This window comes from Tetrao urogallus (genome assembly GCF_951394365.1).
Source record: "Tetrao urogallus genome assembly, chromosome: 3".
In the NCBI taxonomy this organism is placed as follows: Eukaryota; Metazoa; Chordata; class Aves; order Galliformes; family Phasianidae; genus Tetrao; species Tetrao urogallus.
In genome coordinates this window covers 86,851,067-86,972,962 of record NC_136815.1, presented here as the reverse complement: position 1 = coordinate 86,972,962, position 121,896 = coordinate 86,851,067, and the positions used below count along the sequence as shown (strand labels likewise).

At 41.8% G+C, this 121,896-nt stretch overlaps 1 protein-coding gene across 1 annotated transcript; it reads left to right on the top strand.

Annotated features, from left to right (window-relative positions):
• Positions 1–204: 204 nt before the first annotated feature.
• MBOAT1 (membrane bound glycerophospholipid O-acyltransferase 1) lies at positions 205–57,245 on the top strand (the record flags this gene model as incomplete). The annotated part of the gene is made up of 13 exons (XM_079533742.1): positions 205–294; positions 22,610–22,755; positions 23,275–23,352; positions 26,866–26,961; positions 36,167–36,222; positions 39,341–39,395; positions 42,053–42,236; positions 43,346–43,538; positions 48,606–48,709; positions 51,625–51,689; positions 54,227–54,359; positions 55,526–55,677; positions 57,113–57,245. The coding sequence occupies 13 exons, from the start codon at positions 205–207 to the stop codon at positions 57,243–57,245; spliced, it is 1,485 nt and encodes a 494-aa protein (XP_079389868.1).
• Between the last annotated feature and the right edge of the window lie 64,651 nt (positions 57,246–121,896).

Here is a 121,896-nt window from a genome sequence, read left to right as displayed (position 1 = left end):
GAACTCGGGGCGGGAACGGCCGTTTGCCGCCGGCGCCGCCGCGCGGCCTCCCCCGGCGGTCGGGCCGTTAGGGCGGCCGTTCGGACGGCCCCGCCCTGCCGAGCGCCCCCCTGCGGCCCGGCGTGCGGCGCGGCGCGGGGCGGTGTCGGCGGGCGGACGGCGCGGTGCCTCCGGGCTGCTTGTCACCGCTGCTGGGGATGCGGCATGGCCGAGACGCCCGCAGCCCCGCATCGCACCACCGGCTCCACATTGTTACACCCGCTGAGCGCGCTGCTCGGCATCCCGTTGGATCAGGTGAGCGGCGCGGAGCTTAGGGAGGGGTTCGGCGTTCTTGGTCCCGGAGCGGCCGGGCGGCAGCGAGCTTCCTCTGTTTTTGCGGCGGTATTTTTGCGGCGGTGTCTTTGCGGTGGTGTTTTTGTGGCGGTGCCCCGGCAGGCTGCTGGCTGCTGCTGGGGATGCTGCGGCGCGCGGCGCGAGCTGAGCCGCTGCCAGGAAGTTTGTAACGCGGAGCGAGAGGCTCAGGTGCTTCCCAATGCGTTCCTGCCAGGGGCCGGCCAGCTCGGAACTGTGTTTGGGGTCGCCGCTGTACAGCGGTCTTTGCTGGCGGCGTGCGAGTGCGTGATGAAACGCAGAGCCTCTGTCCGGAGGTAGGTGAAACGCAGCAGCTCGGTGGTGCGGTAGGTTTGGACCAAACCCTTCGTGGCTCCTGGTTGCTTGTAGGCTGTGCTGACCTCCACACCTTGCGCCGTCCGTGTCCACGCGCACCTGCGCCGTTCCCGTGTGCTTTCAGGGACGAGGAAGTTGAGGCTGGGAGTTGGACGGGGCTTGGCCGAGCTGGAGCTGCCCAGTCTCGGCTCTGGCCGGCTGGGAACAGCAGGCAGAGATGGGAGCTCACCTGCCGTCCCCTGTGAGCAGAGGTACTGAGAGCCGTTTCTTACTGTTGTTTGTTTGCAAAGTTATGCGAGAAACGCAGCATTTCAGAGGTTAAAACCCCAAACGTTCTGATTTTCCTTTTTTCAACAGACAGCACTAAAGCCGCCAAATGATAAAAGCTTATGCCTGTCAGTGAGTTCTGCATCACCGTGAGAGGGAATCACTTCGAAGAGTTCTGTGCTGTGATCAGCAAACAGGAGCTGTGAATGGCACACATCTGTCCCTCTGGCATATCCAAAGCCCCATGGCTGTGCAGGGTTAGGTTAGGCTGGCTGACTCACCAGATAATAAGGACTGGCTGACTTCTAAAGGTCCCTTCCAACACTCAGGATTCTATGATGTTGTAATGACACCGGGACGACTGCAGGTTTTCCTTCGAGCTCTCAGCACCCTGGCGTCTTGCCAGCCAAGTGGCACAAAGGTGATGCTGTTTGTGGGGAAAATCCTCCACGTCTGGTTGTGCGCTGTGTTTGTCCCGGGGACAGCTTGTCCCTGTTGCAGACAGTGGGCACTGGTGCTTGTTTTCCTTGAGCACACACAGTGAGCAGAGGGACTCCCTGCCACTAAAGCGTATGGGGCCGTACTGAGTGCCAGGGCTTCCGGAGTTCTGTCTTTGGGTTTCTCTGTGCTCTGAGAGAGGTTCTAATCTATGAGAAAGATCAGAAAAAGCATTGAGCTGAAGGTAGGAAAAACAAAAGTAGTGAGCTTTACCCTTTCAAAGCAAGGTTATGAAAGCTGAAGCCGTGGTAGATGGAAAATGTTTTGTCATCTGTTAAGCAGCTCTTGTGTCACACTGATCAGAGAAAATGGAGGTGAATCTGAAAAATGTCATTTTCCACATGGGTTGTATCCTTCATTTTACAAATGGTGATGTAGGTTTAAAAACCATGCTGAATTCCAGAGGGTGTAATTCATAGCCACGTGGTCTACCAGGCAGGCTGTGCACGTTTTATTTACTAGGCAGCATATTGCATGAGAACATAGCAATGTTTGCTGCTTGAGATGCTAAGAGCATCCTGAAGTCTCAGAGTGCGTTTGCTTGTGTCTTTAATGGATGATTTATCTTTGAATTTAGCATTGAAGTATTATTTTTAAGGCGAGCTATATTCAGTAACAAGATTAATGAGCTTGAAAGAGGATGAAAAGACTCTGTGTTCAATTCATCCTCATCTCCCAGGAAAGCAGACTTTGAAGTTTAGCTGACTTGTATGCTAAAAATATCTGGCTATGTCAATGGCACACCTTCATCAACATTTAGGAAAAGTGGGGTAGTGGGGTGGGATGGGGAGGAGAAGTGCTGTGAGGCGTATGGTTGTTTTGCTTGTCACATAAGCCACAAATCACTAATTGTGGAGCACCATCCCTCCAGCATGTTTATACAGTACTTTTTTCTTTTTTGTCACACGTACCCTAAATCACTGTGAAATACAGTAATTAGAGATCAAACTTCTAGCAGTGTAATGCCTCTAAACAAAGTGCATTTTGAATGAATACAATGAAGAAATAAATACTCTATTGCAAGTTATATTAGAAGTCTGTTTAGCGGCACCATTCATCCACGTTTTTACCATGCCTTCCTCAGCTCTAGACATCTCTAGATGTAATTGGGGTTCAAAGGGTGAAGACATTTGATCTCAGAGTTTCGGATCTCAGGGTTGTTTTGCAGTGCAGCCCCTTGATATCCTGGGTTACCTGTTGCCTTGGCAGTAACTGTTTGTGTGCTTTGTATCAGCTGCAATACAGCAAACCAGAGCTGCTAGCTGGCCTGGCCCTCACCTGCCTTGGACAGTGTGAAGGCTATTGATTTTCAAGGAGATACGTTAGGTGTTCAAGGAGCATCCCTCAAAAAAAACAGCATATGAATGTTTATGTCATTTTTCTCATGTCTCATTTTTATGTCAGAGGGTCCTCATTGATGGGGCCTGCCGCATTGCCCTACAGGTGAAAAATGTGCATTCAGACGCAGCACTGGATGCTTTGGCTGCTAGTTTTTGTCCTTTCACTGCTGCATATTTATTTTTTGGCAGCAGCTTAAATCAAACACTAACTCTTTGAGGGGCTGAAGGGTGCATATCTGAGACTTGAAATAGCTGAAGTATTAGAGAAGTCTTTCTGCCCATTCCTTGGGTTGGAATAACTCAAAGCATGCTCATGAATTGTGTGGTGGTTTTTATTATTATTTTTGCACGTGTGTGTATATATGTACATTTCCTTTAACAAACATCAACAGAAATTCTGATCTCAAAATTGCGGGGTTGCTAAATCTAGCATTTTTTTCAACTTCAACGTTGCTTCTCCACTTCTTGTTTTTTTAGTTAGTCAGAAGGTTTATTAGTCCTGAGCCTCTTTGCATGGCTTTTCTAATTCAGCTTTTGGAGCCTAAAAAGACAAATTTAGCTTTCTAGGAACTCTGCAGACTTAGGCAAGGAACTTTGGGGTTTCTTTAATGGTCTTCATGGAAATATTAGAAGATGCAGTGCAGAAGAAAAAACTAATTTGTTACAGATTGAGGCAAGATCTGAAGATGGAAGTTCATTGAAAACATAAGTGGGTTTAATGTCTGATTTTTACTTGAAAAATGGGAATTGAGGGTAACAGCAGCAACTATTCATGTTTGGTATGAACTCTGCTGTATTTTAATTCCTTACTGCATTTTAATTCCATTCTGCATTTGAAAATTCATTGTTTTAAATTTGAATTGCCGTGTACTGTCAGATTCACTGCCTCCTTGCATGACACACCCTCAACTGGAAAAAATAAAGCTGTATAAATCCTAGTTCTTTGAGAAAAATGATATTTGAAATCACTGAGATATCACACCTTTACAAAGAGGCAGTCCATAGGTTGCCAAAACCAGCTTTGATGTCGATGTAGTTCTGACTTTTCAGCGCCGTAAGAGAAACACCGTAAACTACAGCTCGTAAGAGAAATGAAGGATGCACCACTCCACCGAGGAAGAGAAACGCAGTCTTGTTGACACCGTTTTGGATCCCTCTGGGGGTTTGTAGTGCCTACGGGCTGCCCAGCCTTTTTGTGCTTCAGGAGCAAATCTGCCCTTCTGCTTGTCCCTGCTTCTTCTGGCTCTGGGATGCTTGATATCACTGAGTCAGCCCCAGGGTGGAGGCATCACGCTTTCCAAAGGGCAAGGCTACCTCCAGAGCACTGCTTTCTGTTCAGGTCAGTTATTATTAACAATTCATAGAATCATAGAATCATAGAATCACTAAGGTTGGAAAAGACCTAGAAGATCACCCAGTCCAACCGTTCACCTATTCCCAATAGCTCCTACTAAACCATGTCCCTCAACGCAACATCCAGTCTTTCCTTGAACACCCCCAGGGTCGGTGATTCCACCACCTCCCTGGGCAGTCCATTCCAGTGCCTGACCACCCTTTCTGAAAAGTAATACTTCCTCATGTCCAGCCTGAATTTCCCCTGGCGTAGCTTGAAACCATTCCCCCTGGTCCTATCACTAATGACACGAGAGAAGAGGCCGACCCCCAGCTCACTACAACCTCCCTTCAGGAAGTTATAGAGAGCAATAAGGTCTCCCCTGAGCCTCCTCTTCTCCAGGCTGAACATTCCCAGCTCCTTCAGCCTCTCCTCATATGGCCTGTGTTCCAGACCCCTCACCAGCTTCGTTGCCCTTCTTTGAACACGCTCCAGGGCCTCAATATCTTTCTTGCAGTGAGGGGCCCAACAATGTATTGCAACAATACATATTTTCCTCTGCCTTAGAAACATGCGCTGCCATTTTCATTGTGTTCTCACTTGGTTTGGCATCACGGTCTTGGACCGCATGGCCGATCTCTTGATACTGTGTGTGTAAATATTTCCACATCCCTTCATTCCTTGAAACAAAGTCTGTCCTATTAAGTTTTTCATTTGGCAAGAGGCAAAAGTGCAACTGGAATCAGCTGCCTGCAATTTTCCCCTTTTTAAGCACTTTCCTTCTCATTTGTGTCAAATGATATCTGGAAAAATAAACATTAAGAGCGCTGTATAAAGTTTCCTGAAGCCTTCCCTGTGCATTAATCATGCTTGGAATGATTTAGCAGTGCCCCACAGCTATTTTGAGACAGCGTGAAGTAGTGATGGAGCATCCTAGGCATCGGCGTAGGGGTCTGGGCAGTGAGCACAGAGCTGGCTCTGTTCTGCAGGGGAGACCCCGGTGCTTGGGATTTGCTGTGTGTTGGCTGGTCTGGCATGGTGTTGAGTGTCCTGGCTGCTCCTTGGCTGCTGTTGCAAAGTTAGTGAGTGCAGTTAGTGAGGATGGGCAGCTTTGGATGAAGGCTTGCCAAACTGCAGATGTTGCTGGAGTTCCCTGGGCACTGGACTTAGCATCAGTGCAGAGGTGAATCTGAACTTTCGTACTTATCCAAAACCAAGTGGAGGGTTTGATGTCAGCAAGCTGAGTTTCTCTTGGTGTGAAACAATCCTGTATGTGAGCTGGCAGCAACAGGTGGCCTTCAGGGTACAGAAGCTCGTGTCTCCTGGGTGCTCAGGCAGTCAAGTGAAAGTATTCAGAAGGTTTCCAGGCAGTCAGGCTTGCTCTTAGAATTACAGTCTGATGCATAGATTTTTACTGTCCTCTGTTAACAAGAGTGTTTATGTTAATGTGCAATTAACAAATTGGGAATGAATCCCCCTGCTGTCCTCACTTGACTGCTTTGTACATGAAATGTATGCTGAGCATCCAGAGAACTGGGTTGCTTTTAGAACAGATGAAGCGCCAGGACAGGCTCCAGGACCCTGCAGTGCTTCAGCTGCTAAAGGGCACATTATGGTTATCCAAAGCCGGGCTCTCCAGATCCTGAGTAATGTGAGTGTGAGATCCTTGGCATTAGCTGTGTTGCTCTTCAGATCTACTTCTCTGGACCTTGTTACTTGCTAATATCAGCATGGCCAAAATATCTGACATGAATTTGATGCTTTCTTCTGGGTACTGCACTGGTCAGGCTTGTTTGGTTACTTTTGGGTGGAATCCAGCCTGCTCCATATCAGGTCAGTCTGCTGTGGCTCTGCAAACAGGCAGTATTGCACTTGGAGAAAAATGAGTAAAGGAAAACCCTTCGGCTGATCCCTCCCCAGGGAAAGGTTGGATGTGATCATTATCCCTTTTTACGAGCTTAATTTGGAAAGTTGATTTTCACTGGTCTTTTATTTCCTGGCTTAAGGCGTTTGACACAGCTTTGCAGAGCTGCAAAAAGAAAAATACAAGCAACAAGCAAAGTGTTTTTTTTTTAAACTTCTTTTGGCTGCATACATTATGTTGGATGCGAAATAATCTTCACTGTTTCAAACTTGCCTCATCATAAGAAATTTTCAGGTAAGAAAACATTAATCTTAATGATGTGAGTAAACAAAAACTTGCAAGTGTATTACAGAAACAGAATTGTTTCAAAACTTGAAACATTAATAATTCCTCAGTAGTAGCACTCCAACATTCCTGTATAAATCATACTAAAACATGCAAATGGAAAATAATTTTTAAACCAAACCTCAAAACAATAACTATTAACTAGACAGATTTACCAGCTTGGGAAGTTTCTGCTATTTTTTTTCTTCTTTTTTTTTTTTCTTTTTAAACAGCAGAAATGGTACTGCAATGACTAGAAAGGGTTAATTGATCTGTTTATAGCATGACTTCCCCAGTGCTGTCTGCTCCTAGACAAAACAAGTACAAAATATTAGAACAAATCTTCGTTCTTGGTTTCCAGAACATCATCTGTCTGCTTCTGGATGTTTTTTGCAGGTGCTGTTTAAGGACTCTAAACACTTGCCTGGTGTTTCTGGGTGGAGGGCTTGTTGGATAATAGGGATTTTGCCAACGTCTGCTGGGTGTGTCCTCTTGTGAATGAACTCTGCACCATAGTGAGTGGGATGCTTCCTGGAAGCATTTAGGCTGTCTGTCTAGATGACTTATTTGAAGGGCAGATATGCCTGGGTGCGTGCATCTGCCTGGTAGATCCTAGACCAAAATGTGACAGTCTCAAAGATTTCTAACTTTAAAATTCATTATCAGATTATATTCTGCAGCCTTCCAGTTCAGTGAGCAAGTCAGGCTGGACAACTGGGAGGGAAAAAGGGGAAAGGAAAATATTCCTTTAGATCAGTTTTTTTGGATTACATGTGCAATAATAAATCAATAGCTATCTCAGGCCAAGAGAACAATTCAGCTGCTGGCTTTCATGCACATTTGCTCCTTCGACAGGCCCAGGGCTTCTGACAAAAGCTCTAGGTCAGCTTGAGCAATTTCTTCATTTGTGGTTTCTTGTTCAAGTGTCGTTTGACACTGGTATGCAGATAGGGCAGGAATGGGGAAAGCAAGGAGGCAGGGGAAAGAAACCAGGACATTTGAGGACCCCCTGCTTCCAACATTTCTCAGATAATTTCCATTCTCGTTTTCATGTGCACACATACTGCTGTGTTTTTTTTCTTGTTTGTTTGTTTTTTTTCCCCAAGTACGGTTGAGCAGAAAAGATTTAATTATTAACTCTTGTGCCTAGCTTAAATGGCATTATAAACTACTGAAAGTAGATTTTTCCTGTTATCAGTGCAAGGGAGTGTTAAAGAATAGTATAATGTTGACTTTGTGTATCTCATGTGTGCGCAGGGAGAGCAGCTTCAGACCACTGAAGGTTTGCAGGAAGTATCTGCACCATCAGGTTTCCAGCTGGTAGACCAATGATTTATTTGTTTGCAGGAGAGATGTTTTTAGAATTACTTTGTTCACTCAAAAATACTGCTGTTTCTTAGTTTAATTTATCTTACATTTATATCTCTTGCACTACAGGGTTTCTGGAAATGTTTTACAGTGTGTGCTGTAACGAAGATGAGGAAAAACAAGTGTAGACAAATGATTTGGAGACAGCAACTGGGAACCTAAAGGACTTACTCTTTGATTTACATCCAGTTTCTGATGGCACGATGTTTTTACATCCACAGTGAGTTGTAGGCACTGTTAGCGCCCACAGCTGTTTATGCCTTTGTGTCTATGTTTGTGTTCATGCTAATTCCCTTGAGGCAAAAATTTGTGGTCTGTAGTTGCCACAGCAACAATAACACTACACTGTGTTTTCTTTCTTTTTTTTTTTTTTTGCCTGTTTTGTACCACTATGCTAAAAGTGTAGGCATATTGCTGTGGTATGTTGTGAAATATAGTGGACTTCTAAGAGGAAACGTTTGCTTATCTTTTTATTTGGAGTCTGTAACTTTGATGTAGCATTACCTTTCTTGCTGCTTCTCCACTAGGATACTCATTCCTGACTGCAACCCTGCAGTTGCAGAGAAGAAATTGGGCTCAGCAGTTTGGGAAAAGAAAGTGATAGAAAGATTCTGCTGGTGCTAAACAGCAAATAAAATCAGTTTTAGAACGAGAAATTTGTTCAGGGTCGAAGGGAAATCGTAATGCAAGTATGTTTCTGTCTTATAGCTGTACAAGTCAGTTGAAGGATGATTGTAGGTATTCTTTGCCATGAAACAAAAATAAAAATGTGAACATAGTAAAAAGGGAAAAAAAATACAAGGTACATTTCTTTTCTTTAACATGCAAAAGCAAAGCGAAGGATCTGGACTGTCTGCGTTAGAAATGTGACTGTTAAAAAGGATCATACTGAAAGTATATGTGTGCAGTATAAGGGAAATAGATCTAGGGCTTCTTTCCTTCCATCCCCCATTATTTCTATGCATGAGGAGAAAGTCGTGATAATGCTGAAGGCTGCAGATTCAACAGGGATTAAAATGATTTTTCATGCAGTCCAAAATTGGTCATTGAAACTAATTTCAACAGGATGCTGCTGAGGCCAAGAACTTGCCCAGAGCCAGTGAGGACTTGGATGTTTACACAAAAAAACACGAGTATCCAGAGTGAAATACTTAATAGCTTAAGAGGGAAATCTTTTATTTTGCAGGCTGCTTTTAGGGTTTGTCCCCTGTGTGGTGACTGCCTTCTGGCTGACGCCTCTGGATACTGAGCTGCAGCTGTCAGCCCAGAGCGTGGCTGCTGCCATTAGGGGCAGGTGGCTGCCAACTGGGTTGGGAAGTATTGGTGGTAGGTGGGTGATGGGAGCAGATGATCTTGGGGGTCTTTTCCAACTTTGGTCAACCTGTGATTCTGTGCTGAGCATTTCCTCTCAGCTTAGGTCACGCTGCGCGTCTTTTACACTGTATTTGTGTTTAATGGTCTGTCTGTTCTCTCTGATGTGGTGAGGCAGGTTTGTGGTGGAGTCTTCCTTCGTCTTTTGATGGGGCTCTGACATGCCAATCATTAGTCTGTCATCTAACTGCTTATCAATCATAAATTTGTCATGTGCCGTTACCTCCATTGCTCGACTGGCTCAGTTGGTTTTCTTGTTTTTCTGACTTAGATGGGGGTGAGCCAGGCTTTAAATTAGACTTCAGTGCTTAAATAATTACGAAGAGAAAATTCGTTCCATATCTCCCTCCTCTTTTTTCTTTCTTCTTCTCAAACACTTCATTTTTTTTTAGTGTGATTACTTATAAGGGCAATATATCAGACTGGTTTAGGAGACCCTAAATGGCAGGTGTGCCTCTGTTTCCTATGTCTAGAATGAGCTCTCTGCAATTACTTTGACTACTTCTGCATACAGACCTCATTTACTTGCTGTCTGTGTCCTAGAGAGGCTTCAAGCCATCAGTAGGGACTGATGTCCCTGTCACCCCCCTTCAAGGCTCCTTTCCCTTGTCCAGTATAAAGGATATGCTTTGGTGCTTCCCAGCATCAGGGAAACTGATAGAATCATAGAATCATAGAATTGTTCAGGTTGGAAAAGATCTTAAAGATCAAGTCCGTACTGTGCTAACACTAACAACCCACTGCTTAATCATGGGAAAAATTCCATCTGTATTTTAAGAGAGCTTAAGTTTGCTTAAAAAAAAAAATCAAACTTGAAATATTTTTTAGAGTGCTTTTGAGATGACCAGGTATTAGTAATACAAAACCTTTTGATAAATGGAAATAGGTTTTGCAAGCTAGCTGTGCATATCATGCACTATACTAGTTCTGTCAAAGCATTTTTTTAGGCTTTACATGTAAAGGGCTTACTTGAAGGGTAACTTAGAGTTATTTATGTAATTTGCATGTCTGTTGAATTTCTTTCCCCCAGCTATGTTCAAGTTCACAGCATTGTTTGAGAAGAGCTGGTTTCAAGATTCTGGAGTCTAGTTGCTGTACTTTTTTTGTGGATGATAAGTTGCTTGTTACTGCGTAATGAGAGCATCACTTGAATAACTCTAAGATGTAGGGGCATCACTTGAATAACTCTAAGATTTTTCCCCAAAAAAATCCTAAGGGGGAAAAGGTGAGGCTGGCTCCTGTTGCCTAATGATTGCTCTCCTTTGCATTGGAAATCAGGTTACATTTCTTCTATTGCTTACTCATAAGCATAGCAAAAATATAATACTGTGGGTAAGTAATATAAATGTGGCTGTGGTTGGGTTTTTTTTTTTGTTTGTTTGTTTTTTTCCTCCTGATATCACAGCTATCTTTGGAAAATTTCAGTCTTAGAAACTAAAGTTCTGCTAAATTATATATATAGAAGTATGGGCCCCTGGTGGGGATGTGTAAAAGGGACAGCATGTTTTTAGTGAGACAAGGATTTGTTTTTTTTTTTCTTAAATGTAGCATAGTGTAAAAGAAGTCAATGAAATATAATTTGTAGCAAAGTCCAAGTTTCTCTTATTGTTTACATTTCTTACTCATCAATTGACAGTTGCTTATGCTGCGTGTTTTCCTGTTAGTTTTTGTTGTGTTTTGGTTGCTAAGTTTGAAAACTAGAAACTTTTTTTTGGTGTGTGTGTGTGGAGGAGAGCCCCTGGAATTCATTCAGGGCACAATGTTTCAGCAAAGCACTAATGATTTCCAGACAGTTTAGTTTAGTGACAGTTGAGATGTTTGACTTGCAGGAAGTCCTGAACGCTTATTACTTTTCAGTTGCTTGTTTTCAATAGTGTTCAAAGTTGAGCACCTAAAATTAGACACATTCCGAAGTCCAGCTTCCAGAGGGATTTGCTGCAGATGTAAGGTGCTTTATCACGGACATAACTGAACAGCTGGCTTTGTTCTTGTCTTGCATGGTACAAAATTGCAAATTGTGAACAGAAAAAAAGGAAGGGAAGAACAGCCATGACAGGATATTGTAGCTGCGCAAGCTTTGCTGATGGCTTTTCTTCCTGCCACAATTCTGAAGTGATTAAAAGTAAGTCTGCAGCCCACATCAATGAAGGCCAGACAAACACATTTTATATTAAACACCACAGAGCAATAAGTTCTCCTTTAAACTGTATTATAATTGGGAAGAACAGTATTTTATGACTGAAATCCCATGACTGTGAAAGCAAATATCTGATAATAGCAGATCACTGAGGTTTGCTAATTCTATCCAATCACCATTATAGCAAAGGGCAAATACGATTGTCTTCTTGAATGATAATGATAATGAAAAGAAGCATACACAACCTCTTGGAAAAAGACTAAAAAATGAACAAAAAATCTGTCTAAAAAAATCTAGGTGCCAGGGAATCAGCATATGGAGTGGGAATGGTAGACTGTACAAGCAACTGCAAAACTTGCAGTTTTCATTGTTTATGGAATGAAGGAGAGTTGCTAACTGTTATGTTTGCAAAGATAATTATCCAAATACAAATTGTGATTTCCCAGTCAAATAAATGGTTTTAACTAGAGATTATTATAAAAAAGGTAGCTCTGTGTATTTTCCCTCCCCTTGTGCCAGGTTCCTTTTTCTTCTCTTGTGCAGAAACTTGCCAGTTCTGCAGTTGCACAGATTGACTAGACTAAAAATTTACTCTGTACAAGTGGTTTACTGTTGGTTTCGTTCCATCTTGCCCATCCCAGGGCAACCAGGGAGCAGGTGAGTCCATAGATGGTGGCACTGGAGGGAGGTGGAAAACTCATTCTGTCTTGGGAGTCCAGAACTGAGCAGATTCACTGCAGATTTTGCTGGCTCTTACTGATAGCTTCCCCAAAGCCTAGGGGAACCACTTTTGCTGTTGAGGGGATACATGCTGGAAGGTAGCTGGGAATATCTGCAGTACCTCTTTCAGGAAGCGTTGTGGTTCTGCAGGGTCAGAAAGGGTGCAGTGGAACACTGAGGTACACATGTAGCAGGGCTGGAGCATAGGCAGATGAGCAAAGGTCTTCAGCTTGGTGTGTGAGTGCCCGTATGCTGAAGGGATACTTTTTCTTGAGCTCAGCTTAAAATGTAGAATCCTTAGAATTGAAACCCTTCAAGATTGACCCTTAAAGGTCATCTCTTCCAACTCCCCTGCAATGCAGCGGGACATCCACAGCTAGATCAGGTGGCTCAGAGCTTGGTCCAACCTGGCCTTGAATGTCTCCAGGATGGGGCATCACACATCTCTGAGCAACCTGTTCCAGTGCCCTGCCACCCTCATTATAAAAGACTTTTTTTTCTTTAAGTTTGAAACCATTTCCTCTTGTCCTGTCACCACAGACCCTGCTCGAGAGTCTGTCCCCTTCTTCCTTGGAGCTCCTGGTTAGATACTGTAAGACCACTATCAGGTCACCTGAGAACTTTCTCTTCTCCTGGCTGAAGAGCCCCAGCTCTCTCAAGCTGTCCTCCTTGTAGGAGAGAAGTTCCATCCCGTGGATCACCTCTGTGGCCCTTCTCTGGACACACTCCAACAGGTCCGTGTCCCTCCGGTACTGAGGACTCCACATGTGGACTTAGCAGTGCAGCAGAGGGGCAGGATTGCTTCCCTTGACCAGCTGGTCACTCATCTTTTGATGCAGCCCATGGTATTGGGTTGACTTTCTAGGCTGCTAGGGCACATTGCTGGCTCATGTCCTGCTTGCCATTCACCAGTACCCACAGGTACTTTCTGCAGAGCAGTGCTCTGTTCTTCGATCCCCTGGCTTGTATGGATAATAAAGGTTGCCTGAATGCAGTTGCAAGACTTTGCACTTGGCTTTGTTGGACCTCATGAGGTTCACCTGGGCTCACTGCTCAGGCCTGTCTAGGTCCCAATGCATTCCATCAAGAGTTTTCTTCTGTGCTCATCATCAGAATTTTGCTTCGTTTCTTCTGTAAGTGCTGTTAGGAGTGTTTTGAAGATGCAAAAGACTTAGGGAGGAAAGCAGGAAGCGTTGAGGTTTGCAGCACCTGCCTGCAGAAGTAGGAAGCTGGCTGTGCGCAATAACAGCCGTCACAAAAGGGCCCTGCTCCCTTAGAACTCTTCCACACATAACTGGTAGTTGATATACTGGTGCATTGTTTTCTCAAGTCTTTTTCAACTCTTTTTCAAGCAATTGAAAAGGGTCTATGAAAGACCTGCTTCTGAAATGTTAGACCATTTTAAGACATCTTTAAATGGTAAAACAAAAAGTGAAGCTACAGAAACTGTGGGTCATTTTTGAAAATCTCACCTCTTCTGATAAAGTGGAAGTCCTGTTTCATGGAGTATGCTTCATCTTCCCACATCTGCATTATGCATTTCTATGGCTAAGCTTATTCATCTAGATTATTTTTATGGGCAGTAGAAGGACCTGTGTCAGACTTGTATTTAAGGATTAGATGAGTTGCAACCTCGAACTGCCTTTATTTCCCACTAATAATGAAGGAAATTGTGATGGGACAACTCCAACAGCAACATCAGTGCTTGGAAACATAAATTCTACTCCTCCCTTGAGCAAAATCCTTTCATGCAGTTTTAGATCATATCTTATGTTTTACATTGCTTTTATGTTGTGTTACTAAGGGCATGGTTTAGATCATTTTAATGCATGGTGTTCCAGATTTTAGATGTGTAAGGGCCTAATAAATTCTTATGTAATACCATTGATAGGTCTAGAAGTCTTAGTCTTTGAGCAAGCCACTTTATTCCAAGGACAATGAGTTTAAATTTAACACAGTGCTGACAGTTTCTGTAGGGAGTGGAGGAATAAGACAGGACAACAGCTTTCTTTTTGTTTAGAATGTCTCATGAAATTGGCATTTTTTTCCTTTTACAGATGTTTGTTTCTTTCTGTTGCATGTATTCACTGAGATACCATTAAAATAATGTGAACACAACTGCTCAGTTTATTGGTGTGTTCTTCTAAAGACCACAGGCGCATTTTTCTATAGAAAAGGAACTGAAAATAGAATTGCATAAACATTACAACAACATAATGGGGCAAACTGCTTTAAATTTGCCAGTTCCCATTCTGGTGAAAGAGTGCACTGTTTTGGCAGTTCTCACTGAGAAAACAGTACTTACTGACTTGCAGGTAGTAGCAGAACATCATTGCACATAAATGATCACAACGTCAGCATCTGTTCAACATACAGAGTCGTTATAGTTCGGTGTAAGAGTTGTTGACAGCAAGCTCAAGCTGAATTTGGGTCAGGTCCAAGAATTGAATTTATCAGCCATCGAAACTAAGTGTGTGAATGTGTAACTTAGCATGATGATTTAGATTTTTTACTCAGATGCTTTTCTTTTTAGCTTTCTGATGACTCAGGTCTTAATCTGTTCTGAAGCTCTGTTTATGTATCCTACAAGTGATTATTCTGCTGGTGGCTTTGTAGAGGTAATCCAGAAAGAACATCTGTTTCAAGTTTACAGTCTAAATCATGGAAGGATATTTGACCCTGTCAGTAGGAAAAAGCAGAATCTACCCACGAAAACAGCACGACAGTCCAAAATGCAGTTCATTTGGCATATTCTACTTTACCAACTCCATTTTCAGCATACAACATCAGCAAAAAAGCCAGGGCTACAAGAATGTAGTGCTGCTGCTGAAGAGGCTAGTAGTCTGAAATTGATCATGCAAGTACTCTCTCCTCTCTCATGAGAGCTGTTTTCCTGAGTGCTGTTTGCTTTGCTTCTGCCCCTTCAGAACCTTCCACAGGGCCCATGTGGCACAAATTAGTTGTTTCACTGTAATAATGGAGATTTGAATTTCAGTAGCTTTTTCAATATTGTTCCAGTGTACATGAGTTTGTCTCCATGCTGTTTGCAATTCACAGTGCCTGGATGAGTACAGAAAATATAAGATCTTGTACATGGTAGTCAATTCTGATTTCTTCCTGAGCTCCTGTTTATGCTGACTCTTGGTGCCCTGAGTTCTGGGCAGAGGAGTGTTACTGTGACCATCCAGGGGAGCTAGATGTTAATTGAATCCCTTTTCTTCATGAAGCCTGAGACAGAATTGTAGCAGTGGGAAACCTGACTTGTTTTCTGTGATACTGCACTCCTTCCAGGGGGCATTTGTCACTTCCCTGCGTAGAGTTAAGTGATCTCTGCAGAGAATATTTGTCCTTAGGATTCATAAAAATAGTCTCGAAGATCAAAATATTTTGGAAAAAAATTCAGTAAGTATCAGATATCTTTGAGATGATCTGATTAAAAGATATTCCATCTCTCATTCTTAACACACCCATTTCAAATATCACAATCTGGATGTTATGAAATGCTATCAGAACAGCAGGTCTATTATTCAACATCAAAGTAGAAATGTCTCCAACAAAGCGAACTTAAACATGTTTGCCAGGTGCCTTTGATTATATGTGCAAAACAATCTTTTGAACAGAGAAAAAGAAGTTATTGTACTTCTCTAGTGCTTGCTTTTTCTTTGCAAGCAAGATACCTTCCTGGAAGATGGGACTGATAGTGGGAACTCTAGTGAAGAGGAATATTTTATTATGATACACCCTATTCAAAACATCGTTGTTGGACTTTACAGTCAATGGTTTGACTTGCGAGGGAGTTGCTGTTGCTGTCAGTAGTTTCTATTAATATGCTTCCTTATGCCTTTCCGAGCACTGCAAACAGCTGGTTGGTGATCTGTGCTAAGTTAGTGAGCAGATACTAATTTACAAGATAAAAACCTTGTAGCAGCCTCCTAAACTATTGCTTGCTAGTAGACTGCAGCAAATCCTGAGTATCTTGACTGTGGGCTGTGATGTCCTTTTTATAGTTTGCACACTTTTTGTGTAGCAAATGAGTTGTAGGTTTAAGGCCTCATTGTCTAATATTGCTAGTAAGCACAAAGCCTAGAGTTAACACAAGAGTTATGTTCTTCACTGTCTTCACTGTTACGTCTTCACTGATGGCAATCTGCATTCTCTGTTGTCTGTTGAAGCTGGCATGGACCTGAATGCCAGCTGGGAATATTCTGGCAGCCTGGCTGTGTTATAACTCCCTTGCACCTCTGTTTGTGAACATGTATGAGTGTGCAACATGCCTACATATGCCCAAAGGCTGTGTGTTGCAGGGGATGCATCAGCACCTTGTCGTCAAATGAATGACAGTTTAGTAGTGTTTTGTTTTTTGAATAGATTTCCACAGTGAATGAGATGCAATTCAAATTAATAGCATCAGTAAGATTTTCACATAGAGAAGACTGGCCATTTTGGATAAAGAACTTAGTTGCCATTTGGAATTGGGAGAGAATGATGTGGTCTGTTTGTTACATTCTCCCGGATTTTTGGAAAGTGAGATCAGATTTTCTGTAAGTATAAGGAAGGAAAAAAGTAGCAAAGAAAAAGCAAAGTATTTTGGTGGCCAGAACGGAATAGAGGATGTTTCTTCCAGATACTTAACTATAAGGAAAATGTTAAAAGCCCTGAAATAATGGGCTACATGCTTAAGCTTACTTATTTTTTCTTCCCAGAGTGTTATCTAGTAACCCTCAAACATCTATTACCACTTTGTTAAAGAGGGAGATTTGCAGATGCAGGGATTGTGGGATGAGTGCAATGAAACTTCCTGAGGAGAGTGACTACCCTAAACTGTGGTTAGCAGTAACCCAGACTATATTAGTCATGATTTACTACAAGGGTGTAAAGCCAGATTTGGCCTTCTGCCACATTTTCTGTTTCATTACCCAAGAATCTGTAGCTAAGAACTTGCTATTTTATTCTTGTAAGATTTCAGGTTGATTTTTTTGTTTGTTTGTTTTTGGTTTTTTTTTGTTGTTTTGGGTTTTTTTTGCTTTTCTTTTAATTCCACAATCAATTCCCAGCATGCCAAACTGTTCATCATCTACCTGTCTCCTTCAGGAATTGAGGTATAGCAGGCTGTTATTTCCCATCCCCCTGAGCCTAGTTTACTCTCACAGCAAAAGCAACCATTTGACCATAAGCCAAAGTTTGGTGGGTTATTCAGCTGACCAGCTAACAAACTTGTGGTTTCCTGGAGTATCTGATATCATAGAGGAGTAAAGAGCTGTGGGTCTTTTTGTAAAAATACAGCTATATGGGACAAAGAGTCTGACAGTGAATTTCTGCTAAATTAGGTTTTAGTGATATTTCCTTAAGCAATATATCTAGAGTATCCATTGCCATCCTCCAGCACCAGTTCAATAGGAAATCTGCCCGTTTGAAGATCTTTGACAAATGTCTTGAGAATCGTGTGGCAACCAGGCATACTCACCATTCAGAAAATGACAGGGAACAAGGTTATGGCTAGAGGCCTCGTAATGCCCATGGTCTTGCAAAAAACAAGGAGGAGCCCATGGAGGTGGTTCCTCCACGAAGTGTTATGACGTCCAGGCATGCTGGATGCCCACAGAACAGCCTGGAGACAAAGCATGCCAACCAGTCAGAGAAGGCTGAGAGGTACAGACACTGCCATCATTCAGGGAATGGCATAAGACACAGATATGGCCACTGTTGTTCACCCAGCATTAGGAAGCACAGTTATGGCCACCATTCAGAGAATGATGTGGGGCTCATGCATGGTTTTCAAGCAGAGGGTAGATGATGGCATGGGACAGTATCTGTGTCCAATGGCAACCTTTCTCTCTGCATAGTGAAGTGGCACAGGGAAGCCATTTTCTACAAAGGGGCCTCTAGTTCCCCTCAAGCCTTTTTGTCTTTCACGTGAAGTTATCTGTCACAGCACAGAACCCCCACGGCCAGCCAGGTTTGGTTACACCCATCGATTGCTGTCCCTCTGGCCTCTGGGCATCACGATGGATGCAGCTGCCTCCGTTTTGTCCTTCACTGAATGGGTGGTCAGGCACTGAAACAAGGTCCTCAGGGCAGTGGTTGTGGCAGCAAGCCTTTGCAGTTCAGGAGACGTGTGGGCAACACTCTTAGACAGTTTTTGAGTATTTTGTCTTCCCACTTGTAGGAATGAGTTTAACTAAATGGTCCTTGTTTGTCTCTTTCCTCCTGTAGAAGTTCTGTGTTATTGTGAATTTTTTTTAACAAACAACAGTTATCATCACTCCAGTTGAGCTGAAACTGTTCCACACTTTGTCTCTCCAAAACTGGAGATGCCTACTTCTGTATTTCAAGGCTGCCTTAAGCTAGCTTAGACTGAGATTTAAGACTTTCATATGTTAGTGCTGGATACTGTGACGAGATAGGCTTTATGTCCTCTAAAGTTTTATTACAGGAAATGAATATATTATCCACTTTGTCAATGTCATGTGTTCTGATTTCCAATTTTATTGCATCTTACTCACTGGATAATGAAAAAAAAGAATTGTGTAAAAGGCAAAGAAGTTGATGTGGCAAGTTGTTTTATTTTTTTCTTGACAGTGTTGAGTATGTGTAATGAGATAAAACATGGGCTAGGTGATTTATCATGATGAGTTGTTGTGAGAAGTGTTAATTCCCATCTGGTTTATTTTCTGTTTCTATATTATTTTTGTTTGGACGCCATTCATTAAAGTTCAGAAGTCCTCAATTTACTGTTTACAAATTGTTTTTAGCAACAGTGAAAGTAACCAATAGTGAATAGTATAAAATCTTTCCTATTTGGAAAAGGGAGGAAAGTGTGACTCATAATTTGTTTGTGATCCATTGCAAGCTTTCTTAAACTCTCAGGAATATATTCACTTGAGCACCTTAAATGTGTATAGTGAAGAATAGGATGCATTTTGAATGGAGTGTGGTAAAGTCACTGTCAAGTGAACCAGCAGTGTTCATGTCTGCATGTGAGTGCAAGTGTTACAGTGCCATGTATAAATAGCTGAATAGAGATGGCAGTCATATGAAAAGCTATCACTGTTGTTCTGTGGGATGATAGATCAGATCTAGAGCTAGGTTCAGTGCTCAGTTTTAAACGAGGAATTATGCCTTCCAGACAGATTGAGTATTCACAGCACTTAGAGTAGGAAGTTAACTAAAAGTCAGTCTTGCAGTGCTGTACCTTTCAGGGAGCTCTGTGCTGCTAAATTTGATCTTCAGACTGAACCTGGTGCAAATCAGAAGTCATGATGGTGCCTTTGTTTTCCGAGTGCAGTGTCCAGGTAGAGATGTACAGAAACTATTCCTCCATGCTCACATTTATTTATAATTTATTTTCCCCAACAGATATCAAATAGCAGTTTTATCAGTAGTTGGTATATTTGCTCAGCTTTCATCTTGCTTTCTCCAGAAGCGTTATGACCCCTTGGCACACGTTCACTTTGATTCTGTGTTTCTGTTATATCGTGTTTGAAGATCTGGAGCTGGCCTATTTGTGTTAGGCATCCTATTACATGCTTTACAAGGAGATGGAGCTGCAAACCAAGTGTAGATGATAGTTATTTTGTGGGAGATAATCCAGAAGAGTATAATTAAAAAAAAAAATAAAAATCTGCAAGCTTTAATGGTAGACAAAGACAAGCAAATGCAGCATGTTGTATTTTGGGGCATGGCTGCCTGCCAGAAAAATGTGGACCTGGAGGGAAGAAAACTGCAGAAGCACTTTGGTTGCTGCAGCTCAGAAGGAAGGGTAAAAGCAAAGCATGCATATTGTAAGCCCATGAGTGAAAGTCTTTTCTTTCTGCGTTTTATATTGCTTTTTTATTTTTTTGTATCTTCAGTTTGATCTCCTGAGCAATGCATTGGGTGCAGCCTTCTCACTTCCCTTACGCTGTTGTGGTATGTCATGTAACATTCAAATGGCATTCAGGAATTATGGTACATTTTTATGTCTCTGATAATATCACAGTCACTTACAAATCCTGAAATGTTAAACTTTCTTTTTTATTTTATTTTATTTTATTTTATTTTATTTTATTTTATTTTATTTTATTTTATTTTAAATCAGATCTAGAAAGGCTTATCTTTATTTTTTTCTTTTTAAATTGGATCTGTAACTTTTAATGGTATGTTGTAATCATTCCTCTGTAAGCTACGTCCTGGCTAAATTCAGTTTAAAAATGTAACTGAGCACCAGTATTTTGAGATAGTTACTGGCTGAATATATTAGGCAATTGATGTTCAGCTGCTCTGCAAAGAAAACATTGTAAGCAGAATGAAATTTAAGGCAAGGGTTTACTTTTCCTTTTATCCTGGTACAGGGATTTAATTCAACTCCAGCTAAAGCAGTGCAGGGAAGAAATTTTCTTGGTGAATTTTCACACCAAAGTGAAGATACAGTGACATAGTTGGTGTACCCCTGGAATCCCCTGGAATCCAAGTAGCCCAGGTAGCGCATGCTCTGAGGAAGCAGCAGTACAGGGTAGCAGCAGGGTTTGTACACAAGGCTGCCATGCTGTAGCACTTCATGTTAGCTTGTGATGAAATTGCTGTTGCTTGCTTTCTGCTGCTGCTGTGTTACCTGTCATATAAACTATACAAATGCTGACACAAGTCTGTCTGCCATGGAATCTCACACTGAATTTAGCAGCATATATGAACCTCTGAATCCCAGCATCTTTAACATCTCAGACTGAACATGCAACAAGTAGATGAAAATAAAAAAAGAAAGTATTGCTTATCTTGATGCTTTTTTCATGATGTAAAGCTTACATGAACAATGTTGCACAGAAGGGAATATTGCCTTTTAAACAATTGGCCACATCATGTTTCTGGAACTGTTTGGTCTTTCTTTCTTTCCTTCTCTATAGTGAATGAGAGGGGCTCTGCATGCCATGAAGTTGAGCTTCCCTGGATGTACTAGTATAACTGTAAGTGGGAGCAGATTGAGGCAAACTTAAGGTTCACTGAGTTTTCATTTGGATGCATCCATCAGTCTTGGAAACTTACATAGAAAGGATGCAGTCAGAATAACCCTGTAGAGGATGTTCTTGCTGCAGCCATTTTTCTGTGGAAGGGGAAGTGGGAAGATTTACTGTTTTGAATGCACGGTGTTGCAACAGATCAGATGAGAGTTTGGAATTTGTGCCACAGCGTTTTGGTTTTGTGTCATTTTGTTTTCTTGTTTTCAGTGTAAGATTTAAAAAGTAAGAACTGTAGCATTCAAGGAAAGCATAAAGTACTGTCATGGTAAGACATTCCCAATTCCTTCCTTCAGTTACAGTTCTGTGATATCTTCTGTTTGTAGATGCTGGTAATTTACGAGAACAATTAATAAACAGGTATTATTCCTGCTACAAAGTAAAAAAATTAAGTGAATCCAAGTATTTGAATAATTGCATTATTGTATTGCATTGCTGCATTTCCTCTGTTTCAATGATGCAGGCAGTAATGTAGCCAACAAACCTTTTAATGAAAGCGTTTGATTTAACAGCACCATGTTGGATGTTGTTTACTAGAATAAAGCAATCTGAGGGCTGTAGTGTCTTATTAAGCACATTGTAAATGTTTTTGACAAGAAGTCTGGTTGAATCCAACAAGCTCTGGGCAGCCAGCATGTCAGAGCATTTCCAACTGTGATATATCATCCTGTCCTGGACTGAAATCTTTGGGTAATCATCTAATCCAAACAATTGCTAAAATGTTGCAGCTTATTTAGTTTTGCTCATTCTAGGATGACATGCTGATGGAGAGGTCAGAACTAATTTAAAATTAAAAGGACTGTAGCTGAATAAATGAATTTAACTCCATCTGTCTAGGGTCCAGGGTGGAGTTTTGGATGTGGTATCCAAGTCCTCTGCTGCTCTTTTAGAGGCTGCTCCTGAGCTCTATTCTTCCTTTGTCTCTTGTGACTTTTGCTGAAGCAGTCAGAGGGAAGGTGACTGGAAGAAAACAGCTCGGTGTCAGCATTACTCTGAGGACACTCCAGCTTTTGCTTGTCCTTGTGCCTGACAGGAACTGCTTGTCCTCTACGTGTCCCTGTCCTGTTGCTCCTGCTGCCATCATTAGCTCTTTACAACTGCTTCCTAGGTACATCAGAGACTTGCAGCAGCAGCAGAACAATTAAGAAGCATTTTACTTTAGCTATCTGCGTGGTGGTAGAGCAAGGTTGGTTTTTTTTGCATTCTTGAACTTTGGAAAAAAATGGCACATTGAAAAGCCTCCTTGGAGGATGCTGTGCTGTGGAGTTTTTCAGCTAGCCAACAAAGCTGAGCAGATACTGCTTGCAGAAGTGTTTCACATCAGACCTGTTATACGGCCTTGTTTTGGGGCTTGTGGAGAAAGTCAGGCACAGAGGCAGTAATTCAGAGCACCGGTCTGCTTTCTGGCCTCTGCCTTGCACAAGGAAGACAGAGAGGAGTGGATGTCCTCTGCACCTGGACTGTGCTGGTGACCGAGCTGCAGCTTGCTCTTTCTTTTCTCTGAGTTTTCAGATGGCTCTGCTTTTGTTTATTCTCTTCTTTTGTTGGCCAAGGAAGGTTACCACTTGGACTCACAAATGAGAATTAGGAGAAACAAACAAAAGATTCGTTTCTCTCCCTTTTCCCCTTCCCAAGCTCTGTTCTTTGTTTCTCTGAGAATGGAGAGGCACCTCTTCCTTCACCTCCAAGAATTACAAGTTTTTCTGTTGTTGTTTTGTTTGTCTTTTACAGATAAATTTTGTAGCCTGTCAACTATTTGCCCTTTTGGCTGCCTTTTGGTTTCGTATTTACTTGGGTCCCAGCCATGCCAGCTCTGCTGTTCGCCATGCATTTGCCACCCTCTTTGGAATATACTTTGCTGTCTTCTGCTTTGGGTGGTGAGTATTTAATCACTAAGCAGGCAAGGCTTGGATAAAAAAAAATATTTAAACTTCATATCAGCTTTGTCCTTTTAGTCTTAAGAGCCTCTTAATTTTGCAGTCCTTTAAAAAAATGACAAAATTTATACCAGCATAACCGCCCCAAGCCTACAAAGTAAAATGAGCCACAAAAGCATTTGTAAGTGAGATATTTGATCTGTGATATATTTGTTCTGGCAGTTAGTCACACCAGTTTGTTGTGAAGACAGCTCTTTTGGAAAAGATGCATCCAGTTTGAATGAGCTCTTTGAGCTAGGCTGCTCTTTCTCTGAATGAAACACACTGACAACATCTTGTCAATAAGAGTTAATCCATACTGGGTATTCAGGCTATAAACATGTCATTGTGATAATCCGTATTTTCTGATGCAGCATCACATTTATGCCATTCGCATGAGAAACTGTTCCTTCACTCCAAACTGTCAGGCCCTCCAGGTCATATAGAAATTATCTAAATATTCACTTTGTTGTCTTCAAGGTATTCCATTCATCTTTTTGTCCTGGTGCTGATGAATTATGGCATTATGAATATGGCGAGTATTCCCAACATCCACAGGTGAGCACGTGTGGTGGCAATATTGGAACTGCCCTCTGGTCTCCTCTCCTTTCATTGAGAAACGTGTTTTTTTTTTCAGTTCTGCTTTTTCTCCTTCACTACCTTTCTTTCCGAGTTACTTGCACAAGCTTTGTTCTTTCAGTTACAGAAGCAGCTGTAATCTCAATTTGTGGTTTTTGCATTGGGACATTGCATTTGTCTATGAAATTTTTGGACCCAGAAGTAGGCTTTTGCGGGTTTAGTATTTTATGCCCAAGCTTCTGTTTTTTTAACTTAATGAAGTCATATTCTCCTTAGTAGTGTGTCCTTGAGGATTGCTTCCAATCATTCTTTTTAATGTGTTCTTCCCCTTGCTGCTTGGCCTTCAGCTATTTTCCAATTATTCTTGACTTAAGTAAGTTAAGGTCACTGTGGCAACTGAACTTAGTGATCTGTGAAATAAGTCTTGCATTCGGTACTGGACTTGGAGCTTGAAAAAGTAGGAAGTACCACATATGCTATTACTTTGGAGTAGAAGCTTATAGCATCACCATGAGAAGTTCCCAACCATGGGATCTTGTTTTTTTCCCTATATAGTTGTATTGGAGAAAGACACCCAGGACACACAAAGGGCTTTTCAAGTGAGTGCTTTCCTAGCTGAAAGACAAAAAGCACTCTCTTAAAAATGAAAACTACGTGGAAGTTACATCTGCTTCTTGCACTGAGTAAGAGGAAGTTGGTGTGAAAGAACTGTGATCAGTCAATGGCATTCTCATGGGGGGTCTCTGTTAAGAGTTCAGCAAGTAGAAGTTTTTAAAATTGTGTAGGTGGACTTATTTGTTTCCCATCAATCTGCATAATTGAAATCTTATTTTTGAAACTGCTACTTTACAGCAGGCTGGAGGGATCGGGTGGCAGTTCTTCCCACTTCTTTATTTCTGTGTTGGCATCCCTAAGAGCACATGGCTTGTAACATGATTTGGTTTGGGTGTTTACAGGTTATTTCTGTCTCTGCGTAGTTCTTTCTGCAGCTACTAATGGATGCAGCATGGTGAACTCACATCAGTCTGAACCATGGATCTGAAACCCCTTCTTTGCTTGTCTTCAAGGCCAGGACTGTCTGAGCATCTAATGTTCTGATCCCCCTTTTTCTCTAGCACTTCCTGAGGTAGCACCTCTCTGATATCCAAATGAAAACCATCCATTACAACTTGTCTAAGGTTGCTTAGAAGTGTGAACCATAGGCAACAAGCTTGTCTTACAGCAGCCAATAGCATTTTGCACCAGCATAATAATGTTAATGCAGAAGATTTTGTTACTGCCCCCACCAAATACAAAAGCAGAGGCTACAAGTCCAGAAATAATTAATTATTTTTAAAATGCAATTGGGCAATGTTTGTGAAAGAAATATCATCCAGAGGCCAAAAGGAAAAGATGCTTAAAGTGTATGTTACTTGTTTCCCAGGTGTTGTATCTGCCCATCCCTTGGAGAAACGCAGAAGTAACTTATTTACATGAAACAAATGAACTGTAGGAACCACGTTACAGAAGTAATCATTCAATATTTCTGTCTTCTTAGACAAGTAGGTCTGATTGTAGGGATATAGGCACGATTTCAACAGGAAACCTCCCTGCTCTTATTGTTTAGCTTGTTAGTCATTATGGGAGAAACACCTGTAAGTTGCAACACAGATTAAGCCAGCTGGTATAATATCACCCACTACTGTAAGATAGTCATGTGTGGACTAGAATTGATGTGAATTAGTAAGTCAGCATGCCGAAAAACCTCAGGAGGCTGGGTTAGGGGGTTAGGCTTCTATTGTATTTCACTACATTTGAAGTAAATCTGTATGAATTTTATCAAAATTACTGTGTATTTAAGATGCGTGAGAATAAGCTTGAAAAATTCAAGTGTAGTGGCTGGATCTTTGCATACAGAGGTCCTTTAAGAACACTTGGACCTTTGTAGTGAGAGTCCAAGAACTGGCTCTTTTTGCTCCCCAAAATTTGGGTGAAAGTGAACAAAGGAAATAAAAGCAACAACATAGTTTAATGTGCATGCACCTATCCCTGGTTATTTTCAGCTAGTTTGCTCTCTGGTGAAGCTTGCAGCCTTCAAGACTTCAAGACAGTAGGCTGAAAAATTAATCCAGCGTTGGAAATGTTCCAAGCTGCAACAGCAATTTGCTATTGTCTCTGCCTGGTCACTGCTCCCCTTTCAATCTTTTAACTTGAGCGTCAAGGCTTATTTTACATACTTCATCCCATCTATCACAGTTACATGTCTCACCTGGCTGACCTGCCATTCTCAGTTGATGAGAGGGAGCCTAAGGATCGGATGCCTGACTCTGAGATAAAGTAAGACGCATTCTGCTCAGAATCTCCTGAAGAAGCTGTGGTGTCCCCTCAGTCTGCCTTTCAGCCAGCTGTTTGCCCCAGCCACGGGAACTGCAGATTGTCTTGTGATCCTTGTCTTCAAATCCATCACTGTCACTCACACTGCAGTTTATTAGTCCCCAGAGAGGAAAAGCTCATTTCATTTATAGCCAGCCATGATCTGAGGAAGTCATGTCTAGTTTTCAGCCTGCAGACTGTTGCTCTTGTTTTATTTTGCCTTTAGTTCCCTTCACTGATGCAACTTATTCTGGATGTTTTTTGCCATGTAGCTAGCTTCTGATGTAAGGGACACTAGTTGGCCTGGTCCTGGCCCATCTGAAGTTCATGGAATGTAAGCCTTCCAGCTCACCTTTGTACTGCCTGGTTTACTTCACTTGACAGTCTTGTTTCCAAGTGTCCGTTCACTTCTCATCTCCTCAATATCCTCTTTCTTGCTTGGGTATAGGCAGGGAGAAATTAATTATGGGAAAGGCTGCATCTGTCACAGCCGGATGCTGCAATGCTCAACTCTTGTAATGGAAAATGTCATGCTGTTCTCCTGCCTAACAGTTTTGTGGTCATCCTGAAAAATGGAGAGTGAATTTGTCAAGCTTAAGTAACCGCTTCTTCTGGAAAATGGCATAATTCAGCACTTGGAGCTGAAAACATTAGAATATGTGTCATTACCTAGCTTCATACATAATCAGAAAAGAGAAAATATCTTAAATATTTTAATTTCCAGTGACTCAGGAAGAATTATATCTGTAAACAAAGGGCATTTACAGATAGAAAAAGGTAATGGATAACTTCAGCTACACACACTCAACATAACTGGATGTAAAATGGCTAAGTGAGATAAATTTCAAGTAGTATGTGGGAGGGGGAACTCTGAAATTGAAATGCTTGGAATGATCTTTTTTTTTTTTAACAGTGTAAGGAGACATCTCTATAATGCTTGAGCTGCATTTAAATCCTCTTAAAAATCCTCCTAGAGCTTAGGTTTTTGCCAGATCTTGTAACATTGATTCAGACTTGTGAATAACCTTGTTTGCAAAGATGGAACCATGCTCCTAAACAAGCCCAAACCCAATCTGAATGATTCCAGTTCTTGTTGGTACTTGTGTCAGTAACTATGTATTCTGTATCATTTGTTTTTAGGTACTCCTTTGTGGTAGCTATGGGATACCTCACCTTGTGCCACATAAGCCGAATATACATATTTCATTATGGTATTCTGACTACAGATTTTTCTGGGTGAGTAAGTCTGCAGGGTGTGCCCTGTATAAATTAATATTAGTTGAATTATGTTTTAAGAGTAATGTTGATATTATCTGGGAGGGCCTGCAATTTTTTTTTGCCTTAACCTTTTTCTAAGATATTTTTAAAGAAGGAAGGAATAAACTCTGTGTGGTTTTAGTGAGTCATTGCTCCTGCTGTTTTCCTGTGAGATGCTACCTAGCCAGGAAGGTAGGTCTTGGTTCCACTTGGAGAAGCCTGCATAGCCCTTTGTGTTTGGAGGCTGGTCCTGAAGGGCAGGCTGGGCATCCCACCTTCCCAGGAACCTCCATCGGCTCCAAGTCTTCCCTTTCTCTTTCCTGTTTATCTTGGAGGGGATTTGGGGGGTCTGGATTCCTCTGTAGCCTGATGGGGAAAGAGTTTCCCTAGTAAGGGGCTGCAGCTGGTGGGAAGGGGCTTGGGGGCAAGTGTCTGGGGGAGCTTGTGAGTGAGCAGTGCAGATAGGCGTGCAGTCAGCTAGTGTTGTGGACTCTGTTGTCATGGCAGGTTGTGGCTGTTGTTGAATAGCACAGCTTCTTGTGGGCAGTGCATTTCTGTGGAATGGTGCTGTTCACAAGAACTTCAAGCTCTCTATATTTGATTTCACTGAAATAGTAGAGAATGGTTTGCAGAAAGACAACTAATGTTATATATTTTGTTTATGAGAGGAAAGCGTATTTTTTGCTTTATTTAAAAAGTGTGCTTATTCATATTCCATTTGTTTAATCGGATGTCTAACTAAAAAAATTACGAACATGCCATGAAAAACCTCTGTAAACTGACATAGTCAGTTATAGACTCCTATTCCAATCCTCTGTTTTCTTCTAGGCATAAAGTAGGAAACAGTGTGTGTCTATCTCTCTGTGAGGTAATGGTGGGTTCAAGCATTTAATTGCATTTCTGAAAAGAAAAGAAAAAAAGGTGTTCTATCAGGACTTCAGAGGTTTTTATTGCAAAATGGGGCAGAAGAGAGAACTCACATTTAGAGAAATTTAGTTCTCCAATTTTTCTGTGATTCTCTTAATACACAAAGGCATGTCCCGAATGAGCATGGCATACCAAGAAGCCTATAAATGGGACTGGAATGTTATAGCTCAGTGTGTATTAGACAGAGAAAGAAATGTGAGAGAGCATGCTTTTCTGAATAGCGTTCAGAATGTACTGTGAGACATATTAGCTGTCTCTGTCTGAGAACATCCAGCTGAGATTGGGGGTGGAAGAAGAGGAATGGTGGTTGTTTTATAGGCTAGGTAGCCGTTTCTGCTCCCTTGGTGAAAAAGGAGCTGTGTATCTAATGATGAGCTTGAGAATAATAGTACTGAAAGATTAGTACTTGAACTTACTCTGTTATTTATTTTTGTCCTGATATTTAAGATATGGACCAAATCCTAAACTTCAGTCCAACATAAAACTGTCAAAGAGGAAACAACTGGATAATGTAATATGGATAGCAACTAATCTTGATGGTATTTTTAAAAACTAAGAATAAATAAAGCTATGGTAATATTATTAAGAAAAACTCGCCATCCAAAGTGCTCAAACTGTGATCAGCCTCATAAATCTCTCTCAGCTGTGAATAATACATGCCCATTGAGACTTTGTGAACATATCTAAAGAGATGTTATGACTGGAAGAGACAAAATCAAAGTCACGGAATGGCTTGGGTTGGAATAGATCTTACAGACCATTCAGTTCCAAACTATCATGCTGTGGGTAGGATTGCCAGTCACTAGGTCAGGCTGCCCCCGGCCCCATTCAGCCTGGCCTTGAACACCTCCAGGGATGGGGCTTGCACGGCTTCTCTGGGAAACCTGTTCCAGGGCCTCACCACCTTCTGAATAAAGAATTTCCTCCTAACATCTGATCTGCATCTCCCCTCTTTTAGTTACAAATTGTTCACTACCTGACCATGAAAAAAATCAGCTTTCCTCCTGTTTATAAGTGCCCTTTAAGTACAGAAAGGCCACAATGAGAGCTCTTGAAAGCCTCTTTTCCAAGCTGATTCTCGTAGACCTCGGTTTTGCCACGTATAAGCAAAAACTGAACCTCCTCCTCATTCTCCCTTGTGTAATGGTTCCACATATGAAACGTAAAGGAAGCATTCAAATATGCTTCTGGCTAGAACAGTGTTCTTAAATCCTTTCTCAAGACTTCACAAACTACCAAAACAAAGTCCATGTAGTGATGTCCATCTCCCTTCAACCTCCCAGCCTTTTCAATGAACATAGCTGGGGAGACATTGCAGAAGCAAATCACTGGATTTAGGGGAATCTTTAAAGTGAACAAAAAGCCTGTCATCTGCTGATTTGTATTTGAGATCTCAGTATTTCATAAAACTATGATAATATGCCATTACAAGAAGGCAGTTTTAATACATGTCACGTAGGCATGTAACCTGTTCTGGTGTCATCAGCTCTTTCCAGTGTTGATTTCCTGAAGCAGAGATATATCAGACATTAAATGGGTGTTTTTTGTGGGTGTTGGAAGGGACCTCTGGAGATCATCTAGTCCAACCCACCTGCTAAAGCAAATTCCCTGGAGTAGGTTACAAAGGAAAGTGTCCACACAGGTTTTGAATATCTCCAGAGAAGGAGACTCTGCAGTCTCTCTGGGCAGCTTTCTCCATTGCTCTGTAAACCTCAAAGTAAAGAAGTTTTTCCTCATGTTTTTATGGAACTTCTGTGTTCCTGTTTGTGCTTATTGCTCCTTGTTCTCTCACTAGGCACTATTGAAAAGAGTCTGGCCACATCTGCTTCATTTCTACCCTTTAGGTATTTATATGCACTGATAAGATCCACCCCTCAGTCTTCTCCAGACTGAAGAGTCCCAGGTCACTAAGCCTTTCCTCATAGGGGAGGTACTTTAGACCCTTAATTTTCTTTGTGGCATAGCTTATTTGCTTGTGACCTACTCTGTGCACTTAAACAGTGCACAAAAGTGCGTGCATAACCCTATGTGTGTTAGTAAATGTATTTTTTGGTTCCTTACTGATGACTGTACTATTTGTTTGGGATTCCGTATTCCTTTTTGAGAACACAGCTTTTAAAATGCACGTAGAGGTGGACAGAGAGCAAGGTAACTTTTGAGTCATGTCTTAAGTAAATGAAAATGAAAGATCAAGATGTGACTCATCACTTCAAGTGTAACAAGTAAGGAAACTTGTTCTGTGCTGGTGAATAGTTAATTCTTCTAAGTCCTGCCAGCAGTATGTTTGTTCACTGACTAACCATCAAAACTATGCTTAAGCCAATTGTAGCAACTTCTTGGTTTGAGTTTCCACGTGTTTCATTGTACTTAGATGAAAAGTTCACTTGCTTTAAACTATGTGACAGGTTATAATGATAACAAATTCCAGTTTGCTACACTTAGATTTTGCTTATATAAAAATATATTTTTTATATTTAAATTTAATAGTATTTCTTTCATTTATGTTATCTCAAAAGATGTGGTGACAACTTTTTCTTCTATCAGCTTCCTCAGTGAAAGTTCCTTTTTTTTTTTTTCATTCTTTTGAAACTAATTGTAAAATAACTGAACTCTCTGCTTCCCCCATCATTCAAATCAGTCTTTGGGAGAAACATGCATGTTTCATTTTGCTTTGTTTGCTTAGCATGAATGCATTGTACCTAGGAAAACTAAATCCTAACTCTTTTTCTCTTTTTCTCTTATTTTTTCTTTGTGCTAAGAGGATTATGCTGGTAAGTTGTCTGGTTTCTATACAATGTTATAAAAGCTGTAATACCAACATACATTTTTGTTCTTTGTGTCAAGGCTTTAGACCGAGTATAGTAATATTATGGTGTTAGGGAAAAATTAGTTTAAAATCAAGGGATTTTGGTCAAGATTTTTGACAATTACAAATGGATATGTTTTCAATCTAGTAAGCTTTTTGAACAAATACCGCATGCATATGATCATCTGGACAGAATTCAGGGTAGCTCCTCATCCATGTGAAGTTCAATGTCTGCTTTAATCCTTTGCTTGATTAAGAACATAAAGCATTGTGGTTTCCTCTTTGCATTCGTGCATTATCTGAGCAAAATTTCATAATATTGCAGACAAAAGGCATAGATCTACTCTGTTTCCCAATGCCATGTTGAACCACAGTGCAGAAATGCTACTCGATCCTCTGAATTTAGTTTTTTTGTTGTGGGTTTTGTTTTTTTTTTTGTTTTTTTCCTCCTTAAAATGTGTGAAGTGCAGTACATTGTTTGTGGTGTATGTTCCAGAAGCTCTGGATAACCTTGGTAAGGTCAGGTATCCAGTGGCAGTATAGCAGAGCAAATGCAGGGGGAGCAGTGAAGTTTGGGGCTGGTTTCTGCTACTATAACTACTGGTAAAGGCAGGGTTTTTTTTTTTGTTGTTGTTGTTTTTTTTTAAAGGGCTCTTCTGGTTTCTATTCTGGTTTCTGTGTTTGCTCACTGCATGGCTGCTCTGCCAGACTTTCTGTGAAACTGCTCTGAGATGTCTTACTATTGATTACACAGAAGTCCTGTAAGAACCACACTTGGGAAGTACCAGTTAGCCAAGATTCAAGTAGTCAGTCAGTACCATAAACTCCATATATCAGGTGTGCCCTGGGATATGTCTCCAGAAACAGATAATCTTTGAAGTGAAACGTTTCTATCATGAAAGTGTAAAAAACAGTTTGGGAGCTTTCACCAAAAAAACACCTGCATGAAGCAAACTGGGAATGGAGGAGTCGACATGAAAATATAAAGTCAAATGTTTGCCTTCTGCGTGTGCTTCAGTTGTTCATTTTTCTGTTGATAGGGGAAATACAACCTTGTTGCCAGCGAGGCAGTTGTGTGCCTGTCTCAGTGATCCCTTTGCCAGCACAGTTAATATCAGTGGAGTGTGCCTATGTGAGCTCCTCGTACCGCTTTCCAGGCTAAAGAGATAAACCTGAAAGAAATGTTTGCTGACTTTTTTGTTGCAATGAGCCCTTACTCTCCACCTACTCACTTAGTGAAATCAGGTCAGTGGAAACTATTTGTAGCTCTGGTGTGCCAGACTTCTCCGTGGGATTACCTAAGGTCAGGCAGACTCTGCTTGGTTCATGAGCCCTGAGGTTTGCCTAGCGCAGAATCCAGTTTCTGATATGGGAAAGATCCCCATAGCAGGCAACAACCTGATGCTGGCATCCTTAGTTCCATTGGCCTGTGTTGCTGAGCAAATTTATTCTGCTGGGACAAGTCATGTTTGAAATGGACATGATCTGGCATGTTTTCATTTTGAAGGTTTAATTAAGGGAGCGAAACCCTTCGTCCTTATTCAGCATTCTGTAAACTGTTGCTTCTTTGTCTTGTTTTTCAAGACATCTAAATTTAGGTAGAAGAGATTTTTTATTTCTTGAAATTATTCCATACTAATGATGTATTTCATAAAATTCCCTAAAAATTATATTGCTATTTCATATTGAATTCCTGGGAATTCTTAATTAATGATTTGTGTATGGGAGTGCAATACAAGCTACAATTTGTTATGGAACTCTTAGTCAGTGTATAAAACAAAGAGGAAAAAATCACAACAAATCTAATTCTATGTATCTGTGCTAGTTTGTGACTGTAGTGTTTAGTAGCACAGGTGGAAAAAGGAGAATGTGCATGTACAGGACACAGGAAGTAGCTGCAGAGCAGGTGGAAGGTGTATATATATGATGGGGTTCAGCTGTTTTGGGTTTCTTAGACACGTATTTTATTTCAAATGCTCTGCTCCTGAGGGTAGGTCTTCACGCTATATCTGTAAATGCAAGTAGGTCTGTTTATAAATGCAAGCAGGTAGACTGTCTTTTAAAATTTGTTTGAATTATTAAATAAGTGTTAAAATTTTGACCTAACAATTTGTCCCACTCTCAGTAACTCACGCATTTCTCTCAAAAATCTGGGAGAAAGAAAAGGTCATTGGAAGCTCTATAGTTTTGTGAACTTCCTTTCTTCAGTGCTCTCATATTGCCAAGTTTTAACAATCAGAACTCATGCACATATGTAGGAAGTGGCATTATTTTGTTTGTCCATTTTTTTCCCCTAAATTTAAGCTTATTTTCTGTGTCTGACTTCAGTATTGATTTAAGATTTGCGTTCTCATGCGTTGCTCTGTGAAGATGTAGAAAAGGGTATATTTTTTATTCTGAAGAAACAAAAGCAGTTTTAGACTTGCTCAATGTGTGTGCGAGCGATGTGTGAGTTGCAGGGAGGAGTGGGACAAGCTATGGCTGTGCAGAAGGGGTGGCCCCACACCTCAGTAGTGTGCTAGGAGGATGGAGAGTCCCAGCACTGCTATTGCCTTGTGCCGTGCCCTCTCTTGCAGTGAAGACTCAGGCCTCCAGAGGGAGAATGATTGACGGGTGAAGGAGGAAGAAGATACTCCCTGCTCACCTGAAACCTTGCTCACTCATCGCGTGAAACGTCTGATGATACCTGATGCTGATCTTGTGAAAGATTTAGAGAGTATAATCCATTTCTCCTAACAGCAGGTTTCCACCTTCCCGAGCAGGATGTGGAATCGATGGGTGGATCTGTAACATGAGAGTGGCGGGAGGCAGAGCTAAATGTGCTTCAGATCCATTCTGAGGGTCTCCCTCCCAACCATGGGCCAGGATTGTCGTGTTTGATATCTTCTCTGGAGTTCAGGCTTGAGGGAGGGAGACGATGTGTCTTCTCTGATGAAAATGCACGTTTGCTCTACTGGGGTACAGTGTGCCGTGAATGAGACAATGAATTCCTAATATAGATAAAAATGACCTCTGTCTTCTCTGTGTTTACATGGTGTACAGTTTTAATGCAGGCTGTGCTCTTGCTTCCATTGGTTAATCAGCGCATCAGAATTGTTTGCATTTTGGATCTCTCAGGCTTACAGTGAGGGGCCTGATCTTCAAAGACAAGTGTCTAAATTTAGTCGGTAAAAGGCATAGAATTTTGGCTCTGAGCCCGAGGTTAAAATTTACACACTTCAACATCAGCATAAAGTGCTCGCTGTAAGACAGACACACTACAAATCGAAGCAATTTTAAACAAGTGTTAGCGTTCACCCACAGAGCTAAAAGGTCAAGTACTGACAAAATAAAAGTCTGCGTTTGTATCACTAGAACTGCTGCTTCACCAAAGAGCAGTCTCTTTCTCTCCTAAGGATTAAAAAGCCTGCTTTTTTTGTATCCTCAAAGGGTTGGGATTTATCTATCTTCGAAAGCAAAGCTAGAATTTGAATGGGAAAACCTGAGAAATAAATTGTATAGAGTACTGGCGAAAACAACTTGCAAGGAACTTTTCATAAAATGGGAAGATTAATTGGAATAAAACTGAGAATGACTTCTTCACATTATTGGAGCTGCCTGGACAATGAAGAAAAATCGTTATTAGATTTGTCTATTCTTTAGCTATAATCTGTGATCTAGATGACACTGGAATTAATGCTGCAGAGATACTTGTGTTGCAGTTGTATTCCAGATTTCTATATGCAAAAGCTTGTTCTGGATTTCGAGCGCAAGTGTTGTTACTGATATTTCAAGAGGATACTGCTGAAACCGTAAAAATAGTTTCTGATTAAAACATTGGCTGATAATACATGTTCTCCTGGCTTTGGTTAGAAAGTGCAAATTACCCTACCTACACAGAATTATGTGTAGTCTCTTGAAACAGACCAGGTACATTTTAGTATATAAAAAAAGGAGACCACTTTGAATGAAAAAATATCTTTTTCCAGTAGTCTTTTTTACTGTGCTCAGCATATTAATTATCTTGAAAATTAATTTGATTTATCACAGTGGGATAATGAGGATGATGAGAATGATGAGATTGCACACAGTTTATCTAGCCTTTGGGTGCCTTTGGGTTTACATTTGATTGTAACTAGTGGGTTGGTTCAGGGTAAGGATGGTTCAGAATCTCTTACAAAGCCATGCAGGATATTAATATTTGACTGTTATTTTAGACAGAGGTATCATGGAATGTAACTCTTTTTTCCTTATCTTGGGAAGTGGATGGGGTAAAGACAGTGCTTGAGCTAAAAAAAAAAAAGCCTTCAACATTTTTTTCTTTTTATTGGATGCCAGAAAATTTGTCACAGTGTTTAAAATAAACATACAATAACATACAAAAACATAGCCATACAATTTTTAGTGGTCATCTATTTGTCTTTAAAAAAAGTTCTCCATACCAGTCAAACTCTGTAAATAGAAGGTTTCCTCTTTCCTCTTCTAACTTGTTTTGAAGACATCATTCATGTTCAAGGTAAAACCTTCATATGGCTTATGCTGTTAATTTATGACCAAGTTAAGAAATAATCCATTATATTAGTCCTCAGAGAAATCAAATTTCTTGAGTGGAACTGGTGGTACATGTGATCATTGTAAACAATGCTTTAAAAGTAATTGTGTCCTCATCACCCAGTGGCTGTTAGAATTATGTAGGTCTGGAACTCAGGCACCCTGTGCTGGCGTCTACAGTGGCAGAATAATATAGGGAGGCAAGTGCAGCACATTCTCTTCAATCCTTATAGCCTGCAGGCTATAAACCTGGCTTAGGATCACCTAGCTCATGCGTTGGGAGTCTCCAGATCCCACGTGCCAAACACTCCCAGTTGGACGAGCAGGCTGTCCACACAGCAGTCACAAAGCCAAGAAGCAGGGGGGCACATTGTGTCATGCTGACTATTCTGAGCTATTCTGGTATTTGCACTTTGTCAATTGAACTATTCACATATGGAAATAAGTATGAGTATCCGCAGAGTGGGCATTAGTTTAAGGCAGTGAGGAAACAGACGATTGGAGAGTTAACAGCAAGGAAAAGCAGCGTTATGTTACAGCAATACTGCTGTATTCTGCTGTTGCATCCTATGGGGCTTGAATTTGGTCTTTGCGTGGAAGGAAGCGCGCTGGGCTGCAGAATCTGGTAGTCCTTAATGGCATGACTTCTGAATTACAATTTGCACTGCTGTGGGGTGGGGAGGCATAAAATAAGGCTTTGTGTGTGCTTAGCAATTAAAAATTCCAGTGCAAGTTACTGTGGGATTGTTTTGAACTCAGGCAATTGTCTTATGCCTGAGTTGCTCCTTCAATTTTAATTGGATGTTTTCCACTTGTTGCTAATACAGTTATGCCTTTTAAAGGCATAAAAACATTCAGTAAGAAAGTTGAGAATAATTTGTATTACAAGATGTGTAACTGCTGTGTCTGTCTTTGTTACAGTCCACTGATGATAATTACACAGAAGATCACAACACTTGCATGCCAACTACATGACGGTAAGGGAATTTCTTCCCATGAAGACAACATTTTTATTCCCAGGACATTCTGTGGCTGAATAACAGAGAAGATGAATGTAGTTCAGTGAGATGCCCCAAATGAAGAAGAAAAATGCTTTGTAGAGAAAAACAAGAGATGTTAAGTTTTAATCAGCTCTCTAGAATCAAATTGTCCTATCAGTAATGAAGACAGCTATTTTTCCTTGTGTAATCTCTGCTTGTTTGGCATGAAGTTTGGATTTTATTTTGTATCTGCATTTACTGTTTAAATGCCATAGCGCATTTCTGAAGCAATTCTTGATTCTCACAAATCAAGAGCTGTATCTGATCTTTAGCTTCGTCCATTAAAATCAATGTAGAAAGCTTATGCTGTTCAATAGAACTGACAGCATAATGATATCAATAGGGAAAATGGCTTTAAAGAGATTTAGGTTAGATGCTAAGAAGAAATTTTTTACTCAGAGTGGTGAGGTGCTGCAACAGGTTGCCCAGAGAGGTTATGGATGCCCCATCCCTGGAGGCATTCAAGGCCAGGCTGGATGTGGCTCTGGGCAGCCTGGTCTGGTGGTTGGCAACCCTGCACACAGCAGGGGAGTTGAAACTGGATGAGCATTGTGGTCCTTTTCAACCCAGGACATACTATGATTCTATGATTCTATGAATGGAGCCCCAGGCAGCCTGATCTAGTGGTTGGCAACCCTGCTCATGGCAGGAGGATTTGAATTAGATAATCTTTAAGATCTCCAATCTAAGCCATTCTGTGACGTATTTAATGAGTTGTGGGAGGTGGAATTCAATTGATTTTTCTGTGGGAAAAGCAGAGTTGCAGGTAAAATAGTGTTGTTTTCATTCTTACTCTGTGCTGTGATAGCAAAGACTAGAATACAATACTATTATTGCTTACATCTGTTGATGTTGCACTATGAACTTCCAATGGTTCGAGGCCCACTGTATTATAAGCTATGGTTGCCTAAGCTCTAGAACTTTTAGGTGGTGGCCACTACAGACTGCAGGATCCAGCATTTGCAAGCCAAATTTATGTTGAATGGGTCTGTCTGTAGTTCTGTGATTTCACCCTGATAGGCAACTGAAATCCACCACACTGCTCCCTCACTCCCCGTTCTCAGAGGAAGAGAGGGAGAAAATGCAATGAGGAAGGGCTCCAGTTTGAAATAAGGATGAGGAGATCACTCATCGGGTACCATCGCAAGCAGGACAGAATAGGAGACTAATTTTTTGCTTATTACTAACAGATTAGGGCAGTAAAACTAAAAGCAAACTAAAAACATTTTCCTTCCATTCACTTTCTTATATTTCCTGTCCCCAAGCAGTGCAGGGGAACAGGGAACGGGGGCTGCGGTCAGTTCATAATGCTTCGTATCTGCTACTCCTTCATGGCTGCTCTCTGCCCCTGCTCCATGTGAGGTCCCTCCCACAGGATGCCATCCTTCTCAAACTGCTTCTTCACAGGCTTCTCACAGGCTGCAGCTCTCCAAGCGCTGCTCCAACATGGCTCTGTACCACAGGGCCAACCCTTCAGGAGTGCACTGCTGCAGCACAGGTCCCCACAGGTGGCAGCTCTCCCAGTCCTCCTTTTTTCCACCACAGGCTCCTCTCTGTAGGTTGCAGCCCTGGTCCTAAGTCTGATCTTGCAGCTGACTATGGAGCAGCTGAAGCTGGCTTTGATCTGACATGGGTAGCGCTGGGCTCTGCTCAAGGGGCCAACCTCACAGCCTCCAAAACTTTGCTGTGTAAAGCTAATACAATCTATTACTTCCAGCTGGTTATAGCAAGCACAGCTTGAGGGGCTGCATGGGCTAATTGACCTTGTTGTTAACTTTCATGTTGCTGGGGCTTCTCTTCCCCTGTTATTTAAGCCAGTCAGCTCAGGTATCGCTGCATACCATAGTGATGTGCAGCCTGTATCTACTGGAACCCTAAAGGTAAATTAAAATGGAGAAGAAAAGAGATAGCAGAAATGGATGGGAGCATCTTAAAGCAAAATTCCTACAGATTAATGATAATAGAAAAGGCTTAGTTTGTAGTTCAGACAAATCCAAATTTGTAAAAATTTGATGTGGCTGCCCTTAAATGGAAGTGGACAAAATAACCAGCTCCTGAAGTAACTAAGCACTTAATTGTTTCCCTGGAGTTTGCCACCCTTTCAGTATTGAGGAAATGAATTAGCAAAGAGAGAAGGGATCTGAGCATCTTGTCAGCAGTCTTTTTAGGTAATTGGTCTTATATGTGCACATCAATAATTATGGCCAGTACACTGAGGACTGTAATGGTAAGTGATACAGAGCCCCTGATCTAGTGACGATGTATGTGTGTATGCTCAGCATCAAGTGCCATGACTCATCCCATGGTGAGTTCTGCTGCAGCTGGCAGGATTTCTCACAGTAAGCACAGCTAAGGCTGCAGAGTGAAGGTTATTAAGATACTTGCTGCTGTAAGCAACATCTGTTTACATGCTGGCCATTATACAAGATTTTCCTATAGGTTTCTTGGGACAGTGAGTCTCTGGCCCCAAAGGTCTAATGAATCCAACAGTAGTTCACTCTTCCAGTCTGGACCTTATACAATTCCAGGTTATTAACAATCTGTGAGTTTCAGCTTGCTCCAGCAGCAGGCAGCCAGGCTGCTAGTTCACACTAGTTCATGAAGCTTCTGTTTCTTGAGAGCCCTTTTCTCTTCCACTGCCTGATCCTCCTGCTGTGAAATGCTCCATTTCTCACCAAGGAGACAGCAGGAGGCTGGAGCCTAAATGAGCAGGCAGCTTCTGGGAACAGAGGTTTTTCCTGCACAGGACTGTTAGAAGAGGCTGCTGGGGGTTGTTGCCATTTGGTGGCATTGCGAGTTGCATTGTCTGTGTGGAAATACTATGACTGCAATCCTGGAAGCAAATCTAGGGTGAAAAAGGGGGCATGAGATAAGGAACAGGATAAAGGAAATATGAATATACTTGGCCTAAAAGTTGGGAATTGAGCTATATTACAACTGCTTGTGACAAAGAAATCTTGAAGCCTCTGGCTTTGGGAACTTCCTGTCTATGAGATACAAACATAAGGCTTTGGAGATGGCTTTCAAAAAGATCTAATGTGACTTTTCTTTCTAGGAATAGGGAGACAAGCTGAGGAACTTACCGCTGAGCAAAATCGACTTGCTGTGAAGTAAGAATTCAACTCCTGCTTTGATGTGTGTTTAATTTCATCTGAAGAAATTTAGGATTTGGGTTTTTTCTTTTCAGTGCCAATAGTAATTGGTGGTCCAGCCATGAAAATGTCATCTGCTTCTTCCTAGTCCATAAAAGGATCAAAGAACTTCCTGCTTTTTCTATTTGCTTGAGCAATTTTGTTTTTGTAATAGTGCTGTTGCTATCCTCCTAATATGAACATAGCTTCTCTGCTGTATTCCTCGTTTCTTCAGCCTAGAACTTGAACCTTTATCACCCTGTGCTTGTCTCTAAAGCACTTGTGTGTTTGGCATCATCTCACTGACTTAAATGTATCCTCCACTACAACAGAAGTGGCTTTTGTTGATTCAAGCCCATAACATTCAAGCTGAGGTTGTATTGTGTAGACTTTTTGCCTGTTTTCCTCGTTTTATCTCTGATACACTATTTTTCAACAACAGAATACTTCTCCTCTGTTGGCAAACTACGTACCAAAAATCCATTTTGACTTAACTCTGACACTCTTAAGTACTGCTTTTCTTCACTATAATTCTCAAACACTGAAATTTTGTTTTTTGCCTGTCTCCTTCCATAATGTTAATGCTCCTACTCCTTCAGGTTATGAGACTTGTCTTCTCACTGTTCACAGGGAGACAGCATGTTGATCATGTGCTCAAACAGCTTTTTTTTCTTTCTTGTCCCTTAACACAGATGCAGGATACAGGTGAATATTTTTTGAGTGGAAATTAGCATCACTATATGCTACTACTTTTCACCTTGAAGTGTATGTTGAGGGAAAGGAAATTATTTCTATGACAAAAAATAGAGCTCTCAAAAAATCTGCCTATGAATTTCTGAAACTAAGAGTGTACTTTCTTGAGAAGCAAATGTCTTGTAGGGAGGCTTATATAACTTTTGCTGTGGCCCATAGCTTTTTGCCTATTTTTAAAGCTCACGGCATATTGTTCAGCTGCACTGGGTCCTTGTGACCATATGATTAATTCCAGTCAAATCCTCACCAAACAGGCTTTTTTTTTTTTCCTTGTACAGTAGAGGAGCTCGTAATGTAGGAGAGGATGTCAATAACTCAAGTGTCAGTGGCAGAGAAACCATAATTGAGGAGTTTTAAATCCCCTTTGGTAATACAGCCTTTTGTCTTCCCTCTGTTTTTGGTCTGTTCGTGTTTCTCACTCATCCTCTGTACATTCCTTTACGCATTGCTCATGTCTCCCCACCCACCTCCGTGCTCAACCTAAGCTGAAACTAATGACTTTATTTTTAATCTTATCTTTACTCTCAGAAACCCGAATCACCGCTCCGCTCTTATTTTGCGGAACAGGAAAGATGAGCCTTACCCCAGATAGTTCTCTGCATCTTTCTGTGAAATTATTTCAGCAGGGAATGTATCATTCAGACACTAGCATCTACAATAACCCGCAGAATGAATGCAGAAAATCCTGGCTAAGCTAACTGTTTATTCAAACTAATTCCACTTCAGAATAAAAGTACGCAAGAGCAAATGCTTAACTGTTGCTTAGTTTTTCTGCTAGAAATTTATGTTTAAATCAGAAAGAATTTTAAGTAGGTTTTTGCTTATGCATGCTCATCCGTATCTTGGACAGGAGAGTCCTGAAACACTGTGCTCTGGATTCTCTTTTAATCTGGGAGCTATTAGCACATTAATGGAGAACGCTGTGTATCTCAGTACAGAATTAAAGGCTTCATGTTTCCTGCCACATAAAGGTAGCTCAGTACTTTAGAAACTACACTAGAGGCCTGCACATCTTTCTTTTCGATCCCATTGATCTGTTGCAGTGACAGTGAATTTTTTTCATTTTACATCTAATGCTAAAACCTCCAAAGGAACTTGTGAGTTATGCCCTGCAAAATGGAAATAGCAAACAAGATGAACCTTCTCTGACTTCTTTCTTCAGATGTCTTTTGATTTAAATGTTTTCACTCTACTTCCTTTTCCTGTTCGTGTTGCAATACAAGCAATTACTTCCTTTATTTGCACAGAGGGACAGAGAGCCTCTTCGTTCTGTTCCTGTATGTCTCACATCACGCTTCCCTTTTTTTTGGAGGGTCAAACTGTGCAGGCAGCTGCTTTCAGAAGGGTGGTGGAGAGCTCCTGTCTGTTGTGTCTTAAAAGCTCCCTGCCCTACAGTTTGCATAACAACACAAAGTGTTGCATTGCACAGCTTGGTGGGATGGCATTACTTAGCTGGTGGTCTTCTAGCCCTTACTGACCCATGACTTACTGGGCACATGTCCAAAACAGCGCCAGCTTCCCACTGTTCTTGCTGCTCGTCTGATCATAGCATACAAGTCAGTGTGTTGGAGTGAATGCTTAAGCTAAAGGTTTCTCATAATAAAACTGCAGCTTTTCAGATTGGTAGCATTTGTTCACCTGGGGGTTTGTGCACTTCCACATTACTCATTATCCTTGTTCTGACTGCCATCTGCCAAACACCATTAGGATATAAGAAAAGCTGTGCTTCATCTTTAAAAAAAAAAAAAAAAAGGTTTTTTTTTTTAAAAGATAGTTTTCAGCTATGGGAGTGTGATAGGAGAGTACAACTCAAAATGTTCACTTAAACATTTGCTATGTTTTAATCTTTTTTTTCTTTTGTTGTGCGTGGATGATTTTTACAGGACAAGACCTTCTTTACTGGAGTATTTAAGCTATCTCCTCAATTTTATGAGCATCATAGCTGGACCTTGCAGCAATTACAAGGATTATATAGCTTTCATTGAAGGGAGGCACGTGCACATGAAACTATTAGAAGTGAACTGGAAGCAGAAGGGTTATGACAGACTTCCTGATCCTTCTCCAACTGTAAGTTTTAAAATGACAGAGATTAATTGCAAGGGAGAAGAGAGGATTCTCATAATTAAAAACAAAGAGGAAAAAAAACATTTTTGAGTTAACTTTCCAGTAAATGTTACAATGTGTTTTTGTTTTTCTTTTCTCCTGTAAAGTGGCTGATGTTTTCATCGTGAGGTCAGGGGTGAAGGGGCTGTATCTTCCCTTGAAATGCTTTGCAAGACTTCAATAATGTTACTTCAGATTTGCACTAGTCTTACTGATAGCAGAATAAGGCCCTCACTGTGTTACCTTCAAGTTTGCAGGAAATATTAAAATTTGCATTGTAACCATTTTATAATAAATACACATTAACTTACTAATGCACAGTAGGAAATTTTCATATTTTCCAAAGTGCATTACTTTTACTCAGTTTTTACATGGCACCCAAGTGCCTCATTTCCCTTTTTTATTGTGCCCGTATCAGGCAGTGTTTGCTCTTGACGCCTAAATGAAGTTGAGCTTCTAACTACTGAAATGATGCAATTATTTTAGTATATAGAAAGCTAAAGAGTAGTAATAGAAAGCAGTATGGTGTAGCACATACCCTGTGTCATGGGAAAGTACGCTGCTGTGTGAGATGTATGCTTTTGTGACAAGTGATTTTAGCAAGACATCTGGATGGCAGCTGGACAGTAAGGCCTGCCATTGTACTGAATGCTAATGCTTTTGGCTGCTAGGAGGAATCCAGTCTTTCGTTCCAAAACATGACGGTGCATATAGTAAAGCTTTTTCCTTTTTCCTTTGGTTTCTTTTATTGTTAGTTTCTTTTCTCATTTTAGAACCTCCACTGACTGATGCCTCTGATGAAGTTCACAGCCAATTTTCACTTCTATTTCTTGTCTGTACCTGTCTCTAGTTAGTTCAGTAAACCCTGTTAGACATAAGCTTGGACTGTGGCTTTCTTTAGTCACGTCTTCTAAATTAATTATTGTCAGTATTGTCACTGTTAATCTTGTTGGTTCTCGAATAATGTTATTTTTATATGTCATGAGCACTGCCTTCATTTGTCATGAGCTCTGCTTTTTTCTTCCCTCAAGAAAATGCTTCTAATTAACATTTCACTGTTGTTTATTTTTTAGGGAGCAGTGATGTACAAGTTGTGTATCACACTGATATCTCTTGTTTTGTTCTTGACACTTACCAAGAACTTTCCTATGGCATATATTATTGATGATGAATTTCTTGATAAAACACCCTTCTTAACAAGACTTGGTTACCTATATGTTGTGACGCAGTCTGCAAAACCAAAGTATTACTTTGCATGGACATTAGGTAAGTCTGGCTATATCACTTATTTTTATAACAAATCATTTCATAAGTGGGAAGGAGGGTGAAAAGGTCTGATACGGTGAGAAAGCAATGAAATGAAATAGCCTAAAGACCTGTAGTTCACACAGGAGGTGTACACATGTTCCTGTTGGCAATGTTTCCCACTAAAGTGAAGAGATGTGCATAAAATCTCTTCCAATTTGTCCGACATCCTCTGCCTCTGGAAACTATTCTATTTTTCAGCTTCTCACCAGTAAAGCCAATGTAACAATTTCCTCTTAAACTTTTGTAATTACACTAAAATAATTTTTACACATATTCGTAGGAAAAAAAAAAGATTGCCTCTTCTAAACCTCGATTTTGGCGCTTATGTCAGCGGGGTCAGGAGGTTAAAATTAGTCACACTCAGGCTTACAAATATGTGAACAGACCTCTCTTTTGTTATGGGATTTCTGCATGTGCATCTGTATTAGAAAGCTGTGTTCTTGGGGGAAACTGCAGTTAGGCTTTGCCTCCAAGGCACTGTGTGGTGCTAACCTTGAGCAATTGAGAAAGGAACAAAGAATCATGGGGAAGGTGGAGAATGATGAAGGCCACGGGAAGGACCCAGGAGCTTCTGCAAGGAAAATGAAAAGAGAAAGAAGAGAGTTCATTATTGAGAGAAGCAAATCGCTTTGGCTTCAGTATTAGAATCCAGCTCACTCGGTGCTCAAAATAATCTCTTTCTGTTTTATCTTCTTCCTTTTAAGTCACCTTTCCTGTCTGCATGTGAAAACTCGAATCCTTTCTTGTCTAGGCTGAAAATTGTGAGACTGAATTTTTTGCTGATATTTCAAGACTTTGTGTGTAGGTAGATTCTGCAGAGACACACAAGGTTGAATCTGAGAATATCATTGAGATAGCATGGAAAGAACCAGGGAAATTCACTGTGATACTGAAAATAAAATTGACAGATCCAGAAAAAAACACTGAGGATTAGCATCTCTGGGGCAGGAAATGCTATGAGATAAAGAATTGTTTGCCAAGTAACTCTTTTTTAGAGATACTCAGTATTAAAATGGTCACCTAAAAGTTTTCCAACATGGTAGTTAACTATCAGGTCATTATCAAAGAGATCAACTGAGTTAGGACATGGGTGAGCTGTAGAGGCTGCAGAAATATCTTGCAGTGGAGGGGAAAGCATGCATTGCATTCTGATGGGTGAGGTCTCTGTTATTCACATTACAAATTCAGGCAACAAAATAGCAGACATTTTATCCTTTCGCTGTTTAGCTTTCTGTGGCATGGCATAAGGCATTCTAAAAGTGCGTGCTGAAACTGCTGATATGCACTTCCTACTTTTAGAAGGGGACAGTTGTACTATTGTGTGATAACTGCAGTGATGAATTCCTCCAGACTGATGAAAAGTCAGATGCAAGATAGAAAATTCAGTTCCTCCCTGCACTAGCAATAATCATGTGAATGTAGCTACAAACTTGACTCAGAGCCCTTGCCGAAAGCAATTTGGAATTGAATGCCTACCTCCAAGGGATTGTGTGGAGCAAAACTGATACACTAGAGCTGTTGAAATCAGCAGGGAAACCTCTGTTGAACTTCATGGAGATTGGGTTTTCACAAATAACTGGAAGGCTGGACAGCTAAGATACTTCTTTGCTCAAACCACACTTTTCTATAGGATGTTAGCATGTGAAGCAAGAGTCTTGGATATCTGTGGTGTGGCTGTGCCCCTGGATTTCTGATTTCTTGCATTTGACAAAAAAGCATTAATTGTCCCTACTATCCCTTGAGCGAGGAGGAACAAACCTCCTGTGGCAGTGACAGCCTATTAGCAGGTGGAATCCTGTAAGTCTTTTCACTGGTCTCATAGCAAGGCACTGGCAGGCCATACAGTAAATATAATTTCTAACAAGCTTGTTTTGTGTTTTTTTTTTTAAACAGGGAGAGATATAAAAGTTGGAAGACCTTTCTTTCCAACAATAAAATCTAGCTTGTTTAGTAAATTGGAAAGTAAATGGAAAGTGTCCGGTTAGACAATGTTGCTTATTTATTTTTCTATTTACTTATTTGTTTCCATTGTTGTTTTTAATTAAGTTCTCTCCCTGCTTTTTCACTTTGGAGTTTCTCCAAGAAGTTGTGCCTGTGTTCCTGGCACTTACATGGCAAAATCAGTTTTCACTCTCCAGAAATAAACACTGACCTTTTTAAAGCTTAACTTATTGCAAGCTTATATTTTGTAATTGATCTAAAAGGAAAAGCCTTATCTGTATTTTTGCTTATTTTTGCTTACTGTATTTTTCTTCCTATATCCTCAGTGGTGGCTGCATCTACACAATAATGAAAACCTCCTATTTTTTTGTTGCATTGATAATAGGTTTCTGGTAGGGGTATGTTACAAGCAGGATTTGAGCTCCAGTGATCAAGTGGCTCCCAGGCAAGGGCAAATAGTTACCCGGTGCCTTGGGAAACTACAAGAACTTCAGCCTGTGGAGCTGAGCTGTGCTTAACTGCAACAGCAAGAAGTGCAATAAATGAAAGCCCTACTGTTACCCAACCTTTTATTTAGACTACTAGTTGTTAATTCTGTGATTTAAGTTACTCAATATTTCATTTGTAGAGATGGTTAGGTAGTTCAATGAGACACTAAGCAATGAGTTTAGTAAAAGGCTTTGTTTGCCTAAGTGAGAATAAAATTCCTAATTAAAACAACCATGTTGTAACTCAGAGAAATGGTGAACATGTCTGGTAGACAGTACAGTTTTTCTGAGTTCTGGGAAGTGCTGGGACTTCCAGACATTTTTTTAGGGACAATATAAACTCATGGTGCAAGTGGAACTAAACCTGGGGGGGATGTGTAAAACAGTAAGGAATTCTACAGGTGCCTCTAGCTTAAAGAGGGTAAATTTAGGTTAAATATAAGGAAAAAATCTTTTATAGTGAAGCTGGTGAGGCACTGGAACAGATTGCATAGTGTTGTGGTTGATACCCTGTCCCTGGAGACTTTCAAGGTGAGGATGGATAAGGTGCTGGGCAACCTGGTCTAGTTGTGGTGTCCCTGTTCATTGCAGGGGATTTGGACTAGACGACTTTCAGAGGTCCCTTCCAACTCTAAGAATTCTATAATTCTGTGATTCTACCTTGGTCAGAAGAGACAGTCAAAGGAGAGCGTACCCCCTCTGACATATAAGAAGGGAGGACTGGCTTCAACAGAAATGGAAGGGACTGAGGTACTTCACAAGCGCTTTGCTTCAGTCTTCACTGGGATTCAAGCTTCCCACACCTCTCATGTTCCTGAACCTTTATGTGGAGATCATGGGAGCAAAATCTCTCCCACTGTAAGAGGAGAGCAAGTCACCCCCTCATGAGGCTGAAGGGGCCTGTGGGGCCAGATGACATTCTTCCTAGAATCCTGAAGGGACTGGCTGATGTAGTAGCCAAGCCATTCTCCATCATATTTGAAAATTTTTGTCTGTCAAGTGAACTCCCTAGTAACTGGAAAAAGGGAAACATCACTCCCATTTTTTAGAAAGTGAGAAAGGAAACCCAGGAAACTACAGGTTGATGAAACCTCTCTTCTGTGCCTGGGAAAATCATGTAACAGGTCCTCCTGGAAGCTGTGTTAAGCCACATGCAAGATGAAGAGGTGACACGAGACAGCCAGCACAGCTTCACCAAGGGTAGATAGTGGCTGACCAATCTGGTGGCCTTCTGCAATAAAGTGACAGCATTGGTGGACAAAGGAATGGCAACTGATTTTGTCTGCCTGGAGTTGTGCAATGTCTCTGACGTGGTCCTACACCACATCTTTATCTCTTAATAGGAGAAATACAGATTTGAAGGCTCGGCTATTCAAGGAAAAAGTATTTGTTTGGATGGTTGCAGCCAGAGGGCTGTTGTCAGTGGCTCGATGTTTGGAATTGTTTAGCTTGGAGAAGAAAACGCTCTGGGGAGACTTCATAGTGGCCTTCCAATACTTAAAGAAAGCTTATAAACAGGAGGGAAAACAACTTTTTACATGGGTAAATAGTGATAGGACAAGGAAGAAGAAATCATAGAATCACTAAGGTTGGAAAAGAACTCCAAGATCATCTAGTCCATTCATTCACCTATCAACAGTATTTTCCCACTAAACCATGTCTTGCACATCTTGAACACCTCCAGGGACAGTGACTCAATCACCTCCCTGAGCAGCCCCTTCCAGTGCCTGACCACTCTTTCTGAGAAGAAATTTTTCCTGATATCCTACCTGAACCTCTCCTGTTGCTACTTGAGAGCATTTTCTCTAGTCCTTTTGCTACTTACATGGGAGAAGAGGTCAACTCCCAGCTCACCACAACAACCTCCTTTCAGGCAGCTGTAGGGCAATAAGGTCTCCCTTGAGTCTTCTCCAGACTAAATTCCAGTTGTCAGTCACTCCTTATAAGACTTGTGTTCCAGACCCCTCACCAGCTTCGTTGCCCTTCTCTGGACACGCTCTAGAGCCTCAATGTTATTTTTGGAATGAGAGGCTCCAAACTGAGCAGTACTCGAGGTGCGATCTCACCAGCGTTGAATACAGAGAGATGCTCACCTCCCTGCTCCTGCTGGCAACAATATTACTGATACAAACCAGGATGCCATCAGCTTTCTTTGCTGCCTTGGCATGCTGCTGGCTAATGTTCAGCCAAGCTTTGACCAACATAATTCTTTCCACACAGTATTCCAGCCGCTCTGCCCCAAGCCTGTAGTGTTGCCTGCGGTTGTTGTGGCTGAAGTACAGGACCTGACACTTGGCCTTGCTGAACCTCATCTCGCTGGCCTCAGTCCAACTATCCAGCCTGTCCAGATCCCTGAGAAGAGCCTTCCTACCCTCAGGCAAATTGACAGTTCCTCCTGACTTAGTGTCATTTTCAAATTTACTGAGGGTGTACTCAATCCCCTTATCCAGGTCATCCCTCTGCCAAGACAAACTTGTTTTTGAAGGAGAAGATACAAAGTCCTACAAAGATGGCTTGAATGTTTAGTGCCATATGCAGCTGCAAGAAAACACTTCTCCAGCAGTCTGATTTGACCCGTTTTGCTTTCGTATTGCAGCAGATGCAGTCAACAATGCAGCTGGGTATGGATTCAGTGGAGTTGACGAAAGAGGTGCTTTCCGTTGGGACCTGTTGTCCAACTTAAATATCTGGAACATTGAGGTGAGTTAAAGGAGTAGCCACATTGGCATGTCTACAGATAAATAAGTGTGATAGTGGGGAGATTGTTTGCTGGAATGAAAGTAAATCCATGCCACCAGGCTGCCTATCTTTAATTTGGAGAGGTTTTGTATTTTATCTGTTGGGCAGATAAATAGCATCTGTTACACAGCCTTTGTAATGCTCTATATCCAGGTTGCAATTGTAAATAGTTTATAGAGGGCTAATAAATGATTAATCAGATGTTTAATAAATGAGCAGTCAATTACTGTAGATTGTGGCTGAGTTCAGTGGGTCAATAAATTGCTTGGAGCTATGATTCTTCACCATCTGCGGTGTATTCCATCCATCTACTTCAAGCAGAATTCTCCTTTCATAACCCAGTTGAGATGACTGGTGGTAGTGAGAGGGAGGCTGTCATCAGCAGAAAATGCACATACACATGGAAGAGCTGGGTTCCTGCCCATGGCTGGAGTGCCTCTTCTAAATAGGGACAAGCAGGGGTGGGAGCTGTAACAGATACAGGGAAACCTGTATGGAAACTGTGGAGGCCATGCTGAGCTTAGATGGCAGCCGATCTGGAGCTCTATTCTGCAAACCATGTGCTTTCTCAAACATATATCACACGTTTTTCTTGTTACTGCAGCATGTTTTTAATGTCTATTAGTCTTTTGTAAAATATTTGTATTTTTCCTTTGATTAGGAAATGGCCAGCATCATTATTTATTTGCTCCAAAGAATATTCTCTGAATGCCAGGGGGATGTGAAAATGTTCACGTCTGAAACTGTTTTTTTCTAAAAGCTGCTTTTCTTTAGAAATGGGAGGAACTTCTCTCTGTAATTCTGTAGTTATGCTTTTAAAAGGCAAAGCAGATTAAAACAATTTGATTGCTTTATGGCCGAGTGACCTGTGACTAAGCAAATGTGCTGTAATAGCTCTTCTCAAAAATGAAGCAGCTCTTGCAATTCTTAGTTGAAAAATGTTGAAAGATGCCAGAGCTGGAACTATCTTTGTACATTCTCTCTTTCTCAAAATCATTTATCTGTTTCTTTCTTTCTTCATTTATTTTTTTATTGTTATTATTTTTTTTACTGTAATCCTCTGTACACTTCTCTCACTGAGTGGTGCAGAATACACATCCCAGAAATGCTCTATGCTCCTCAATGTTGACAGCACCCTAAGTACCGCCCTGAGATCTTGAATCAATATCTAATTTGCTTTAGGGGCAGGAGACAATTCCGAGCTGGATGGGCTAGGGCAATTCATGTTGAAAGGAGGACAGTGAAGTGCAGGCAGTGCTCATCATTTAAGTTAACAAAGTAAACAGGAACTTTTCTCTACCTGCTGAACGATGGGCCCGTAGAAGCTTTCTCCTTTACACAAATAATAGGGCTTGGAGAGGAGAAATTATCTCCAGGATTGTAAAGCAGAGGAGTCACGCTAGCCTCAGAAGCCCTGCCAGGTGTGATGATCTACTGTGCCTTTGCAAATTTCCCAGTTTTATTTGAGAGAGCATCTGAGTCAGCAGGAAATAAAACATCCTCAGTTGGTTTGGTCATGTAATGAGAAGAGAGGCTACAGACAGTGTCACTTCATGTAAGCGTTTCTTTATGCGCCAGTGGCAGTTCTGGGAGTTATAGTTTAAGTGTGACTGTACAGTACATTTTAAGCAGGAATCACCAAGTTTTTGTGTAAAACTATATGAGGATTGGGAACTTACGTAGTAAATATGACTACAAACTGAGCTGATTTGTAGTAGTCAGTTGAAGACAAGCATGTAACAGGAGTTGTGAGGGAATTAAAATGTGACAAGTGCTTAAACGTGTTGTGGGGAATTTGAAGAAAACCTTGGCAGCATACATATTCTGGCAGCCAGTGATCCCTTTCTTTCCTGCTGGTGTGAGGGGAACTTAAAGGCAGACAAAAGACAGTGTCAGTATTAGTTGGATGAGAAATTACACTTTTCTGGGCTTCTTTTGCTGCAGTCATGCAATTAAAATGTGGCAGTACTGCATTGGGAATTGCTAATCATTTTTAACTTTATCATCAGAGTGTGAAGAGCCGATCTTCAGGATTCTTATGTGAAAGCACAAATATATCTGAATATTTCCCCTCAGAAACCTTTGTCTTCAGTCCTTCTTCTTAGTGTTCATTTGACTTCACCTGATAAGACAAAATGATGTGGTTTTACTGAGTCACTGGAGACTAGTTATTTATCCCTACTTGATGAGGAGACCCTGGGAGGTTGCTGTTGTAAAGCATGGAGCAAGGGGGAGTGGGGTCAGGGGACCACCAGAGATGGGATTGGCTAGGATTAGAGGAGCTGATGCTGGACAGGATCCAGCAGTTCCCTCAGATTAGGGGAACTGATGCTGCGAGGAGGTACAAATAGTTCCCCCAGGACCCTGGAGTCCACTCCAGTTTCTCAAGCTGGAGAGTAGATTGGAAGCTAGGTTCTAAATTTAGTCTTGTCATTACTCTGTCCACATTTTTCCAATTTTCCTCCTTCTCCAAATAATAATGCATTTATTTTCGTTTTCATAACACTTTGTTTTAATGGCAGTCTAGGGAATTCCACACTGTGTAATGGGTAGCAAAATCTCTCTTCCAGAAATGAAGCTGCTTATAGGGAAAGCCAAACTTTAAAAAGGAGAAAGCTCTTCACATTTCCCGTCATTTGAAAAATAATCAAACATATTTAAATTTACAAAACAAAGCAAATGCCAAGTGTTAGCAGCAATCAGCCTAGTTAATTCCATCTCAAAATATGTTAGTGTAATGATGGACTGTGGCACGATCCTCATGATAATCAGCCACTGAAAGGAATATTTTTCATGTCTATCATTTCTCTAATCTAAAATGCAAGTATTATTTTACAGGTTTCAATACTAACATTTCACGTGAACTTCTTTCTTAGACTGCAACAAGTTTTAAAATGTACATTGAAAACTGGAATATTCAGACAGCTGCCTGGCTAAAACGGTAAGTGTAGTGGAAGAGTAATTTGCTTGAGTTTACACATCCTGAAAAAAACTGACAGTGAATCTCCATACATGTATAGTCTTTTGTTCTTTCTTTGTTCCCTCTGCCTATAACAGTTAGTGGAATGTAGTGGTATTTGGTGCTATAAAAGAAAGCTGTGAGGTGACCTCATTGTGGCCTTTCAGAATCTAAACGGGAACTACAGGAAAGAAGGAGACAGAGTCTGGAGCAGGGTTTGTGGTGATGGAGCAAGGGCAATCATAGAAGGGCCTGGGTTGAAAAGGACCACAGTGATTTTAACCACAGCTCACCACAGTTCCAACCCCCTGCTGTGTGCAGGGTCACCATCCAGCAGACCAGGCTGCCCAGAGCCACATCCAGCCTGACCTTGAATGCCTCCATGGATGGGGCATCAACAGCCTCCTTGGGCAACCTGTTCCAGTGTCTCACCACCCTCTGGGTGAAAAATTTCCTCCTAATATCTAACCTAATCCTCCCCTTAGTTTAAAACCATTCCCCCTTGTCCTGTCACTATCCACCCATGTGAACAGTCATTCCCCCTCTTGTTTATACGCTCCTTTCAAATATTGGAAGGCCATAATGAGGTTTCCCCAAAGCTTTCTCTTCTCCAGGCTGAACAATCCCATGAACAATCCCCTTTCCTCACAGCAGAGCTGCTCCAGCCCTCTGCTCATCTCAGTGCCCTCCTTTGGACCCACTCCAAGAGCTCCACATCCTTCCTGTGCTGGGGGCCCCAGGCCTGGATGCAGTACTGCAGATGGGGCCTCACAAGAGCTGAGTAGAGGGGGACGATCACCTCCCTCTCCCTGCTGGCCATTCCTCCTTTAATGCAGCCCAGAACACAGTTGGCTTTCCAGCTGCAAGCACATGCTGCTGGCTCATGTCCAGCTTCTCATCTACCAGGGCCCCCAAGTCCTTCTCTGCAGGGCTGCTCTCAAGGGGTTCTTTTCCCAGTTTGTATAAATACCTGGGATTGCCCCTGCCCAAGTGCAGCACCTTGTACTTGGCCTTGTTGAACCTCATTAGGTTCTCAGAAGCTCAAGGAGGGTAGATTTAAGTTAGGAAATCAGATTAAGGTTATAAGGAAAAAATCTTTTACAGCAAGGATGATGAGGCACTGGAACAGGTTATATAGTGTTGTGATTGATGCCCCATTCCTGGGCACTTTCAAGGCAAGGCTGGATAAGACCCTGGGCAACCTGGTCTAGCAGTGGTGTCCCTTTTCGTTGCAGGGGAGTTGGACCAGATGGCCTTCAGAGGTTCTTTCCAATTCTAAGGATTCTATGATTCTATAAAGTTTTATTCCTCCAAATGTAAAATGTCCACTCTTTATATATGAACAGCAAAGCCACAAATGAACAGTTCAGATCTTCCAAAGCAAAAAGTAAAAGCATTTTGCTGGCATCTTTTAGGCCGCTCTTTGCCTTCATTGTTCTTGCTGTAGTAAATTATGTTTCCTATGCACGTTACTATCAAAATCAAGCTTCTTTGGGTCACTGGGATCCAGTTCAATTAGAACTTGGAGAGAAGGCCAGATCTTCAGATTGTAGTCCAACTTGGAGTTATCACAAGACGCTTGCTACTGAGCCTCTGTTTAGGATATGGAGAAGAAGTTTCTTATTTTAAACCCTGTCTGTTGCTCATGTAAATACTAGCATATGCCTAGATTTTGTAGCTGGATCTATCTCCTGTTGCTTATTACACTTTTTGGCATGGTTAAACCTCAGAGTACAGTCAGTTAATGTAGTGCCTGAAATGATGGCACTACATCGTAGTTGCGATACGTTGTGATTATCATTACTGTTTATGTTGTTAAATGTTATTTTACTATGCTAAGTTAATTTTACTATCTACAATTTTTCATAATTCAAATAATGTGGTAGGAAATGCATTATTTTGACTATTTTCTTTGAAACACAACATTTCATTTAAAACTCAGGTAAATACACAGACTTGCCAGTGTATTCTTGAACTGGTATCATTCACTTGCATCTTTGAAGTAAGCTTTTGGGCTGCTAAAGTTAGCAGGAATTCCCTGCTTTACAATAGCCAAAGGTACTCCCTGTTGTTCCTAACTTCTCTCAGATGACAATGCCTAAAAATACTTTTGTTTGCCAGGGAAGGGTGGGCTGATGATGTCTGTTTGTCCTTCTACATGTTCTTGATTCACCATCAGAGTTTTGCTTTTTGTAGAGAAGTGTGTAATTCCAGTGTGGAGATGTAACGGTGAATGAGAAATCTTGCCCGCTCTCTTCCATTTTAATTACTTGATTGGTATGAGTGCTGGAAGTATTTTTACAGGTGCTTTTTGGATACTCATTGCATAAAAGCTTGCTAGCTCTTTCTTGCTAACCTTCCAAATAAATGAAGAGAGAATGGCTCATGTCCTGGTCTGTAACTGAGACAAGATGAGACGTGTAAGAAAACAGTGAGATGTTAACAACTGAGAAGGATTTGAAGTGCAGTTTCCATTCTTCTGCTGGATTCAGCCACTTGTTTTGTTTTCTTCTTCACAGTGTTTGTTATGACAGAGCTCCTTGGTATCCTACGGCTTTAACATTTGTCCTGTCGGCCCTGTGGCATGGTATCTATCCTGGATATTATTTTACGTTTCTCACTGGAATCCTTATCACACTCGCAGCCAGAGCAGTATGTACCTTTTGTTGTTCTCTTCCAAGGCCCTCAGTAGATGCTCTCCAACTATCAACTGCAGGGACCACCCTGGCACATTCAAGCAGCTTGTCCCTGCTGTGAGCTGTCTGTCATGCCTTTGCAGGGGTCGATGTTCAGTGCAACTTTGTTCTTTGTTAATGCTAATTACCAAGTATCCCAGCAGTTAGTCAGCACTAATTTTGTCTGTGCTGCGATGCTGCCCCTGGCTGTCAGAGAAAGCATTGCATGAGTGTACAGTTAGAAGTTTGGTAGTGCTACTGGCTAGGTGAATGCAGGCAAAGTATTTTGGCATTCAAGGTTAAGCTTGAGTCCATACTTCTGCTAGTTCATGTCCTGTGTGTGTGCTGACTTGCAGTCAGCTCTAAGCACAATCTTTCAGAAGACTCTGTGATGAGCATTAGCCTAATTTGGACTGCTGTCATGTTGATGCAGTAAGCTGGGCTCTGTTTATGGACCTTATCTTGAGTAGAGTCACCAAAGGCCACACAGATTTTGTGAGTCACTGATAATGCATTTATCACTGGTGACCCATCAGGCTGAACCAGCCTCTTGGGAGGGGCTGGGAAGCACCACTATTGACTTGGAGTTTGACTATGGATAGATAATCAGGTCAGTTTGAAAGCTGCATTAAACTAGCAGTCAGTATTAGCCCCTATGGCTAGAGCACCTTGCTGAGCATGCTATCTTAACATGCGCTTTGCCCCTCATTTATGAGGATCCATTCCAAAGCTAAACCAAAATCTGTGGAGAGCTGAGTACGCTTGCCAGTTATAAACACACACTTGTTCATTTGAAGTGACTGTTTCACAGTTGATAAGCAGTACTAAAACAAAAACGGGAGAGAGGAAAATCAAATCATAACAACTTCCCTCCCCAAAGGTATTGTCCAGGATACATTACATGAGAGCCTTCTCTGGTGAGTATAACAGAAGAAAATGGGACACTTTTTTTTTTTTATCACAGATTGACTGCAGGATCTTAACATGCCAGTCAATGCAATTCTGCCTGCTTTTCTACTCTCAGTGCTTTCCATGCTAACGTTCTCTGGAGAGCGCAGTGTGTTCTTATTGCAGTATGTTTTTGTGACTTTGCCTAAGAAATAATTTTTTGCTATTTTCTGTTTATTTCTCCTGGACTTTCAGATAAGAAACAACTTCAGACATTACTTCCTCTCATCAGTGCCTCTCAAGATGACCTATGACGTTGCCACCTGGGTTGTCACGCAGCTCGCAGTGTGCTATACTGTTGCACCCTTTGTGATGCTGGCTGTTGAGCCCACAATTAAGTTTTACAAGTAAGTTCTCTCTTCCTGACTACAGCACTCCAGCCCAGCATGGGCAGGATATCTGATAACGTAAGAAGTTATTTCTGCACTCCTCTGACTTAAAAAGATATGAAGGGCAAGGCAGAGCTCTTCTTGCTTACTTCTCAGTCTTTCTGTGTTCTCACTTCATCTGATTTTTCACATACTCAGCTTCCTTTTTCAAAGCAATCAGATCTCAACCACCTTCAGCAGTGGCCAAGGCTGGAGAGGCTAAGAATAATGTGAGTTGGCAGTAGGAAGGGCTTGGTGAGATGAGAACAGGTTTCCAGCTGCCAACTGCGTGGAGCAGAAAAGCAGACTGATAAGGAGGGTGCAACACTTTTCCATGCACCATATTAATGTCTACATTTTCTTCTTTCAGGACATTTATAAATTCTCCATATGCATAAAGTTTGTTCCCTTTGTGCTACAAAAAGTCATTCCACGTAGTGAATATTAATGTGAAATTACATTGCTAGCCTTAAAACAACAGAAACAAGTACATGTAACTAATTTAGTACTATTATGCCAGTATCCAAAAAAAGGTACTGGATACCCAGGTTTTGAATGAAGAAAATTATTTTCCACCTTTGTCCCCAGCTGGATCATCAGTTTAGTATTTTTTTGCCCTAGTGGATTTTAAAGTAATTAACGCTTAAATGCAGAATCAAGGAAATTTTTGGCCATTGGACTAGGACATGAATTTTGGGGGCTTTGATACCCAACAGTGGTAGTAGGCACCTTGTGAGGACAGTGATAACTACAGCAAAAAGCATGAGACCATACAAAGATGCATCTCCACTGTTAAGAGCTGGACCATACTGTTCCCAAAATGGTACCTCTCCAAGCAGCCACAGCCTCGTGTGGTTAATCTAAGTAGTTCTGGTTTCTGTTCAGTCTGGTGCATATGAAGTTATTTGAAATAAAAATATTTGATATTTACTGAGATATCACAGAAAGGTGTCTCTGAGTAGTTGCCTTCAAAAACAAGACCCTCCTATAGCTGCCAATATCTTACTTTCCTCAGGTAAAAATTTTTTTTCTTTCCCATTCAGTTGATTATTTTATTTTTCAGTTGTACAATCTGATGTTCATGAAGGATTTATTTTCAGAACATAGCCCTGCGTGCTCTAATAATGAAAGAGAGACAGAGTGAATCTAGGGTTGAATTATGCAGGCATTCTGAGCTCTCAGACTTTGGGTTCTGGAGTTAGCTGACTGATTCCTTGCCTCATTAACATCTATGGCAACACTTTCATTGATGCATAGGCTGAGACTCAGGGTTTTATTTTGGTGCTTACCAGGTCATGTTCATGAATTCTGCACTCATCCAGTAGCACTAAATTCTACATGGGCTTAATGAGGTCACTCAGTTTATGTTACTACCAACAAACATGTAATATTCTCTTTCTGTTTTTATTCCCAGGTCTATGTACTTTCACATGCACATTCTGAGCATCTTGGTTTTGCTTTTATTACCAATCAGACCTCAAACCCACTCTGTAAGAAGGCCTCAAAATCAGACCAACCAGAACTCTGTTAAGAGCAAAGACAAATGATATCTCCAAAGGAAATTGCCAACACTGGGAAACAATCTGTCATAATGGAAACAAAGAAGAAGACGGGAGTGACGGGTGTTGAAGTACAAGTGGCATTTATCTAGGTTATCTTAAAATCTTACTGGACAGGGCAGAAGAGAGCCTGAAAGACTGCTTTTCAAATGATTCCAGTTAACAGAGATTTACAGGCTATGTTTACAGGCTCACGGGGCATTTTGATTTTTTATTAAGTATTTTTATGAAATGTTTTTATATATTTAAACTTTTTCACACAGGCATTTTTGCCCTTTTACAGAACTATACAAATTATTAATCAAGAATCTGGTGTTTAAGGGGACAGGAAGCAGCAATCACAGAGTTAAATCTGCTGCCCGATAGTCTGGTGCTGGGAATGGCCGACAGGAAGGCTTCTTATGGACTGGCTGAGTAAAGAGATGGCATGAGCAAAAAACTACAGAAAGGAGGAGCTCAGTGTGCTGGTGCTGCTTCTGCCTGCTTTCTGGGCAGGGCAAACCCCAGCGTGAGGGATGAAGCTTGAGCTCAGTGGCAAGGGTATTTCACATTCCTCCAAATGGCACCTGCTAGCATGAGGGCATGACAAGTCCCTTGGGAATAGGTGTCTGGAAACACTGTCATCTGTCTAGACCAACGTCGAAAATCAAATCAAAAGAAAAGACTAGCAAAAGAAGGGATACACACCCTGTACAGTTGGGCTTCTCTAATGATACAGCTGGTAATCATTGCTACATCAACGTTACTTTGCAGTTTTACAGTGATGCAGCACTTTCATTTCAGTACAAAAATAACTGAGAAGCAATGCAAGTTTTGAGTTCCGGAGCTCATGGTTATGAGTTAAATCTAAAAAGGGTTTATAATGGATCAGACTGTTCTACTCAAAAACCTCCTATCTTGTAGAGGGGTTACTTTCCAGCATGACTACACTAAAGCAAGATCTAAACAGTAATTTTCTTAGGAATCATAACTAATTCAGTACAAAATAAAGATTGTGATGGGTTATGAGTATCACAGGAGTCACAACCAGGTCCTTGTGTGATCTCAGAGAGTGACTGAGCCTTTCAGTGCTTGTGAAGTCCCTCTCTTACAGAGACATGAGGTTTCATTTATAAAGGTTTGTTGTGCTTTGGGATAACTTGCTGCAAAGACCTTTTATTGTTTTTGTTTGTTTTTATCCTCTTACCCAGGAAAAACAGACTGTCAGAACACATCGAAACAAGCATAAACTAACAAAGAAAGAAGCAAACAAAACTTTTCCAGGAATATTTGTCTCAGGATTTTGTAGCAGCAATTCCCTTGTTAAAGCATTGGTACTTTTTGATCATGTAACCTGCATGATTGAGAGAAGAATCTGCTGTTTACTGATATTCATGCAAATGAAAATTTTACAGAGTTCTAATGTTTTGGGAGGAAACAAATCAGTGAAACCAGAACAAGGTTAAAAAGTGCTTGATTTTCTTTTCTCTGGTGGGAAGATTTTGTCCTGTGATCACCTCATGATTTAGATATTTTATTCGCTAATTTATTTGGAAGGCGAGATGGCATTAAAAGATTGTTCTGAATAAACAAAGTGCTTTGTGTCACTGCCTGCCATTATCAATGGAAGTCAAATGTGAAAATGGGTGAATGAGTCTGCACCTTTTGAACTCTGCATGTCTGCTGGATTGAATGGGCAGATGTGTTTTAGGTCATGCTCCTGTTGAAACAGCGACAAGAAACTCCCCATGTATTTCTGTGGAAGCTGAACCTGCCCCTAACTTGGCTGGTCCTCATTTGTCCTTGTAGTACCTCTCTGATGGGTATTGTATGAGAGGCCAGGCCTTGTCAGTGGGGCACCTTCTGCAGTTTTTCATGGGAGTGGAAGTGTCTTAACTCTAATGCCATCCACTTCTGTTGTAGGTTTCAGCTTCTACAATGCTAGGGAGCAAACTCATATCCTTTCATCTCGTCGTATTCTCAGTCTGCAGTTCTGCCTGAAAACAGTAGCTCTGGGCTTGAATAAACACCATTCATGGGAGTTTGTATTATTTTGTGAAATAAATTTGAAATGTTTTTTTTTTCTTTCCCAGAACACTGCATTGTAAGGAAACTAGCAAATTGAATTAGTCTCAAAGCTGGGAAAAAATAATAAAAAAAAAATCTAAAATCTTTACTTTGCTACTGTAGACTGGGCTGCTTACATGTCAGCCTTGCAAAGCTGGGCCTAAATAGCTGTAAAATATTCCTTTGAAAAAAGGCATTCACTTTGGAACTGCCTTTCTAAATCAATTGCGCTGAGTCTCCCTGTCTTTGTTATTTTCTCAGGGGGGAGAAACTCCTGCTTTATAGAAAGACTGCAAACAGCCACCACTAGCTGGGGAACTGCTAGCAGGAACTGACACAAAGAGCCAAAGCAGAAATGCAGGTTACAAGTGTTAGAAACTCGAGGTCCTGGCCTGGCATTGCTCATCTGCACTATTGGAGGGTGTGCTTCAGGAGCTGAAATACAAGACGTGTTATCAACACGATGCTCGTTTCTAATCACTCTGGTGCTGCAGAGACAAAAACAGTCCAGATGGTTTATGAGAGGGAAGTATGGAACCATCTGATGGAATTGAAAAGCATTGATTGTTTTAGTTTAACAATGTTTCTATTTTATACAAGAATATAAAAATTACACACAACCTCCACACTCTCTGGACTGAAGGCAAATTCCAGCTACTGTTTCTCAGCGTATTTGGCAGCATTAAAACTGAACCACAAACTGAGGTCCATTTGGGAGAGAGGCTTGAATGAAGAGTGAAACTTCCTTTCAGCTTAGCTCTGGGTCTCATATTTGAAGAAGGAAAAACACAGTAATTTCCTTGGTGGGCTGGAAGCACAGACTGCTTTCCTTTACTATCCTGTGAGCTGTCCCCCTCCCTGACTACATTCCTGCATGTCCCCTTGGAGCATGCCAAGGAAAGGAGGCAGTGTAAATGTGGGCTATGAGGTAGGCAGATATTTTTTCTCCCTTTCTGGCTGCTCTGCATATGTAGCGCATAGCTGGGATTTTTGCATTGCTTGAAATGAGGTAGGCGGGTAAGAAGGCCATAGATTTTTACTCTATTGGTAGGTATTTCTGTGAACCTGCACTTACCTGTCTGATTGTATATGTGAAAGGAGGAGGGAAGAAACCAACTGAAAACAAACCATAGCTCTTAAAAAAATGTGTTACAATGAGTCCCTGGGTTTCTCGTATTGTGAACAGAAGAAGAGCACGATTCCCTGCATTCTTGCCTAAGACAAGGTATCATTCTCAGTTACAAACTGAAAAATGGAATGTGATTTGTTTGAGGGGCTGTTCTCTTTCTTATGTCACTGAACTGAGGTACTTCAGTTCCTGGGGCCTAGCAACAAAGTGGGAAGCCTTGTCAAGTGCCTCAGCATAAGAACAAATGAACAGTGCGTGCTTCAAAAATAGAATCTTGTGCACTTTCTCCTGCTCCCTTTCTTCTTAGACATGACAGCAATGATATGCATAAAATGTCTGGATTTTCTGCTAGGTGGAAACTGCAGCCTTCAGAATGCGTGCTGCTGTGGGATGGACTGGATGCATACTGCGTGGTTTTGCTGACAGCTGGTGCCCTCTGCGGGCGAATGGGCTGAGAAAGAAGGTGCACTGGTTGCAGGCTCCACAGATGTGCTCTGCTTAGGGCTGGTGGGAAACGAAAGGCCTAATTAGATGGGAAAAAATTAACACTACACAAAGGAGTGCTGCTTTATTGGTAGCAAATAGGTTTATATGCCTTAAAAGCTTGGGTTACGCCCTCTTTCACATGACTTACATAGTCTGTGGAAGGGAAGCACAGGATGGGAGTAAAACATTTCTGAGACTGCCCTCAAACCTTTACTGTCTGCTCACAGACCAACAGCCTAGAGGCTTTTCTGCTGCAGCGTGGCTCCTTCCCTGCATATCAGGACCCAGAGCCGTGCCTCTTGCCTGGGAGGAATGGCAGCAGCTCTAGGAGCACTTCTGGGTGCAGATAACGTGGTTATTTCCTAGTAAACTACTACTCTTAACCATGTACAAGTCTCCTTGGTTCCCTCCTGGTCCAGAAGACCATCCCTCTACCTGCCCTTACTTCAGAAACTGACCACTGTGAGTCTATTTAAATGCAAGAAGTGGCTCATGGCTGCCCACATCCTCGTTATGCAGTGCCAGGCCCCTCAGGGCTGTGCAATGAGAGACAATCCTACATGAAACAGCAGGCAGAAATAATAGCGCAGGTGGGACCAGAGGTTGTGACACAGGATGGGGGATAGCATGCAGAACCATGTGGGGCTTGCCCAGCTGCCTTCTGATTTTCTGGGGGGAGTGGTTTTGGTTGCAGACAGCCGTGTGCTCCCAGCGGCCCGCTGTCGGCCTGCTTCCATTAGACTCTTGACTGATGGTCAGCTTAATGAGCCTACGTACAGAGGGTCATTCAACGCGGCAGTTATACCTATAAATCCATTTGTGGCAGGGCTCAAATAACCTTTCGCACACAGCTCTTTGTGAAATGACTATCTGATTAATGAACATTAATTTATCCACTGTATGGAGCCAGATGCAGCCAGTATGAAACCTTCCATTCTGATGTGTGGGCACTGTGTGAATTGGGAGGAATTGGGGACGGGAATGGCTCTGATGTTGTTTCAAGCCTCTCTCAGATTTTTTTTCCACTCTTTCTTCCTCTCTCTCTCTTTGGTCCCAGTTGATTAACATTCCAGGGCAGCGTCATATAACAGGGGGCAAAATTCAATTAATTGAAAATGAAATATTTATAACCTTACTCTATGTGTCTATCAGAGAAGGGTACTTAATAGATCTTCTCATTAGCATGGACTGGTGACTCACTTCTCTGCTTTCACAGTCATTTGGAATTAAAATCCAATTAATCTAATGTCCCTGTGAATATTATTAAACTATTTGAAAAACTGCATAGAAGAGATATGAGGCAGGGGGTGAGGGGCTAAGAGAAGAAGAGGGAATATGTCTTGAGCTCATGAAGATTCATTTCTTCCCTGCTGAACATGTGGTCTGGAAAGACAAATTTCCTGTTTTCTGGAAAGTGGGGAGCTAATTCCTAATACCAAAAGCCTGAGAATGGAGAAATAGCTCACTTCCTACTGTCACTGTGCTTTGTCATCTCTCAACACACAAAGAAATGTGCTTACCTCCTTCGGCCTTCCAGGTTGCTCTCAATCCTTGGCAACCAATGCTCCCCCAGCGCTCCCCTGATTCCATGGCCAGGACCTTACAAAAGGTATTTGGACACCAGACAACCCTGGGGCTCATTCCCAGCTATTCAGCAATATACAGCTGCCCCAGAGCTGCAGAGCTGGTCCCGTGGCCAAGGACCTCATTGTGCAGGAGCTGAGAGTGCTACTGGGCTCGTGGTGCAGACATAGCCTGGAGGACTATTTAATTGTTAAATATCTCCATCTCTTCAGTGGATGGGGCACTGACCCAATTCTCACTGAGGAGGGATCTGAACCATGAATTTCACAGGCAAACTTTGAGCAGGAGGGAAATTTCTAAATTGAATATGCTTCTAATGGGAATGACTTGAGGCCAAAATCCTTTAATGACTCTAAGGAATTCAGAGACACTGCTGCAAGAGAGTGTAAGTCAGGAGATAAATATTCTGAGCCGGAAGAATATTCTGGATATTCACACACAAAATGCTTCTCTTTTACTTAAAAAGAATAAACTGAAAGACCTACCTATAAAACTTTGTTTTGCTTTTTTTTTTGTTTGTTTGCTCTGTGCTTTAGGTGGAAGTTGCCTTTTTCCTTTATAAGCTGCTCCTTTCTTTTTTCTTTCTGCAGGAAGCCTGGTCTGAGCCTCTTAGTTCACTCTGTGCCTTTTCAGGGATCATGAAGCAAAAGTTTGAAGCCATAATCCTCTTCACTCTGTAAAACCACAGCACCTGGAATGTGGCAGCACCTCACAGCCAAACCCGCAATGCCCCGATGGTGTGCCGAAATCTGCTGCCACCACACGCTGCTGCTGTTTGGGATCAGTAGTGTTTGATGCCTGCTTTTTTTCCTCTCTGTCTGTCTGTATTTATTTATTGCCGCTGACTTGCCATGAAGGATTTAGGGAGGTGGCTGAGACTGAAGTGCAGGCTGAAAATTTTATTATCTAAGGCTCTAATTGAGTTTGCTTTTGACATTCAAAGGGATTGACTGATAGTAGCAAAATTCTCGACTCCAATCAAATTAAAGGAAGACATGAGTTTTGTTCTCTGTAAGTCTGCTGTCTATGCAACTGGATGTTGCCTTCCATATGTTCTTATTCCAAGCCCACTCCCATCCTGGCACAAGATAGATGTGGTGGCCTCTCTTGGTGCTCTCCCTCTCCCCTGCTGTCTGTTGTTTGTGGTCTCTGACCAAGCCCCAGTGGTCAAGGACAAGCAGGCTTGACTGCCTCTTTCCCTGGCATCTCTGCAGGAGGAAAATAGTGAGAAAAGCAATGTAAAATGTGCTTGTTCTGTGCTGAGAAGATTGTGCTCCCACTTTATTCTGCTACAAAATGACTGCTGCTGATGAAGGGCGATGGAAAATCAAGACCAGGGCCTTTTTTCAATCTCCTCCAGTTGCCTGCACACTTCAGGCACTGTATTAATCGTAATTTCTTCCACATTGCTGCTCTGTCTGCAAGCTTCCTTTGAGCTGTGCTTTTTGTTCTGTTCTTTCCTCCAGCAGGCTCCAGCCTTTCTGGAAGTGGCTGCTGGAGCTCTTTCCCAGGGCGTGGGCATGCCAGCCAGCGCATCAATCCACTTTTGTTTCCATTATGCTGGCTTCCTGCAAAGCTTCAAATTAATTTTAATGCCTCCCTCAATTTCAAGGCCTATAAAAAGATCTCAGCTCTGCCTACCTTGGTGAGCTGGGACCTGTTCAGGAATCCGGAGGATGCTGGCATGGTGGTGCTGGGGGTATCCATTTCCTCTTCTTGCCTCCAGCCAATTCCTGGCACCATCTAGTGGGAAACATCCGGACCTTTCCTGGCAGCTGTAATGGAAGATAGTGTCTATGCACCCTGCCCTCGCTGTGTTGAGTCGGGGAGTCCCAGCAGGGCAGTCCCAAGCCCTGTGCCCACTGCTGGCTCTCAATTAGCTGGCTTTGCAATTACCCAGTGCAGCCTGACATCTTACCCAATGGAAACGGTAACCCCTTTTCCACTTTGTGGTATTGACACCACTAATAAGCTCTCTGTGAAGCATCTTCCACAATCTTCTGTTTCTGGTGAAAGAAGATGCGCACGGCGGAGCAGTCTAGAAAGTGTTTGCTTTGCTGGCAGCAGGTTGGTTGCCAGGTCTGTGGTTCCAAGGAATGCTGTCCCGCTTCCTAATAGATGCCCCACAGCTGTACCTGTGTTCATACTAGCAGAGGGCCTGCCAGAGGGTATTACCAGAGCACTGAAAGTGGGGGAGAGACAGGAGGAGGGACTCTGTCTTTCCTCTGCTCCAAGGCACCTTCCTTTGTTCAGGCGTTTTCAATGAAAGGGGAGAAACTTTCAAAAACTTTCTATCCACAGCAATGAAAGAGGGCCAGATTCCCTGCTGAAGCCCCGTGGTCTGGCATAGGCACTGCCTGCTGCACCAGGAGGCTTTCCCCAGCCCATTGCTGAAGGCACTCCTCTGCTGCTGCCCACCTGCACACCTTCTGCTCTGGAGCCTCCACTCAGGTGGGACTGGGGGGCTGTGACAGAGCCGACTTTTCTGTTGTTGTTTCTCTTCCCAGCATCAGGGCTGCAACTGAAAATACCTTTCCAGCCCCGCTATTATTACCCATAGGGACAGCACCTTTAGCACGTGCTATTCGTTGCTATAATAGCTGCACCTGTGTACAAAACATGCTGGAACAGTGGCAGCTGCGGGCTGTAATTGCAAAACGTTATTTTCTGTATCTTCCTGAAATCTTTTTTTCCCTCTTGTTTTGTCCGTTTGTAAAGACTGCAGATCTCTTTCTTCCTGCAAGGCTCCATCCTCCTATTATACCTCGTTCTGAATGCCAGGTTCTTTGCAACACGCACGCTGGCTCACATGCATCCCACAACACCCTGGGATGGTGGGGTTGGGTAAAGGGTAAAGGTCAGTGAGGAGCTGAGATGTGCCTGGCATTGCTGCTGCCCCGAGCAGGGCTGGCATGGGTGCTCTGGTGGGTTTCATTCATTTATTCCTTGAATCTTCTGAACAGACCACCCAGAGAACCTGTGGATGTCCCATCCCCGGAGGCCAGGGGTGGATGATGTGGGCCTGGGCAGCCTGATCTGGTGGGTGGCAATCCTGCCCACGGGGAGGGGTTTGGATGGGCTTTAAGATCCCTTGAACCCAAACCATTTTGTGATTCTATGAGATGGGGGAACCCAGTTGGGGATACCCAGAACACGGTGGGCAACTCTTTAGAATACTGAAAACACACAGAGTGCTTTACAAGGAAAAATAGTTCATTTGTTTTTCAGTCCTCTCAGCTAGAGCACTGCATTCAGCTCCCTGGAAGGCAAGCAGCTAGGAAGTGTCTCAGGTTGTACCTTATAAATCAAGGACGTAGCAAGGAATGTGAAACGTATATTGATGCTGGCTGCTCTCCCGCCTCCTGCTGTAATGATTTCCTCTCTGCCGTCGACAGACACAAGGATCATGTAAATTACACACAAACACAGACAGGAGAACAGGTTTTCGCGGGGCTCTCGCTTTCCTGCTCCAGCACTCCATGGGGTGGCAGAGCGGGGCCTCCCCACACCTGGAACAGCCGCTGTAGGACCACCCCAAACTGCAGTGCTGGCTGCGGGGCTGAGCAGCGGGGCAGCGGCGGGGTAGGAAATATCCAGGAACCTGCGGTCGCTCCGAAAAAGGCCGCACCGGCGGGACAGAGCGGCTGGGACCGGGCAGATCCGCGGGGACGGGCGGGGAGGGGACGGCGCTGAGCTCGGCTCCGGCCCGGCCCGGTAGGTGGCACTGCTACCCCAAGAATTTGGGAGAGCGCCGCTTCTCTTAAAATCAAACCAAACCAAACCAAACCAAACAAAAAAACCAGCCCTTAGAAAACAGCAATTGTTTTTGCAGATGCTGTTGGAAAAGCAAACAAAAATGAGGGCAGAGCTCCGGAGCCTTTTTTTTTTTTTTTTTTTTTTTTTTTTTTTTGACAGGTAAGTAGAAAATTTTTTTTTTTTTTTTTTTTTTTTTTTTTTTTTTGCCTTGCATCTAAAATGAATTTCCTTTTGGTGCCGAAAGGTAAAAATGAACAGAGCTGCGGCTCTCTGGCGGGTTACATGTAAAAGGGCACGGATGTGTTTCCAGCATCACCAGCAATAACACTGTGCTGTGATCACCGCATGTTACAGAGGGTGGGGAGGGGGTGCTGATGGCTGAAGCACTGCAGCTTGCACGCAGGATTTAGTTCTCACTGTTTCAAGGCCAAGGCATTGGTTTCTCCTCCAGCCCTGAAAACAGGTGATGTGGCTTTTTGTAAAACCTCACATTGTGGGTTGTTTTTTTTTTCCCCTTTCTTTTACATCACTGTTTTTTATCTTCTGTTTCCATAGGATGATGGCCTCCTCATGGCCCATCCTTTATTAGTGCCCCAAAGGTTATAGAAGAAGGAGTATAGAGGAGGCACTTGAATGAACCACACAAAAAAAAAAGCCACACAGGAAGAACTGTCCAGATAAGGACAATCTGAGCGCTGCATACAAACCCTGCCTGAATGCTACCACTACCCGGGAGTCACTGTTCTGCAGCTGGAAAATGCTAGCATATTGAAGTTGCTTTTCAGGGGTAGTTTCTACAGAAATTTCTTGAATTCCAACTGACTTCTTCTGAGCTGCACGTGTACGTGAAGGCTGTTCTGCGTGTGCAGGTGAGGTACTGATGACACAGGGTAGTGACACGGTGTGATGAGCGCTCCGTAACACTGCGTGTCTGTGATACCTGCATTTTGTGAGCAGCACTCACGGCCCACTCTGGAAATTCTCTTGAATTTCCGCAGGGCAAGCAGCCTCCCCTCCCTGTGCAGTGTGTACCAGGCTGGGGCTGGGATGTGAGGCACAGCAGTGACATTCCCACCTCATCCCGCTCCTCCCTGCTCCCCTCGGTCTGCCTGCCTTGTCTGCTTTGAAATCAGAGCTTTTTTAAACCACTGGGACAATGCTGAGAAGCCTTTGTGGTGAGGAGCGGCTTCATTTGGAATTCAAAAAACTTGTATGCCAAGTCTTTCAACTCTCTCCTATCTCTGCTCACCTTTTTCTTTGTGCTGGGTTAGGTGGGAGCTAGAGCAGAGAACTCAGATTCCCTTGAACTTTTTGTAAAAAAGAAACAGATTTAATTGCTAGTTATGAAACAGAGCAAAGCATTGGGTACAAGCTTGTTCTATGGTGCCCGTTTTGCTCAGCAGCTTTTGTGCACAGAGAGCTGGGGATTGCTGTCAGGGAGCACAAGCCGGCAGCCACAACAACAGTTTGCTAAGTCAGAAGGATTTTGCTGGGTGACAGCACATTGGGACACTGTTTCCTTTGTCTGTTGCATGCCTCCGGATTTTTCTGCTGAGCCTGGGCTGAAGCCAGAGCGATATGCCCACCTCATACTGCAGGAAATCATTGCACTGACCTGTCCCCAATGCACCAGGTTGGGGACATGCCCACACCACCTGCTGCACACCCCTGCCTGTTTACGCCTTCTCCTCCACTGAAAGAGTTTTGTTGGATGGGGAAAGAAGCGACAAGATTTGCTTGGTTTTATGTGCACTGATCCAAAGTCCCAACTGTAGTGATGAAACATTATAGGGGCAACGTTTAGCATCCCCATCTGAAGGAAGATGAGGAATGAGAACTGCCCTCTGTCCTCGCCCTCAGGGAGGGATACTCTCCAAAGTGCTGTGCTTTCTGGCATCTCCCACGGAGATCCGGCCACAGCAATTTCAGAGAGGAAATCTTAAAAAGATGGATGAAACATACAGAGATCGATCACGACGTGGGAGTTTTTACCTCCACGTTGTTGGCTAAAGCCAGCGGAGGGCTGCTTACACAGCCGTTACCATCTGCTGGTTGTGAAGCGATTCGGTGGTTTCCAGTTCTGTTTCTATGGGCCGAGTTTCCACATAACAAGAAAACACCAGTGAAACAAGCACTCTCGTTAATCGTTAGAGAGGCCAGGGACTGAACAGATGATGGAAACTGAATTTCTTTCTCATCTTGCTCTTGTCAGCACAACATGAAAAATAGAGCAGGCCTCCAATAGGGAAAACAGTTTCATCAAATTTTGTACTTTCAAAGTTGTTTTCATTGTGCACAGACCAGAATGGACTTCTTTATTTCTTGTGAAATAGGCCACAGCATACTTCAGTGCAATTTGTTAGCACAATTATTCTTGAGATGTTTAATACACTGAAGCTCATTTTTTTTTAGAGAGCAAAACCACTCATTAGTAACTTCAGTGCTAATTTTACTATGAAGTATGACTTTTTTTTTTTTCTTTGAGGGAAGGAAAATCTTGAAAAGCATATTTTTTTTTTCAACCAAAATATATGTAATGCAAAAAAACCTCTATTAGTCTCTTTCTCCTGACTAAAAAATGTATCCCAGGCATTCTGTATAATGACTCAATGCCAAGTTTGGATCTTCTGCTACAAGATATAGTAGCTTGTGGTAGCAATGGTAGTGAGAGGATAGTTGTACAAGCTGATCTTGTAGGTCCTTTCCAACCTTGTGATTCTATGATTCTATGATTCTAAACTCTGGTCATTTTTGTTGTTGTTGTTTGGTTGTTTTTTTGTTTCTTTTTTCTTTGTTTTGTTTTAATGTAATAATTAATAGCGACACTGGAAATCGAATCTGCTGCTGACACTCATTTGAACATCCTGCAGTTGGCTGTCTTTGAACATATTCCAAGATTTTGAAGTGCTTGCACCTTTTTTTATTATTATTTGTGTGTGTTGCATCAACACCAGCAGCCTTGAGCCAAGATGAGGGTCCTGTTGTGAGCTGTGTTGCACAAGCACTCTGCAATAGCCAGCTTCTGCTTCGAAGAGCTTCTAATCTCCATAACGAAGGCAAACAACGTGTGGGAGTGGAAGCAGGTAAATGGAGACAGAGAAGTTTGTGCAAGGTCAAGGCTGGGATGAAATTAATGTTTCCAGCATCCCTGTCCAGGACCTGGCTCATGGATAGCTCAGATTTTCCTGCTCTGACCCCTCATGGTGTCCCTGTTCTGCACTTTGCGTGGACCCTTCCTCCATCCCTCTAGGCACTGCGTTACCTTTTGGAGAGCTCTGCCATCATACCTGAGCTGTCAGATAACAGCCCCAGCGACCCAGCTGCACTGTGTCACACCCAGAGCTTATTGCAAAGAGTTTCTGGAGTCCAGTGCTGTGGGGTGATAGGGAAGGAACCTACAGAAGGAAGTTATGGAATGGTTTACCCCTGGGAAACTTTCTTTTGAGCTGCTGTCAATTAAGGGTGGCTCGTGGCCTTGAGAACTACATTTTTTAAATATTTTCTATTTAAATTAGGAATGTTCTCGTTATCTAGACCCATTTGTGCTTGGTCTGCCTAATTTAAGCTAAAACAACTGCTCAGGGCAGAGCTCTGGTCTTATTTCATTCGTAGATTGCTACGTTCCCTCTGGAGTTGTACAGACTACAATAAATAAAATAGTAGGGCTTCTGGATTTAACTGACCATTTCCAGTCTTTCCTTCCCTTATTGGTGCTAACCAAGCACTCTGAAGCATAGAATAATAGAATGGCCTGGGTTGAAAAGGGCCACAATGATCATGTAGTTTCAACCCCCCTTCTATTTCAGGGTCACCAACCAGCAGAACAGGCTGCCCAGAGCCACATCCAGCCTGGCCTTGAATGCCTCCAGGGATGGGGCATCCACAGCCTCCTTGGGCAACCTGTTCTGTATGAATGGGTGTTTAGATTGATAACACCTTCATCCCAGATTTTAAAGCAAAAAAAAAAAGTCATATTCCTGTGAGGTAAGAATCTTCTTTGGGTTGTCCATATCTTGACGTTTGGTTTGAGTACTTGAAGCATCAAGAATTCCTTGCCAGTGAAATTCAGTATCATTTGTCTTCCTTACCAAGTTGATATTTTGAATGAAATTTTGCTGTGGAGAGCGTCTGACACCAGCTTCCCTGAAACTTGCAGGGCTTTACCCTAAAGTATGTTAACTGCTCCATAAAGTGCTGGTAAACATGATTTGTGCAAGCACTTACTGCAAACTCCCCAAGAAACCTGCTCCTTAATGCTTAGCTCAAGCACAAAGGAGGTGTGTGTGCTGAGAGCCAAAGAAAGCTGCTGCTGGGTGGCAATGCACCCAGGGCACTTGTGGTCCTGAAGTGGGATGTACTCAGCACCAAGGTTTTTTCACCTTTATCACAGCCTCTTTGGATCTTACATCTCTACCATGACACTGAGGATAGTTTTTACTCTGACTGGAGCAAGAAGTTTTTGGGGATCGTCCTTCGTGACATAACTTGAATGAAAATTCACCTTTCTTATTTAAATCCAGCTAACCTAGCTGAGAAGCAATCTAGGAAACTGCATTATAGCTACACAAATGTTGTGTATTAAAGAAAAAAAAAAGAAATGACGCCACACAGATCCATCCCTCTCTGATCTGACCTTCCTGAGAAAAGTGAACTTAAACAAAACCTTATGCAATCTCTGGCCTAACCCTTGTCCCCAGGTCTGGCTGAGACTGAAGACAAGTCATTTGCTGTGATGTGATGTGAGAAGGAGCATCTGGATTGATTTGATAGCACACAAAAAGCCATACTGCATGCTGCTGTCCCCCATACTGAGGTGGGATGATGCACTGACTTTTAGCAAGTGGATTGCTGGAACTCATATCCATCTTCCTGCATCCATTCCCCTCTCCTATGGGCACATGGACCGAAATGGAAAGGTCAGACAAAAGACTCACCACAAATGTCTGAAACTTGAATTTTCAGTTCACTGGATGTGTATTTTTCTCCCCTATTTGAACCAGAAATATGTTTGTTTAAATATTGTCTTTGGGATTTCAAATTTTGGAAATTTGCCTTGTAGCTTTTCAGAACTAGTTCACTTGATGATTTATTTAATTTGGGAGCTAATTATTACAATTTTATTATATTCTTTCATGTCACTTATCAGAACTACTCCAGTGTAATTGTTAAGTAGTACAAACACTACAAAAACTGAAAAGAACCACCTAAAAACATTTGGACATTAAATTCTCAAATTTCATTTAAAAATTCCAAAATCTGACCTCAAAAATGCTAACATGTTCTGAGACTAAAATATCTAACTCTTTTTTAAGAGTTAACTCTTTTTTTTTTTTTTTTTTTTTTTTTTGTCTTTTTTAAAAGACCTTCTACTGAGATCTGTGAAAAAAAAAAGCACAAAAAAAACCCATCGAACTGGGTAGAATCTTCAGTTTTATCTAGAAATTCACTCAGAATTTCTATTGTCACTAACCTGTACCTGCAGGGGAGCCACTTATGTGAGTTGTGTCTCCATCAAGTTTGGATGGGAAGTTTTTGCATGGATGTTGAAGATACATTTAAAAAAAACATCCTGTTGAGATTTTACTTTATCTAAAGTTACAGTGAATTCATCTTCTACCTACTTGAGCCATAACAGGAGGGTCTTATGGTCATAGAATCATGGACTCATAGGATCATTAAGGTTGGAAAAGACCTCTAAGATCATCTAGTCCAACCACCAACCCATCACCCATGCCCACTAAACCACATTGCTCAGTGCCATATCTATTGTTTTCTTGAATCCCCCAGGGATGGTGACTCCCCCACCTCCCTGGGAAGCTTGTTCCAATTTCTCATTGCTCTTGTGAGAAGAAATTTTTCCCAACATCCAACTTGAACCTCTCCTGGCATAACTTGAAGCCATTATGTCTGATTTAATCACTAGTCAACTGGGTAAAGTGGCTGGCCTCCACCTCACTACAACCTTCTTTCAGGTTGTCAGTGTTGAATATGATATGAAATATTAACATGTAGGTAATGGTGTTGGAGTGAACCAAAAGAGGGCTTCTGCCACATTACCATATCCTTTTCATCACTCCTTCTGAGAGGTGCATGGAAAGAGCTGAAGAAGGGGACAGAAGAAGATAAAGTTAAGAGATAGGGTTGAAAAAGTCTGTGCTTAATTTTGAACACAGTGAATCTTGAGGTCACTTTCATTTCTTGTGGTGGTATGCTCCTTGCCACATAGATCTGTGATTACAGGTCCATAGAAATACAGCTGTTTGCTGCTTTGGGAAGGAGATGGGTAATGGTGGGGAGAGATGATCCCCAGGTGGGGCTGCATGCAGGGGCAACAAACAGATGTTCTCTGCACCAGCTGCACGGCTTTGTTTTATTTGTAACAGCAGAAAACATTACAGTGTGCCTACCTCACTTACCTAGGGGTGATGAATAACCCTTCGCAGGAAGATGAGAAGTACTCTGTGTGGGTCTTGGTGTTTCTTACTGGATTTGATCTCCAGGGTGACAAAAACTGACTCCAAGAACTTGAACAGGCATTGCAATGAGAAGAAGATGGTTGAGGCCTAAGAAACCTCCCTGCTGAGAGAACAACCCAGAACTTCTTGAAACCCAACCCTCCAGAGACCTACCATTCCTTCCACAAGCCCAGCACCCAGAAACGCTTCTCTGACCAGACCAAGAGCTAGGACAAACTCTGGGACAGATGGGACAAATCCTGGGACAAATCCTGAGCTTTGCAGATAGCCTGAGTGTCTCACAGAGTTGACAGAGAGCACGGTCACTAGCCTTTAGCATGAGTCTCCTTGTTCCAGGAAAGCAGCAGGGAGACAGGGCTCTTCTTCACACCGTCACACCTTGAATTGTCTCCTCCTATCTCTGCACTCTGTGCCCTGTGCTGAGCAGAATAGCAGAATGAAGATAATGATCCTCATTTATATCAGTTACAATCTCAGCCCACTCTGGAATTTACTTCATTAGAACCGTAGGCTGAATTTATTTTCATTTCTCCTACAGTAGTGCCTCACTGCAGCATAACTGAAGCAACTCTTCTCAGTGTACTGAAGTACTGGAGTTGTCTCATCTTGTTTCTTTCAACCTTCTTCGGGTTTTCCTTTCTTCCCCTTCCCTCTCCCTCTCTCTCCTTGCAGGTTGTCCTCCTAGAAGATGCGCATCAGCCTGCCCAGACTGCGAAGTGCTGAAGGAGGGAAGGAGATAGGAACACCCAGAGCAGAGGTCATGGCCCATTGCCTGTTGCTGGGAGAAGTGGAGCATGTCATGATTCACTGTGGTTCTGTGTGTCCCTGGTATTGTCAAAAGTGATAGGTTTTGTCCAGTCCCATTCCCTCTCTGGTGAGAGGCTGGGTTGAGACTTTGAGAAGACTACCATTTGAGAAGATATCCTCTCCTTCCCCTTAAAGCATCTCAGAATGGTTGAAGTGTGAGGGGATCTCTGGATGATCTAACCCAACCTCTGCTCAAGTAGGGACACCCAGAGCAGGGTGCCCAGGGTGTTTGAGTGGCTTTTGGAAATCACCAAGGAAGAGACTCCACAGCCTCTGGGCGACCTGTTCCTGCGCTCTGCCACTTACTTATGCAGCAAAGAAGTGCCACCTGATGTTCAGGTGGAAATCTTCTCACTCACATTTTTGCCTTTGAAGCAGGAAAAGGAAGAAAGGAGAATCCTATAAGAAGCCCACTGAAAAGCCCTGGCTTTCAGAGCCTAGGCTTCTTCACATATATGTAAATGTGGGTGTGAGGCTGTGCTCCTCCTGTCACCTTGCTCAAATCCTCTGCCCAGTGCAGGCAACAGGAATGAGTGCCCCAGCTGCAAAACCTGTTTTCATAGGAGGGGACACACTGAGAACATTATCAAAAAGCTGACCCTGTTGTTTTTACTCATTCCTTCTCCCCTGTTCTTACTCTCAGCACAGATGCACCCACTGCTGGGAAAAGCAGAGGTGAAAAACAACAAAAAATAGACAGAAATAGCCTGAAAAATTACTTATTTGACTTCACTTTTCACTCTCTGACACGCTTGTTTGGCAGTAGCTGCATCAAATTCATGGCCACAGCCTGCCTGAGGACAGATGCAGCCGGTGTTATAGGCTTTCCTCTGAGTCAATGCTTTGAAAGAGAGGTAAGGCCTTCCTTATTCAGAGCCTATCTTCTGCAGCACTGGCCAGTCCCTCTGTTTGCCCTAAATGCAGGGCAAAGCCTGCCCCTAAACTCTGAGCTCTGGGAATAAGTGGCTCAACACTCCCATCGCTTCTTGCTTTTACACCTGATGTAAGATCCTTAGAAGTTCCATGGAGGCAAAGGGTTCCTATGCTAGGAGTTATCCTGTAGTACAGATTGTTCTTTTCAGGTAGCTTTGCATTATAACTGCATTATGACACTGTAAATATATTCTTGAAAAAGGGAATTGGCAATGCTTTAAAAGTGTGTGTGTTTTTGTGTGGTGCAAAAGCATCTATCTGCAACCAGTAGATGTGGAAAAAGTGCCTGTCAAGCTCTTCATCCATTTTGGAGGTTGTGGCAATGTTTGCTTCTATAGAGAGGTTTATAGACTTGTTTCCTATCAATGGGCAGCCCTGACTGCATTAATTCGTTCCATTGAAACAAATGAGTCTGTGGTTGGAACTGACTGCAAGGCTTTCAAGGGAATTCATTCTGTATCTTTCATGTTAGCGATATCTGTGAAAAACAGGAAACTGTTTTCCCATCTCATTCACATAATAGATAAGATGAGAAATTAGCTGCTGGATGAGCATCCTGGGGGCTGTTCATTTTGTCACAATAAATCAGGCTCTGCTGATGTCTCGTGTGTGCATGCACACACACCACAAACACACGTGAACACACGCACACACACTTTGTCTAGGGTCCATTTTCTCACCTCTTTGCCACAGATCCTCTGGTTTGGAAATGTTTTCCTCCTTTCACTTTCCTCTGCCTTGCCTCCTCCCACAGCTGCTGCCTGGCTGCGTGCACCCCCAGATGAGGAAAGCCCTGGTAGGGCCTGGGGTTTCAAGCAGGACATCCCATGAGCTTTCCTACAGATGATGCCCCAATTGCTCCAGAGGCTCATGAGAAACCTCTCTGAGGCCCATGCCACTGTCAGTGGGCCAAGGTTGCCTGGCCATGGTGGTTGGCTGTGTCCATCTCAAGTGCATGCAGCACCTTCCTGTTCCTCAGCCTGGACACAGCCTGAGTGCGACCCACTGGGACGCAACATGGTGAGTAACCCTTCCTGATCTCCACTCTTTCCACATCCATATGCAAGAAGGAAATGAAGGCAGAGACCAGGCAGATGTCTACAGTGAGCCAACGGTGAACCTCAACTGCCACATCTTTTTAGATGGCCCATGGCTTGTATTTTCTCTAGGACAACGAGGCCTGTGCAGTCCTCTTGCACTGCTCCCTCCAAAGGCCATGATAAGTACCATGTAATGTAGTAACACTCAGACCATGCTCTGCTGCTGTAGTAGCATGCAGACAATATGCAGTATAGAGTTTCTTTTGAACCTTTCCAACACCATGTTTTACCCATTTTTTGGACAGTAAAATGAAGCCAAGGCCAGGCTGAAATAATCATGCTCAAGAGCTGCAGCCACTGCTGAGGACGAAACAAAAGTATTCTCAGGAGGGTGCAGGAAAAGGAGTGGGTGCTTTTGCCCTCAGAGTTATCTTCCTGCAGACCCAGCTTGTGGGGAAGCTCATTGCCTTGGAGCAAATTTGAAAAAAGGAAAGTGTAGTCAAAGCAGAGGGTTTTTTTGGTTTTGTTTAATGTTTAGAAAACTAAAGAAAAGGAAATCAATTATGAGGCCTACCTGAATTTTATTTCCTCACCAAAAACCAAATTACTCAGCAAACTTATCGCTTGCTATTGCAGGCCTTGGTATTAAAGAAAACAATCAGGCCAGCAGGATTAATCTCTGACAGCTGCCTTATCTTTAACTTGCACCTTTGTTATTTTCTGATGAGCTTCTCTTTTTTTGCTGCCACGTTGTACCATACCTCACTGGTTCCTTTCATTTTATCATCAGGCAGGAGCGGAGGACCTTTCAGTTTATTAAAAAACCTTTATTTGTGAAGAACAAAGAGGGGGGAAAAAAGGCAAACAATGAGGTCAGACAATCTCCTTCTTGCCAGGAGTCACTCACCTGTTATTTAGAGTGTTATCAGTTAGAGGAGACTTGCATCATTGAAAATCGGTCCCTGACAGAATGCTCTGTTAATGCACACACGCGCACACATACGTGCATGAACACAAAAGCCCCCTGTGATTGACTCATACCAACCTCCAGACAAGGTCCTCTCCTGCCAAGGCTATAATATTTTCACCGGGGGAAGTTCATTGTTGTTCTCACTGCAGTGTGGCAGTCGGGGTCTGTTGCACAGGAGCACAGCTTTGCCGAGTTCAGCGACACGAGGCTACTTGCACTGTAGGCAGCGTCCTCTGACTCCAGGAAGGCCTGTTCTGGCCAGCTTGGTGCTGTCTTGGCAGCTAGTGACACACACCGTGACTTTGAGATTTGCTCTTAAACAACAGCCTTTCACTTCTGCTGGGCTTGTTCACTTGCTGCTACAATTAAACTTTGCTAATGAGGTTGACTCAGGTAACATCCAAAATGACTCTGCCAGGTTAGGTAAGTGTCACTTCTCGATTGCAGTCCTCACTGCTGTGCAAACCCTGATTCCCTTGGTGCAGGAAATGCCTCCTGCCTTTTTCCTGATGCTGGGTTTTTCTGCAGAAGTCTTCACAGAAGCTCGTAGGCCCAAAATGAGTTCTGGTTGCAAAATACAGAACTGAATTCCCACTCTTGACAAAATAACTGTTGGTTCCTTCCCTTGTTCCTCATGCTCAGCTCTCAACCTGATGTTCCCAGGATATTGTGGCTCTTTCCCCCCCCCCAGCCACATTCCTTGGGCAGAAATTTGCCCCCATCTTTGACTGAACTGACTCGATTGTGTTCTAGACTTGCAGGACATCAGCTATTTAATGTCAACTCAGTTCTGAGTGAAGTTGAGTTAGTGGCATTAGATTAGTTCCTCAGATCTGAGAGTGTCTCCTATAAAAATAGTTTAAAAATGGACACTACTCTCTAGATCTTAAAGAGCAAACCAGCAACAGAAGCCATCTATAAGGAGTAACTCGTTGATGCCATTGAGGTGTTTGGTGTCTTTTTTTGTGACATTGGCAATAGATGAAGTGAACTGTAAGTTCACAGTACATAGCTCATCTTGTTACACACATACATCAGTCAGGTTTGTGTGGTTTAGTGAGCTGGGCAGTATATGCACTGCCCACAGTCCTATGTTCATGGTGGGGAAAGTCTCTCACGGATGAAAGAACAGATCTAGTCTAGGCTGAATAAACATAATAAACCATCAATAGGTAGAAGCAGTGGGAAGTCAGTTATATATGTGTGGTTGAAGGCTATCCAAAGATCACGTACATGTTGCAAGAGCTGTGAAGATGAAGCCACTGAGAAAATGTGCAATATTTTTAAAAAGGCTGATAAGGATTAAGAGAAAAGCTAACAAAGGAAACCAGAAAAAGAAAACAAAAACAACCAAACTACTCATGAGTGTAAGTAATCATAGTAAAATAAAGTTTCTCAACTCCCATAGTAATTAAAAATGTCTGGAACACAAACAGAAGAACCTTTAGTTTCTGATCCCATACATAGTCGTGTACATGATGATAGAAAACATGATGATCTAGCAGTATAAACGCTTTATTGGCAGGAGTTTAAATTGGTCTGCTGTAAATCATGCTGCCAAGAGTGGAGCACGGCATTCTTGTCCTTTGCCTCTCCTCTGAACCAGAGAGGGAAGCAGATGGTATAAAACTGTTTCTTCCAGCTCTATGCCAATGCCCATCCTGGTAAAAAAAATCCCTCTGCTGTCTGTTTGAGATAGTTTTCAGTCCCTTCACACTACTGGAGAGCAAAAATCCCTCAACAAAGATTTTCTACAGGAATAGAAAGCGCCATTTCAAATAATTTTTGTCCTTTCCTGGCTTGATGTTTGGGAAACAAGATTTTTCTCCTTTACTGGGTCTTGAGGTGAGTTCTGTGGTGCATTTTGTTCGCAGCTTTGTCCTGTGATCTCTAAGCAAGAAGTCTTGCCTAGTTCAGCTATGAAAGCTGAACATCTGAATTTGATGTTCCATACTCAAAAAAAAAAAACCAAACAACAAACATGGACTGTAGCTGTTTTATTAAATGGAAATATGCACACCTCTAACTAGAAAAACCATAATTGTCCATCAAAGGAGTGTGTTTTCAAACCATGGATATACCCAAAGAAATACTTTTTGCAAGAATTTTATATATTAATTTGTTTATGTATGTGACTTTAGAGAGAATCAGTTATACCATGTCAGACCCCTGGTTATTTTCAGCCATCTGATTCTCTTCTTTCTAGATGTTTTCATTTCTTCTTCAGAAGCATTATCCAGTTTGACATCTCAGTTCAAATCTGTAATGTACTAACCCAGCTGAAAAAGAACCTGAGAAAATGAGCAGAGGCAGAAATACAAAGTAATAGAGGGAGGGATTAAAAAAGAAAGGTAAGATGATTCTTTGACAAAGCAGACCTTGGGATCTACTGTTGTGATTTGTTATTGCGCCCCATGCTTTGCTGGCTCTTGGGTTTTTCTTGGACAATGTACACTGGTCAGCATCTCTGTCTTTTTTTTATCTAGACCATGACAGTCATACTTCAGTGAAGTGTCAATATGAGCTTGAAGGCATGTCAGGCCCCCAAATCCCCTTGCAAGGAACCAAGTCAGGCAACCTTTAGCATGAGCACGCCGGGGTAACCCAGCTTATTACCTTCATTTTGGCCATACCCACAAAATTATTTCCAGTGCAGCAACTCCCTACTTGTCTTTTCTTCCCAGACTCTCCAGTAAGTAACACTGGCCTCAAGCAATTGTAATTATTCATTTTATTTCACTTAAGCTGTGCATAACTGTATTGTATTTAATTGTAGCCTTAGCTACAGTTAAAATAAAAACAAATTAGAACTCATGTGCCCTACTGAATTGTACCTCCATGACAACATTGAAAGTAAAAGTATCCTCATCAAAACCTCCCTTCTAAGCCTGCTCCAATATATTAAACTAAAGCTTAACAAAAGAGACAAGCTTTGCAATGTGCCCTGGAGGCTCAACACACAAGGAAGCAAATTCGAGGGCTATGGGCTTTCTTTTGAGAAAAAAAGCCCTTCCCAAAGGTGCTGCTCCAGGAACTGTCAGTTCAGATGCTTCAGCTCATCCCAAGGGTGTATCTGACATTCACAAGCAGAGGTAGTCTCTCAGGGACAGCAGGTTCAAATCCCAAGGAGATTTAGAAACCAAGGCCTGAATTGCACCTGGAAATGAATGGAAAATTGGCGCAGCCTGTGTACCATCTGCACTCTATGGTTTGTGTCTGAAATGTGGATATGTAAGCAGGCAGCTGCATACTGCAATTAGCTGAAGTTTCTGAGTGGTCCTCAGACGTAGTGCTGAGCAGACCACATGGCAGCAATCCAGTCTGAAGATGAGAAAAGCACAGACAATGGTGATACAGTCCAACAGGACAAGAGGTTGAAATCTCCTCACCAAGCAGACAGGAGAAGGGGAAATAAACACTCGTAGCCCCTGCTGCTTGTGGAACATTCAAAAGCATCTGGAAATCCAGGAGGCCTTCTCCAGCCTGATAACAAAGAATGAGGCTTTCCTCCATCCAGACGGTAAGCATCGCATTTGCCACCTCCTCAGTTATTTCCTGCCTCCATTATAATTTTGATTTCATGTTCAGTCAGCTCTTGTCTTCCAAGCCCTGGGTATGGGCTGAGTCTGAGAAAGCCAAATGTCTGCAAAACCCAAGATTCCATGAAATAGGAGTCACAAAGCTGAACTTCAAGATAATTTTGGCATTGTTTTCCAGCAATGCCAGAGGCGCTATGATAGTTACTTTGTGAATATCACAAGCCCTCTTGAAAAATAGCCAATGAAATCACTCTCTAATAAATTAAAATACATGCAATTTTTAATTCATACGCCAGAAACACTTGACCATAAACTATGTAGTTGCAGAATATATGTATTCTGATGCCCAAAACTTTTTAAGGCAAACTCGCTCTATGGTTTGCCTCAAAGGCACTGATCTCCTTGCCACAGCAAAAAAAAATCTATTTGTGGCCTGCAAGGGCAATGAGATCCAGGATTCAGAAGTGTGGTGAATTTTAGCTCTGCTTATAGAAAAGGAAAAGACTGTAGAGACGTAGAGACTTTTTGGAGGGAAAGTGACATACTGAGGTGGGAAGCTGAGGTTGAGGCCACACTGTTGGGCAAGAGTTGCACAAGTCAGAAAAGCCAATAATGTAGTACTGTGTGTTTGTGTAAGGAAAGGAAGGGAGGGTCAAGCTGATAAAATGATATCTACAGCCAGTGGGCTGTGTATCACAAAGCCAGTAGGTCTGATTTGCCCCTGTTATGCACTGGTTTCAGGCTGCTGTAACTCTTCTGCAGTTACTTCTCTCAGCTGAGGCATCCTGGAGCAATGTGTCATCCAAGGGCTGTGTTGTTTCTTCAGAGCTGGTAGTGTGAGTAGTATGACTGCGCCTAGGAGTTCAGACAAAAGCAAAATCTAATGGCAGCTGTTCATTGGCTCCAGGGGAGCTTATCAATGAAAGAATAAGCACAGAGAAACTCAGAGAGACAAATTCACAGGGGAAGAAGATGTCAGGTTTTAAAGAATCATAGAAACAGAGTGAATCAGGAGTAGTGATGTAGAAATCCACCTTATTGTACCAGCCAGGTGTGAAAGGTTCTGTTTAGTATTGTGTCTTCTTGCTGTGCTGGCAGAAATGGAACTTGTACTTCTTTCTGTTTGGTAAGCCCTGAACAACCAACCTAGCATGGGAGGCCCCACTTGATTTTGTTTAGACATACCCATCTTCCTGAGGTCTGACAGACTAATTTCAAATTGGATGGCTTTGCTTGTTAATGGTGTGGAAGGCAGTGAGGCAGGGGCTGCTGATGACAGTAAAAATGACAGTCTTCTTACCACTGAACTGCATGCAGTGGATTCTGACTCACTGTGAGAAAAAAAGGATGGAGAGAGATCCAAGAGGTAAATGGTATAATATCCTCTGTAGTACAATGGGGGAAACTCATACTTCAGATTTCAGCTCACTTGATATCAGCTTTAATTTTGTTCCTGATACAAGCTGCCCCTTGGTTCAGATATGCTAGCTCATACTTGTGCCTGATGGAAGCAATGCAACAATGTCAGTGCAAATGTCTGTGAAATGAATTTGGTAATCTCGATGAAAAAAATGCTGTTTTATTGCTACATGACCTGAAATTTTGTCTGTGCTGATCTGCCAGATTCTCTACCTATCCAGATGTTACAACATATCAAATCACTGGATTATCATGATCTGAGTTTTGTATACCTTGTTGCACTTTCTGTCCTGAGGGACTGTTTCAGCTGTACATCTTCATTTTTGATGCCTGTTATAACTGCCTCCCCGGCAAGCATATCACTGGATCACCTCCATCTCTTTCATACTCATGAAATGTCTACTTCCTCTTCCAATTAGACACTTTTCTGGTCTCTATTGCACATTTGTTAAATCTTCAAACAAATGCCTCTGTGTTTTCTTCCCCACTGCCTTCTTAAAGTTACAAACAAGTGTCTCTCTGTTTTCTTTCCTGCTCCCTCTTGTGCTCAAGATGCGTCCCCTGCAGCCATATCCAAACTTGGCTTATTATTGCTATCCAACCTGCCTTGAAGCCATCCTTTATAATGCTGTGTATTAAAAGATGGACAACTGCTTGTGGTTGTGCTGGAGAGACTGTCCAGCTGACTGCTATTTTTCTACTTTTCATTATATTTCCTTCCTGTTCACATTTGCCTGTGGTATTCTGTCTCCCACTAAACTGGAGAGGAGAGGAGAGGAGAGGAGAGGAGAGGAGAGGAGAGGAGAGGAGAGGAGAGGAGAGGAGAGGAGAGGAGAGGAGAGGAGAGGAGAGGAGAGGAGAGGAGAGGAGAGGAGAGGAGAGGAGAGGAGAGGAGAGGAGAGGAGAGGAGAGGAGAGGAGAGGAGAGGAGAGGAGAGGAGAGGAGAGGAGAGGAGAGGAGAGGAGAGGAGAGGAGAGGAGAGGAGAGGAGAGGAGAGAGAAGGGGAGGGGAGGGGAGGGAAAAAAAAGACTGTTTGGAACTATTGGCCAAATTTATTTTTAAAATGTAATTGCTTTTTTTCACCTCAGCAGAATACAGAAATTCTGTAAAAGTATTTTAAAGATAAGTACCGGTTAAGTAGCCCCCAAATAATCATATTTTTTCTTTGAGCTTTATATTTCTCTTAAGTTAAATCCATTAGCAGATTAGATTTTGCCAGCTCTATTCATGGACATTTGATCCTTGAATCCTTTCAAGAAAATCAATGCACGTCTTTTCAGCTAATTAACATACCGCTAATGAAACGCGTGGTGCCGGCAGGATTAGCACACCCTGCGCTCCTCCTCTTGCTGCTGGCTGGGAGGTCAGTGGGCACTCAGGCCACACGGGCAAGGGGAAGTCCTGAAGGTTGGGTGGAAAGGGGTGGCCTCTCTCGCTCCGCTCCCAGTGCCTCCCTTTCCCTATGTTGGTTTTTATTTTGTGGTTGTTTTTTTTTTTCCTCCTCTTTCTTCTGCAAATCAAAGCAGCCATCTGCTGTGACAAGTGTTCCCATTCACCTTTTCCCTCTTATCTGCTCCCACACAGGGAAGCACTCTGGAGGCTGACAGCCTCATCCTCTGAGGCTGAGGTGGTGTTTCTCTATCCTCCGGCCTCCTCTGGCTCTATTACTTCAAATTTTGGGATGGCTGCCAGGAGAAAAAGAGACCTTGCTTGCTTTCCCCTTCACCTTCTTTCCTGCCAACCTGTACAGCTTGCTGGAATTTCTCATTTGTTGAGAGGAAATCATCTGGGTGACTGAGAAGCTTAAGATAAAACACGTAACAGGCCCTGATAAATCACAGCAGCTATGGCAATGCAGCAGATTTTAGAAATGCTGGGGATAAATATTTTTTTCTTTTCCACCCAGTCAGCGTATGCTGACACATCTGTGGTTGCACAGGTGTCAACAGAGAGAGAATTATTTCCTTGACTGAAAGGAACCTAAGAGGGGAAAAAAATGACGGAGGAAGGGATAAGAATCTCCTGTGAGTGCTTTCTTCCTACAGTGAGGGAAAAAAGATCCCCTTTATTTTGTTCTTTTTTTCTGGACGTGACATTTCCCTTCCATTCTTCTGTACTCAGTGTTAAAGGGTCTGGCTGTCTCACACAGCAGTTCTGCAGCAGGCTGCTTGCTGCACCGAGAGCTGCCACTGTGGGCTGGCATCTGCCGCTCCGGCCTCAAGGCTTTGCCCATGCAGTGCTCTCAGGAAAATCGTGAGTGGCTCCTGCCTGATTCCCTGGAAGATAATGCTGGTTTCTTGAGAGTGAATACCGCAGTGCAAGGAGGATGCATTACCTGGTCAGACAGTCTTTCTTTTTTTCTGTTGTTTTTTTTTGCTAGATAATTCATTAGGTGAGGGGAGCTGGGCCTGGGCCTAAGGATTCCTAGCGTCTCCCCACACAACAATAGGATAAGGCCTTTCAGGTCACTGAAATCACTGCAAGGGGAAAGAACTTTACAAATTCAGTAAATGGGAACAGCAGAATAATTCCAATTGGAGGCAAAATTGTTACAGATAGCTGATACAACAATATCACTGGCCTGGTTTGCAGGGCCTGTGGATGCTGGAAGACCATTGGAAGCACAGCTAAGCCTTCCTCTGCCACTGGTAAACTCGGCTTGATACTGAATATAGCTTTTGCTGCCTTTCAGTTCTCGTAGTTTTTTCATCCCTGAGAATGAGAAACTCTGTGGAGGGAATCATAGGCTTAATGCTCTTTTTCTGAGAGTCATACTTAACATTTTCATCATTCACCTAAAAAAAAAACTGAGTTGATGCAATGACGTTGAGGTTATTCAAAGCTCCTAAAAACTGGTGGAATTTAGAGCTACCTGATAAACTCAGGTCAGTAGATGGGCCAAAACCGTGTTTGAAAATAAAAGGTGATGGATATCCATGGAGATAATTTGAATGAATTATGGAAGCAAGTGGAGTCTCCAGGAAAAAAAAAAAAAGAAGGAAAATAATATCAACTGTGAGAGCTCACGCAATTAAAAAAATCACCCCTGTTTGTGTTGTCATGGGGTTCTCCATCAGAAATCACCTTCCCTTTTGTTATCATGGTGTTGTAATGGATCTCAATATAAAGAGTGCCTTTAAATTAAAGAACCTTTCCCATTAAACAAAATGTGTCTAGAACACTGTCAAAGTGCTGAGCAGTACAGTTTCTGTGCATGAAGCATATTGACAAAAATTTCCTGTCTTGCCAGATGGAATTATGATAAAATGCTGCGGCTTCATCACTGTTACTGCTGTTCCAGGTTTCTGTTTGCTGGTTTGCTTAGGTTAACGTTTGTAATATTACCAAGAAGCAGTTCTCTGTTTATTCCTAATTCAGGTATTCTTGTTGCTTGCGTTGGAAAACACAAAACTAGAGGGAAGCAGGGCAGGAATTTGGTATACTCTGGCTAGTGCAGCTCAGCCAGAAGGTCCAGCAAAGAAACATCTTCATGTTGTACTGAGAAATACTGCCTGAGAGTCAATTACCAGTGACCGGAGCTTTGGCTCGATTCTTCCTTGTAACAGGCTTCTTGTTTGGGCTGCTGGTCACCAGCACATGGTGGTGGTGAGAAGGGTAGCTGTGAAAGGCATTTCCACCATCTTTCAGGAAGCTTCTCTACCTTGAACTGACTGACAAAGGTCAGACTTAACTTTGTCTTCTGATTAGTAAAACCTCTGTGGACAGTGTTCAAGTCAAACCCATGAGCAATCTCTATCTCTGAATTTCAGTTTGTTGCAGCATTTACATTAACTTGTAGATAATGTGCCCACAAAGCATTAATTTAATACCCTGAATTATGAAGCAGTTGCAGTTGAATTAATGTCTTTTTATAATCAAGTCTTATTTTGATACCCCTTATGCTCAATTTCCTGAAAAAAATCTTTGTGCCTAAAATTTGCATATCTGTTTTCTAACAAACCTACTAGGACTGTTTGACAGAAAATATGAGGTAGATTAGCAAAGTTATTTCACAGGCTTAAGCACGCAAAATGAGCTGCAGTACATATTTTGAAATAGCTTTCTCTTTTTTTAACCTGTGTCTCAAAATCATTGTGTTTTGGGGGCGTGAACCTTTAGTAGGATGCACACTGCAGAATATACATCTAGTTGACTTTGAGTTTCAATTGGTTAGACACACAGTAGCTCACCTTGTGAGTTTAGCAAGAGGTCAGTTTCAAAGCTGGAAGATGAGTTTCACACATGGTGAAGCTGTAAGACCCATAGACAAAGTGGCTTTTTAGAAAGAATGGTTAAACTCTGTGAGGACCTGCTAAACTGTGGTGACACTGGAGCTGCCATCTTATTTGATCCCTGTACTGAAGGTATTTGGAATCACTTCTTCCTTCTGACGTCTGCCAGGCAGAGCAGGGCCTTCATCCTACCCCATTCTAGTCCCTTTTCCTATGTGTTGGGAACATCTAGTATTTATTCAATTGCGTGAACTAAATCTCAGACAACTTGGGTTAAAGTCTTGGTAAATAGGGAATAGACCACCTGGCCATACTTGTAAGTAAAGCAGATGAGGCAGGACATCAGGATAATTAGTGCATCGCCTGGGTTTGAAAGGATCCGAGTACTCCTGTTAATAAATAGAGCAAACCTATGGTAAGACGCTATTTGAGATGTCTGAGGAGTTGTATGGTCATGGGGCAGGTGTACTTCAAAAGAGTAAAGCACCTTTCATGAAAGAAAAAAAGCAAACCGTATATAGTGCAAGGTTAATTTCTTATTGCACCAAAGGACTGAGGTGTTAATGAACTGTGGGTGCAGAGCTCCTGACAAGTCAAGTATTTGTCAACAAATGGTTTTCTTGGCCTCTTTTTTTTTTACCAGCTGCTTGTTTGATTCAGATGGTCAGTAAGGTGGCATTACGAGACATCAGATGAGGTCTGACTGTGATTTTTCACTGGTTTTTCAATGAGTCCCCTTCAGTCTTCAGTTTGACTACCGCAAAATATTCAGAAATATTCAATAATGTTGTTGCTTTTGTTCACTAACTGGAGGAGAAAAGCCTACAACTTAGTGAGCTAGTTTTGTAATGGTTCATATTCTTAATATTCAGATAAACTTCTAATCCTACAGATTTTTATTTTTATTTTTGCTTCAATCATATCTGCTGAAAGTTACTTCCACAAGTTACTTGTATGTTGTGTGCAAATTAAATAAATCCTTTTATCATTTTCAATTGAATGCCTTTCAATTTTTTTTTTCCAGTTATTTCTTGTTCTTCCATTGTAAGAAACAATAAATAGGACAACAGTAATTTTTTGTGTGTTGTGTAGGCTAGTAAAGGCATGGTTTTTGTTATTTCTTTAAACTGTAAGCCCTCTTCTTCTCAATTTCTCTTCCTATGGAAACTTTTCCTCATACCTCTAATAATACAGCATTGAATTACACAATGATGAGCTGGAACAGGATGCTTCCTGTCATGCAGTTAGCTTCAACGTGTGTGTCTGCCAATACTATTGACTATCAATTGTCACTTTATATCAAATATATAGGGTTTGTGGATTCAGTAGACTGATACTCTTCCTGAGACAAGGCCAGGAGGGATTTACTTGTCTTATATTGGATCAGATTATAAGAGCCACTGTTGTAGGGATAAAGTGTCAACATTCTTCAAAGGAGTAATTGTTGGACACTTTCTCAATAAATCATCTCTTGTTTCTGATGAACTCACCAGTGCTTGTTCTGCCTCTTCTTTTCCTGGCAAGAGGATTTGACTTAGCAGCACCAGCATTATCCGAGCCTTTAGCCTTCCTTAAGCCTAGTGAGTTTGTTGTGCATTGTGATAATGTTACTGGAATGGTGTGGGCCTGGCACTGTGATAATATTGCAGAAGGTCACTTACACGTTCTGCTGACTCCCCAGGGTCTGGGGATGCCAAGTTTGTCCAATGCAGAAGCGCACAGACTTGCCAAGAGTCATTTCCAAACACTTGGGACTCCTGGTGACACATTGCTTCTCCACTGAGTCCTGGAAAAATTCTTTATATGTCCTGTGACTGGAGCATTCATGTATGCGGAACTAGAGCAGAGAAAATATTTGGGGAGGTGCTTCTCTAGAATATGTGGATGTTGTCTGGGGTTCTCTGTAAGACCAATAGCTCTGTTACTCTTCCTGCTCAAAATCTTCCTTTGTGCAGCCCCGTATCCAAATTATGAATAACCCCCATAGCACATCCTACTCACAAAATTGGCGAAGAGATCACTCCTCTTGCTCTTCTACTGCTCAGAGAAATGTCATAAGTAGGCTTGACTAGAAATTAACAGAACCAGACTTGTGGCAGCATTGTATTAATAAGATGAGATTTCAGCTGGTGTAACTTCCAAAGTCTCAGTTTTCATGCAGAACCTGAAATCTGGATATGTTTAACTTGCATGGAACCGGATGCTTGGGAGATAGAAAGTTTGCTTTGTGTTAAAGTGAAGTTAAGCCTAATATGGTTGCTGATTCTTATAAAAAATTACCAGATCATATTTCTCAAACTTTCGGTGTGACATAAGTAAAATCGTTGTACAGGGTTGCCCACTGATATGGTGGATGCCCAGTCCCTGGAGACCTTGAAGGTGTGGTTGGATCAGGCCCTGGGCAACCTGATCGAGCTGTGGTGTCCCTGTTCATTGCAGGGGAGCTGGGCTAGACAGCCTCAGAGGTCCCTTCCAACTCTTAGGGTTCTGTGGTTCTGTGGTTCTATGGTTCTATGGTTGTACTTAATTCATTTAAAACCATGGCTTCTGGCTCCTACATTGTATGTGTGAAGGAAATAGTTTTTTTCCTATGGACATAAACAAATTTGTGTTTTCTAGATTTCCATCTGAGTGTGTGGCCATAAATATAGCACACAGAAGAACAAAATGTTCAGAAAATAAACATAAAAATGTCACTATCAACACCTGTATGATCCTGGTAGAGGGAGCTGCAGGAGTGGCCTTCAAAATATGGTTGCAGGTTTTCCAGCTGTGAGAGTACATTCTTCTAATTACCACTGGGAAGTTGTAGTACAGAAAATAAGCATGTGAGACAAGGAGAGAGAGAGGCAGGCAGACAGGGAGAATTTTTTTTAAATTAGGTTTTAAGTCTTCTATAATTTGCAGCAAATCAAAACACATTATCTTATGAATAATACGTAAAGAGATAATAATATAAACGTGTGCTACATTTCCCAGTCTGCACACTCAAAGTAAGAAAATTTGATTCACTCTTGCAGTTTTCTCAAACAATTGCTTTAAAAATCTCTCTTCTCTCACATCTGACATTATAGTATCTAAAATACAAATATGTATCAAGACAGTAAAGTCAGGGTAGACATCAGAGAGGTTCCAGCTCTTCCCTGGCCTATAGATAAAAATAGCTTTTTAACAAAATTGGAAAAAAATCACCACTGCTTTGGCTTTCAAAATCTTCCGTTTTTATTTCACGGAGAACTACCCTGATAATTCTGTTTTTGATTATTGCTTCTTTTTTTCACCTTAACTTGTTTTTCCAGTAAGGAATGAAGAAGAGCTAAAGAAAGCATGGAAAAATGCAGGCTTACAAGCCTCTAATTTTTACATAAATCTTCAGAGAAAACAGCAAATGAATACAAATGTTTGTTGCAGAGCTGTCAAAGGAAAACATTACTGGAAGTTGTTACCAATTTTTAAGGAATTTTAATTGTCACTGCTGGTATGGGAGCAACAAGCTGTGATCACTTATCAATACAGTGAATCAAGATTCTTTTTCCTGACTGTCAATTTTTAAATATCGTCTTCAGTTCAATTACTTTCTGAAGTGCTCCTTTCCTCAGGCACTGCATTTTGTGGGATGCTAAATGTAGCTACGATTTCTGTAGATTAGATTTATTTTGCATCCCCTGGTGAGGCTCAGCGGGTTGGTGCAGAGGTCTCATCCCATGGCTGGTTTCAGTATGCACATTCCACAGCTCAGAAAGCCATTGTTTTGCCTCAAACTAGTGAGGACATGGATTAAACTATCCAAAATGAAGCACTAAAAAGGGAGTACCACTCAAAGCGCGTTTGCACTTCTGAAGGTGTCTGTATTTTGTGCGATCCAAATCATTATTTCATAAATGAAATTTCATAATATAGTAACAATAATGAATAATAATAAAATAATGATTTGGGTTGCAAAGAAAAGGGTGAGAATTACTATTTCTGAAAAGAGATAGTGAGAGGATCTGTGATACTGTATTGTTCCCATTGCACCACAGGGTGCATTGCTGCTTTTAAACATCATTCAGAAGTACTTGACCTAGGTATTTCATTGCCCATGGTGTCACCAGCATACGGATGTGCAAGTGGTTTTTTTTAATGTTGGGTTGTATCTGTTGAAGTGCATGTGATTTTTAGATAGCATACATATGGAAAAGTCTTGCATATTTTTGCTTGCTGAATAAAAATGTCAGAGTTTTAAGTATTCATAGGAAGACACAATGGGGAACATTAAAATGAAGTCTGAAAGTTGTTATTATCAAATACAGTTACTTGATTCCAGATGATAATTTTTTCTTTTGCCTCTTCTAGTTTTGTGATGTTTATGATGTTCTGTTTGCAGCCATCCTTGCCTTCCTTAATTCTGGACTATTTGACATCAAGTACTCCCATCTTCAGGTGTATCCTTGACAGTATCTAATAAGATAAAATGATTTGGCTTTCCTACCATGCAGTTCAAATCTTTTCTGCCACGCTTAAGAAAACTGAATGTGGAGCATGGCTCCCACACAGTCCTCAATGGCCACAAGCAAAACATTGCCATTTCCAGTCAAAGCCTCAGCTTCACTGCACTGCATTGTCATCATAATTTGACGTGATAGATTTTCACTCTGCTCTACTAAAATTTTGTTTGTGATTGAATGAATGTGCCACTAGCAGTTGAGAATATATTCTGTTAAAAAAATCAGCCCGGAGCAACAGCAACATGAGCATTTTTAAAAGTGTTTTATATGTATATACCTATCTCTATCTGTATCTGTATTCACACATACATATATATATATAAAATAGTCACAGTGTATGAGTGAGCCAAGTGCCCAGCTAAGAATGGAAGAAAATGCCCTTACTGCTAAATGGTGCTCCACACTCCATTTTATAGAAGTGTGCACAGCATCCTCTGGTCAGAGAGGGAGGAAAGCATAAAAGCAGTACTGCAGACTGCAGTGGGGGAGGGCTCCCTCCGTAACAATTTCTACTTCTGTCAAACCACCTGAGAAGTTGATATGAGAAGGGCATTTTAGAATAAAGACATTGCACTGACAGCAAATACAAATGAAATAAAATTGGCCTAAGGCTTTGGTGCCAGAACCTGAACAGAGAGCTGAGAGTTGGCAATGTGCTAGTTTAATACACCAGAGAAATAGAACTAGAACGATTTGCAGTGCAGTATGATGAAAGAAGAAAATACAGCAAACCCAGAGAAACATACTTAAAACAGACTTTCCAGGCTGTATATATTCTCTTTTGTAGCACTAAATTTGACCCACAAACACGTCAAGAGAAGTAAACTCTGGTTCTTCCCTTTTTTTGGAGGAAAACCACCAAACATGGTGATAGCACACCAGGAGCCTGACCCTGGGACTCCACAGGGAAGGAACTGAGGATGAAGTCATCTTCACGGGCTTCTCCTGACACTGAAAACAGCAACCATGAGGCATGGTTAGCCATCGCTCTGGTCACTAAGCAGAAAAATTGGCTTTGTGCTGGAGGACAAGGAGTAAAAAGAAGGAAGGTACTATTACAATGTGCCGTGCACTCCACTGATTTTATTTTTTTCCTGTGCATCATTCTCAGCTTCCTCCAGCTCCAATTACTTTATTTAGTGTAAAAACACTTGAAGGGTTCCGTGCTTGTATAGCATTTATAACCAGCAGTGTCCAGCTCCATAAGAGGAAATCCAGTGAGTTACCACAATGCAAAAAGGGAAGAAAAAAATGACGGATGAGTTAAAGACTAAGATGGTTTGCGTGAAAATGCTGGTCTGTTTATTTTCATATTCTCCAGAAGACATCATTTATTGGTCTCTAATGTTTTTCAGGTTTGAATGATCCAAATACAAATTGTTTGACTTTTTTTTTTTTTTTTTTTTTTTTTTTTTTTTTTTGCAATAGGCATTTTGGCAAGTACTGAATTCATTTTACAGTTTTAGTTTGCTGTAGAGAAAAATAAATAAACTGTTGAAGTATCAGAGCCAATTATGGGCACTGGTTCATGTACTGGATTCTGCATTTCTTCTTTAGATATTTAAATGATTCCAGTGCACAGGCCCAGCCATTCCAAGTCTTTGGGTGTATTTGAAACAGTTGAAAATCCCCTTTCAATGCAAACATCGAATGCAGTTGCAGTCCATTCAACAAATGTTAACAGTCACCTTAAGATTGAGATAGGATATAAGCTTTACTATGAAATTCCACTTGCTGATAAGGGAGTATTCCAGCTACATAGGAAAATTACCAGGAACTAAAAGTATTTTGAAATATTTTTTTGTTTTGATTTTTTGTTTTATTTTTGTTTTTATTTTTAAAAGCTGGATTCAGAAACCACACCATCCTCACTTCCTGATCTAAATCACTTCAGTGTCTTCAGATTTAGGGGAACTACGAGTGATTTGCAAGGTATGATTGTAAGACACAGTCATATATTGGTCTCCCAGCTCTGTTGTATGGACTGTCCTTAGGAAGGAAACCAGCAATTCAAATACACCAGTTACTAGATTCTATCTGAATTTTAAGATTGGTTCCTCCATATTGTTAGTTTAGAGTGGGAAGAACAGGAATATAGCTATTGCCCAATTCTATCTGTAAAGAGAAAGAGGACAGTGGTGCTCTTCAATTCTGAGGGAAATTATGTGCTAGAAAAGCTATAACTTTGTCAGAAGGATATAAACTATTAAAAATGAAAAACCTTTACAGCCATGGCGGACAAAGCTCAGCAACAGTCATCTATCTGTGTATTATTACAAACAGCTTAACATGTTTTTGCACAGATTGGCTGATTTTCTGCTTTCCTCCCATGTGCAAAGTTCCTAGGTTAGGGTGTAAAGGAAGGCGAAGCTCATAAGCAAAAGCTGGCCAGCTGGTGATAGAAGTTATTAACAAAGGGCAAAGCATACATTAACAACAGCAGGGCAGAAAAGAGAACGAAATAGAGATCTTTAGTTATATGGGAATCTGGAGAGGGACTTTTTATAAGGGTGTGTAGTGACAGGACAATAGGAAATGGCTTAAACTGGAAGAGGGCAGATTTAGATTAAATATTAAGAAAAAATTCCTTACTGTGAGGATGGTTAGACACTGGAACAGATTGCCCAGTGAGGCTGTGGATGTCCCCATTCCTGGAAGCATTCAAGGCCAAGCTGGATGGGGCTTTGAGCAACCTGCTCTAGTAGGAGGTGTCCCTGCCTATAGCAGGGGGTTGGAAATAGATTATCTTAAAGGTCCCTTCCAACCCAAACCATTCTATGATTTTTCTCCTTCAGAAATATCACTTTGTTTATGGCATTCAAGCACTAGGGGGGAAAAAAAAAAAGAAAAAAGTAATAACGTGAATCTTTAGGTCTCCCTTAGGCATTTTCCATGCTCTAGATATCCCCAGAATGCAACAGCACATCCAAGATCACCACTGAATAATGTCTTGAATATGCCCTTCCCCTCTCTAGCTGGAGGGACTAATACACTAAGAGAGATTATAAGAATTAAATATAGATAGCTTAGCTAAGTAGGAACTGCAGTGGGACAAAAGAATGGCCTACAAATACACTGAAGGGGTAAATGCCTGACAGAGGTAAATTAGGACAGTGGGAGTGGGTTTAACTAAGAGAAATGAGATGAAATTAAGAATAAGAACAAATTAGGCTGAATAAATAAAAGAAATCTTCCTTACAGTGGGATCTATTTAGTCATGGAGAACTGTCCCTTGGGAAGTGATGGAGACCATCACTTGGAGATGGAGATATTAGTTAATGAACTGTGGGAAACAACTTCCAGGGAAACACACAAAAGGAGCTGATAGGCATTCTCTATCTGCTCCATCTTTCTGTAGCTTATCCCATCAAATCAGTCCCCCCAGCTCAGCCTTTGTCATTATCAAACTTGAGCCATGTGGTTCCCGTGGCTGCTGTGCGAGTGCTGCACCATCACGTTCTCTCTTGGCATGGTTTGGTTTGGCAGGTTGGGTGGCTGCCTCCAGCACAGGGCTCCTTCCTTATTTTCAGGTGCTGAATGATCTTTTCCCTCTCACTTGTTTTGCACCACCCTGTGGAGGTGATATAGCGATTTCTTCATCTTTAAAATCCTCCAGCACAGCTTCAGGCAGTGAGCTTCCTGAACTGGTAAATGCCTGAAATGCCTCCCTTTCTTTCGAATGTGCACTGGGAAGATAGCTGCTGCTATCACCAGCCACAGCAGCAAGTGCTGCAGCTTAAGAATCTCTGTATTTGAAATTTGTTGTTTGTCATAACAAGGTGGCGAAGGCTTTATCTTCATTTAAGCAATGGCAGAAGCTTGGTTTCTGCAGCTGGCCATAGGACTCTGCCCTGTCCTACACTTGTGAATAAGAAAGACCTGCAGTACAATTGTCTCTGTACACACGTTTAGTATGATTAAAACTGCGTGAAGTGATGTGAAGTCCATTGCTTTTAAAGAAGAGACACACAGAACTACACTCGATATGGTTTTACAGATCATTCAGACCCTCAAAACAGGAACAATGTGTTGTGACAAAAAGGGGTGACTTTCTAGTCGCATTGAGTCCCATTACAAGGAGAGCTCCATTTTAACACTTGGGACGTTTCTGCACATCTCTTATCCAGGGTCTTAATGCGACCCTGACCATTTCCAAGGACTGTGCCACTACTCCAAGGGACAAATGCCTGACGGAGAGAGAAGGGGGCTTTGAGGAACACCAGCATTGCACAAAATAGATTCAGTAGCTCCAGTTTGTCATTTTGCCCCTCTTTTGCTAGGAAAAAAAAAAAGAAATCACACACCACCAACACTAAAAAAACCAAACCATGCTAGTAATTTCTTTTGACTTAAACTGGGCATTCAAAAAGCTGTTTTTATTAATGAATCATATTAAGCCATCAGTGAAAGGCTCCCTGACTCTGTTTAAATAACAGGCTATGATTCCTCCCTCCCGCACCCCCCCTTCCCTTTGGCTTCACTGCTATTAATTGAGGAGTTTCTTTGTTTCTTTTCTAATGAAGCTAACAGAACACATCTGTCAGGTGCTTGTATTCTTCACCCGTCTATAGTATGTAATAGCCCAGCTGGAGGCTATAATGCTACACAATACCCCTGGCCGTTACAGCAACTATTTATTCCTGGGCTTTTCCTCAGATAGGGATTTGAAAAAAGTCTGAAATTTGGGCCTAATTGCTATTTACACAGCGATAGACACCTGTTCTAGCTGAGACACTGGCTCATGAATCCCACACCTGAGACCTTAGGGAAAGCGGTGGGGAAAATTTCAAGCAGCTGCCAGTCCGGTTCAGAAAGGGAGAGCTTTTCTGTGTGATATATACGTACAGTACATAAATTCATGTCTGACTATTGCCATAGCTACTGTTTCGTGGCCAAATGTTCATTTACAGGCTTAACGTATGCTGGTTGTGCGGACACATGCGCACGGCCGCGAGGAGGGAGCTTTCTGCATCAAAGCCTGCACTTTTATCAGGCTCCTCTACAGCCCGCATGCCAAGATTTCCTTCTCCAAGACCGGTGGCTGCGGGCTGCTGCCAGCCACTGAACTCACCCCTCGTCGTGTGGCATAGCTGCTCCATTTTCACCACGTTTGTGCATAAGATCCTACCCATCCTCTCTGGTGCTGTTCTGCTGAGCTCCTTGGGAGCTGCAGCCCTCAGTGATGGGAGCAGCGGAAGATTTGTTCTAATAAAGCTGCTAATGGTGGGGACTTGGTGTAAAACCGTGCATGAATCTAATATAAGTTAGCGGCCTCTCCAATGCAGTTAAGAGCTCAAATTGATTAAAATGCAATTAGCTCATAAAACTCCCTGTTTATTACCTCAGATGTTTGTCAAAGACACGGAACTGAAGAAAACGTTTCCTTCCCTTTCTCTCCTCTCTCCATCCCCCAGCCCTATTTATTTCTGCTTGGTGCCAAACAACCCCATTACTTGGCTACAGGACAGAAATAAAATCTTATTGCCCTGCAGTGCTCTCAGATGACAGCATTCTCCACCGCTGCTAGGGGAGTAGGGCAGCTGTCTACTCTTCAGAAAACTTTTCCCTGCAGCTGGTGAGGCCTCAGAGTTTTTTGGTTGAACCTCTCTCTTCTGTGGGAAAAGATTTAACTTGATCTGTTTCTTTAATCCCACGATGCTCTGCCGTCCTGAACCCATCTTTGTGACACACTTGTTTTGGGGGAGCAGGGCGACGTGAGAAGCGGTTGAATAATTAACTGGAAAATTAGTTCTTGTGTTGTGCAAAAGGCATTTGAGCATTACTGAACATCAAATGCAGGAAGGAAAGGTGAGGAATAGGATGGTTAATAGATTTTTATTTTTTTTTTAATAAAGGTGAGAAAAACTCACACAAAAGATGAAACAAAACTACTGAGCCATGCTGAATATTCCTGAAGTTTTGGAAAATGTGTATAGCAGAAAGGGAAAGAGGAATGGAGGCGCCAGCAGAGCTTTTAAGACAGTGTGGGGCACCTAGATTGGTGAGAGACAAAGGGGACACTGCTAATATTAATTACTTGCCGCAGGGCTCACAGAAGCAGCTCAGTAGCTGAGGACAGAAACAGAAATTCATTTCCCAGAGGAAAAGGAAAGAAGTAGTGAGTGATCTCACGGTCACTCTAGGACAGGTGATAATGAAATTAGAGTTAATGAAGATTAGGAAGACACCAGCCCCAGATGAGCCTCCATCCAGATTATGAAGATGATGCCAGTAATAAATGCTCCCTGCACATGAAGAGAGGCCTTAAAGGTGAAGGGAAACCATTACTGCATCTGATTTAACAGAAGCTCTAGGATAATCATAGACCTTACCCTTATTCTTCTTCAGATTGCAGTTTTAATAGCTGCTGAATACCTAGGATCACAGGCTCACTCTGTTTGCTGGTAATGCACCTTTTCCATCTCTGGAACTAAGCCTGCAGATTAAAGGGAACTGATAACAAACCAGATGGATTTGATGTCATTTCCATGCTAGCTGGCCCAGTATGGCACAGGAACAACTTTCTGGTGAAACAAAATCTTGATTTCTAATAGAAAACAAGTTATCTCTTCCCCTACACACCCCTTTCACTGCGGAAGCTGGACTTTACATGTTTCTAAATGTTTAAGACAGGAAACAAGCTGAAAACAAACACAACTCAAAGAGTAGCCCTCCTTGCAGAGAGGAGAAAGTTTCTTGGTGGCTGCTCTGCCAACAGCTGGCTCATGCCAGGGTGATTTAGAAGAATGCTATCTCAGCTATTGCTTAGCCAATGGATAAGGGCTCAGTGACAAAGTATCTGCTACAGTGACACTGGCTTTTGCTGCTCCTGATACAATTTGGGGTTCAACGAGGGTTAGCCTTAGGTTCATGCTGTCTGTTCTGCCACTTGTGTAGTTCCCCTGGAAATGGGTCTACACATGCCTAAAGCCCACAAAAGAACAAGTGGGATCTGCAGTCTTTGCAGAGCAAAACTCCTACTGTTTCATAGAATTACAGAATCGTAGAACCTTAGAAAGGCTTGGATTGGAAGTGACCTCAGTGATCATCTAGATCCAATCTAGTTCCAATCCCCTTGCCGTAGGAAGTATTTTCAGCCACTAAATTGGGCACCAGATCAAGCCGCCCAGTGCCCAGCCAACCTGGCCTTGGACACCTCCAGCTATGAAGTTCTCCACCTTTGTGATTCTATGTTTCTACGATTCTATGACTGTATGAATACTGCATTACTACTTCTTTGTGAAGCTGATGTCTTCTCTGCTATGGAAATTAAACATAGAGCTGTGAACTTAGTTGAGTTTCTAATGCTCACTTTGCTTTCCTTTGTTATCTCTGTGACCCAAACAATTATCTTAGGATAACTTAGCTGTCAGAATGCCATTGCCAGCTCTATTTTCTTCATCACAGGCTAAGCTCTTCTTTGTCACATGTTCAAAGGGTCAAGCAGCATTGGCCTCAGCAAATGTCAAGAACTTTTGAAAGGTATTAGGCAAGCAGTAAAAGTTCAGGTTGACAAGAAGATCTATGCAAGAATGTAATAACAATTTTAGCTCATTATGAATGGGTGTATTTCTAGGTACATGGAAAAGATGTACTTCATAGATTAGCTTTATATTGAGGGCCTCTAATTTCTTTTTGTTGGTGCTCAGAAAAATCAGCAGTGGAGGTATATTTCCAGCTTCATCTGGTTTTCAGCTTTCTGCATATATTTTTAAATCTGAGTCCACATATTACTTCCAACACTTTCACCATGTTCTCTTTATAAAAAATATTTTTTAAAAAAGTGATTTTTTTCATTTGGAAGATTTGAAGTTAAATCAAGCAGTTTGCAAGTCTTAATCTCAGTTTAGAAATCAGCCCATTTGGGTCATTCTTGCAATATTTTCCTGCTACCTTTGTTCACACTGACAAACGCAACCTTTGAGAAGTCCTGCTTATTTTCAGCTGTACAGCACACAAGATAAAGCACAGTTAATTTTGGACAGAAAGACTTTGATACTGTTTGCTCTCATCTCCTTCTGGAAAATATTCTCTAGTCTAGAGCAATATATTTATGTCTGTGTATAATTTTAAATACAGAATATACACATACACCCAAATGCGTGCCTAAAAGAAGAATATAAATCTAAAAAACTGGCCTAAATCTATAAATTTATAAACTAAAAATAAAAGAAAGAGAAGCAAAAAATCTTTATTCAATGTATGCAAAGCTGGAAATCAGTTGAATGCTTTAAATACAGATGGGAAGACAGCAACATGGACTCCCTGGGCTTCAAACTCTTTGGAGCAATGGCCTCACATGAATGTTAGCACAGTGCCTTGCACAAGAGGGCTTCATTTTTTGGCTGACTCTTAGTTACAGTAGTAATGAAAACGATTAAGAGAGTCAACACAGTTTAGTGAGGCTCCTGGAGTTGATCTGGCCACACAGATCAGCTCCTTCTTATCAGGAACTTGAAAACATCCTTGTGACCAGCCCAGTAATTGCTTAGAAAGGAATTCAATATTCAGAGAATAGTTCATGTATTTTAAGCTGCCTTTTAATGCAATTTAGCAGGTGGAAACAAGGAAGAGATTTACCAGCATGTGAGCAGCTATTTCTCAGTGGACTACAAAAGGCTGGTGCAACAGAGTTGGGTATCAGGGATGCACAGAAATGTCCAATAGCATCCCTTTGAGACGTTCTGCTGAGTAATAGTAGAGTCCAGGTGTGATAAAGCCACATCTGAGTTCTCAGGGGAGGAAAAATGCCTGTCCATGATATAGATATTATATGACTGCTTGGCATAGTCCAGGAGTTTATTTTACATCCAGCATTTAACCTCCTTCCCCCAAAATACAAATGTCAATATTGGATTTTCTCTGGTTGAATGAATGTGTTGCAGTGGAGATTAACCACTGGCAGCGATAAAGGACTTTCACTTGCCAAAATTCAGTTTCTCACAAATGAATCAAAACAGGCTGAAGTACAGCAAGGAAGCAAGACAGGAAATTGTGCCAAATTTAGTCAAGGTGGTCCACTGCAACAGTCTTAAGACCTTGGTGTAGAAACTTTGTCCAGGAGTTTTCATGTGGTGAGATGGATGAGCACCTAGCACAGGAAGTTCATGTGTGAAATGTTTCTTATGTATTCTTAAATGTTTCTTCTGCACGTTGAGGATCTAGTCACCTTCTCATTTCTATTGTTGCAGATACCTTCGCCTGAGCTATTCTGAGCTGGTCTCAGCAGAAATCCCCAGGGCAATCCCTTGAAATGCCTTTCTACTGGGAATGTTTTGCAGGAGAACCACTTACCACAGGGAAGGTCTGACTCCCACCTCTCATCCTTGGGGTGACATGGCTGCTAATCCACCAGTTATCTGTTACAGTGGCTGCAGGGAACATCAGCCCATCAGCACTCCGGATTATCTGAGCTTCTGTAAAAATACAGTCCTGGCCTCCGCTCCATAAACCTGAGCAGCATAGGTTATTCTTGTGTAAGGAATCTCTCTGTTCATTTACATCACTGCATAGATTGTTTAATTTAGCTCAGCTCACCTCTGATTTAGATCTTGCTAGAAAGCTGACCTGCTCTTGTTATTTATTATCCTTTCGATTGTTGTGCTCTCTGCAAAGCTCAACAGCAATAACTTTATATGCTCTTCTGGTTCACTGACTCTTTTTCTTTTCTTGGTATCATTTCAGAGGCCTTTATCAGTTTTCTACTTCTGTGATTTTTAAGTTTTATGTGCTTATTGCCTTGTTAATTATTCTGGAAAGGGGTGGGGAGAAAAGAAGGGGAGAAAAAATAGAATACACATGCATCTGTTATTAATACATAATGGATACAGTAATGTCCCAATTGTTCACCAAATGTTATCATTCACAACAGTAACTTACAAGGCAATGTGTTACTGAAGTGTGGTGAGTGCAAGATTCAAAGCACAGATCTGCTTTCTGTTGCCTTTGACTTTACATGACTCTGTTCACTCAGAGATAATTGCAAACACATACATTCAGTGAGTGGAAAAGGATGTACCAGAGAGATGTGCGTCTGATTTTTCTGGGCTGTTAGGGTATAAATGTAATTTCAGAAGTAGTGTTGATGGATGTTGAAGGCATACACAAAAAATGATAAAATATTTTAAAATTAGGGGTCTTATATCACTTGAACTGAAGAATTTTTGCAGAATTGCCTGGGCCTATGTGCGTGAACAATGGGGAGGTTCCAATAAAATGAAAGCAGACAGTAGTAAGGGGATACCCACCTCATCTGAGTAATTGAAATTACCATTGGATTGAAGAAGATCCTGGGTTAATAATGTAAATACTGAGTAAAACAACTATCAGTGAAATATATCATGGCTGATTATTTAAGAATGGCGAGGAACTGGAACAGGTTGTCCAGAGATGAAGTGGATGCTCCATCCCTGGAGACATTCAAGGTCACACTGGACAGGGCTCTGAGCACCCTGTCTGTTCGTTGCAGGGAAGTTGGACTAGATGACCTTTAAAGGTCCCTTCCAACTCAAACGATTCTATGATTCTATGATTATTAACTTTTAAACAAACTTGCTGTCTTTCAGTGGTGAGACTTTAGAGTGATGAACAAAAGCACTGGAAAAGCACTGTTCACACTGGAACAGATTTCCAAGGAGGTTGTGGATACCCCATCCCTGGAGGCATTCAAGGCCAAGCTGGATGAGGCTCTGGGCAGCCTGGTCTGCTGGTTGGCGACCCTGCACATAGCAGGGGGTTGGAACTGGACGAGCATTGTGCTCCTTTGCAACCCAGGCCATTCTAGGATTCTGGGAAAAGTACCTGCAGCAATATGGTAGGCACATAGAGCAAGCTCAGTGCTGGGTGCTGAGGAGCACAGGAAGACATGGGCAACCCCACACACTGTCAGGTTGCTTTTTTCCTGCTGTGTTTACAGATTACATTCCCTGTCTATGTCAGGCTGACAGCAAGCAGACAGATGCAGTGTTAATGCATTATTTGAGTAGTATCCCTTCCTTAAGACTTGTGATTTATGAAGTTTTACCAAAGTCCTGAAAATAGCATAAGCAGGAAATACCTCCCTGAAAGGTTGGAGCAGCATATTTATTAGGGAATGCAAATGCAGACGTAAATAGAAAGGAGAGGGAGATAGGGCCAGCAACCAGGAGCTCTGAGCTGCCCCAGGAGAACAAGAGAGCCCTTCCTCTGAAGAGCTGTGCCCATCTGGCGAGGTTTGCTCTGGCTGCTGTGCCTGGTCTGCAGAGAGCCCTTCTTCTCCTTGAAACATAGGCTGAGCCCTTCCACCAGCTCTAAGCTTGCGTACAAAAAATGCAAACTGGTAACTTAAAAAGACAACATCAAGGATTGGAGCCACAGCAATAAAAGTGAAGTGCATGACTGCTGCCAGGCTTCTTTCTCGCTCCTTGGTGTTCTGGCTGCAGCATTCAAGCAATAGATTTAAATATAAAACAGATCATTAACGGCTGGCTCAACATCTGCTAATATTATTTTCCTTGCATTGTCTGCGTGTCTTTGTTTATCTCAGTGTGCTACTTTGTTTTTCCCCTTTTATAATAAGGATCATTCCTTTATTTTAAAGCTCTGCATCAATTTTCAATTGCTTGGGCTCTTGGAGCCTCCCACACTTTGCCCACATACTTGCACCGCACGAAGAGGTGGAAAAACAAAGCGAATGCAGAGCGTGGGATGATTGTTGCTTCAAAAAACAGTAATTAAGAATCTGTTAGAAAAATAACAACTGAGTTTAATAAGAGCTTAACTTAGCTGCGTGAGCTGGACAGAGAGAGACTCCTGGGCTGTTTCATGGAAACCAAACAGCTCAGCTCTTCAGGAGACTTTCAAATGACATTGAAGTGGATTCATAAAACTCCAGAAAGAGGCATTGTTCTTGTTTCTACTGGAGTGTTGATTTGCTTTTATTTATTTATTTATTTATTTATTTATTGAGAGAGAAATTATAATAATCAGCACTGTAATGAAAATCCAAATGCAAAAAGTCAAAATTTCAGTATGAAATCCTCCCTTGCGCTAAGATGGCTGATCTATAGCAACCAAATCCTGGGCAATTCTCAGTTAAGCCCCAGAGTCTGTTGATATTATACATATCCCTCTATCTTCATACCGTGATGCAGATGATACAATATGCAAAATCACCAGCTGTTCAGATATTCATAGAGTACTTAAGCTAAGTGAATTGAGGATGGAGTGTACTTTTTTACCTTGAAATTCATCTACATTTCTTTTGTCTATACTCTCACAACTTCATACTTCTAGAGTTCATCACATTTATCCTAATGAAAAACAACTAAAGCAAGAAATTAGATTTGTAAATACCTACTGAACATAACATTCTATGAAGCAGATGGACTTATAATATGTTATTGTATGACTAGGATTCTCTGCTTAAGGTTTCTTGAGAGGATCTCACTCCTTACTTGCCAGAGATGAACAAAAATTCCCTTTTACACAGTCTTTCCTTCTCACAAGCACAGTCAAAAATTCCATTTCCTCTTACTAGACCTCAAGAGATCTCTAGCTGAACAAGAGGGTTTCTGGATGCCCACTGTCCACGGGCATCCTCATTCCTAAAAGAAAAGAGACAGATCTTGCAGAGATAACAAGACTTATCCCCCACATCTTGGAAATAAATACCAGAAGAGAACTTTAAAGCATGGCTAAATTCCCTTGTGGAACTCTCTTTTTCTTCAAAGATTTTCATCTCCTTTCCCTGTTTTTGTCTCTGGTGCTTGCAAGGATTTCATTAGGACTGTTAGCAACTGTACGTCTACCTAGAGGACGGTGCTGTAAGCTTGGGCTATTTATGGTCACCCAGAGAGATCTGCTTCTCTACCATAACTTCTTGAAATGTTACAATGAATTTGCAGTATAGGTGAAAGGTGACAGCAGTATGTTATTGGTAACTCTGTGAGTAAAAACCTCTGGCAGAGTTATTTTTCTCTGTAAACTCTGTCTGCTGAGACTTTGCTTGGGAATGTCACATTTCCAAGAAGTTTGAGCAGTGAAATGTTGCCCCACGTTTTATGACATCTGGTAGGCAGATTCTGTCAGAGAGAAGTGCAAGTTGTATCACCCAGTATCTCGGGACATCTGGGCCTGAGCAGAAATGGACCCTTTGCAAAGTTCATTCCCAGAGTGACAAAATTTGGTACCATCTTTGGTGTTCACCCACTCTTTAGCTTAAGGATGTATTGCAAGACCCTTCTTGGTGGTAACTTAAACATTACTCCATTAGAGTCAAATGCTAAGACAGGTCTAATCATACTAGCTGCAGTAGTTCAGCACTGATAACTCCGTAGTCTGAAAATTTCCTTTGGATGTCTTACATGCAACACTTTAAAAGCTGGGGCACGTCATTGTCAGTATGAAGCAAGAATTTGAAATACTGCAGATCCAGATGCTGACTTCCCATTGAATTCATTGTAAATCACATGCATTTGTACTGTCTAAGTCTGGGCAAGCAGCTCTCACCCGAGGAAACAAGTTGTGCTCTAATCTGCATAAACAAACCCACACACCAAGCTTGTTCCTCTACAGAGAAGTCCACTCCTGAATGCAGGTGGGGAGATTCGGTTGCTGGCTTCCCAACACAGGGGCTACAAAAGCCGTGCTGCATCTCTTTGGAAAGCCAGGATGCGGTCCTTTAGCTTGATGTTTCACAATTTACATTCACACAGAAAGTGTTTTTCTGTCACGTACCCAGGTTTCCTGCAAGCAACTTACAAAGCACCCACCATGCATCTGGGCAGTGAATGGAGGTGGAGGATGAGATTCATTCCCTCGTGAAGGGAGTCCTGGAGAAGGGCTGTTGGAGATCAGCTGGTTCTCAGTCTGTTGGAGCCCATTACCAACTGGAGAACAGCCCATGAAATCGCATCAGAAGCTGGGTTTTGCCACACTCTACTGTCTGCTCCAGGGCTGGAAAATACTTCAGCACATAATAAAACCAAGGACAAGGCACCAGTTTACTTCTGGGCTTCTTCAGTACTTCTCTTGTGTTTTAAATAAGCTTTTGACTTCTGTCCAAATGCTGGGAGAAAAAGGAAAACTTGTATTGCTTTACAAACACAATTTGCCTTATGTTATATAGTATCTGAGCTTGAAGAAATCACACATTTTCAATCTTTCATTAAACTAACGGGATTGAATTTAGAGTTAAACAAGTTTTTAAGAAGTTTAATGGTAGTTTATCTATGGTGAAGATCAGATGATCCACACCAAATTTGTTCTGGCTCATCACAGCCCAACTTCTCATGTGCCAGCTGTTGATAATTTTTCAGTAACCAACGTGGAATATTACCTGAACTTCAAAAAAACAATCTGTTTCAAAAATGTGTAAGGCTTCAGCATGAAAATAATTGAGAGCTACTGGAAGAAGAGATTCAAAGGCCCTAATTCTTTCTACTGCTTTGAACTGAGGTTATATGTTCCAGACTGATGTGATCTGTGGGTCTTCATGAACGAGCTCACATAAAGCAGGTGCCTGTCTGTCAAGCTTTCGTGGCTTTTTGTAAATGTGCTTTTTGCCATTGTAGTGAAGGACTTCAGAGAAAGATATTGTTGTATGGAAATAAACTTCAGTACTTTTGACACATGCTGAAAGTTTAAGCCTAAAATTCCACAGAGGTTTCCTGAAAATCTGAGCCTGGTATGTCTACAGGCCATTTCTGCTGGGAGGCACAGACTTGCTCTGAGGCATCACTGTTCTCATACACATTCTTTTTCATCTGGGTTGATTCTCTGGGGTTTGGTGCATACTAGCATGGCCACATGATTCCTGACTGGCTTGGAGTGTGGTCAGATCAAGCTCCAGTTTGCCTGCAAAATGCTGTGTAGACATAGACTTTATAAAGTGTTCCCGATCCAGATGTAGCACTTGCCAACATAAGGAAGGTAGAATAACAAGTTCTAAGACATCTGACATTGCAAACATTACCCCACATTGAATGCTGGCTCCTATCCAAAGTGACAATTTCTCTCTTTGTGGGCTGCACATATTTAGGCTCTATATCCCAAATGCCTTAATGTTTTCTTCACAGCTTGCATTTGCCCATGATGGTGCCTTGCATGTATATGCATGCAACAGTTAGGTCTGCAGGTGGAGACAACCTTTTTTAAGAGCTATAAATAATGCAAAAAATGAAGAACCACAGAGAAGCTGATCTTCTCATGTTAAAGGTCTTGTAAATTAAACAAAGGAAAGAAGTGGCAGCATATGTAATATGGCTGTTTATTGTCCCCAAGTTAAGGAACGTTTTCTTGGCTGAGCAATGTTTCTGCCAAATGTCTCATGAAGGACTTTGTTGTGGTGTAAATTAAAGTCAAGGAAAATCTGTATTGTTGCAGGCATTTTGATCTGTCATGGACTGTTTCTGCAGAGTGACTGGACTGTGTGGTCTACAGTGAAGTCCTTGTCAGCGCTCACTAGTTAGTGCTGGCTATAGAAATAGAAAAATAGTAGCAGAGCTGCGAAAAAATTGGAGAAGGAAACTGAGAGAGGAGAATCTGTACGTGATGTCTATGGGCCTCGTGGGTGCTCAGCAGCTCCAAAAAACAAACAGCGATGGTGGCACTTCTGTACTGACTCAGCTGCTGAGCTGCAGGCACAAAAACAGAAGTTTTAGAGGGATCTGGCAGCCCGTGCTTATTTGTCCTCCTTGAATGTGTAGCAGGAGACATCTGAACATGTGCTCACTGCATGGAGCACAAGGCAGAAGGTGAAGCTGAGGCGTGCAGTGGTTAGTAATATCTCCAATGTAACTTTTTTATTCTCAGACATTTGTGCATGAGCTCAACGATTTTCAATAGGAAAGTGGTGTGGGATGTTGTAGAGCTGACATGACAGAAGCAACGCCAAAAACAAAATCAGTCAGGAAATGCTATTCTTGTCATCATGGATCTTCCCAGAAAGCTGTGATCGTCTTGATGTAGAAATGTCAGTGTAGACAGCACTGGGATAAGTACCCAGGAAAATATGGGATCAGATCAGACGTAGTATCTTGTCCTGGAAGTGCTGTGTCATGTGAGCACTGATGCCTCTCATCTTGCTGATTAAGTGTGCAGGCACAAACGGTGCCCCGCTGCCCCTCCCAAACTCAACAGCTGCTACTTGGAAGAGGCTTTTTTCCCCCATAATTGGTATTAGATGATGATGATGCCACAGGCTTTGAAATATTGGAAGCCAGCACTGATCACGCTTACAGATAGCTGAACAATGCAGTGCAATGTAAACTAGGCAAACAAATCCATCTGGGTTGCCAGAGAAGGCAGAGAAAAGCTCTAATCTTCTAGAAGCAGCTGTTGGCCAAGCTGACATTGAAAGGCATTATTTTTAAAATGAAAGCTTCAATGCCTGTGATGAAAGCTGCTGGATTTCTTGCTTTGGACTGGAAGCACTTGTCAGTAGCCCAGATAGAGATCAAAATCATTGAATGCTGCAGAGTAAGAGTGATAAGCAGGACCCTCCCCAGTGAGTAGTGGATTCCTGTCCATGCTGGGACATGGTAGTACCTGCCAGGAGTAGCTGCTTTCTGATGGCAGCAGGGTTCCCCACATAGGTGAGCATCTGCTGTTGGCTTTCCATAGCACAAATTTTGTTGAGGAAAAGGGGCCCATGAGCCAGAGGATCCCAGCGGGTCAGAGGTGGTGGCTGAATGGCACTGAGGGACAGCCAAGGGCGTGTAGAGCATCTCAGAGCCAGGACAGGACAGCTAGCAGTCTCATGGTGAGCTCTGGTGTAGATGTTGTTGGGATGCTTAGGTGAGCCAAGCCTTCTTCCACAGGTCTGTGTCAGCAAACGAGTAGAGGTGCTGCAGGAGGTGCATGGGCTGCTCACATGAACCTAGCAACACCAGTCAAGGCAGCTTTGTCCCAGGGCAAGTGAGTCAAACCTAGGGCTTCTGTCAGCATTAATACAATAAGGTAACAAGAAAAAGCCCATAACCTTAAATTACATGATCAAGTTAGCAAGTGTTTTTAGAGTCCCAAACTTAGTGCCTGTAAAGTTCAATTTAAAAAACAAAAAAAATTAAAAAATTTAAAAAAAAAAAGGAGAATGATTTAATTTATGAAGATGGCATTATTAACATTAGTAACCATGTGGATTTTCATCCAGATGAAGTGATACAGGGATACAGTTCGGAGTTGAAACAGTGAAGTGGAGATTTTCTGTGCATGATGCTCTCAGGAGGTCGGTGGTAGGTTACCAAATGGCAGCAGCAGCAGGTAAACTAGTTGTGATTTGTATTGGCTTTAACAGCCTGTGATGCCTCAGGGATGTTACAAAGATCTCTGTTTTTCTTTTGTGCGCTGTGACTGCCAGAAAAATAAAAGCCACCCCTGCTAGGATAAGTAGCATTATTATCCACTCTACAGACGGGGACTCTGAGCCACAGAGGGCTTTGCTTGGAGTCTCAGCAGGGCCAGCAGGTGTTGGAGAGGCAGCGCCAGGGCCAGAGAGCAGACACGATGTTGGAGGAGACTATATTGGGTCTGCTATGAGCAGCTAGAAGTGCCTTGGGTGCACTGCAACTGGTAAAGTGGTAAATTTGGCTTAAGGATGGAAGAATATTCAGGGCTAGGGCTAAGGCCGCAAGCTGTCCCTAGAACACTGGTGCTAGTGGTTTGCCTGGTAGAGCAAGCACGAGAGAGAAGGAGGGAGAAAACATTTAATTTCCTCATTGCCAGAAAGTTGAATTTGCTAAGCAGCAAAGCTATATAGAACATATTGCCTACATGCATTTTGTTCTCTTGTTAAACTTGGTTTAAAAGAGTGACAAGAAAACTAGCATTATCTACTGAGAACAACAATGGCAATTTAGCACTAATAGATAGAGTGGAGCTGTATCTGCTCTTAGTATATGCTGCTGTAACTTCCTCAAGACATGCCTGAGTACCAATATTTCTTCTTTAAGCCAGCACTGAAGGGTGTTTTTCTATCAACTTTTTTCTTTGGGCAACATCTACTGCCTGTTTTCTGAAGTTTTCCATACAGAACCGTTGCCAGCCAGCTTTAAAGAGAGAAGTTAAAAGGCTCAGCAGGTACACAATGTCCTGTGAAATAAAATGCACCTCTTCAGACTCAGTCACAGGTTACTCTTATATGATTTGCACTGGGATGTGGTGTGGGCTGGTGTGGACTTGCATCACAATCTTGTCAATCAAGTAGGAGATGTCAAGGATTTAGAACTATGTCTAGTAGATACGTGCATGTGAGTTTAATGTGTCTGTCAGTAGGCTGCCCATTCAGAGGAACCTGAACACAGTGCCAAAACATTAGTGCAACAAAACTTTCAATAGCACTATTCTTTCCTTCTTCCTTTGATCTCTTAGTTTTTCCATGCATATTTTGAAAAATAGACAAGTGCATTTTAATGAACTTTTAAAAAACACATCCAAAGTTCTAATTTGAACATATTAGTATAAGTGGTGAAAAACAGTAAGAAAAAAATTAGCCAAAGCATTGAAAACCGAAAACCAGCCTAGTTTTGCGGAATGACTCTTTGTCCAGAATTGAGATTTATGTGGTTATATTCTAATGTCCTACATTTCCACAGTGAACAGCCTTTATCCTAATAGTCCCTGTCCAATGCTGCTGTGAGGTCACATTATACGTAGTTAAACAGCTGCTGTACTCGGACCAGAGGTGGAAGCATTTCCATGATGGTCTGAATAGAACTGGTGTACGGCATTTGTACAGCTCTTTGGGGATCTTCCTGGATGAAAGGCACTATTATGCGGGTAAGATCATTATCATTATCATGAAAAACTTCTCAAGGAAGCAATTCCACCTTCTGCTTCTGACACCTCATTTCTCTGTTGTCTCAGGAGCCTCTTTTGTATCTCCTAGGAGTGTCAGTTCACATCTTAATCTCTTTGTATGTAATCTCATTACAGATAATCCCATTTGCTGGAGATGTCAGTACTTCTCCACTATGTGAGGAAGGATTTACGCTCGACTCATTTTGTAACTGATCCTAGCTATGTTTGCTGTTCAAAATAGACTGGCTGGAGCTGGAGTTTCCCTTAGGTTAAGTTTGCTGTGAGCAGAGAAATTCAAAGGGTCAAAGAAAGAGGGAAAGACAAAAAAGAGAAACAAAAAAAGAAAGAAAAATGAATGGAGGAAGGAGGAAAGGAGGGAAGGAGGGGAGGAGGGAAGGAGGGAAGGAAGGAAGAAAGGAAGGAAGGAAGGAAAGAAAACAAGAAGAAAAGAAGAAAAGAAGAAAAGAAGGAAAGAAGGAAAGAAGAAAAGAAGAAAAGAAGGAAAGAAGGAAAGAAAGAAAGAAGGAAAAGAGAGAGAGAGGCAAGAAAAAAGAAAAGGAGGAGAGGAGGAAAGAAGAGAAAGGTAAGGAGAGATGAAGGGAGAGAGGGGGAAAAGAAAGAAAAGGAAAATAAAATGGAAAGGAAACATGGAAAGAAAAGGAAGGCAAAGAGAAGAGAAGAGAAGAGAAGAGAAGAGAAGAGAAGAGAAGAGAAGAGAAGAGAAGAGAAGAGAAGAGAAGAGAAGAGAAGAGAAGAGAAGAGAAGAGAAGAGAGAGAAGAGAAGAGAAGAGAAGAGAAGAGAAGAGAAGAGAAGAGAAGAGAAAGAAAAGAAAAGAAAAGAAAAGAAAAGAAAAGAAAAGAAAAGAAAAGAAAAGAAAAGAAAAGAAAAGAAAAGAAAAGAAAAGAAAAGAAAAGAAAAGAAAAGAAAAGAAAAGAAAAGAAAAGAAAAGAAAAGAAAAGAAAAGAAAAGAAAAGAAAAGAAAAGAAAAGAAAAGAAAAGAAAAGAAAAGAAAAGAAAAGAAAAGAAAAGAAAAGAAAGGAAAAGGTCTTTTCTGCCAGAAAAGCCTAGTGAATTTTTCCTTCCATCTCATTCTTCACATGAAATGGGAATTTTCCCTTTAATAAACAAACAAAACAATAAGATACGAATTTAGGAAATGACTTTCACAGCCATTCATCTTCAGTCAGGTTTGCTTTGTAAAGGCAGATGTACTGTAAGCTTTCCTCACTGTGATTTCTTGCCTTTTAGTAACTCTTGTCAATTAGGGACGATATAGTCTACTCTCAATTCATTAAGTGCAGCACAATTGTCAGTTAGTGACGGGCTCTAGGGAGGCCAGGGCTAAACAAACACAAAGGATAAATTATAAAAGAAGAGCACCGTTTCGAGGAAGATGGGACCCTCTTGATATAACACGGTTATCCTTAAAATCTTGAGTAAGCTACTCTTGTGGATAGAAGTCCAAACCTCATATTCTTAAAGAGAAGAGTGGGAAAAAAAAAAGCAGTCACTCTCCTTTGACGGTTTGAAAAAAGAAAAGATGTTTGTACCACTCACTGACTGGCTAATGAATAATCAGATTTCACAGCTTGAGTGCTGGGGTGGTAATTTGGTTGCACGCCATGCTCCAAATCCATGGAATAGTGCTTCATTAATGTGAAGACCTGTATAATCAAACAATTAGCAGTCTCTCTGCTGCTAAAGCAGCTTTTCATCAGCATATATACTTGGTTGTAAGATGAGTCTCAAATTAATGGATCTGACAGCAACTAGTCTTTTACTAAATCACAGCAGTAGTATAGTAGGGTGGACACATATCTACTTTTAACCCGTATCTACATCTGCAAGAAATTCATTCTATTCATGCCACACACTGTATCTAACTACTATTGAGAAGGTGAGGGCATTATAGGTGAACTAAAATTTCATTTAAATGAGTAAATCACAGGTTAGATTTTTCCAACAGAATGTGCAAATGCTGCAAATTGCCAGTGATATGATGCTATTTTTTGCCTCACTTATCTTCCAGGAAGCAGGAAGAGACTTGTACCTGTATTCTAGCAGCTGAAAGTCACTCTTTCCCCTCCCTTGTACAGGATTTAACCGTAATGGGCAGAAGGAAGTGCCACAGTTTCCAACTCTTTATCTATACTCTCACATTTGATGCTGCTGAAGCTCAAGGGTCTTTTTCTCTCCAGTTCATTTGAAAACACCACAGGTGGAGGAGATGAGCGTGGTAAGATTCTCCCACTTGATCCAAGCTCACAAAGCCCTGGTGCATGGTGTCTCTTATGGTATTCATGACCATACCGTCTTGGAATGCATGGCACCTTCCAGAGGACAAAACAGTATAAGCCTGAGACAAATTCTCCTGTGTGTGCTGCCACCTGACCTGTGGGGAGTGGAGGCATTCACTAGGTGGATGGGGCAGTGCATAGGGTCATAGCGATCTGGCAAAGCACATTGACTGATGGAATATTTGGTCTGTTCTGTGGGAAAATATCCATTCCCATGCTCTAATTGCAAACTCTTTCCTTCATATTAGCAAATAAGTTTTATTTGCTTATTTACATGTTACATATTTTTGGCTTGTTTTTTGTTGTTGTTGTTGTTTCCTTATAATATTGCCTTCATTGTTCTGGAAATCAGCTGAACCTCCGTGTTTTTTTCCTTCCATGACTCAGCAGGTGACAGATACTAAGGGTACTGGAAAAACTGAGCAAGTTATTTGTGAAGTTGGCATCAATATTGCACCAGAAATTTACCTTCCATGGGACAGTACGCTGAAATTTGTTTTTATTTTTTGAGACAATGACCTATTATGTATACAATCTTATTTAGCAATGGCTGACCTAAGGTGGAGCAATGCTGCATTACTCTCTGCTAAAAACAAATAGATAAATAGATTTTCTATATGTCACGAGTGCTGCACCTGACTTGGTACCCGACTGTCTGAAGTGCAACTAATGGGAACTGAAAGTCTCAGTATCTCAAAGGGCTTGTTAGTCTGCCCTGCCAGAGTATGAGTTCTGTAAATATCAGAGATAGGAGTGATGTGGAGTCCAGGTTCAGTCAAAAGAAAGTTTTCTCCAAGTGTAATCATAAAAGCTGACCATTTCAGACAAGATAAAAGAGGTCTGCTTTCCATGTCTCTATCAGTTTAATATCAACTTGAGGTGACTGTGCTGCAGAGATCATCCTGTTTGCTATATCAGAAACAGAGAGATGAAAACTAGAAAAGACCAAAATATCCCTCAAATTGACTACTTAGTTTTCAACACATAATCACCATTAGTGCAGATGATTTCCATCAGTATCTTTACTGAGGCTATGGCCTCCTCTTGACTTACAAAAGACTGCAATCACTGCATTGGTCCTGTGCTGAAGGTCTGCAGTGCTTCAGTAGGTATTTGTTGGCTGGGAAGTTATCCTAACAGCTGAGTGCCCAAGAAAGAAGAGGGTGGGATTCAGCCCCTGTTCCTTGCACCATCCCTGGAGATTTTCAGGGTGAGGCTGGATTAGGCCCTGGGCAACCTAACCTAGCTGTGGTGTCCCTGTTCATTGCAGGGTAGTTGGACCAGATGGCCTTCAAGGTCCCTTCTAACTCTAAGGATTCTATGATTATATGATTCTAATGTGCCATCACAGACTCAACCCCTGGGTCCAAATGGGCACAATTTGTAAGAAATTAAATCTTGTACCAAAAGGACAGGTAATATTTTTGGATTAGTATTACATACCTTAATGCTGCTCTTCTTTTCAGTGCTCACCTAAGGTCCCTCCAACACAGTCTGCACCTCTGCCATATGCACCCAAACACTCATGGCATTTGTAAAGACCTGCACATGATAAGCACTGAGGTCACTAGGTTGGCTGCTCTAAGAGACCTTAAGTCTGAATTTCCAAAAGAAAAAGGTACTCTAACATGGGGTTTGAAATGATAATTTTTAATCTTTGTAATTGCTAGATAACTTGTGAGTCTGTAGGGTCCATTACTACACACTGAATGCTCTCATTAATTTCCATCATCATTTATTTTGCTTGCAACTGCTTGAATGTGTGTGCAAACCATCTCGTAAAGTCAGCGTTGCTTTTGTGAAATGATGTTGCGTTGCATTTTCTCCAGAAACGTTCCCTCGCCCTCTCCTGAGAAGCAATAACTAACATTTTCCCCCCTAGTTTCCTTTACAAATGCCCTCAGTGATTGCTTTCTTCCTGCTGCGTATCCACCTGGATGGGATGAGATCCCCAGTCCTGCAGCAGCTCCTTCCAATCCCACATGCAGAGAGGTGGTGGGCTGCCTTCCAGTTGTCCTGCACCTCAGAGCCAACCAGGCCACCCCAGCACTATCATCCTCTCTGTCCTACAGCTCTCACTGCTTTTATCATCTTATCCTTAAGCCACTGACTTGATCTCAGGCTCCCCCTCCCTCCTTCCCTGTAATACCTCAGGGAAAAAAACAACAAAACAACAACACATCAAAATAATAAAAAAAAAAAAGAAAATCCAAACGCACAAAAAGAAATAGGTAGTATAAAAAGAGCAGTGAGGTAGTGGCTCTGCTTTCTTCTTGCTTTTGGAAATAGTGCTTGGCCCAAAGTAGCAGGGGCACAAATCAGCAGGGTGCCCCAGGACTCCTGGAGGAAAGCTGCACCCTCTGCAACCGTCCCTATTTCACAGGGTGCCTTTCCTTCAGACATTAACACACACTGCAAGTGTGAGACTCTGTATATGCAAGTAATACACATGTGAATTTATAGTATAATATCGCACACAGCACACAGCTACCATCTTTAACCACACATTTTTACGATAATGGGTATTTTTGGCTATGAATTCCTTGGTTGTAAAACTCTCCTCCTTGCAGAAGAATCCTGCCTCTGCCATTTCTCAGGAGCCAGTCCTGCAGACTCTGCTGCCTGAATTCAGGTACCAGTGCATGTGTCACTGGGAATGCTGGAACAAAAGAAACAAAATTCAGTAGCAGTGTAGAGGCAAATAGGATTAAGTAAAAAATATAGATGTTGTAAGAATGGGGACAAACGAGAGAGAAATATTTGTGCAGAGATACAAATCATACAGATACATGGAACTCGGATTGTATGCATATAAATGTATGTATGTAAAGAAAAATCAGCCACTGTCTGTTTCAGACTAATCACAACAAGCGCAACGGATCTAAATAAATATGGTCCAATGCTCATATTAAGTGAGTTTCATTAGATTTTAATTTATAAACAATAATAATGTTAGTTTCAGGACTAGTTACTTAAACTCGGCCAATTCAAAATTAAAAAAAAAAAAAGAAATTCAAATAAAGACCTTAATTTTACTCTGTTCTTTGAAAACAGTTTAGCTTTCCTATTTTTATTTTTCTTCTGTAGCATAAAACTTGTGTTTTAACAAATCACTGCCATGAGCTAACCCAGATCTGAATCCAGAAAATGCTCTCAACATTATCCTTCTCTGTTCACATATATTTGAAGTAAATTACATCAAATTGTATTTGAAATACCAAACTGGCATTAATGGAAGCTTTTTTTTGCTCCAGGCACCATTTTAAAATAGATGAGCATAAAAATGCAGTCTGCATCATTAAGTTTATATGAAACTAGTGAGAATAAAAATCACCATGTAAGTTCTAATAAGATGTGTTTTTCATTCCAGTTTAATAACCCAAGACTATATTCATCTTCCACTATAATAAATACACTGAAAGGAATTCATTCTTTTGTGGTTTTTAACATGTTGAGGGTTTCAGAAGATGGAGTTTTTCTCGGAAGCTGGGTGAAGAAAATTCTTTAATATGGCAGTGCGGAGTATTATTATCATAAATAATTAATGTGCACAGCAGAAGAAAGCCTAGCTTCATTAATAATTCTTATTTTTAGTTGGCATAAGCTAGAGGTGCTGTATCTTCTTTCATCCGATCTATGTCAATTTCCACAATTTTAATTCACTAGACGTTAAAATTTTAAAGGTACGTTACATTTTGCAATTGATTTTTGTTTGTGGCTTTGCATGAATGCCGTGCTGCTCATTCTTACCCGTTGAGATATTTTTAGTAACAGGCAAAAAAGGAAGAAAAAACCCACAAGTAACCAGGCAAGGTAGAGTGGGCATCAGTGTCAGCTCCTTTCATCTTCCATTTCCCTTTGGGACCAGTTAAGATACTTCTTTGATTAGGACCTCAGGAAATATTAAAAAGCTCTTCTGCGAATTTAAACTCATCAAACTTGTCTCTGTTTATTTTTTTGAACGCCGAGATAATTCACCTCCCGCATGTCGAGAACACGGGTTCCCTCCAACCCCATCGCCCTGCTCTGCTCAGCTAAGTCACTTCTCTTAACATCTCTGAATCTCTCCTAACAAATGTTAGTGCTTCATTAACGCGGCATCTGAGCGGGAGCAGCTCCTAAACGCTCCTTATTAGCACGAAGGAGGAAATAAAGATGACACCACGGATGGCACCCGGGCTGCATGTCGTGAGGCACAGGTAGCGCCAGATTAAGACAAAGGAGAGTGATGTGACACCTGAAGAGAAAACAGAGAGCAGAGGAAACCATTTTGTCTTGCTGCTAAATGCTTGTGGGAGAGAGACCGAGACTCTTATTTAAACTTTGGAAACATCAAAACCAGGGAGATGCTACGTTAACCCGCACTGTGCCTTTTAAATGCATTTGCATATGTTCTTGTTAATCAGTCAAATGTTAAAGCTGCTTGAAAAGTGGTGGGATTTTTTTTCCCCCTCTTTAAAGGAAAATATATTTCCTGTTTTTCTTTTCTTTTTCTTTTTCTTTTTTTCTTCTGAACTGTGCTGAGCCAGTTGGAAAAAAAAATAAGCAATTCTTTCCTCCTGATTTTTATATTCTTCCTTCCATTTTAGCCGTTCACTTTCTTTTATTTTTCTTGAGACCAAAAGAAGGAAAAAGGTGAGATGGGGAAGAAGAAGAAAAAAGACACTGCAGAGAACATGGGAGAAGGGAGCACCCAGGGAAAGAAATAACCCTGAGCTGAGGAAAGAATTAAGCTGACAAAATGCAAAATGCATTGGCTTGCTCTTGGTGAAAAGGTCATTTTAATCTTGTTCATTTTTGGATGAGAGTTTTCAGCTAGTGTAAATACCTGTAGCATCTCAAGTAGCCAGGTTGTCATTTCAGAGGGATCTTCAGCAAGGCATAGGTGTTTGTTAGACAATCAATTAATTATCAGAGTTTTCACAGCTTTTTCCTATGTTGGTTCACGTTTGTCTTTAAGTTGTGCTGCAGCTCACCTACTTGGAAACATAAACTCACAGAATCATAGAGCCGTTTGAGTTGAAAGAAACCCTTGAAGGCCATCTAGTCCAACTCCCCTGCAATGAACAGGGACACCTACAGCTCCATCAGGTTCTCAAAGTCCCATCCAGCCTGACTTTGAATTCAGCCTCCAAAGATGGAGCACTCATCAACTCTCTGGACAACCTGTTCCAGTGCCTCATCACTCTTACTGTAAAAAAAAAAGGTGTACTTTTGTGTTCCACTGCGTCTTGCAGAACCAGTCTGGTGAACGTGAGGACTTAGATTCCCCTAGACTTAGATTAGGCACATGCTGACTCCTCTGTGCATACACGTACACACATCCATCAAAAATTTGAGGTGCGACCAAATCTTTTTGTGTGACATCTGAAGATTGTAAGAAGACAAATTCAGGGATGGAATTCAGCCCTCCTTGCTTGGGCATGACCTCCCATGCCAAAGTGTGCAGCAGCTGGCCACCACAAGCTGGGCCATGGCATCGTGTGGCATGAGGGGAACATGGAGCCCCCTAAAAGCCCTGGGAAGACCCAGTTGGAAGAGGTCACTGATTTATTATCCACCATGACTGAGAACAAAGAGTGTCTTCCCATGGGGGTGCTGCTTTTGCTAGACTTCAAGTACATCTTTAAGTCACTAAGAAATATTTTAAGTTGCTTTTGAATTATGTTTTAATTCATCTATTTTTAATTTTTTTTTAAATTCTCCCTCCTTCCTCTCAGGCAAATGATCCGGTTGAATCATTTCATAATAGCACTGTGTGCATAGCATCTTTCTTTCTTAGATTTCAGGGTACTTTAGAAAGCTGATGGGCTGTGATTTTGCTGCATTATTGCTTTCATGTGAAGAACTGTGAGAGGTGACATTCCAGTATTTTCTTTGGATATTTGCTATCAAATGGAAAGAAAGAAGCAAAACTTTGTGTTTCGACAGCAGCATGCTCACTAATCAGCAAATGCAGACCAATTAATACAATAGGTGAAAGACATGGACTTGCATGCTAAAATCTGCACCAAAAGAGACGTTTTCCTGACTTCTTTATTTCCTATTAATCCTCTCTGACAATGGTTTATTTTGCAGGAAAATATGCAAATACCTTAATCTTGTAAAACAGTATGACATTCTGAGTGTGCCTCTCTTTGCAATACATTGACAAACACTTGTTTAGGAAGAACAGCACGAGGAAAATACATTTCTGAGTGCCAAATCAGAATCTCTGCAGAAAAACTGTGTATCCCTCTGAAAAAATAAACAGGAAAAAGAAAAAAAACCCACAACAAAAAAAGGGCAGTGAGGACCAATCTCTCCGAATAATACGTTTGCATCTTCCCTGAAATGTGATTTATTAGTAAATGAGTTGGTGAAGGAATTAGGGATCTTTCACTGTTCTCTTTCTGTACCCACATCATAAAAAAAAAAAAAAGCCCTAATTTCAAAGGTCTGCTGCCTCTTTGCTTTATTTTATAATTATATAACATTGGCTGTTGGAACAATACTTCTGAAATATTCCTGTAAGCACTGAAAACATATCTGCAGAGACTTTATTGATTCTTTTTAACATCCTAATTTGAAGTGATTTAAGAACTGATTGGCAGTTGGCAAAAAATGAATGATAATGAACTCATTTCGATAGAGATGGACCAGATACCACGCCGGCTGTCGAAACTTTTCAAAGCTGGTTTCTCTCCAGCGAATGTGATCCTGCAGGCTCTGTCCATCTGCCTGCAAGAATTGAGACATTCACGTTCTGTGGGAAATGCTGTTGAGAAAACACCGCCGAGAATTGTTGATTTTGCCATCGCTCATTGCCCTCAGTGAGGAAACCGGACAGCGATAAACACAATGGCACAACAATGCTGATTTCTTTCTTTATAAATATATTTTGTATTACATGAGTAGGTATCCAGCTTGCTTCAGAGCAATGGGGAGTACAGGTTATCAGGCAGAGCAGCTGCTTGAGCAGGGCAAAGCCTTCCCCACGGAGTGACATAGAATCTTACGATGATAGAGTTCCAAAGCCCTGACATGAGCAGGGCTGCTGACTGCTAGAACAGGTTGCCAGGATCCCATACACCCTGGCCCTGAATGTTTCCAGGGATGGGGCACCTACAACTTCTCTGGGCAGCCTGTACCACTGCCTCACCATCCTCCGGGTTAAAAAATCTCTGATCTTTGAGTTCAAAGCCATCTGCTCCTGACCTATCACTATTAGACCATGACCTTCAGCTCTTGCTTACAAGGATGGTTTGGTTATGGCCCCAACCAAATTTTCAGTGGAGCAAACTGAGCTGCAGCTACCAGGTGAAACAGATGAAGTGAAAAACTGCACCAGCTGTTTGGCCACTCCTGTTGCTCTCCTGTTGTAGAAAATTAAAACTGATTGGAAGAAAACTGAGTGAATTAACCCAAAATGCCACATCTAGGGACAGGCTCTTCATTGCCCAGAGTGCACTGATCACCCTCATTAAACAGCCTGGGTCTGGAAAATTGTGCTCAGATCAAGGTGCCCACCTCCATATAGACTTCATAGAATCGTATCATAGACTAGAATGGCCTGGGTTGAAAAGGACCTCAAGGATCATCTAGTTTCAACCCCTCTGCTGTAGGCAGTGTCACCAACCACTAGCTTTGATGCTGTATCTTTAATGTGTGGCAGCGAAATAAGGCAATTATTGCAGCATTGACCAAATAGTGTGTGGCTAAAGCCCCTGCCTTATCCTGGCTTATTGACGTGATGAGAGAGGCAAACACCCACCATAGGAGCATTTACCACCCTGGATGTCTTTGCTCTGGTACACAGTACCATCAGCAACGTGTGCTGCAACACTTACACATGAATGAAATAAAACAGAGGGAGCCACCTCTTCAAATAATGCTGAATTCACCACTACTTCGGGCATTAATTAAAAAACTTGGCTCATTTCTGCCCCTTTGCATGATTAGAATGATGTAAATAAGAACCTTATCCAAAAGCTTTTAAAATTAATTAAAAAAAAAAAAGACTGGATACAATATTTGTACACTATTTGCAAAGTAGAATGAAGAAAGGAATACCTAAATTTCCATCTCCATCATCTCAACACTGAGCCTCCCAGATTTCCTTGCCAGATTTGCCCATCACTGTGTAGGACCATGCACATTTATCACGTCTGCAAGGCAGGGTGATCTCAGGAAGCTCAAATCTGCCTTTATATGGAGCATTTGGTTCCAGCCCTGTAAGATCTGTGTGCAGGGCCATGGGCTGATTCACCAGAGAGCCTTCAGTGAGCCAAATTCTCTCAATCAGGCACATGTAAGAAGCAGAGGAGAGATCTTTCTGGGAATGGATTAGCAGTCCTCACCTCTGCTTGCCTGGCTGCGATTGCTGCAGCCCTGGGAAACGTCTTAAATAGGAGATACTGGGGTGTGATTTACAGCACTGAGAGCAGAGTTCTCCTCTGTGCTCCTTGCTAGTTCCCAAAGCAGTGAAAGTGAGACCCTACCTCTATGTGTTTTGCACCAAACACTTTATTACCAATGAAATTCTCTAAGTTGCATCAAAGATTGGGATAAAGGAATTCAAGTCAACCAGCAACTTTTGAAGAGGAGGTTAGGATGCTAAACCACCCAATCACAACCAAAAATACTTGGGTACAATATGATTTACTGCTGATATTACAGTAGCTCCTCTGGAAATTAGCAAAGAGTTGGTTTTCTTGTGTTTTAGTTACGTGAGGGGACACTAAAAGATATGAGAAGACATATTGCTTGTCCCAAAGAATTAGGATCACAGAATCATAGAATCATACGTGTTCATTAGACAAACAATTAATTTTAAGAGTTTTCACATCTTTTTCCTATGTTGGCTCATGTTTTTTGTCTTAAAGTTATCTATTTTAAAGTTGTGCTGTTGCTCAAGGAATCACAGAATCACAGAAACACAGAGTTTAAGTAGGAAGAGACCTTCAAAGGCTCTCTAGTCCATCTCCTCTGCAATGAACAGGGACACCTACAGATAGATCAGGTTGCTCAGAGCCCTGTCCAGCCTGACTTTGATTGTCTCCAGGGACAGGACATCCATCACTCTCTGTTGCAGTGCCTCACCACCCTTATTGTAAAAATCTTTTTCCTTATATCCAATTTAAATCTCCCTTCTTTTATTTCGAAACCATTTCCCAACTGGGCTATTGCTCACACTTTCATTCCTATGTTCCTACTGCTCACACATACATGGAAAAAGCTCTCGAGTTTTATTTCCCTATGACTTTGAGGGGCAATATCTGCTCAGGAGTTCCTCGGAGTGTACCTTTAATGCAAGCAAAAAGACAGCATGGTCCCACAAAATACATCACAGCAGCTCCTCATTGCAATATTGCTGTCTGTCACAGGAACTGCCCCTCCACAGGCTCTCTGTGACCCCACAGCCTCTTGCTTCTCCAGGGGCTGCTGCAGTACAGGAATCATGCTCATTGTTAATGGGGCTGTAGATGGGAAACCTGCTAAGATATTTTTTGTTTATGAAAAATGGAATATAATATCACTATTTTCCAGGGATAACCTTTTTCCTCCCTTTTTTTCCATCCAAATATGCATTGGTATCATTATTTTTTGCCACTGGGAGAGAGAGCCAGGTCTAGCACAGAGAGAATTACTATAGTGTGGATTCATTAGAGCCATCTCAGCCCATCTCTTTTTCATTTTTTGGTGTTAAAGGAATATGGAGTAAAGCAGGGCAGAACAAAGTGTTCTGGGAAACTGATAATCAAATGGCCTAAAGCTAATGTTTACTTTTTCGAATGTTTTACAGCAGCATTACTTGGAGACGTATTAAAACCAGGGAGCGAGAGGGAGGGAGGGAGAGAGCCTAATAATAGCCTTCCAGTTACAGAAATAGAGAAGCAGCATAGATATGATAATTGAATTTGGTTTGGATGGGTGATAATCCGCCTTTATGCTACAGCTGTAGTTCTCAGATTTGAGCCTGGTTGGTGGCAGGTGCTGGGCAGCCTCTGCTGCCCCGGGAGGGCTCCAGAACCTTGTGCCACTCAGCACCCTGTTGTGCAGGCTGCAGGCTTTGGGCTTGGATTTTTGTCCTTATTTTTTCTCTCTTGTATTTGCAGCATTTGTCCTCCAGGTAACCTGGAGCCTTTCTTTCTTGCCTGGCCAGGAAATACCACCAATGAGTGTGAAAGGGAGCTCTTCTGCATCCCAGTGAGCTCTGCGCTCAGCCCATCTTTCCTTCTCCCCTGCTCTAAATTATTCAGCCCCACACTCAGGGAGCTGACACTGCTAGTAAACCAAGGAGTTATATATTTTTGGTTGCACTTGGAGATTAAGTACCACTTGAGTTACAGTCTCTAGACTCTCAAATATTTGTGTAATTTTAGATCGTGAATTCTCATTCCTGACTGTGTTTAGTATAAATATTTATACACAAAGCTCTCTCTGTTAGATCCCAGGGTAGAAGCTGGGGATGAGAGGTGTCTCTGTGTCAGCTCTGTCGCACACCTAAGTCCCTGTTCTGTCTCATTCCCTGAGGCAAACTCTGATCTAGCTTTGACCTCTCTCAGTCCCTCTGTTGTGCAAGATGTCCCAGAAAATATGTGGTGGGAGGTCATAATTTGACCATTGGGCTGCGGTGTGTGGGTAACAGGGCCACCAGCTGTCACCAGATAACCTTAAA